Source organism: Cebidichthys violaceus, unplaced genomic scaffold (genome assembly GCF_023349555.1).
Source record: "Cebidichthys violaceus isolate CVI_PGR_0920_01 unplaced genomic scaffold, fCebVio1.0.p SCAF_7, whole genome shotgun sequence".
NCBI lineage: Eukaryota > Metazoa > Chordata > Actinopteri > Perciformes > Stichaeidae > Cebidichthys > Cebidichthys violaceus.
Window position 1 is genome coordinate 5,846,424 of NW_027176927.1, and position 140,082 is coordinate 5,986,505.

Sequence of the window (140,082 nt, forward strand, 5' to 3'; positions counted from 1 at the left end):
CCTGGTTTCATGCAGGAAATATAAAGACAAAAGAAGGTTTGTGGTTGTAGCACTACAGAGGAGAGGCCAGGGTAAAGATGTGATTGAGGATGGGGACATGGTGGAGGGGAGAAAATTTGTATTTTGGTTTTTGAAAACAACCGAACTATGGACAAGGCTGAAAGAAAATAAGAAGATTTGAAGATTAAATCCATTAGGAGCTAGTAATGCAATCTAAAGGATACCAGTAGTTGGAAAAAAACACAACAATGAACAAGAATACATGTTTTTTGAGGTGGAGGGGAATAGGAGAAGAAGCATCGTCTTAAAAGTTCCCAGTTTGTTATTTGAAAGCAGAATAATGGAAAGTGGGGATTTTGTGAAGAAGAAACTGTGGATCATGTTTTATTCTTCTTTCAGAAGTACGATTCAGCAAGAGACGTTTTGAAAAATGTAATAAGAGAGATTGGAGAGGAAAATATCAGTATTGTACTAAAGAAAGGTTTTATTGACAAATGGTGGAAAGTTCTTTAGAGTATTTAGGGTCAACAAGACTAATGGAGAGAATTTAAGATTTGTCTTTCTTTCATTCGTTTTCTTTAGTTTGGTTCATTATTTTCTTTTCTTTGTTTTGTTGTCGGAGTAGAGCGAGTAAGTCCTGAGTCACACTCCAGATCAGAGGGTGGCGGTAATGCACCCGGAAGCTGTTGACCAACCGCCAAAAGCAAAAGAAGAATAAGAAGGAGGAGAAAAGTATTGACTTAATTTCCCATAAAGCAGTTCGAAGGTTGCTACGTATATATTCTGCGTCAAACAGTTTAACCGTACGCCACAGTCAGACGAGGAAAACATCGTTAAACAAAGTCGTTTTTACCTTAAAACCGAACAAGAACGTGGAGCCCTCATAGGGCATTTTAAGTTTAGGGTCTTTGGGCAACCCGAGTTTGAAGGCTAAAGGTAAGTTTGTGTTTCTTATAAAGCGTTTAGTAACATGACCGACTTGGCGTCTAGCCAACGTTAGCTAACGTTAGCTAGAACATCCCCCAGTCACACGTTTTGCTCACTAAAAATCTCATTTGAATATTTTCGAATAGGTTATAACTACGATTAGTCACATTATTGATTCGTATTTGCCTGTTAATTCAGTCACCAACGTGGTGTAAAATGGCGAACCTGCCAAACGCAAATGACAAGAGTACAACGCGTTGTCTTGAATTGCTTGTATTGTTTTGTGAAGGCCCAAATTATAATTAAATCAAGTAAGGAGGAACTAGCACTTCTGTGCAGTTATGATGCAACTCCCAGTCAAACGGCGATTTCCCATATTTTTTGCTTGTTAACACTTAAAATTTAGCAATGTGTAGCTTAGTTGTGAGGGTATGGCCTTAGTAGTTAGCAGTACTTAACTTTGAAAATGATTTCACGAATAAACGTTATAAAAGGTCAGGAACAAAAAAAGAATGTGTCACAAATGTTATTTTATGTTGCTTTTATGAAATGTGTAATTTAAGTTATCTTATAACTGATCAGTGCTGTGAATAACTTAATTTTCCTCAGCTATAACAATATTACTTAAAATCAGAACAGAAAGAGCATTTGGATTTAATCACTTTGCTTTTTATTTTATTTTTATTTCAAATGCCATACAGTCTTGTTGTAAATGTTATATTAGAAAGATTACAACTGTGATACAACCAGTAACATTCAACACTCTGTCGATCGGATTCATTTTGGAAATTGATCTTGGCAGATGCATCTTATCCAGCCAGTTACCCTAAATGTCCTCACTCTCTGCTGCTGATTGCAGATGTCTCTGGCGGATGAGCTCCTGGCAGATTTGGAGGAGGCTGCAGATGAGGGGGATGATGGATTGTATCTGGAGGAGGAGGACGAGGGGGAAAGTGATGGCGAAGTAACACAGGGGAGGACAGATGGAGGACTGGAAGACATCCCAGAAGAGATGGAGGTGGACTATAGCAAAGCTGAGAGTGTTGCGTCCATCGCTAAGCTCCGCAATAGCAAACAGGTGAGTTGTATCATATGATATTCAAGCAGATCTTGGTAGAAATGCTTCCGTTTTGGTCTTTCCCACATAATCCTAATTTTTGTCTACAGTTTTCAGAGATTATGGACAAAATTTCAATGTATAGTGGAAAACAGCGCAAGCCCTCAGAGGGTGAGTATAACCTATTTACATGGTCTTTGTATAAGAAGCTCCTCACAGCATTTAATCACATTTGAATATAAACCAAGAGTCTGAATAAAGTTAAAATTATTTTTTGTTGTGTTTTTTGTCTTCTTTTAGACTCGGGTCCATTCGAGTCTGACCCAGAATACAGACTGATTGTCGCAGCCAATAACCTCACAGTGGAGATCGACAACGAGCTCAGTGAGTTGGGCGTTCTAGTTTGGTTGAATAAAATATAAAGGGTATAATGTTGTTCTGCTCCATATAACAACTTTTTCAAAAAAAAAAATATTTTTTTTTCTCTATCTGGTTTTTAGGTATCATTCACAAGTTTACTCGGGACAAGTACTCCAAGAGGTTCCCGGAGCTCGAGTCTCTGGTCCCGGATTCTCTAGATTACAGCCGCACAGTCAAAGTGAGATTAGTTGAAATGTTTATTATGCTTTTATACCAAATGTCTCTTTTCTAAATGAAAGTACGATGCCCAGAGTTGCTTTTGCTGCACTTTAGATTATTTGTATATTTTTATTGGACGGAGGACACTTTTTAGTTATAAATGAATGTATGGTTGCACATCTGCAGCAGGCCAATAATGAATTCTAAAAGGGTAATAAGTCTGTGACTTGAAAATATTGGTCACCTATGTCATGAGAAAGAAGTATAATTTTATCACAAGTGTGTAGTGTTGAAGAAATTACACTGATGACCTAATGGGTTAATACTATAATTAGTAGTCATGTTAAAATTTGAACCCACACAATTGCTACACTCTTGGATGTTATCATAATCACTTATACTTAGGAACATGTATATAATAACTAAAAAGGCAGACCTGTTCTATTATCTCAAATGTGGTTTTTGCGTCATATATATATATATATATATATATATATATTTATTTATTTATTTATTTATTCATTCATTCATTCATTCATTCATTCATTCATTCATTCATTCATTCATTCATTCATTTTCTCTCCATTTGTACTTCCTGCTCAGGAGCTGGGAAACAATCTGGAGAAATGCAAGACCAATGAAACTCTGCAGCAAATCCTCACCAATGCCACTATTATGGTCGTCAGTGTCACAGCCTCGACCACACAGGGGTGAGTCCACAGACATCTGGTGTAAAATCGGGTTCATCGCTCCCATCCACGAGGTGCCTGAGCATGATCGTCACCGTTTTGTTGACTTTGTGTGTTTTCATGGTTTTAGGACACTGCTGAGTGAGGATGAACTGAAGCAACTGGAGGAGGCATGTGACATGGCTCTGGAGCTGAACCAGTCCAAACACAGGATATATGAATATGTAGAGTCCAAGATGTCATTCATTGCCCCAAATCTGTCCATCATTGTTGGAGCGTCAACAGCTGCCAAGATCATGGGTGAGAGATGGAAAAAGATCAGTTTTAGATTGAAATGATTTAGATTGTCGCCGTTATCTTGTCTCGAATAAAATATTTATTTGTTATCGCGCTCACTCTCTGGTTTCCCCTCCGCTGCAGGTATCGCTGGCGGCCTCACTAACCTCTCCAAGATGCCCGCCTGTAACCTGATGCTGCTGGGAGCTCAGAGGAGAACCCTGTCTGGCTTCAGCAGCACCTCCCTGCTGCCCCACACCGGCTACATCTACCACTGTGATGTTGTGCAGTCACTACCACCCGTCAGTAACTATATCAACATAAACTTATTGCAGTGTTCTCTTTTTGTGTACATTTGAATCAGAACGGGGACTTTGTAGCTAATGCTCGTCTTCCATTTTGTGTCTTCAGGACCTCAGGAGGAAGGCAGCTCGTCTGGTGTCTGCAAAATGCACTCTGGCTGCCCGAGTGGACAGTTTCCATGAGTGTGCAGTTGGCAAGGTGACTGTGACATACACATTATTGCTAAATTTAAAATAAACCTTGTACAAACGGGCTAAATTCGCTAATATTTTCGTGCCCTCTTTTACATACAGTGCATCCGGAAAGTATTCACAGCGCTTCACTTTTTCTACATTTTGTTTTGTTACATTCTTATTCCAAAATGGATTAAATAATTTTTTTCCTCAAAATTCTACACACAATACCCCATAATGATAACTTGAAAAAAGTTTGTTTGAAATTTTTGCTAATCTATTAAAAATAAAAAATGAAGAAAATCACATGTACATAAGTATTTACAGCCTTTGCTCAATACTTTGTTGAAGCACCTCTGGCAGCAATTACAGCCTTTTTGAGTGATGCTACAAGCTTGGCACACCTATTTTTGGGCAGTTTCTCCCATTCTTCTTTGCAGGACCTCTCAAGCTCCATCAGGTTGGATGGGGAGTGTCGGTGCACAGCCATTTTCAGATCTCTCCAGAGATGTTCAATCGGGTTCAAGTCTGGGCTCTGGCTGGGCCACTCAAGGACATTCACAGAGTTGTCCCGAAGCCACTCCTTTGTTATCTTGACTGTGTGCTTCGGGTCGTTGTCCTGTTGGAAGATGAACCTTCGTCCCAGTCTGAGGTCCAGAACGCTCTGGAGCAGGTTTTCATCAAAGATGTCTCTGTACATTGCTGCATTCATCTTTCCCTCGATCCTGACTAGTCTCCCAGTTCCTGCTGCTGAAAAACATCCCCACAGCATGATGCTGCCACCACCATGCTTCACTGTAGGGATGGTATTGGCCAGGTGATGAGCGGTGCCTGGTTTCCTCCAGACATGACGCTTGGCATTCAGGCCAAAGAGTATTGTGTGTAGAATTTTGAGGAAAAAAATTTATTTAATCTATTTTGGAATAAGGCTGTAACAAAACAAAATGTGTAAAAAGTGAAGCGCTGTGAATACTTTCCGGATGCACTGTATAACTGCTCAACCATTGCTACATAGTTGTGATTACGCCTCTCTGACACTGTCAAGAAATTAACACAGTTTTTTTTTTTTAACGTTTAGCTGTTGGATGACGTTACATTAAAGACAAAAATAATTCATTTTTACTCCTCTGGTGTTAACCCTTTTTTTTTTTTTTTGTGTGTAGGTTGGCTACGATCTAAAAGAAGAAATCGAGAGGAAGTTTGATAAATGGCAGGAGCCTCCGCCAGTGAAGCAGGTCAAGCCGCTGCCAGCCCCTCTGGATGGACAGAGGAAGAAGAGAGGAGGAAGGAGGTACACATCCTGTCAGCTGCTCAGGCCACCGATTTAGAGAAAAGTGTTGTGCAATGCTTGAAGTATAAATGAATTGATTAATGCAGCCTTTTATTTCAAGTCAAACATTCTGCAACATCAGAACACTGAGAAACAGGAGTAACCTTACACAACTTGCAAAGTTAAGAATATCACATCAACTAAAAATGTTTATATAGCATAACCAGCTCCACTGCTCTTATCCCTTCTCCTGAAGGTATCGAAAGATGAAGGAGCGCCTCGGACTGACTGAGATCAGGAAACATGCCAACAGAATGACATTTGCAGAGGTCAGCACTAATTTCCATTTTATATCGCTCAACTCTTATGATCCATATTAATTATTTGGCTATCAAATCTAATACTCACGGAATGTTTTACTTATATGCTATACAATTAATTATTTATGATGTACTATGACTTTAAGGACTTTTTTTCCACATTATTCTACAACATTTTTAGGACCTAATATACAGCTTAATTTGTGTTGTGGTTTTTCAGATTGAAGACGATGCGTATCAGGAGGACCTGGGCTTCAGTCTGGGTCAGCTGGGAAAGAGCGGGAGCGGACGTGTCAGGCAGGCTCAAGTCAATGAGGCCACCAAAGCCAGAATCTCCAAATCCCTACAGGTAAACATTCATCTTCACTATTAATTAATATTGATATATATATATATTTTTTTTTTTCTACCCGTCTCTTAAATCCTTGTACTTTTATGTTGCTCACAACAGAGGACCTTGCAGAAGCAGAGCATGACGTACGGAGGAAAGTCCACAGTCAGAGACCGCTCCTCAGGAATCAGCTCCAGTGTGGCATTCACTCCTCTTCAGGTAAAAAGAGTTAAACATTCCTTTCACACTGTGCAGGTTTATATTAGTGAACTAACCAACATGCTCTTGTGTGCAGGGCTTGGAGATAGTGAACCCACAGGCTGCAGAGAAGAAGGTGGCTGAAGCCAACCAGAAGTACTTCTCTAACATGGCGGAGTTCCTCAAAGTCAAGAAAGAAGCTAAGATGTGAACACCGACACACATCATCACCCCGCACATGGACAGTTGCACTCAACACTGTAAAGTGATATATTTTCAGTCTCGGTCAACATTGTGCTTTGTCCTGTATTTTGTTTTTACTCTTCTTTTTTTTCTTTTTTTTTTTTCCATTTTAATAAAACGTGAAGCTTTCACGAAGCGTCCTGTCTTCCTTAGAGAAGGAAAAAAATGCTTTACTGTACAAGTAAATGCAAACATCAAATCTCAGTCCATTAGCTGGAAGATGATACTTGGCCACCGAGTCCACTCTAAACCAACAGTTTATCAGAACAAATTAAAGCCAAGCTCATCTATATTAGTGGGAAATAAGTGAATCCATATTCTGTTTAGGAATGACAGGACTTTACACCACACACTGACTTGTAATTTCTTAAAAGTATTTATTGAAATTGTACAATCCTCTTTATACCCCCGTTTTATGACATCTTCCATGCAGAACTGTGATGAGAAAAAAATTGTAAATACGTCTTGAAATTCACATTTTAGCAATCTCTTAACTGACCATCCCTTTCTGAAAACCTTAAAAGCCCCAAAAATAGAATCTATAAAAGGCAAATCTCTCATGACTTTGCTGTATTTTCCTTTTTTTTCACATCCTCAATCCAACCCCTCTCCCCTCCCCCACCCCCCTCCCCAAAAAGCCTGAAAACGAGCACACATGAAATCTTTAAATGCAGAACAGACCATAACTTTTCATGGTTGCTTAAATGGAAAAATCTGATTCAGTTTAACACTCTCCCCATTCAAACAGCCAAGAAAAGGTGTGATCTGTCCCACACTAGATTAAATCGTATTGTTCAGTGTAGCACATGAACAACCACGGCAAAGTAGACATTTCTTACGTGACCCACAAATCTACCAGCAGACTTTTAGGATTTGTGTTTTCACTCTACATGTAAACAGTTTCAGTGCACATTCACTGTATAGGGGTTCACTTAAAATATCAGGTGGTAAATTAAACAGTGGATTTTTAGGATGAAGTAACAGAACAGAATAAAATCTTAAAGTGGGAAGTTGACTCGAACCAATCTCAGATTTATTATCTAATGCTATCGGTGTATTTTGAGTAATTAAAGGTGATTTGGGTACAGGTACATTCACTACTGTTATCGTGGCATTTTGCATTGAAGATGATGAGAATTGTTCGATGGTGTACAAATCAAACATCACATAGATAAAAATGTCTCAAACCCTATTTTTAAGATTTATTTTACAAGTTTATTAATTTGTCACAAACATGAATGCGCCATAATAATGCATTTTTTTTTTTTTTTTTGACAGGTTAACTTAAAAACATTTTATTTGTAAAGAGAGGGAGTCGGAGACCAGTTCAATTGCATAGCAATTTAATCCATGTCCAATAAGGACTCTTTCCCTGTCACAGGGAGAGGCCCTGTGGTCACTCTCAATAAGCGTTTTAATCGACCAAGACAATATCAATAAAAACTATTGATAACCGCTCACTATCTCTAATAGTGACCATATTCAACAGGCATCGTAGGGTCTTAAAAGAAGCCAGTCCTACACACCATGACTAAATGTCCACTGTACCTCCCCATTCTACTCGACCAAATTACAGGAAATACAAGATGGCCAGTTTACTTAATCAAATCCAAGGTTTGTTTTGTGTCAAGTCAAAGGCTTCCAGGCTCATGTTGGGTAGGTGGTATAGAGAATCTTGTTGAAACGGAAAAGAAAAGAAAACATGAGAAACATGCATGGGGTAGGCTTTCCTAATGCCACATACTGAGTGTGCACACAGACAGGCACAAACGCAGACCTCTAGTGAGAACCCTACCAACTCGAGCAGCGTGATGCGTTTGATCAGGCCCACAGGGCATTTTCGTCAAAAGCAAAGCGCTACAGGAGGAGCGAGGACTTCACGTTGAGATGCAGCCTATACAGACACCAGTCTCCATTTTAGGAGAGGGTTTCTACTACACATCACAATCTCTATCCACAGTTTGAAGTTCAGTCTCGGAATGTCAACAGCAGCACGTTTTGTCTCTCTCTGTCCTTTTGTGTCACTCCGTCCGTCACTGCAGGTCTCGGTCCTCGAGGTACCTGTACTCAAAGGTGAACCCCTCCTTCTTCCTCTGGCCCCATTTCTCATAGTCAAAGTAAATGTAAGTGCCCTGGAGAATCAGCAGAGCGGAAAGAAGAATCATTAAAAACCTGAAACAACAAACCCTATACTTATTTCAAACTTTAAGAGAAAAATGTGTGCTGTGGTGAGTCTGCACCTGTTCAAATTCATCAGTTATAGTCTTTGGCTCCTCGTGCCTCTGGAACCACATCATGTACTTGGTGTGAAACCTCCATGACTGTTTTTTCAGAGCCTTGGCAGACAAATACTGAGCCTTGGTGCCCTGAGATAGAGGAATGTCAAATACACCATCAAGCTTATATCTTTGAGAAACAAGCAGAAAGGTTGTCTGGGAAAAATATTGAGGGGGTGGGTGGATTGTTTTACCTCCAGGTAGTAGAAGATGAAAAAGAGTGTTTCTGTGGACAGCCTCTGGTAGAACTCTATAGAGTCAGAGTGGTGCGGTGGTATCTGATGGTGGAAGGGCAAGGTGGGACACGGATTCCTCATCAGGTATTGCCTTTAGGACAGAAGCACAGACAGTTCTAAATCCATAGGGTACAACAGCACCATTAAACAAACCAAATCCAAAGTCATAATATAGTGCGTGGAAAAGTCCTTAAAAAAAAAGTAATCATATAGCATGTCGAAAAAAAGTCATAGTGTAGTACAAGGTTCACTAATAGGTCGACCGCCGTTCGGGTCCAGACGCTGTCGTCAAACATATCACGTGATGCTACTCAGCCAATCAAATATGTGTATTAATTATCGCCCTGTGAGTGAGTGAGATAAACGTGAGTCAGAGAAGTTATTTCACATGGCGTTCTCCAAGAAGAGAAAAGTGGACAACGAGACCAGAGCCTTTAACTAAGAATGGACTGACTCTTAAATGTTAATTCTTCCCACAGGCAGTTCAAAACCAGCATGTCCAGAGACTAACGATTATGTGAAGCGCCACTATGACAAAAAGCACAAATCTTTTGAGCAAACGTACCCACTCACATCCGACATGAAGGCACAGAAATTAAACCCAAGAGCTCAATATGATCACAATCCTAACACAAAATGTTTAACTGTCCAACAACGATGTTAACAGAGAGGAATAGAACTGAAACAAGTGGTTCAATAACCACAGATAAAGTCCCTGCGCACAAATTTCTTATTAGAAGATGAGAAGAATATAATATCGTGGCTTTTTTGGGTGAGGTCACTTCACACCTGAATTTAAAGCTGCAGGACTATTCATTTTTCTAAAATTAAGTACTTAGAAAAATGTCCTGAATATCACTAGACTCATTCTTCAAACAGGTTATTACAGATGTGCACATGTAATAGAGAGGAACCATGATGATGTACAGTAAAAAGGATATTTAAACTGGGATAAAAAAAAAAAACAATATTGTAAATCATTAACAAATTATCAAAGCAAGTTTGTGAAATTACAGATTTAAAGCCCAGCTCTTAGTTTATGCATCTCTCAAGTCGTGCCAAGTATGAAAGACGCATCATCACTGGTAAATGAAATATGTCGTCACCTGATCCTCTCAGAGTCAGAGGGGTGTGGCATGTGTGTCCATGCGGACTCCTGCATGGCCTGCTGGTAGAGCTGGTCTTTGGGGAGGGGGGTGGGGCCAAGTGGACAGACCCCGAGCGAGGGGGGGATGCTGACTTCCGACACGGACGGCTGAGGGGCGGCAGGTGTGCCGGGCGCTGCAGATGAACCAGAGAAGATATCTGCAGATGAAAAGAAAAAGTGAACGATTGAGTTGATGACACAAATACTGTACAGACTCCTCTGTACTCGTTCAGACTGCTTTTTGTCTTGCTAAAGGAAAAATATTTAATAAACTTCTTTCTGGAGCACTTCTATTTATGCGTTGTACAGCTGCAACTAACCATTTTCATTATAGACTACACTGGTTACATTTTGTTCAATGTCTAAAATACACTTTGTCAGTGTAGCTAACAAAAAGAATACTATTGATATGAAATTGAGAGAAGCAGCAACTGTATTTTTGAGGTTGTAACCAGTTGATATTTATGTGTTTACTTAATACCTGACAAACCATTGATAATTGGAAACTTAAAATCAATTTTCTGTCAGTTGGCAAATAGATTAATAGTTGTAATACTTTATGGTCATTTTAACATCTACTATTGCAGCTGTTACAATGTGCTATGGAGTAAAAACATCCCCTATTAATCCCTAAGTCATCTCCATTTCAGTAATCAGTCAGTATACAAATGACAGAAGGTTTCCAGTGTAAAAAGAGTCTGACCGTTCCGACCTCTGTCTGTTAGGTGCAGGTTGGGAATCTCTCCATCCAGGCCTGATCCCAGCGCTGCTCTCTCTGCCATCGCCTTCAGAGAACTGAGAGGTTCAGGGGCCTGAGGTGGGAACGAGATAACACATGAACTGGGGGGTTCATTGAGGAAAACCTACAGTTGTGGGCATTTGAGAACAGAAGGACAATGTATGGGAGCATTAGAGATGATATACCAGAGCAAAAAAATAAATAAAACCACTATTACAGCTGCTACATTGACCTACAACAGTCAGAGATGATGAAAAGAGAAATGATGCAACAATGACGTGTATCAGATAACGTATACTAGGCAATCATTTTATTATACATTCTGTACTGATACAGTGTACAACACTGTCTGCTTCGTGGTGTCTAAATATATCTTGACATGATTTCTATCTATCTAAGTGTACCACCGGGTAGATGTGGGCTTCTGTGTTCGGTATAAATGTGGCTCAGAACAGAGGTTCGTGGGCAGTCAGGGAGAGTTTAATGATGCTATTTACAATTTACAGCTGAGCTCATCAGCGTTCTCTAGTAATTTATCAAACAAAAGTACCCAGAAAACTACAAATACCAGCAAAGTAATTTGGTAATATGAAAAATAACTTTATCTCTGTATAATTTAGTTATTGTTTTACAAACTGTTAACAACTCTGTGCATATATGTATTACTTCTCATTATGCATATATTAGATCTCTTTTCAGTCAGTTTGCCCATTTGAAACACTGTGATTTTCTTTATATTTTTTATTTTAGCTGTCTAATTTAACTAACTATGCTATGCCTTTGACTGGAGCCTGAGATCTTAGATTTTCATTGACAACAACGGCTTCTCTGTTACTGTTGTGCATATAATAACTGAATCATTATTAGGTCTTAAGCATCCATTTGAATTACACAAAGAGACACTGGATGTGTTAATATTGACTCTTCAAGCACTGATGAGGAAACAGTGGAGAAGCACCCTTTTTTACAATGTGAGGGCAGATATACTGATTAGTGGAAAAAGCTTTTTCTCCCACAATCTGACATGCCAACCCATGCCACATCGCTATGGCCCCTCACCTTGAGAGCCTCAGAGGCCTGTGTGTAGGAGTGGGGCCCGTTGAGGAGACTCCCTCCTCCGGGTGTGCTGTCTGAGAACGAGGGGGACGGAGAGCTGGGAGGCAGGGTGATGGAGCTGATTAAACTGGGGCCATTGTCCATCCTGCAGCAAGTAGAGTGGGAACAACAAAGAGACAAGTTAACAACTATCACATAAAAAAAGAAGAAGAAGTGATCAAGTGAGCAACAATTAACTCACGGCTGACTGGTTGAAGAACTGAGAGATGAGGGTTGGCTGCTTTGTGACTGGCTCGGTGTGCTTAGAGCTGATTCTGTGGAGTTCTCTGCCACTACAGCACTGTAACCTGCAGGCAGGTGAGGAAACAAATTAGAGAAAATCTTTTATAAAGAAAGTTGACTTAAACAGATAAGTAAAGAGTCACACAAGGCCAAGCGCAACAAAAGAACGTACTTGTGCTTCCGTTTTGCTTCAGTCCACTGGGTGGTCTAGCAGGAGCAGCATTCAATCCTACTCCTCCCACCACGCTGACATTCCCCCCATTGCCTCCCATCATGCCAAGTACTCCGGGGGTCGTGCTGACAGAACTTGGGGGCAACTGAGAGGCACCTGGGTCTACATTTTGCCCAGGAACCAGTCCCAGAATACTCGCACTCAAAGAGCCGTGGGCCGGGCTGGAACCTAGCAAACCGAGCCCTACCACCGCCCCGTTGGTGGTGACTCCACTGGAGCCAGAGGTGGGTATGGAAGTGCTGCTCTCTACTGAAATGCTGGACTGGGTGATGCTGCTCAAACCTAAGCCTCCCGATGCTGCTGCCTGAGCGTAAGGGGCCGGTGTGGAGCCTGAAATGAGTCCTGCCATTGTGTTTAAAGGAGACGAGTGGACACTCAGGCCCAAACCAGACATTTGGTTGGCACTGCTGGTCCCCATCAGGCCAATTTTGCTCAATCCCAGCCCCAGCCCGAGTCCCAAACTGGATGTAGGGGTGGGCACAGATGTGAGCTGAGACTGAGAGTTGGTAGCTGATGAACTGGGTGTGCTGGGTGTGGGGAGAGAAGGTGCAGTTGAGACTGGGAGAAGAGGGTTGCTGGGCGGGCTGGGGGTGTTGTTTGAGGGGGCAGAGGGTTTTGTCTGAGGTGACTGTTGTTGCTGCTGCTGCTGCTGCTGTGGTTGGTTGGTTGGCTGAGGTTGCTGCTGCTGTTGTGCAGGTTGATGCTGATGTTGCTGCACCGCGCTGCTGAAGCTCCCTATGAGACTGCTGCTTGGGGGAACAACGGGAATGCCTCCGACAACACTTGCCATGGACACAAGGGAGGAAGATGAGGAGGATCCAGAGGTGGTGGAGGAGGAGGAGAAGGACGATAGCAAGGATGGGGTTCCGTTCTTCACAGGTGACTGAAAATGAAAAAGCATCAGAAAAAGAAATTTCAGACAAAATTGACAGCTGTACAAAGTGTGTGAGGAATAAAATGAGTGTACTGTGAACTAGAGACAGAAGTCTCCAACAATGGTTCCACAGAGAAAAAACTTCAGCCTTTGTGCCTCTGCAGGACCACGGGTGAAGAGCGCTGCACTAAACTGTTTATCTACCGGCATGGTACAGATGAGAGCCTCTCACCTGACCAACTTCACTGTCTGTCGATCGTCCTCTTTTCTTATCGTCCTCCGAGTTCTCCTATAGGAGGAGATACTTTGATATGACAATCCACTTTCGAAATGTTGATTCAGCAAAACGTGAGAGAGATTTGTGCAAAATTGTGTCAGAATGTACTTTTTCTACCCATCATCCCTTAAACACATTGCCCCCAGTTGTAATAATACAAACACAAGAACGTACAGCAGTGCAAGTGGCCGGGGATGGAGGAATAGGCGACGAGGAGGTTGTGGAAGTGGGAGTGCTGCTGGAGTGGAGAAACATCTCATCCTCGAGATTGCCCTGACCCGATGGAGAAGTCGCAACTAAGGCTGCAGCTACCAGAAAAACAGGGGACAGAGAAATGTGCAAGATGCTGTCATGATAATCCACCTGATGTCTGAACAAAAGCAGCATCGTAACACTCCACAGTGCTCTACTCACGGATGTCTTCCAAGTCTAAGTCGTCGTATATGAACTCGTTTTCTTCAAAGTCCGGGTCTTGGGAGGAATCAATGTAGTATTCAACATCATCCTTGATCTTCTGGATTGCGTCCACCGGTACCGAGTCATTATCCAGCATTCGTAAAATGGTCTCCAACATGAGAATGTGGAATCGATGCCTCTCAATCAACCGCTTCAGCTCCTCGATACGATCTTGCTTCTTTATGAAAGACAGAATACAAGCATGAGGTCTATGAAAAACATATTCACAGGAATTGCACAAGTGTGCAGAAAAAAAAAGACTATCCTTGAAAATAATAATGGTCGACTTACATCTTTATCGCCCTTCTTCTTTTTCGTCTGAACCGAAAGCGATTCAACCTCACTTTCAAACTGATCCACCTGCATATTTAGAGTGTCTATTGTATTCTATGGGTGAGGAAGAAGTCGGAAAAAAGAGCATTAATGGATTCAATCAAAAGTTCCTCCTGAAACACATTTTTTTTTTATCAAACTGCCTTATTTAATAAACCCTAAGTTATAAGTTATTCTTAGTCTATGACCCAAATGTTCACAACATTATCTAAAAAAATGCAGGCAAACCATAAGTACAACAGGTATAGATTATAATGGATGTATTACTGTTAGCCACTGTCCCGTTTCCTCTTTTTCCCTCTGAGCTGGATCCACTTTCTGAGCGAGCCCTAAGCCTTCTTTAGAGTAGGCTTTTGTTTTTGTTTCCCGTTCCACCACCTTGAACCGCTCCATTTGCTAAGGAAAGAAAAATCACACAAGCCTTGTTGAGTTAACAGTTTTGATGAGCTGATCTCCAAATGCTTTACTTTTTTAGAAACAAAAATAGACCTAAAACAAGAAATGATGGAGAAGCATACCGTCTCTATAAGTTTGCGGTTCTCGACTAGCTGCCTTTTGTCTTTGATCTCGTTCGAGGCCACCCATGTTTTTATCTGATCTCTCAATCGCTGGTAATAGGACAGAGAGAAAAATATAAGCACTTTCAAAAACACACATTGTTGTTGAAGAGCACACACATCAAAGGGATAAGAAAGATGTGCTTGGTAACTTGAATTACCTGTAGTTTTTTAATCTCTTTCTTGAGGTCAGCCTCATATTTTTCCTTCTGGTTTGCATTGGCTGCATTGTGAAGCTAAAACGTAAACAAATACATTTTTTAGGTCATGCCGCATAATTTTTTTTAATAGAGTAAAGCAGGATGCGAAGATCTTATACCTTTTGCCAGATGTCTTCAAACTGTTCTACACCTTCAGCTACTTTTTTCAAACATCTATCGATCTCACCTGTGGAGATAAAAGATGTGGTGCAAAATTATTACATAAAAATCTGTGCAACACCAAAAACTTTGCTAGATGAAGTCAGTCTGAGTCTCTCTGCAAGATGCCAGGCTGGACAGTGTGATGGATCCTGTGCAACATTACTGATGAATTACACCAACAGTCTTACCTTGTAGTTTTCTCTTGTCAGCCATGGCTCTGACTACGACTATGTCCACATTCCGTCTGTCACAAAGTTAACTATGTAAAGAAAACCAAACGTGCATTCAAACATAACACAAATCCCTTCAACAGAGCATCAGTACATCGGTTTCCAGAGTGGAACTGACGTTACCTGCAGCTAGCTGGCCAGTTAACGTTAGCTGCACAAATAACGTTATATATTCATGATTTAAGGCCACTTTAATCCAGAACTTTTGTATGGTGGTTTGTCTATCGTTATATGTACGTGGACAAAACTGATCTTGCCGTTACCAAAATGACTGACATGGTTATCTGCTAAAATTAGCATCCTAGCCAGCTAACGCTATTAGCCAGTATCTTAGCACGTCCACCTCGCTCGGCTACCAACTGGCCCCTTTCAAAACAAATAGCGTCAAGTATATTGATGGATGGGCGTTATATTCATTCATCATTATTTTGTGGCGCAGACAATCTTTTATATGGTGGTTTTGCATGGTGAAAGGCACAATATAACAGAACCCGTTCTAATCGTTAACCTGCTAGCTAATATGGCTACCTGTCTGACTAGCTAATGCATAAAATGCTAGCTAGCAGCTTAGCTAGCCAGCTAGCCAAATTGAGGTAAAAGGGAAACTGGGTCAACCCGAGCATCTAGATTTATCGTTGTTTACGACATTTACCTAGGTTATGGGCTTTCGTTTGTCTTTTTCAAATACAGCCAAAACTAATTCCAGAAAGTCTTCTTTACTTCCAAATTGTGTTTTCTTTTCGACAAGCTCGCTCACTGTAATGTAGCTGAAGATGGACGGTAGCTAAAATCCCACCTCCGCGTTTAGGCCCCGCCCTAAATTTAATCTACAAGATTTAATTGGTCAGAGCTCACGCCTGTCAATAACAGACATCCGCTGGTATGGGGTTCGGCCATTGGCTCGGCCTTCTGATGAAGTATGATGGACACACAACAAAAGCTGCATCTAAAAGAAGACATTCACAATATTCATTTTCGGAAACATTTCTGTATAGTTTATCTTTATTAACCCCTGACTTCGTAGTATGGATATTTATACTACAATATTATAGATTTTTATTTAGGATAGATATTGAATTCCTCGTTATTTCATAGTGACAAGAAATTTATAGAAATTGATCTCCATAACAAAGAAAAAACTAGCAAATAGACCTACAGTTGAGATTTTTAATTCATATTATTTATTTTTTCCTGCCTGAAACTGATTTTTTGGGGGTTTATTTTTAGAAACATAATGAATACACAGTTTAAATTGTTAATGCAGATGTGAACATTAATAAAGGTAGTTGTCAGCAAACGTAAAACAAACAAAACAATAATTTAAAAACATTTCATAATAAAGTCTGTCAAATTGCAGTATATTTCAGCATTTACTGAAATAAAATTGTGAATCCAGGAATGTGTTGGGAAAGCCAAAAATAACACAAGTTTGCAACCCAACAATCATTTTATTTAGGTTGCCAGATATTTACCAAACAAAGCTATCCCTGACAGTGTGCATGGTTTGCCACTGGTCATAATTACGTTTTATCATCATCAGTACAAAAAGCAACAGAAAATAATATATACAAAACAAGTGAATAACATCTAATTTTACCTTACATTAATTAATATATTCACAATGTTCAAGTAAAACTACAAACAGTGCAACACCTGGTTGAACAGAGGCAAAGTATCTACTGAACAGTTAAAGAAACTAGGTTGTCCTTCATCATCATCATCTCCAGGGCTGCAATGCAAGTTTAGATTAGTGAGACAGAGAAGTTGGGCTGGGCATTTCTCCAAACTGTGTCTCTGCCAACACTGACATGTCTGGTTCAGTCTGGTAAAAAAAACAAAAAAAACAGAAAATCAATTATCCTTAAATCGTTCGCTCGCATGCACGCACTAATACACTTGAATAGACAACAGCAGTCCTTCCCCTACCTGTTGGTCTTTGTCCTTTTCTTGCCGTGGAATTCGATGCCTCCTCCTCTTCGGTCCGGCAGCATGAGGCATTGCTGCAGCCAAAGTGGAACCAGACACACCGTTGAGCCGTTCATCCTCCACTCCAGACGCAGGATCTAAATGGGCTTCGGGCTCATCCTTAAAAAAAAGAAACATATGCTCAATTTATATAATGCCTTTACATTTTTAATTTTTCACCTGTTATTATTATTGGTACATCAAACAAATCAGCAGACCTGCTGGGTAACTGCCCATGTATACTTAGAGGACCCAAAGCCCCAAATTAGCTGTGTGTTTGGTCATCTGAACTCAAATATTAACTAAAGCGATTCCTGCATGATTTCCTGATTTTGTTTCCCTGTCTTGTACAAGAGTTCTGTGTCAAAATCCAGATTAAGAGCTTAAGTTTACATTGTCCTTGCATGCCTACATTTCCACCCATGATCAACCGCTGTAGTAAAACAAATTAATACAATCTTATCAGGCCTGAATTTAGAGACTATGCAAAATTTGAAATTTTAATTTTTTTTTTCTTGAACTGGGGTGATAAGTGCATTCTTTTTTTCCTTTAAATGTCTCACATATGGCCGCCCTCTCTGTCTAATTCTCACCTCTAGAAGTATAGTGAGCTGGGCGTTTCTGTAGTCATCCCCATGAGCATCTAAAGTCTTCATGAGAAACCTGCAAGATTAACATAATAGTCAGTTGGGCCATCAAGTGGGAAATACCAAAAATGCAGCTACTGTTATGAGGTTTAGTACCGTCTTTCCTTCTTCATGCGGCGTGTAATTCTTTGTACTTGATGAAGACGACCTAGAATCTTCTGATTCACCTGAAAAAAGACACAAACGGAAGTGAGAGAAATTAGGAACTAACTGACAATAAACCCAAACATAACCCATATGCCAAGCCTGACACACGTATATGCATGCATATGCAAGCTTGCACACACCTGTTCAATATCTTTACATCTCCTGTTCAGAGCCAGACATTTTCTCTTATCCAGAGCTCTTCTCTCTTCATCCTCCTGTGCTGTACTCTCCAGCAGCTCATTGCTTCCAGGGCCCAGCTCCACCTGGAGAGACAAAAAACAACAACAACCTAGTTTCCATTTTGTGTTTGACCGTCTGCGTCAGTGTTCTCAGTGTGTTTCAACAGTTGAAAAATGACCTTTAACCCCAGCAGATCCTTGCTCCATCCACTAAGCTACATATAAATGACCACAGAAGTAATATTTTGAAAAAATGGTGCCACTTGTAGATCACATCCATGGCATATGTAAATAGATAATGAGTGTGACTGCAGCTTCTTTCTTTAAAAGACAATGCTCATGACTTAGGTGGTGTTAAATCTGGTAATAATATTTGGCACAATTAGCACCAACATAGCTATGCACAATGTTTCACGTGACTTGGACACACTGGGAGCACTGGCTACTGCCTGTTCCCACTTCCTCTCATCCACATAACCATTACCATGATCATGATCATTAACATTACCTCCCCTGGTCCCAGCTCCACACCACCAGGCTCGAGCTCTGCCTCCAGGATGTGTCCTCCAAATAGAGGAGGCAGAGCCAAACCAGAGAAATCCTCCATCATCTGGAAAGACAGAAGATTCTTATGAAAAAAAACTTTTTAATAATATTATTTATGCACATGTGGTATATGTAAGTACAATCTCACTATACCTGCAATGGCAATTTTGATGATAATGGAAATTTATAGTGTTAGAGTAATATTGCAGTGTAAAAAAAATACCCCTGCATTCAAACTCTTCCTTAAGTAAAAGTATTGAAGTAGTGAGTACCAAAAGTAAAAGTACTCATTATGCAGAATGTCACATTTCAGAATCACATCTTTATATTATTGGATTCGAATTAGTGATGCATTAATGGCTATGCACCACTAATGATGCAGCTGGTAAAGGTGCAGATTTATGTTTTGTATTAATAATCTTAATCTTTAAAGTACCTAGTAAAGCTATCAAAGAAATCTAGTGAAGTAAACAGTACACTGTTTGCCAAACGTAGTAGTGTAAAAGTATAAATTCGCATAAATTGGATACACTCAAGTAGAGTAACATTACAAGTACCTAACTGACAATCATTCTAGGTCTCAGTATATACAGTACTTACATTTCTTAATGTCCAAACACAACCGTGTCCTGCGTGTTTAAAACTCCACAAACGGTTTCTAACGGTCAGTCTACTCTACAGACTGTATTAGTCTAGAGTTCACACACACAGCTAGCTTAGAGCATTTACTAACATTACATTTTGAGAGAGAAAAGCAAATGCAGCTTCTCTGCCAGTCTCGTCGACTACCTAATGTTTTTTTTGCGACGGGCGCAACAATTATACGTCACATAGTAGTTACTACATTATACGTCACATAGTAGTTACTACATTTCCCATGAACACCCGCGGGATTGAAACTACATAAGACAACATGGCGGGTATGTTTTTATATATTCATCTTTTGGACAAACATCCGGTGAAATTAGCTGTATTACGACCTCCAGATAGCATAAATAAATACTTAAACATTTGAAACTACGCTATTTAGATCTCAGAGTTACTTTAACACATTGATATCCACTCGAAATTAAAAGAAAAACGTGACCTTGAATTAGTTGCTAACCGTGGCTAACGTTAGCTAACCGTGTGTTCAACGGTCAGCTGTGGAGGATTTTAACCTGTCCTGTTTGTGTTTCTGCAGGAATAGCAGCGTTCCTGAAGAATGCATGGAATAAGGAGCCTGTTATCCTGACAGCCTGTGCTATCGGACTGCTAGGTCAGTAATCAACCTCCTACACTTAGCACAGAAATGTGTGCGATAGAATGAGAGCACAACATTGTGCTTAATAATGGCCTTGATACTAAAGCAACATTTGATATGGAAGGGAATTATAAGTATTCCAGTGGCATGTATTTACTGTAACTCAGTTCAGCGCCATTCAGTTTATTATGTAACATATGTGCGTTACAGTAAAAGAGTAAAACAACTAGCCGTCCTTTTAAAAACACTATTTTTTGTTTATCCATTTGTCAAAATTCTTATTTTAAGATGATTTGGTGATCAGATCTAATCTCGAAATTGAGCCAAAATTTCAGCATGAGATCATATCTACATGTAATATATTACTGCTATGCTACTAAAAGAGTACATGAGACTGAAATGATAAGATTAGAAAAAAAAGAAAGCCAAAAGCACCTCAGAAGATAATGTCCTGATATGTCTTTACATAGTTATGCAATTGTATAAGACCCAGTGATTGATTCTAAATTTCTCTCTCTTTCATGTAGACATAAAGTGTAATTAATATATTGAATGTAAAGTTAATACAACTATGTATGTCCTCAGGTGTTGCTCTTCCATTAATCAGCCCCATCACAAAATATACAGGAATGATCAATTCGTCTGTACCATACAACTACCCAGGTAAACACTGTCACTGATCATTTTACAGCAGGTTCGTGTTTGAGTGTCACTGAAATTTGCTACACAATGCTGATGCCTGTGACACAGCTCTGGGTATTTCAACCACTTACTTCTATACCTGTCTCATCAATTATTAAAGCTCCTCCTCCTTTCTTTCTTAATGCAGTCCCTGTGCGAGATGATGGAAACATGCCTGATGTCCCTGCTCATCCGGGTGAACCAAAAGGAAAAAACTTGGATTGGCTTAAAAACTTTTAACTTCATATTTGCATGATCAACACATGTGCTGTTCCTTTTGTTCCTGTTGTTCATGTGGGTCTGCAAAGCTGCTCCACCTACCAATGTCTCACAATAAAGATTTATTTACGTCTACGTTTGTTCCACACTTTTTGGTTTGCTACATGTTGCATGTTTTGGTACATCACATGAACATTTCAGGAAAAAAAGTCTATTTACCTGAGAACAAGGCTTTAGTCTTTTTGATTTAGCTCTTTACTATAACCAAAATCTCTTAACACCAACAAATGTCAAAAGAATACATTTTTTTTATCACAAAACATGACCCGGCGTTGAGATTTCAGTTTTATTTTCTAGAGCAGATCATGAGAGTTTTGAAACTAAGCTTCAACACAGCCCTGATCCTTTTAAAATAGGCTTAAATTGACGAAGCTGAAATCAGATTAACACTGTTTGAATATGAACTCCTTGTTTCATACCAGCATTATTCTACTTGCATGAGTAAGAAAGGAAGTGGGACAATATGTGGAGCTGTGCTGCATAAAGCCTTTAAAAATCCAGACCCAGCTGCTACAGTTAAAATACGAGACTGTATTACTCAGTAAGATGTAATGCATTTTAACACCTGTTTGTCTCAGTTTGTGCATGTTCTGAGTACTCCACCCCCATAGACAGACTCAAAAATATACATGCAGAGCAAAAACGATTTCCTTCATAGAACTTTTATTTCACAAAACTTCAATATTCAGTGTTTCGGATAAAGAATGTCTTCCTCAGCAGTATTCATCATCATAATATCTTCTGCAGTCACCAGGATTTGATGTTGATGCAATTCAGAGAACAGACTGACAGGTCTGTCTATGTTGCTTCATATTTTTCACAGAACCTAGGAACTGTGTAAAATGGGTGTGCAATATTAAAACAATATTTCACTTTGGAAGAAGAGTTTTGGACTTTGCATAAGTTCCTGTTGCATAAGGTTCCTCCATCTGCAGTTGACAATGCACAGATTCCAGGTTTCCTTTAGACATCTACACACATCATTTCAGTATACATTTCCTGTTGTTACATATTCATTATATTTTTTAATAAACTAATGTATTTCTTACAACATATTACATACTTCAGATATATTGATATGTTGTACATACACTACATTTCTCTGTGTGAATTTCTAAACAATTTTTCATTTTCTAACGGCAGAATTGCATGTTTTATAATAAATGCCACTGTATCACTTGCCCCAAACTCCGCTCATGTTTCATTCTATTTTATGACTCACGGATACACTACAACCAGTCACTGTGACTAAAACATGTAAGTCTATTCTAATCAGTATTCTGAGTTTAAAACGCATTCAGACCAATATAGGTGAATAATATCTTATTCTATATTATCATTGTGTCATTTCCTGTTCAGAGTCGGAGAAAAAAGGTTGATTGCTAAAACTGACATGCACAGGCAGGTTTACTGCACATGCAGCTTTTACAAAGTCAAAATGTTCTACCAAAGTAAAATATTGTATAAAGAAGTCAAATAAAAGTCATACAATCACACACGTTTTAAGCCCTATTTACAAGCATGAAAAAGCATTAGCTCTATCATTCTGCGGTCACCTTTATTAATGATGCCGTACTTCTTAGAGTAATATATTTGCTGTTAGAGAGTAATTACTTCAAATGTTGTTGGCGTTATCTTGACTATTCAAGGAGCTAAAAGATCACAGAAACTCAAGGTAGTGACAACAGGAACGTTAAGCATTTCAGTTTGTACAAATACAAAGTTTTCATCTTAAAACCACAGTATTCTAGAGTGCGACTACAGAGCTACAGAATATTACTTTGGATATCTCTAGTTTACCATAAACACTTGCTCAGGACGTTGGTCAACTTCCCATATACTTTCTTCATCACTTTCATAGATACATTTCCCCTTTGAAACTTAATCCTATCGTCTGTCTCGGCTTTCAGATCTCTCTTGAAGATTCTGCTCAGTCTGATTGGTAAACGTACAACTATAATGAACTAGCCTGGATGTTGTCTAGCTTTAGATTTAGGACTGAATAGGAATCAAGAAGACATCAAATCCAAAGACTAAGCACCCAAATCTCTCATTCTTAACACTTTTAACCCTCCACAACATGCTACTTTCTAAAAAAAAACCACTTTCTGTAATAACACTGTCCAAACGTTCAACTATTAACTCTCACAGTTTGTGTCTGTGAAGCTCATAAGCTTTTCTGTTTCTGTGTTTTGTAGGACTCTCCCTGTATTAAATAAGTATTCCACTCGAAAGCCAACACTTCTCATTGAATAATCAAATTTAAGGTAGAGTTTGTTTTCACAACGATTTTGAGTCCAGGTAAAGAATTAAGCTGATCCAAAAATCTACCTCAACCAAACAAATATGGAAATTTACAGCAGCAAAATGTATAATGTTAACTAGTATAAACATAAGATCTAACAGACGCTAACATTGCTTTGCCCATGTTCAGTAATTTAAGGTTAAAATTAAACAAAAATAACTCACTGTGCCAATTTCATTAAATTATGCCAAGTCTCTCTCAACCAAACAACCACGTTTTAAAATATAAAAGACACTCTGAATAACTTTAAAAGTTCACCTTCACTGAAACTAAGAAACAATCTGGCATCTTTTCTAAAAAATATAATATTGTAATAGCACTTTTAGAGTAGGAGCCTGTCCTCTTTCCATAACACTTCATTACAGTGAAAGTAAAAGTTCACAACCTGCTATTAGGAGCCAGTCCCTAGATCAGCCCAACAAAGAAAACTTTTTTGAAAATGGCACAAGAAATAACTACAGCAAGGTTATGTTGAGAAAAAAAATCACTGTAAAAGCGGCATCTTTCATTGGCTGGGAAAAACCTAAAAATGTTAGTTATTCTGAACAATACAGTGTGTCGATCTCAATCACTAAACTAAGTACAGTTAAACACCTTACTTCTGTTTCATTAAAACTAACCAATGTCAGTGTTTTACTCACACAGAATTTTAGACATTAAAGTAGTCTTGTTTCTAGTTTTTTCCTATAGACTACCTTAAAATTGAATGGATTGTAATCATATTTATAACAGGTCAGCCTTTACACATGATATATTTTCATACATTTATACTTTGATTTAAAGATGTTCTAGTCCTGCACAAAAAACATAATCTGAATCTAATTAATTTGCGAAAAAGAACATCCAAAGTAAAGAATCAACATCAACCAATGAGCTGTTTCCAGGATTCAACCTGAGGTTTGATGGACTGACAAACCACAGAGAACAAGGTTGCTGCTGTGGGAATAAATCTCTTACTCAATGATGGGAGCTGAGCGATCGTTGGTGACAGTTCTTCTGAGTCGGACGTGGGCAAATGGATTGGCCCTGAAAGGAGGAAAGAAGAAAAATTAAAGGTATGACAGGTACACATTATATAAACTGGTGATTAAAGGGGAGATTTTGCAAATAAGTATTGTACATGCAACAGTAGGAAATGCAAGAAACAACTAAAAAGAAACAGGAGTAGAAGATGTTTAGCAGGTATAATGTTAAGCATGTTCACCATCTTAGTTTAGGGAGTTCACATGTTAATATTTTCTATTGAACTATTATTTATTGCAATTCATCTTATGGGGAACTTGAATACTTGTATAAAATTTCCTTAATAACCGAAAAAGGCGACCTCATGGTAGCGCTAGATGAAAAGTCAAGTGATCACCAAAGTCATTAGGATTCATCCTCTCGGCACCATGAATGTCTATACAACATCACATGGCAACTCATCCAAGAGTTGTTAAGATATTTCATTTTCCACCAAAGCAACAGACCGACATTGTCATGCCCAGAGCCATGCCGTTAGCTTAGCTAAAAAACTAAATTGAGTGCCAAAAGCACTGGATTCTACTCGTCCCATGAAGTATTCAAGCCCATAGCTTCTTATGTTAGACCCTCCTTGCCTGGTAGACGCCCTCGTCTTTCAAACTTCAAGCTCCTAGTTTGTAACCCTACCTTCAGTTTGATATTGGCAATCCCCAGACGTGACTAGTAAATTGATTGTGACATATAAAGTTGGTGGAAGGTGCTAAAAGTTACCTGGTTGGAGAGGGTGGTGGAGAGACCAATTCTGCGGTGATCTGAAATGTGAAGAAGAGATAATATTAAAAGAATGTTTTGACTAAATCTCCATTATTATGAAGCATCTATATCTCCTCCATTAACAGTGAGGCTCAGTTTGGAGAAGACATTGACCTTTGACCTCCCCCCAAAGGTTTCATGTTTCTGACCTTGTTGCTGTCGGCCATGCTGTACGGGCGCGGGCGGAAAGTGCTGACCCTCTGGGGAGGAAGAGAGTGCTCCTCCTCTGATTCGGGGGTGAGGGCTGGGAGACCTGCAGACACCAGCTTGTCGAGTTGGCCCGTACTGGTGCTGTTAGCCTTAGACAAGAAGAGAGAGCTAAAGGGAAGGAAGAGGAAAGATTATACAAGGAAAAAGACAAAAGGAAACATGAGTTGAGAGATGTTGGTTTTGTATTAATTCATCAACAAAGCTGTTGGCGTTGGAAGTGACTGTATGAGGGAAAGGGCGGTGGAAAGACTGAGAGGGCAAACAGTAAGTGTCATTTTCCAGTTTTATGAGCTCCTCTGCACTTTCTGGGTCCGGCTGACGATGTTTGGATTTATTGAAAATACAGATGGAATTGGTAAGGGTGTCTTATTCTTTTCCACATGAAAATGACCCCATTAAGTTTTCTGTGAATAAAGCAATGGTATAATTTCCTACTTTTTGCTGATTGCTGATATAATGTGTAAAACAACTGAAGGGAAGAGAAGGAAGAAGTTCTGTCACTAACAGTGTCAAAGTTCATCAACAATCTCTAAACCCCCAGATTTGAGTATTTGTTCTTTGACTTACCTCTCGAGGTGATCCATCTTACTGTGCTGTGACTGAGTGTAGGAGAAAGGGAACCAGCCTTTCCTGTGAGGGAAAATTTTACTCCACTGATGAATAATATAACAAGAGTATAAAGCAGCAGGTCAGGGGTGTGTGTGATGAAGAAAACTCTCCATTGTCCTATATGAATATATTTGTTAACCTGGTGACAGAGAGACGCTTGCACACAACATGCAATGTGAGAAGTTGTCTGAATTAAGAAAGAAAAAGTAGTTCTACTCAAACTTGAAAGAAACACAATGTTAAGGGGAAGTGGTGTCCTTGATTTATTTCGGCTATGGTGACCCCTGAACACACAGCCTTGTCTTACGCCATGAGACATTTCAGAGTCTTCTAATTTTATGCATCACACCAGTGCAAAACATTACAAAGCCCTCTCAAGTTATACAGCCGATCATTCTGTGGTTTTCTACATCAATGTGAGATTTGTAAAACATACCGTCCAGTTCGTTCATTTTGACCGTAGTGCCACCCGTCTCTGGGCTCAGAGATAAGCAGGGTGATGTTGTCACCAGGCAGGAAGTGCAGTAAGCAAGCCCCGCCCCCTAAGCCGGCACCCTCCGATGCTCCGGGAGTGTGAGCGAACATGGCTTCCACACGGGAAGGTCCAGATAAAGGCAGCATCCTGGGGAGACTGGAGCCTAGGGAGAGAAGAAAAAGGAATACAAGTTATAATACTTAAGACAAATTGTCAGCCAATATGGCTGACAGTCTCTTTATCTCACTGATATCAGCTTGACTGTTTAGTTTTCACTTTCCTACAGCTGTGTCAGAAGTGTATTAAGTTACTGCTTATGAAAACACAACATTGACTTATGCTGTGACTCATCACATCTTACCCTGAAAGCCGCCCAGCCTCATTTCACTGACAGGTCTCTTCGGCAGTGGAAGTGTAGCTGTTGCACACATGTCAGCGGTCTTCAGCAGCCAGGGATTATGTGACGGTGATGAAGTATTGCTTCCCCCTGGTCCCACCTGTTGGTGCAGTAGCTGCACAGGAGTCATGGCCCTGGAGAGAGGAGCACTGTGGGGCAGTGGCGGACTGTGAGGAGCGCTGTGGGTGATGGGGAGGGTCATGCCGTGCAGAGAGATCCCGGCCGAGGAGATCTGGCTGAGCGACATCACCGTGGAGGGGATGAGGCTCGGGGAGAGGTTAGATGTGTTGGTGGCCAGGAGGAGAGAGCTTTGCTGGGCCGAGCCGCCGGACGTGGTGGGGGTGGACGCAGCCGGGCTGACGCTGCCACTGGCACTGCTGTCGGGGAGGGGGCTGGCTGATGCACTGAGGGGTGTGCTGGTGTGCTGAGGAGACGCTCCTCGTGATGAACCTCCAGCAGCTCCTCCAGTGGAGAGAGAGCAGAAAGTCTGGGGGGAGCCCTGAGGAGGACAGGCTTCACTCTGAGAGGAGGAGGGGAGTGAGCGCTGCTGGGAGCGACTGGAATCTCCATTCAACATTGGAGGGACTTCTTGAACAGAGAGCCTCTGAAAAATTAAGGACAGATACGGTTAACTATCAGAAATTAGAAGCCACTGTTAAAAATCTAATATTGTGAATGTCTTATTAAAGTTTTCAGTGTTAAGTTTCCAGGTACCAAAAGTGTGGACTCGAGTCACCGGACTTAGATTTGAGTCAGACTTACAAATCTCGTGACTTTAGACTTGTCTGGGCAAAATCAAAAAGGACTTTGTCACTTCCAGTTTGACTTCTATTGGACTTACAGACTATGCATCCAAGATTTTAGAAGCCTAAATGTTTTCTTTTTGAATCAATTAAGAATCAGCAATATCTTAGCTACGTATCTGTCATTGATGGGTTACTGTTCTTAATTCTATAATGACTAATGTAGGAATTAAATTGTGACTCGACTCAGAACTTCCTAGCAAAGCTTGAGAGTTACGTGTAACTTGTAAAACAATGAGTTTGTCCCAACTCTCTAGATGGTTTTGTGGGTTTCAAGCCATCAACCCACCATGTAATCCTTCTATGGAAACCACACACGATGCTGAGATTAATATTAAGTCCAAAGAACACATCAGACATCTGACACGGTATAAATAAAAATGATCTGACCTGTTCTGGCAGAGCAGAGCCGATCTTTGTGTGGCGGAGAACCTCGGCTATCCCAGCAGCCCCTGAGCCTTGAGGCGCAGTGTGGCGTAGCAGATTCAGAGCGCGCTCTGGGAGTTTTGTGGGCTGAGAACATGACTGCTGCCAACAAGAGAGTTTCTGAGACAGAAGCTCTCTCACCTGGAGAATATTCAGAAGGATAAGAATGTTAAAGGAGAAAACTTTGTCTTATTGTAAACAGAAGAGGAGACCATAAAAACAAACAATGTGTTAGTTTGTCCTTCAGTATTTTCCAACTTCCCTGCCCTGTCTGAGACACTCAGCCCGTAGCTGATTGAATCCTACTGAAGATGTGACGCTTCAGAATCAGGTTACAAATATTTAAAAAGTTCTACATATATTCCTACAAAACATCCAGTAATTCCCTAAAACACCTGTTTTTCGCAAACATTGCTCAAACAGGAGTAAATAGTGCATTAGTTGGGGACTATTTTCAGCTCTGGATTAATACATCTAGATTTCAGAACGTTACCTGATGAATAAATAACAAATGTGAACAGATCACCTTGGAGTGATAGTTGATGAGCAGTTTGGTGACACAACACTGTCTGTCCACCAGGAAGCAATATCGTCTCCTTTCCTCTGTGAGCGCAGACTTGTAACCCGAGGCCACCAGTGCGTCCAGCTCGCCTTGGCGACGACTCATCAACTCCACAAACTGAAGGAAACGCCAGAGAGATTTAACTGCAAACCTGAACAGCCTTAAACATGCACGTACAGTCCTGCATTCACAATTACATGCATACATGTAGCACTCAGAGACGGAGTGACCTTTAATGCACATTGTACGGAGAGAGGAATATGTGAGGTCATATCCTGCCTGTTGCACAATGATAACCAAATCCAAATCATAAATCTCTATACTTTTGCCCTGGTGACCTTTTTGATCTGACATAACCCTCCAAGTGGCTAAACCCTTTCACCCTGTTATATCATTCATATTCCTCCAGTAAAGGCTTGTGCACTAAGTTGCTCTGAGGAATCAGCTGAGGCAGATTGTTCTTTAATCTTATTCACACTGGCCTATTTCTTACACAAATGCTCATACACATTTTTTTAATCTGCTGTTATGCTGAGTGTTTCTAAGTTGTGCATTTTACCTAATTATCTGTGTTTTAAATATGTATTTCTTTCCACCACCCCATGTGGAGCTCGGTGCTTCACTTACCTGCATCTCTCTGTCTCCATATTTGTTCGGGTGGCGACTGCCCTGGCTCTTCCTGCGGAGTTTCTTCAGCTGAGATTGGCAGCGCTCGATAGACTCAGATTTAGACCTCCGCTCACTCTGATACTTCTTTAGAGTGGCCTGAGAGGGAGATTTATTCAATAAGTGTTGAATGAAAGCAGGCTTGACAAAGCGAATATTTGAGATTTATGTGTGGTGGAGTCCACTATTATTTATTAAGGTGAACTTTCTTTTTTTTTAACCATTAATCAGCTACATTTAACACAATTATCCTTGTGTATTTTCACATGATTTATTCAATAATTTCCATTATGAATTCAATATTAGCTACACATATAAACTTGCCTCCCACTGCCTTTGCCTTTCAGCCAAATAAATTAAACTAAACATTTCATATATCAAAAGTGAATGGATGTTTTAACTTACTGTGAGGTATTTAATATCCAGTTCCAGCTTCTGCTCCAACTGGGCGAGCAGCTCAGAGTGAAACAGCTTTAACTGTTGATGAAGGATCCATATGCAGAGTTTTAGAGGATACTGACACTGTGACGTCCACTAAAACACCTTTGCAAAATTCATCCAAAAAAAATGTACTCCTTCTGGTCACTATATATTTCAAAATGTTTGCTAAAATAATAATTTGCCGATAACATGAAATTATTTGTGCACACAGTCTTACCACGTCTTCCAGCTGCACCTGAATCTGTCTGTGGACCTCGGCCATCTGAAACAGTGTGTCTCCTGTGAGCAGCAGTAAAACACAGGACAGTGAAGGTAATCAGTATTATATGATTTAGATCAGCTGCGTTTATTAGCTACAGTGCATCATTAACCCGTGCAGAAAACTTTAAATCTGTGCTCTAATAATGGCTGTTCACAACAGTGTCAACATCTACAGAGATGCAGGACAACGCATCAGTAAAAATGTCATAAAACTTGCTGTTTTAACACAGTTTCTCATTTACAAAGTGGCGGTCAGCTGTGTCCCTCCCTCGGTCACACAGCTCTGTAGTATGTGGTGGCTGGCATCTCGCCCTCCGACTCTCCTGCCTGCCTCCCCCGCTGTTTTCAGCATTACAATGAGATCATGTGGTGTTGTTAATCTCCCAACAATGACCCTACTCTCTCCCTTTCCCTCTGTTCTCTCCCTCTCTCTCTACATTTCCTCACTCCCTCTTGTCTTCATCTCCTCCCTCACCAACACAGACTATTTTCAACTTCTCTCCAGCTGTCACATCAACTCTCTTAACTTTATTAGGTCCATCACAATCTTATTTTTATTTGCTCTTCAACCCGGTGCTTCTCTACCAGCCGCCCACTCACCCAGCTCTTTGGAGCCTTGGCTGTCGCTCGCCAGCTCTCCAAGTTTCACCAGAGCATCAAAGTATCCTTTTGCAGCTACAGTTACTCCTGAAGAAGAGAGTACATATTAGGGAAAACTGAAAGACATACTGTTCAGTGATTCAGACAATTCAGTGTTTGACTAACCTGTCAGGGCTTTCTCATAGTGTTTGCCCATGGTCACAAAGTTCTTCAGACTGGGGTTGAACTGGTCCAGAATCCCCTGTTGACAATGATACACACAAATAGCAAGGATAGTCAAATTATGACAAGCAAATCAGATTTCAAATCAATTCTCTACACTTCATTAGGTTCAATGTTGGTGCAGACAACAAATAGAAATAGACAGAGGAGACATACCTTATAGACGTTTTCTGTCATCTTGTTGACCTCTTCTGTTCGAGACATGTTTCTTGTCTCAGTTATATGCTGCCACAATGTAATTTTGTATAGTTTAGTTATGTTGTTCAGGGCCTTAAGCTTTACAGAAGACAGCTACCCCCTAAAAGAGGAAACACAAAGAAAAGATACAGTGAGTGATGATCTCTAACAATGACCCATACAATTTACCCAAAAACGTGATGAGTATATCCAAATTCAGGTGTTTTTATCTTCATGTCAATAGAGGAAAGAGGCTATCAATGCACTCATTTGTGTTATTTTATATTTCACAGCAAGTGTCAATTTTTGTTATTGTGCCACGTGTAAAGAGGACCTCCTGAAACAACCGCATAATAAAATCATTGGGAGGTTTCAAGTAGAAGAACTGTCTGGAAGTTTCTCTTTGCTCTTAAGAAGAAACTAAAAAAATCTTAAGGCCATCGAACCATCACAATAAGGGAAGAGGATGTCAGACCGTCTTGTGTTTTGTCTGAGGTCAGCAGTGTTATTTTCACATGGATCTCCTCTGTGTCTCAGCTGCCAGTTTCTACATTATCGCTTCGCAACATTACGGCAACCTAAATATTTCTCCAAGATTTGTGTGCCAGACGAGTTATACCATTTCAGATAAGAACAATGAGCTCCTCCAGTCCGAGTCACAGGTGTCAGAGCACTGAATAAACACGCGACAACAATGTTTCCTCGGCCGAGAGGACGATCAAGGGGGGACCGCTGCGGGGTCGAAGGATTGCAAGTCTGGATTTTATGGCAAAAATGCTCATTCGGTTTTCCCTGTGCAGTCCTCCTTTGTTATCACAGCGAGATTACAGAGAAAATGTTGACCCAGATCAACTAATGGTATATGACACAAAGAAAACATTTCCAGTCTCTTGCTCATTAAGGCCACCCTGGTGTATTCTGTAATATGTCAGAGGAGCTGTATTAGCTAAGACAGAAAAGTGGGAGCTTTGTCCAAACTTTGCCTGTTTTGTTTAGTTTGAAAGACTTTAAAGCATTGCACATCAATTAAAATGATTAAATAAAATACTGAAGATAAATACAATGTGTGTGTGTGTATATATTGTATCTTAACGTGGTTTAATTCTAAGACAAGTGTTGCTTGTTTCAGGATGCAACAGGAACAGTCTGCAGGTGGTTGGGAAACCGATACAGAAGATGCATTCATGCGGTTTGGCCTCTTTAAATTTCTTCAAATGGTTTGGAAGCAAACATTGCATTTAAAAACCATTAATTAACCATTAATCTCACGTGAGTCTACAACAAAAGAATAATGATCTCCAACCATTTTGATAATTGATTACTTGTTTGAGTCACTTTTCAAGAAAACATTTCCCTAAAAAAACTTTGTTGTGAGGATTCAGGATTTCTCTGTATTACATGATGGTCAACTGAACATCTTTGGGTTTTAGAACAATGCTCAGAAAAAAACAATTGATTGTAGAGCAAATTAAGGTGACTTTCTTTCTATTTTTTGACATTGCTGAACCAAAAAGAAAATTGTATTTAAATTATTTATGCAATAATTAAAAGTAACCGTGCATTTTGGTGGTTTTGAATGTATCTTGTCTTGTTTCTTGGTTAAATGATGCCAGATATTCATGCATCTACTTCCTGCCTTTCTCTAGAGAATTAATGGTGCAACATTGCAGCTCAAACAGTACACCATCACTAAGTGAGCCTATTCTTCTGCACCATCTCATCTTATTTCAACAAGTACATCAAAGACTTTGGAAATACTGAGGCCAATGCAATATAATCCACCAAAAAGCACAAGTACAACATGCTAAACCTGCGTGCCTGTGCATATGAACATAAATAAATAAGTTGGGTAATTACACAGTGGACGTTTTTCCTGAGTATTTACTTAACGCTTTTTCCGGAGCACCCTGTCATTTGTTCACACGGTGCAGCGCATTAACAGCTACCTGTTGATCTGTCAGCTCCACTTCCATTTGTAAAACAGTAACACATAATTCAGCTACTTTGAAATTTTTTTTGTTACATACCTTTTCTGATCTCATTGTGGGAAACGATAAATGCTTCCTGCGCGTCTTTGAGAGCTAAATGAACAGTACAACACCCCCTCTTTTCTTCCCATTAGGCTACTTTCCCTCTCGGTTAGTTAGTGGGGGGTTGTTTCATCCAGCAGAGCACTAAATCTCCCCTCCACCCCTTTTTCACATGGCCCTCTCTCTCCTTTTCCTCCTCTCTCTGCCGCTCTACTCTCAGGAATCGGGGTCAGATATTTGGTGCCGTTCAGTACCTCTCCTCATTACTGAGCCGATTACAAACATGCCTCCACGCCCGCACAAACCGGCCAGAAAAAATCCACCGACAAAACCCCCCGCCCAGTACAACCAGCTCCCTACGGTTGGAAACCACAGTCAGCTTCCCATTCTGTGTCTCCCTCTCTCTCTCTCTGTCACTCGGGCAGAATAACAATGAGCCAACGGGACCTCGTCTGAATAGGAGCAGGAGAATAATGACTTGAACTTTTTAAGCCAAAGACAGAGCAGCACATGCAGGCCTATCGCTGGCCTACATACACCCGGACCTTCACATATTCCTGCTCCCCATTCTCAAAGGGGGGACACAAGTAGGAGGAGGAGGAGGAGGAGGAGGAGGAAGAGGCCCTGCGTGGCCCTTCATTTACTGCAATAAAATGCTGAGAGGATTAAAGGCTAATGTATAAATGAAGGTGCTGGAGAGGTTAGAACGGGGGAAAAGTCTCAAAAAGTTTAGGGTTAATGGAAAGTAATGATGATTTACCTGAGTACTGTAATAAAGCACATTTTTTAGGTACTTATACTTCACTTGAGTACTTTAATTTTTCTATACTTTTTACTTCTACTCCACTACATTTCAGAGGCAAATATTATACTTTTCACTCCACTACATTTATTTGACAGCTTTAGTTACTTTGCAGATTAATACAATAAATAAATATTCTCATAAACGATGATATACTATTATAGTTTAAGGGTTAGGGTTTCGGGTTAAGGGTTAGTATATAAAGTAATTAAAATTAGTGCCACCTTTACCAACTGCAACACTAAAGTGATGCACACATTAATACCAAAATAATTTAAATCCAGTAATATAATATATATTATTCTGAAATGGGCCATTGTGCACAGTGAACCCTTTTACTTTTGGTACTTACCAGTTTGATACTACTAATACTTTTGTACTTTTACTTAAATTAGATTTAGAATTTCAATTTACTACAGAGTATTTGTACAATGCACTATTACTATTACTTTTTCTTCAGCAAAAGATCTGAACATTTCCTCCACCTTGCTTGTAGATGATAGTTTTTCACCCAGTGTTGGAAAGTATATTTACTCAAGTATTCAACTTTACAGCTGTAACCCTGAGCTACTGAGGTCACTCTCACAGGCTGGAAATGCTAAACCTTTTTATTTATTTATTATTTTGTTGGTCTTAAAGTAGTCTAATTTAATCACACTGAGTCAAAACCACCGGAATCAGTTTACAATATAAGCACCATGTGTTTAATTTCAGAATTGAAATCCCCTCCAAAAAGCTAAACCCCACTAGTTTACTGAATTGATATACAGTAGGGGGTTGTGACATCAGTGTTCTCAATAGTAGGCCTGTACTTGTATTTTATGCTACTTTGTACTTTTACTCAACTATATTTCCGATTGAATATTGTACTTCATTGCACTATATTTATTTGACAGTTGCAGATTGATAAAGTTATGATATAAAATATGACAAATGGTTATCCAGTAAATTCAATTACCCAACAGTATATAGAATACATGTACTATAACTGTCAGATAATTATAGTGGATGAAAGTATTTCCATCTAAAATGTGGTGGATTGGTCTCAAATACAGTGTCGGTGCTTTACAACTGCACATTATGTGCATATGTACATAGAGCCCATAAAGCTAGAGTGGTGGACATCACTTGTAGTACATTTAGGTGTCTGACTGAAGCTGTCTTTTGTTGCAGTTGCAGATTTTCCCCAGGTGGTGGCGATAGTGTGACATAATTTCCTGCAGCGCCTCCCCTGCATTAGACCAACAGCTACAGTGGTGCAACACGTGAAGACTGTAGACATTAAATCTGTATCTTTAAGACCAAAACAGGCAGGTAGAAACAAAAATACACCTTTATAAACACATGTAATTCATAATGTTGAAACCAATAATGAAACATTCAGCACAGCTACCATGTAAATATGTTTTACTCAGGTGTTACTTTACAGTCTTCACTGTCCAAACCTCACATCAGCACTGCAGCTCAGTGTCTCTCCACACAACCTGCACTAACATAGTATTTTGTATGAATGGACACAACCAGATCGAATCAAACCTACATCAAAAAAACAGATCAAAGTGTCTTTACTCAGTAGCAGGGCGTCCAGGACCTTCTGTCAATTCAAAAGACGAGAACTCATCTCTTTGCTTCATCAGAGTAGCCTCCAGTCTGCCAGCCACAGCAGATGATCTTTTGGGTTCTGGGTCACCTCGGTGTTCAGATGAACACATTGGAGTGTCTGTAGTCTGCTGTCCTTGGACCTGAGCCGTAAAGCTGTTTGTGTCGGCTTGCTTCCTCTCTGGGCCTAATTCACACGTGATAAGGAGATTGACAGACAGGAGAACCCAACTCACACTGACTTATTAAACAATACAGATGACTCATACACACCTCTCACATCTATCTATGTCCAAAGAGACAAAGACAGGTGTCAAAGTATCACCACACATAGAAATAAAGCTCTCTGAGAGGTCAAAACCAGTCCAAAACATACCTGAAAAAATATGTCAGTTCTAAAAGTACAACTAATTTGCAAAACTCACTCTCTTCCGGGCACCGATGAGGGAAATCCATGTAAAAGTCATGATCCCATAGCAGACCACCTCAAGGTGTCACTCAGAGAGAACCAGGACATTCTGTTGTAACATTTCAAAATGAAAGCCCTTCAAAATCTCATTCACGAGCCAACATCAAATCACATTCATGAGACATTTGTCTAATTTCAGATTTGATTTTAGAGGAAACCTAAATAACAAATGAGAAGATGTAGGTAAAGGTGAGATAAATAAGGATTTAAACAGTTTTAGATAACTGAGATGGTACGATACTTTGTACGCTGAGTACTGAATGCGCAATAGTAAATAGTACTGTTGTGACAGTATTATCTGAATATTATCTTATTTATCTGGCATATTAAATCTAAATATATAAATGACGTATCTCTTTTATTTGTGTTCACATCATTGATCTGATGAGATGTGATACGACTATAACATATAGACAGTCCAAACTAACACAAAATACATCAACAGTTAAAACAAGACATGTTTTATGCTCATTGAATTTTCACATTGATACAAAATATGACATTATAATAATAGTTTTATATTATGAATACAACAAATAACATAAATATCAAATATATGTTTGCAGGGTAAAATTAGTAAAAGTAATACTAGTTTTTCACAACATTTACGTCATGTTCAGACATTTCTGAGAAACTTAACTTTGGTAATTAAGATGTAATTACACATAAAGACACAGTCACAGAGCCAGGGCACCAATTTAGACTCTTCACCTCTTTCCCTCCTTTTAATCCTTGATACTAAACACGTGCCACACGCACTGAAAGGACGTCTCTTGTAGGCTGTTCAAGTGCACTTTTGTCGATCTGCTCTGATCAGCAAAAAGTCAACTAGCAGCAGTCTGACAAAACAATCTTAACTTAAGGTCTACCTTCTAAAAAAGACTACCAACAATTTTGAGATAATGAAGAATAAAACAAAGTGACTATCTTTCAAAAGTGACCATGCCTTGAATTGTGCCACCAATTACTTTTGCAATTATTCAGGTTCTTTTATTAACAAGGTTTTAATACCCAGAGGCCCGATGTATGCCATTGTGTCTCAGACCTGTTGTCTGTCCTGTGATCAACATGCTGGCTCCATTAGTTGGTGTTGTGTGATTTTCTTTGACCTTAAATCAGCCATCTGCTGTCCTGCCTCTGCCTCTCTGGCTGTCAGTCAGACTGGAAGAGACGAGTAATTAATCAGGTCAATTACTCCCGTGCTGAGATCTAGGTGAGCTGTGTGACGTCTCGCTGGAGGAGCTGAGCCAATGATTGTGTTAGAGAGGATAATTGTACATCAGAGGTCAAATAAAAATACAAAAAGTGTTCATGTAGGTTGTCAGAGAAGGATAATATACAACCAATATAAACACATTTCCAGGATAAATAAATATAATAAATGAAGACGATGGAGCAGCGAGTAGGATGTCAAAGAGGCAAAAGAGTCTGGAAGGAAAAGAGGAGGGATCTTCCAAGTGAAACACAACAAAGCTGAAGTAGGGGAGGAGAGGAGGAGGATAGAAAAGAGAGGTAGAGACAACGAAGGAGGGATAAAAAGAGTTGAGCTCTTCTCTGGAGTAAATCTCTCTCAATCTGATCAGTGTGTGAGGTGGACTAACTCACTACAGTGGACAAAGACTCACAGGGACTCACAGGTAAGGACGCTTTCACAGTGCTGATTTAACTGAAACAGTGTGTTAATCTTGTCTTATATTAGTTCAAGTATTTCAACGAGGTGTAACAGAGGACAGTTAAGAGTCGTAGTGTTTACCTTTTATCATTTAGAAGCAAAGAAACATAAACCGTTTTTCAGTAAGAAATATGAACATGTTGTAATTAGTCAATCATTAACATATGACATGAAACAACTTAGATTAGGAAGAAAGAAACATGAGTTTGGGGATTGTTGATGTCAGTTACTAAAAGCAACTGCGACTAAATGTAACTGAAGTTATCTCAATACAGTTGAGACATCTCCAATGATGTGGCTGTCCGTCACATTTACATTTAACAAAACACCTTCCTAAAAGAAATGGGTCACAGAGCGATGGATCCTTTCATGGTAATGAATTTATCTCTATTCAGCACTGATGGAAAATCAAGGTAAATTTATATATTTTCAATTTTCTACAAAATAGGATTCTTTTAGTTTTCAAGGAAGATTAAGTGTAACTCTTCCATTTACCCTTCAGTTAACTTGTTTCAAATTACTTAAACACATTTTGTTTAATGGATGTTGAAGAGATCGGCTGCAGAGTTTGTTAGATTCCAACTAAGGGGCGATAAAAATCTATTATAAAATACACATTTTCACTCACTGTCTTAATACCGTTTGTGTAGCAGCATGACAATGAACTAGAACGAAGGTGGAAGAGACAACAGTTTCACTCTGTTTCATAAATGCAATATAATAAGAAAAACCTCTGATGCCCATATACTGTATATCCTATAATGGACGACGTGACAATGTATGTTAATTAAGATACAAATTATTTACAGCTTTTTTCATAATTAATGCTTCATTGTGCCTTATCTTTAATGTTGGGTTATATTGTACATGCTCCAACTATATTGATTCATTATTCAATATTTAATAGAACATACAAAATTAAATATAATGTAGCAGTGATGAGGAGATGCTCTATATGGACAGTAAACTTCCAAATCTGTTGTTTTGGCATCTCACAGATTTAAGTAAAAACACAAGAAAGACTATTAAGTGGATGAAGCTCCAGCAATGAGACTTTAACTGGATGTGATTTACTCTGAGGAAGGCTTTTCCTAAACTTAAAAAAAGTGTCTCAACAAATCTTGGGAGAACCACTCACCAGAGAAAATGATGTTGACATTGATCTTGTAATGCACTGGGATGTTTATAGTTTTAACACCATCCAGTCTCTGTCTAGAAATAATCAGTTTGTTTACAATTAGAGAGTTCTTTATTTTGTTTGTCAGAGTCAATTGTTTTTTTTGATCACAGGTCTAACTGATGTTGTCAGTTTTTAATTTGGGACTAATCGCACAACTTAAATATCCACCTTGACCATATGGTGCAGGGATGTTGCACGAGCCCACTGCTCACCATGGATTACCCCCTACAGAAGCACGAGAGCCCACTTATCTCTGGTTAAGGTAGCCAACAACTGTGTGCAATTAGGTTAATTGGGTGACTTGTGGTAATAAACTCAGGGCTAAACTGTGGTGATTGGTTGTGACACGGTTTTGTACCTCGACCATCTGTCTCTCCTGTAAGCCCCGTTAATCACAACAGGGACTGCAGAGACAGAATATATTTAAGTTCAAAGGCTGTTTTCTTTATTATAATGATAAGTAGATAATAACAAAGATGATTCTCAAGTAATCAAAACAAGGAATTATTTCTAAATTAATTCTGAGGCTCAATATCAATTTTTTTAAATCGGCTTTTGTTATATTCAGGCAGAAATGATCATTGTCATACAACAGACTATGTTTGTAGGTATTTTTCCACTCTGTTTCATTATTTATAAAGTACAGTGAATCATGTATGAACTATCAACACACACACACACACACACACACACACACACACACACACACACACACACACACACACACACACAAACACACATTGTGGAGACTGGTCACTGTGAGCAACAGGTGGTCAGTGAGGTTTAGCTGCCACATCACGTGTGTGCCATTTCAAAATGTCGACCCTGTATAATGAAGGACATGTTACGGTGTTCAGAGGGGTCAGTCAGGCTTAATGATACAGACATAGGGAATATAATGTGTAATGTTTAGGGATCATTATGGGATCTAGATTTTAAACAATGTACTGCTTTTAATCCTATCCTCCAAGTACAAGACTTAAATAACCACCAAATTAAATTTGTGAACCTATATCATGAAACAAAAGATTGAATAGGTCTCTGCGGCCTTCCTTTTGGGCTTTAAGGAAGTCAAAACCATCAAAGTATGTTCACACTAAAGGTACCGACAAAAGTCTCGTGACATTGTCTGGTCCAGTCAGGATGTCACACTTGTGATTTGGACTAATCCTTGTCTGAACAGCCTCTGGTAGTTTGGGCACATGCCCGTGTCATGTAAGGTTAATGGTCAGACAGACTGCAGCTAACTGGTGCCAGAGACGTCCCACTGAGGTGTTCATCCACCATCACTTCCTGCTGAGAACAGAAGACTGTTCATATGCGCCAGCCTGGTCTAAAAGTGTCTCTTTTTTGTTTGAGGAAATTGACTAACTAGAACAGCACAAATAAACAAACGACACGTCTGTTAACTTGTAAATACAAATACAGGACTCTGGGACAAAAATATCAGATAAATGAAAATGTAATGCAAACCAAAACAACATCAGCATTATAATTGGAAATAAAGCTGAATAAGCAGATCCCTGACCCAATAAAAGTCTTGATGAACGCTGCCTTTTAGTACACATGATTGTGCTATTGTATCCCTTCAATTTGTTGATGCTACTAGAAAACCATAATCTAAAATCTGACGTTTTGTTTTACAGGTTTATTCCATTCTTCGGTGACGGTGGGAGGGAGGAAGCATCCAAAATAAAAATAATTATAACGTGTGACAAAGAAGATAAAAGACAAAACTGTGATTTCTAATTGTTATGCGTGGATACTCTGTCGATGGAGATCATGCTCCCTAATGTCTCCTCTTCGACATCAAAGAAGTCAACACAACCTTTTCTTTAATTGGCATCACACATTTTGAAGTGAAGCCAAGCTCCTTAGACTTACCGGCTGAACTGTGGATGGAGAATATGAGGAACTCTCCGTCTCTACACATGTTCCTTGTTCCCATTGGGATTTCTTTACTTTCACTTCTCCTTTGTCCTTCAACTGCCAGCGCAGGGTCTGACTATGACTATGGAGCCCACCCACGCTTTGTTTGCACCCCTATTCCCGTGGACGCGGACCCTGCCTGCTTCCCTACAGGGGGTCCAGGTGTAGGGGCAGCAGGGCCCGGTGGACCAGGCCATCAAAGTGCACCTCCTGCTGGCTGGTGGGGGGCGAGCGAGGAGGCCAAAGCCACCATCCTCCACCTCAGGGAGAGCAATGTCCAGCAGAAGGAGACCATCCTGGATCAGAGAGAGACCATTAGAGAGCTGACGGCCAAGCTCATCCTGTGCGAGGGCCTTGGACGAGGCGTGACGCCTCACGACGAGTTCCACGGCACAGGCTCACACTCCCAGCAGGCGGGGGTGGCCGGCCATCACACGTACACTGACAACGGGCACTATGGCAACCAGCAGGGTCACCATGGAAACCTCATACCAGACTCACCGCACTACATCTCTATGGGGGGGCAAAGAACCGATGGGGGCCACGGCATCAACCACCAGGGGAAGGATAAACATGTGACACCGGGGGACATCACATCATCACCAGAGCAGACGGAGAGGATGCTGCAGGCGCTGAAGGAGAGGCTGGACAATCTGCAGGTGAGCAACAATGGGGGGGAAACTTTTTCAACTTAGTGCTGGCAAAATAAACTAAATGAAGAAAGCAAAGGTATGGGGTTAAAAGAAAATATAATACAGTTGATAAATAGGAAAGAGGAAGTAGAGGGAGGCTTGTGATGTGCAGCGTGCCCTTATGTGTCTTTTCATTGTTTGGACACATTAATGCTGTCGTCACCAGATTGCTGAATAATCAAGTCCCAAAGTAGTATGCCCACTAAGTACTTTAAAAAAAAGGAACAATGAATTACTTAATTGCATAAAGCCACTCACCACATTGGCAAGAGAGTCACTCTGATGTCCCTCAGTGGGCCCCTCAGAGCGGCAACAGGCTCAGAGGTGGACGTCACTGATGTAAGATACTCTTGCTTAATTCACCTAAGCATTGGATTGACTGGGGACATTTCATTTCAGGTGGTCCTGTTTTTCCTTTAGTTACTCACTGTTTTTACTCTCTTGATACATCTATTTGTTCCTTTTCTGCTCGCTCTTCTCCCTGAATCGTGATCACTGACTGATGTCAGGAGCTGTTGAGTGTGTAGAGGAGATGGGGGGTGGCAGCACGAGTCTAACATCCGCAGCAATTATTGTAATCTCCCTTGACAGACTGGTAATCAGGGCATGCACAGCGACAAAGCCTGGATTACCTGAGAGGAAGAGAAGCAGAAGTAGATACAGGAAGACACAATTAATATCTGACTGTTGCTTTTGACATTGAAAGGTGAATAAGGAATGTAAAGAAACAGAAGTGAGAGACACACAAGTGTTCTCTTAGACTTGCAAGTGACAGACTATGACACATGATTCCTTGAGGTCAGTTTGTGTCTATGTCAAAGCACCACTGATGCATTTGTCTTCACTGTTGTAAATAGGAAGCACAGGGTAGGAAATACTCATTGTTACCAATGCTTCACCTATGTGTTCTTCACCTTCCTCAGCAGAAGAGGAACACATCCATCACCTACTCTAGCTCTCTGAAGGAGCTGCTTCAGAGGAAGATCAGCGCTCTGGAGCAGCAGCTGCACCGTCGCACCTCCTCCCTCAGCGGCTCGGACCACCACGAAGAAGACAGCAGCCACAGAGACGACGGAGACCATCATGATGACGATCACCACGATGACGGACACCACGATGACGGACACCACGACGACGATCACCACGATGACGGACACCCAAATGACCACAAGGACGACCACAACGATGAAGATCACAGTGACAACAGGAACCGTACTGACCATCACGATGACAGCCACAGTGATGACCATCGTGATGCAGACACGGACCACGATGTCGGCCACCACGATGATGGCCACCATGATGATGAACACCCCAGCAATGAAGCAGATCACAGTTACCTTTCACACACAGGGTACAGAGAACCAGGGCCGCGGACTGGTTTCCACTCAAATAAACTGGAAGCGATGCTCAACCAGCTGCACCTCACAGGTACACAACCAGGGTGGTAACTTTTTAACATGCAGTCACTCCTAACAGATGAGATTGTTTTGTCATGGTATGATGTTATTTCTTTTCAAAAACAGGACCCGGCAGGACACATTTTAAGAGTCCAGATGCCTTCCAGATCAGCTTCCCCATGAGAACCAACTACATGTACGGGCGGGTGAAGAGGACGCTGATGCAAGAGATCTTTGCTCTGACTTTGTGTCTTTGGATCAAGGCGGGCGTGGGGCCCGGCCTGGGGACGCCCTTCTCTTACTCGGCACCCGGACAGGCCAATGAACTGGTGCTCATCGAGTGGGGGAACAACCCCATGGAACTGCTGATCGATGACAAGGTGAGGGAGGATATATAGAAACATTGCAGCACCCAATAACTGTCACACATATAATCCTGAACATTTAATGTTATAGGAAATTCCTTTAAAATGACACACATATCTTAAAAGACTTACCTGCTGTCTAAACAGCTTCACACCATCTTAAGTGTGGCATCTTAAGTGTGGTTGTGATAAAAAAAATGTTTTCTTTCTTCTGGACTTGTATTACCCCAGGATGTATTTATATCATTGTCTCACCATCCCCAGGCTGTGACGCTCCCTCTGTCCCTTGGGGATGGAAAGTGGCACCACGTGTGTGTGACTTGGTCAACACGGGATGGACAGTGGGAGGCCTACCAAGACGGAGTGCAGAGGGGGTCCGGGATAAATCTGTCCCCCTGGCACCCTATCAAACCTGGAGGGGTCTTCATCCTGGGACAGGAACAGGTAAAGACAAAGACATGTATTCTCTGTAGATGCACATTGCAGGAAGGGAGCCATTGAATGCAGAAAAATTGTGTATTTGCTAAATATTAAATAAATACCCAACATAGAACTCTGAGCTTGAAACATTTACAGTTTTGGTTCTTTATGATATGAAGTGCCTGTATTTGTGCACAAATTGAACATGTTAAATTCTTGTTTTGGAAAGCAATGATTACTGCTAATGGCGAATGCTCTCTTTTTCCCCTTTAGGACATTCTGGGAGGCCGTTTTGATGCCACTCAGTCATTTGTGGGTGAGATGTCGGACGTGCACATGTGGTCACATGTCCTCACTGCCAGTGACGTCTACAGCCTGGCCTCCTGCGGCAGCCACCTCAGAGGAGACATCATTGCTTGGTCCGAGTCAGAGGTGGAGCTTTTTGGAGGCGTCGCCAAATACCCATTTGACCCCTGTCACTAAAAGCCCATAACATGAGAACATTTATCATAGATCAAAATGTGTGAGAAAAAAACAAAAGTCCCTTTTGGCTTTCAGGTATTTTTTAGGATGATCACTCAGCGGCACCAACTCAATGCCTTCCTTTAAACTTAAGAGACTTTTTTCTTTAAAAAGAAAAATAACAATAAGTCTTATCTGCGTTTACAGAGACTTTGCAGGGACTTAGTGGACTTTGGCCTCAGGTTTTGGGCTCTACTGTAATCATGAGCTAGAGTTTCATTTTAAACAGACAAGTGCTGTATGTGACATATTGTCATATTGTTAATAATTACTACTGTGGGGTTTGTGATGAAATTAGCAGACCTTACATGTGTTCTGTTGTGGTGACAAACTGATAGTTTGGATGATAGTTATAGAAATGTGTTGAGAAATCAATGCTTAATCTGGATGCTCCTTTTTAAAAAAAAAAGGTGTGCCAGAAGATACAGCTAATTTACCAAAGAAAATGTAGAATTGATTTGTGTTACACAATGTTAAATATTTGTATGTGTCATAGATAGTTTTATTTTGGGAGAAATATTGCAAAGCTTGTCAGACTGAACTAAGAGTTTCACAGCCTTGTTTTGTAAACAAAACACTTCCCTATACTCTACAACGCATCTGCTTGTTCACTTAACACATCTCTGACATTTATCCCTTATTTTCTCCCAATATTTTTGATTTATCCATTTGAAATTGTGTATTTTGTGTGATCAGGTCATTGCACTGTGGCTTCTTAATTTCTTACATGATCTGGCCTTGACTGTATATTTGTTAATGTACTGTATATAAAACACTGAATTTAGGCCAGGTTATATTTTTGACTTTACAAATTGTGTGTGTGTGAGTGATTTTTTTTTTATGTTATGAAAATATAAATAAAAAGTTATAAAAACAATTGTTTGTCATCACTTGAGGAAGTCGATCCCAAACCTGACCCAGGTCAACTGGCAAAATGACAACATATTACAATATTATTTTAACTCCAAGCTAAAATGTTCTAACAAGCTCACATTGATAATGCTTACATGCTGATGTTTGGCAGGTATAACATGTATTTCTATGTTCACCATCTTGGTTTGTTAAGAGTGCTAGAATGTCACCAAAGTTAAAACACATACAGCAATCCATCATCATCTGTTTACCATTTATTGTTACACAGTAGTTTACTGGCACCAATGTATCGTTTTCAGTTTGCTACATTTACAGATGATCTATCCATCTTCACCTCACAGTAAATAAAAATAAATAAATACAAAATTAACACTTTCTGAAAAGGGTGGAATCAGAAAAAGAGGTCCAGTTTCAATCTGATCATTTCAGTGTTCAATATTTAGTTTCAATGGAAATATTTGTTGTCCCATCAGTTTTTTTTGGCAACTTTGCACTTCAAGAATACCCAGAAGGTGAAGGCCTACTGACAGTCCATGCTTTGTGTGGATGCACTCACATGGAGGTTTAAAGTTAGGCCTTCTGTCAGTTTGATGAAGTAGGAAAGTAAAAAGCAATCCTTGATCTGTATTTTAAAGACTAATCACTTGCTGTGTCTTTAAAACAAGCTCTACATGTTCTGATCAGAGAGAAAAGACCTCATTCCACTTCAAACAACATGATCTTTATCAGGTGAACAAATACGGTACATGTTGTTAAAAAAAGAAACTGCTGAAGCTGGCCCTGACCAGGTGGTGGCGTTATACAGTATTTCTACACAGTTCATGGTTCATCCTTCATCATATTGCAGTGTGTGGGGTCGCCAGTAGAGGGTGATACGGAGTATTGTCAGTCAAAGTAACAGCATTTTCTCCAAAATGCTAAAAATTGATAAAGTGCAGTAGACAAGTATTTTCACTACTATTTAAAATGCCAATTCAACAAACTACTAGTAATAAGTTTATGAACTGGATGTCAAGCAAAGCTATCACTGGACACAAATCTAGACTTGTTACTGATTCATTACATCTGGAAATTGTACTATTATATAATGAATCAAAGCTTTGTTAGTGTTCCTTGTTTTTCTTGTCTCTTCATTTCTAGCACTGTGGTATGATGGAACATTTGTGAACAGCTTCATCACACTTCAAGAGGACACTGAGCAGCCAATGAAAGTAAAACTGGATGATAGTTTAACAGAGTGTGAGACTCATTACTGCTTGTGCTTAACAGAGTCCAGTTTACTCCAAAAACCCACAGGTGGTCCAGAGATAAAACAGACTACTAAACATCTCCTAAATATCTTCTTATTTTCCTATAAACTAATATTCTAAACAATTTACTCTACGTATAAATCAACCTCCATATCAAATGCAATTCTTCCGTGTCAACAGGGAACACTAACACTTTTCAAATCAGTGCACTAGCATGATCAGCGACGCATCAGTACCTACGACCGACACATCAATTTATCAGCATGCAGTCCTACAGTAGCTCGTACAAAAGTCAGATTTTAACAAAAGATAAAGAATAAATTAAATCATTTCTATGTGTATCGTAAAGAAATATGCTAACATCTATTTACAAAAAGTATACATCGTAATGAGCTGCCTTTGTGATTTCTTTAAAACTCACTCTAGTGGACAGACCGGGCTCTAACAGTTGAACGTCTGACAGAGTTATTACTTTTGAGAAAGATGTCAATGTTCGTCGGCGAGGAGGAAATGATTGGTGGTGTGCGAGAACATTACATACGAGAGGATCGTTGCTCAGTAGAGTGTTGTGAAGGATTTGTAAACAAGCCTACGGACTGGATCTACAGTTTACTCTGCTATTGCTCAAACATGTAAAAAAAAACATGCTGAAGAACACATAATATATATTGTCTCAGTAAAATGAAACAAGCAGCTGTCTGGAAGTTGAGGAGCAGCTGTCTCCGTTAACTCTGCAGGTGAAGCAACCTTTCTGCCTCGAGAAACGACCATATTTGAAGATCGACAGTAACGTGGCGAACAGTAATGAACAGTGACATTTTCCTCACATAATGGTTTCAGTATCTAAGTGTAGACAGTAGCAAATTGTGTCAAAGCCAGTAGGAGTACTATAGGAAGCAATGGACTCGTCTCTAATCTGTAATCATTAGTTGCTTTGACGGATTCCTCTCTGACCAACATTGACTAAAATTAAATCTTGTTAGTGTTTGAATAGTGCGTTCACATTTTTTTCTGGGGTAAGCACCATCAAAGAAAGGCAATTTCTCATTCAGGCAGCGTCAATACGTGTGAAAGACGACTTCACAGGAACTGAAGCTGCTTGCTCCCCTTAATAAGACCATATTCACACTAATGCAGATAGATGTCAAAAAGATACATCATTTCCAGATAGTCTAAAAGTCTGTCGTGCATAACAAGTAGTATTAAATTAATAAGCATGCACAACCTGCTTCAGCCAGCAGCATCACATATTTCTGCTGTTCTTAAAGTTTTGTTTGTGGTTTACGGAGAAACTGTGAATGAGGAAGTAGGAAGGAAAAAGTAAGATTCTCACAATTAAATTCAGAGACCTAAAATCATGAATCCTTCATTTCCTCAGCGTTTGCTTATTTGTCCACGTTGGGTAAGCAGGGCTGAGAATGCTCTTTTGAAATCACACACACACACTAGTGTGGATATGGTCGAAGACACATTTTACAGTTTACTTAAATGCTGAACAAGAGAGGAATGTGGTGAGAAGACGGGACAGACGGCGCTCTGGCTGTGTAGAACAGCAGTAGTGTAAGAAACAAGATCACAAGAGGCAGCCACAGTGGGCCAACGCTTCACTCTGGGTGTGGCTTTCAAGAGTCTAGTCGAGAGGAGAGCAAGGAGTCCTCCTATCAGGGAAAGGATGCATTCTTGGGACGGGGGAAAGAAGGGTAAGTAAAACGGGTAGTGAGGAGCAGGGATGAAAACCTGTGTCCAGGGTTGGAAGGAGGGATGAGAAGGACAAAGGAAGACAGTGAGAGGATGAAGGGAATACTCTAGGGTTGTTCCTCCTTCTTCTTCAGAGATATACGTTTCTTCCTGGCAGCGAGCATTTCATAGAAGGGATCAACACTGACAGCAGATCTGTATAAGTGACAAAGAAACACTATTGAATTGTGTGGATCATGAACATACACAGTTAAAAAGACCAGACAGCATTTAGGATGTTTAAATTAGGACCTTAAACAAGAGGGGACCTCTTCTTTGGCTAAAATGTCGTACTGCTCTACCACTACCCCCATTTTTCTTGTGACATTATCCTTCATTTGTATTTCCGTACTTGATGCTGTGGATCCATTCATCCTTCTCCTCGGGTGTCGGGGCGGAGATACGATACACATTGTGGTTTCCTTCCACTACTCTCCCATCGGCCTCCGTCTTACACGCCTTAATCAGCTGACCACGGTTGTTGGGGATGTACAGCTCAAAACAGTTCTGTTGGGAGAAATAAAAGGGAAATTTGATTAACAATCACATACACTAAATTTGTAAAAAAGTACATTTATGATAATTACATATGGCGGTAAAAAGAAAACTTACAGGTTTTCTTGGGTCTTCTACCTCCCGGATGCTGAGGTTTTCCAAGGGAATGATACCTCGCGGCTCCTTATCCTGTTAGTGAAACACAATCACAGCAGATTAGAGCCGCAATAGTTATTGCAACATTCAAGTGCCTTCGTTTAAAGAAAAAGATAATCCTCTATTAGTCAGACAGCGGGAACATTTGCAGAATTACAATAAATAAGTACTCAAACAGTTAAGATATAATAAATAAGTAAACAGAAAAAGTTAAATAAGATATCCTCCTGGAATATGAGTTTGTTACAACATTGTTATGGTAGTATGTTTGTGATATGTTGTCTCTTGTGACCAGTCTGACTTGCGTCTCTTTTGTTACTTTTGTGTTTGGGCTACCAAACCAGCTTGCCCTCTAGGGAATAACACAGTTATGCATCTAACCCTGGAGTTCAGTAACCAGACTTCCTTACAGATACAGTATAGTATTCACCCGTAGGCCTCAAATAAGCTTTAACAGACAATCACAATTTTCCAGCGGCCTTGCAATCCTAAACATCAGCACATTTTATTGCAAGATAACAGAACAATGGCACTAATTATTTAGCTTTTCTTGCTATAATTAGAAAAGCCAATGCCCATACAGCAGTAACATCCTGTTAGGACAGTTTAATTCACCAGAAAGAGTGGCAATTAACTGAAATGTTGCATGTGCACACAAAGACTTACTGTGGTGTATTCAAAGTAATAAAGGCAGTTGTCTGTGAGAATGAACCATCGTCGTTTCCAGGTTTTCACTCGTCCCCCTGAAACACAAGAACACAGTCATGTCGAGGAGTGAGAGGATGGAAAAAAACATTTCCTTTGGTGGTCAAAGTTGAAAAGATACTATTCTACAATTTCTACATTCTTACAGCTAACTACGTGGCTATTTATTAAAACTACAACAACTGTAAGTACATACCTCCTGAGAAAACAAGCAGCGGCAGTAGAGGGTGGAAGCAGAGACAAAGGGGACCAGAGTATTTAGAGGAAGACAGAGGACAAACAGAGAAAGAGAGACGGACGGGGAGGAGGAAGAGAAAGAGATTAATTAGTGACACAGAGATCACAGGTCCCGCCATGCAAAAGAAAATCAGATTTTGCCATGACGGAAGAAAGCGAGTCTCTTGTTCACCATCATGCCACAGCACTGTGAGCTGTTAATACAAGTGGAGGCAAAGAGCCAGCAAACCTCAGACAACGGGGCTGGTTTCATCATAGCACAAAGCCTGAAGACAGGACTAGCATACAGAACATATCACTGTCTTTTCTCTGTGGAAGTTTACATTCCTGACATCTGGAACATTTACACACTTGATTTGTTAAATTGTAAGATCAGTGTCCAACTCAACATGAAGGGTAGAAGTACTCTCACTGGCATCATCTCACCAAGTTTCAGAAGCCAGCCCTCTCTGTCCGGATTGAAGAAGGTGTGCGTCAGGTCGTTGCCGTCGTCTTCTGGGATCTTGAAGGGCTCATTTTTTATGCTTTCGTAGAGATTCTGTAATAACACATAAGATGGTAAAATATCTTCACTGGCTACATTTTAATTGTCACTTATCCATCTCCAAAGAGAAAAATAACGTAGAGCTCATCGTACTCTGAGCAGGTCCTCGGGCAGGTCTCCTCCCTCGTTGATGCCTCGGTTCATCGAGATGAAACGGTCCACTCCGGGTTTGTCCCTCACGTTTGGGTTATGGAGGCTTGTATTCAGCATAATGATGGCAAACGACAGCACATAACACGTGTCTGCGAACAGGAGAGACATGCACGGCGTTGAATTTTTGTTCTGCACAAAAACTAAAAGTATATAGCTGAACCTCATCTCAAACAATTTAAGGACATGATTAATGAAAACCACAAACACAACTGATAATGGTACAACTGAGAAGCCATGTTTACAAATTGCCAGACTCTGCATGCTTTCATATCTGGTCATTTCTGGTAAGTTGTTGTTTGTGTGAGTGCACGCCTTATGAGAAGTGCCCCTTCCTGCAATACATAACAGGAAAATAAAGCTGGATTCAAGGAGACAGCTGCCAGCCACACACAGAAGTCGTCCCACATTAGGTTGGTAACAGACTAGACCACATGAAATGCATTGTAACGGGTTTGTGTTTACCGGTGCTCTGGAAGACACCGGGGTTGCAGTGGCAGTATCTCTGAGCGAAGGCCTCCATCATTCTGTCGATCTTCTGCGCTTCACCAGGCAAACGGAAACTCCACAGGAATTGTCTGCAGAGAACAGGTCGGGGTTTAGGTCAAGTCAGAGAGAACAAATTTGGCAATCAACACAAAGTTAGACAGTCACTTCAGCTATCTGGTAAAATTTTCCCCCCTGACCTGACTGAGGGACAATGAGAGTGGAACTTTCCATCACAGAGAAGGTTTGTTTATCAGTCAATGCCAGGACACTAATCAAGAGATTCCATACACACAAAACATAGTTTACCTGAGGGCCTGGACGAGGTTGAGATCAGTAAACTCATGGAGGTCAACGAAAGCCTGAAGAACTTTGATGTTGAAGTCGTCCCTGCAGAACAGAAACAGAGATCACAGTTAAAAATGGCTGATACAAAAAAGAGAAAAAGGACAGGTGATATCGACCAATCACCTTTCTCCGAGGTAATCTCCTATAGCGGTCTTATTGAGGCCTTCTCCTTTGTAGAGAAACTGGGCAATGTCCTCTGAAGTATGTCTGAGCAGCTCATTCTCCACTAGAAACACAATGCCCTGTAGAGAGGGGAAAGAGTCCGTCACTACACAGCCGAGACAGAGTGAAGGCGGAGGAGACATGTACAAGTATCCAAGAGTTTTACCTTTTTGGGGTCCATATTGAATTTCTTCCTTCCCATTGCCACATGCCTACTTTTCTGAAGAGTTTTACTGCAGAGAGCGAAACAAGTGAAATATAAGAAAGACTGGCCCTCATAGCATTCATGTTACATCTTCTTAACAATAGTTCTAACTGCTCGGAATAACAAATCATTGAAGATCACAAGAAAATGAAACACCGACGTGGGCGCTGGGCTTTGTTGGCTTGATAATATCCACAACAGTGAGAGAAACTTTCAAGTCACATTGGGAGGATGACAAGTTCTAAATCAAAATAAATGTGACCAATCCCAGTAGACAAAGTGATAAAGTTGACCAACTGCCAGTGATAATGAATTTGGGAATGGGAAATAAAAACCTATGCACACTGTGTTGATCAAGTAAGACAACTCTTGTCATTTTGGCCAAATCCGATATTGCTTAGAGTAGCAATGTTACTGTGAGCATTTTTGTCTTACCTGCCCTCTGTGCTGGTCTCCAGCCCCTCCACCTCCAAAATCGCCTCTCTTAATTCCTCTCTGAGCCTCTGGATCTCCTGCAGCAGGACGCCCTTCCTCCTGCGGATGTCCTCCAGCTCAGAGCGCTCCTCTGGGCTCAGGTCTACGGGGACTGGAAGGGAAGAGAAGAATGACTCCATTACTGCTGCTGCTGCTGCATAACACATGGTGACTGTGCCCTAACAACATAACAAGGCAGACTGTGTCTTTATTGGTAACATAAAAAAAACCCATCAAGTACAACTATTTTGAGAACTGCATTGTTACTCTGTCTATCAATATAGAGGAGTGGAAGAAGTGGGTAGAAGCAGTAGTAACTTAGCAGAGGTGAATACAAAACATACAGTGGAAAGGAACTGGGCGAGGACACTTTTGTGAGGATAAAATTGCCCCTTAAATTTGTAATCAGTCACATTACTACTTCACCACACTTCCAAACATTTTGCCTTCATCTGTCCCTTTCTTGTCATTCCTACTCTTTCCCTTTCATATTCCCTTATCTCCCTATTGCACCCATTTTTGCAATCTGTGAAAAGAATACTGAAAATCTGCAGTCTCCTGTTCTGTCATTTCAATAAAATGTATGAGAGCATTAACACCGTCTACTGTCTGAGCTGTGATACACTCCACTCATAGAGCATACAGACACTTCATGGACTCAACAGACACACAGTCAGTGGCATGAGGCTCCTTTAAAACTCAAAGTCAGAATTTAAAAAAAACTTCTCCCACAAATACACTTGAATGAGAAACATCTATGTTTTGGTTCCAATAGCCAATATCAGCTCATCAAATAAAAAATATTGCTCATCACTATCGGTATCAAGGCGGGCAATTAGTTTAAGTTGTATTTACTGAGTGATGAGACATCCTCTCGGAGATTTCAGACACCACCCAATTAATAATTATAATTAAGGTGTATATTAAATAATTTGTATTTGTTCTGCTCACTGTGAACTGTTTTTAAAGCAACTACTTCCTACTGGAGAAGGAGTCCCTTTTAAAAAAATGTTCAAAGTGTGGTACTGTAATCTATGTAGACTGAATGCTGCTCCATCATTCACATGATCACATTTTAGATGTGGGCAGTATCAGAGGTCTCCAAACAGGCTAGTGCAACACAGTGCCACACCGGTAAAACAGCAGTTTATTTAGATGATGTCGACTGAAGGATTTTTATGGCATTAAAACCTTGACACAATCAATTCTATCAAACCAGTTATGAGGGATGTAGCTAAAGATAACATTAGGCTAAGTGATACATCGACATCATAATAATCAGACATCTTCTCAGGAATTTCACCAACTGTAAAATCATATTTATTTTTCATCGTTTCGAAGGCTGTTGTACCCAAACCATGACTGCTTGTTTGGTCAACGTATCAATTTATATTTCTCAAAAATTGCTGGCAACTCAAATAAACTGGGATGGCCTTGTAAAACCAGTTGCCAGTTTACACCTAGATCAAATGTAGGCAGTCTAAAAGGTCAGTGCTGCACTAAATTCCAGTTTTTCCATAATAAATATTGCAATATTCCAGGCCCTGTTAGAGAGATGCTGATTAATCTGTACTGTCACTTTGCAGACTGTAGTTTGAGGATGTGTGGTATATTGTGTAATGTTGTAGAGTTTTTACTATTGTGTCAATTATTGTCAGTGATGGTGGACAAAATATTAGAAACACATCAAAGCATAAAGCAATACAAATTAATACAGACTGTAGTCTCCGAACCATTAATCCGTGACTATCAATTTGAATCAACAACTCGAGTTTCAGTTGAACAAAACGCAACTTTCATATTGCTTAGTTGGTGTAATAGACTTTAGCTAGTGTAACATATAAACTAGCAACTGTGTGTAGTGTCTGAAAGCTCTATTATAAAGTTATAATTTTGCACAAAACATTGTGATGATTTATTTTAAACCAAACCACCCAGATCAAGAGCTCAAAGTTGCACCCAAAGCCTCCCAGACCAGTGTGTTTACTCTGCTAAACAAACAGCTGCTCTAAAACAAAACCAACCACGCCCACAGTCTGGATCAACAGGACGGTCTGATTCATACTACAGTCAGGGTAATGATAGGAGGAGGATGACGGTTTCATTAGTAAAAAAAAGGCCGAATTTAACATGCTCTTGTGCAACCTGAAGGCTGGTCAGGGTGTTAGCACGTATGCCCACCGACGTTAGCTAAAACGTTAGCCCCGAGCACAGTGAAACAATCAATATTTAGTTGGCGTCAGGCTAAGCTAATGCATCTGTGTGAGTTATTTTAACCAAGTGTGTTTTGCGTGTACAACCATACTTCTCGGAAAAGATTTCAAAGGTAGATTGTTCATCATGTAACGTTAGATGTTAGGCGGAATGATCTCCGTTTCACACCTGAGCAAATAAACTGAGCCTTGCTACAACTAGCCACAGTTAGCTAGAGGTAGCCTATGCAAATACAGCTATTTAGTAACGTTCAGCCCACTTACTGTAGTCCAGGTCATCCATTTTTGGCGCTTTACTTTTAGGCATCAATATTTCAGAGTCGACTGTCATTCAATATCAGAAAACTAGGGATATATGTATAAATATATCCTAAAAACTAAAGGGAAAAAATAGACAACCCCCGGTGTCGAAATGTTGGGCCGGAGACAAAGAAGGTGGCGACACCGGAAGCGCTGTCTGACTGTCGAGGAGGGTTCTTCCGGTCAGTTGCTTTTCAAAATAAAACGCTTGAAGTTGGACATACAATATAATATAAATACATTAAGTAAACTTTTACATTTTGTAAAAAAAACACTCTGAAGTGTCTGAGTGTTTCCAGCTAGCTGCACACAATGGGCACTAAGAAGATATTTTAATAATGATATAGTTAGATTTCATAGTTTTGGTATAAAAAATTATAATTTAAGAATGAGGTCATTCATTGTAAAGAAATACAAAGTTCCAATCACAATGCCCACTCAGTAGCGGTTCTGGTGCTTTTAAATATACCAGATTGTCCTCTTGATTTCCTCTGGGGCCATGGGACCTAACATGTATTTACTCAGGAGACTTTAATGACAGGCCTTTTCCAAATGCCACTCAAGTATTACAAAAATAATCCCCACAAGTCACAGGAATAGTAAAACTGTACTCATATTCATCGCCATTGTTTTTAAGTGTACTGTGATTAAGAAGAGTGGAGACAAACTATGTCTACTTGATCAATGGCCATTAGATATATGTGGCTGATAAAAGCAACCTCCACCTCTTTATATCACATGACCACTTCTCACTGTATTCAGAATTAAAATGTCAAATGAATGTGACAAAAGTACAATAGATCTGCTCCAGAAGAAGTTACATTTATTCAAAACCATATAACTATTAACTGTACATTGTGTATTTAAATATTTCATATATTCATAGGATTTTAGTAATAATTACAATTTCATTACAGGCAGCCCACTACAGACAACTTAATGGCATGATCAATTGAGGGGCTAAACCCCAACATTGTGATATCAAATTGGTCTATAACACCATAGTCCACGCTATCGCCATCAATGACAAAATGTTTAGGAAGGTAAACTAGTCAATATTGCGAGTAAACATTTTGGCAAAACAACTCCATTCAAAGTGTATATAGATCCTGCTATTTGGAACTGTTACAAGCCTAGACTCAAAATGTTGCATTCACATTCTGTAGCTGTGTAAGCACAGTGTAGTTGTGGTAGACTAGCTGCATTGTGTGCTCGATGGGAAAAAAAATTAAAGAAGCAAAATAAAGGTCTGGTGAGCAAAAAGTTTTACTCCATTTTCTGCAGCCAGGTGTTTAACAGTTCATTATCAGCAGCCAGAATTTACAGGCTTATTATACAAAGGCATTGATTTGTCCAGGCATGACCAAGACATACAGTATGTGGATGGCGACCCAAGCAGTCGGCACAAAACTTTACTGAATGTTACACTGTACATGCTAATGATTTATCCTTTGTCCAGACCAAATATATCATCAGGTTTTATTATAACGTTTCCACAATTCCACAAAAACTCCTAGTGCGGGCTCCAAGATCTGCTGTTTGATTTTAATAAGGAGCACATCAACAATCGGAAAAAAACATTAAGATATTTTCAATTTAAAACCCAATTTATCACTTAATTTAAGAGATCAGTTCTGCTGCTGGATAATGTCTCAAAGTGAAAGTTATTTTACCTCCAATTGATTAATATGATTGATCAAAAGTCTGATGACAGCACAGAGCTGCTGGATTTAGTAATGTGCCCTTGTTTGTATCTACGGCAGGATTTTAAAGTTTAAAAAAATGTTATATGAGTGTTCAGATTGAGGCATTTAATTAATTTAAGGCGAGGAATGTAATATGATCCATTTATTATAGTATCTGGACTAAGCTATAAATACTAGTGCATCCATTTCTAGAACAAACATTGCATCAGATTCTTCGTTACTCTGTGGATGTAAAAGTTACAAAGCCTTCTAGTGTTGTGATTTTCTGTGCTGCCTCAACTCCAGATACTGTGCAACATAAATGCACTACTTACTACTTAACAGAGGCATGTGAAGTGCGCTACGCTTCCATAGTTGGTTACTCAGAGATAGTGATATTTTCTAGACATCTAAGTGATCTGAAACATTTCTTAAACCACTGACCAAAGAAGCTCGCTTTGTTCAGATTATTTTATGTTCAATATGTTGCAAAGTTTAAAGTCATCGTCGTGCGGCTTTGAAAAACAGGCAGATTATGTAAAAATGTCAGTAATGGTCACCGTTCAACGGTTCCAATGCTCCTACTGATGTCATGACCCTGAAAAGCTTGATCTAGCTGTTCTACATTGAGTCCCTTCCATGAAGAAAATGGTCATTGAAGCCACTGATGCTTAAAACAGTGGAAAATAGTGTGCTCAAAGAAAACAGTAAGTAGGCGGGTCTACCAGTTGTCTAAGTATATAAGTGTAGCTTTGCTTTGATGTAGTGGACGGACACTATGACAGGTGGACAGCAACTCATGTTCAGTTCACACCCCGAGCGACACAGGAACAATCTCCATTTTCATTGGAGGCCGGTGACGCCAGACACGTCGGACGTGCAACTAAAAAGTTGAGCTGGTTTCTACTTTTTTTCAGCGCCCTAATAACACAACAAAGGGTCAACCAATTAACTGCATCAACAAGTGCTTGAGCAACACTTCAATGCCGACTCAGCGATAACGCAGCTGCTCACGTTTGGCTGTTTTGTTGATTCTGCCGCTCGTAGTGTGAACCCAGCACAGGAATATTTGGGTTTCTTATACATGTAGCAGGGCAAAGGTACAACTGTGTCAGATAAGGCATTCCTTTCATGGACGGAAGTTTTTATGCTCAAACATTTAGACATTGGGGGGGGGTTGAAGATAAAAGGTTGGGGCCAATCTTAATGGGGTTTTGGTCCGAGTGAATCTCAATGTATTTTTATAGCATTTCAGGTTTACACACATTTCTCTGAATTTAATCTGATTTCCTTCCATCTTATTAAAAGGCAAAAATTCAGGTAGTGCTTCTCTGCATGCATACTGCTATGTATACATCCAACACATGCACTATCTGCACAAAAAAAAATTCCATAAACATTCGATTGTTCTTCCCTCTAACTATCCTGGGCTGTGCAGTTTTCATGCTTCTCAGGGTACGCTTTGCGTAATCCAACAGCTGTGCAATGAGGCGCATTTTTCATCCATTTTCAAATTCGCTATTAATCCCTGCAGTCACGCTCCAATGATGCGTGGCTTGGTGGGTTATCCCTTTCATTAAACCCCAGAAAAGCAGTTTCTGCATTCCCGGCTATTTTCAGTCTCTCAGATGCCCCGCCCTCTTTTTCAGAAGGAGAGATGACGACAGAGATTACATAATTTAGTAGAGTGCTGTATCTGTCAATCAGCTCAACCAATCCCTGATTAGAATCTGGTAATCTTCACTCCGGAGTCACCAACGATGAGACGAGCCAAGGAAGGATGAACCTGTGAAATATGGAGAGATCAGAAAATAAAATGATTACCAATGATAAGTCTCACATCCACTTATTAACATAACTCCACAGCATTAAAACGTAGCACAAAATAGATACAAAAGTAGATGTACCTGTGCTTGAAGAGGTCCATAGGGCACCAGTTCTCCATCCACAGTGAGAGTCCCCCGTGTAGACAGAGGCTGCAGCCTGAAGGCCTTGCAGGTAATATGGCTCACATACGGCGAGCTAACAGAGTGGTGGTTTCCTCTTTCCATGGCAAAGAACAGTCTCAGCAGAGTGGCTCTGGAGATCCCCGCCCGCACAAAGGTCAGGTGGATCAGCCCATCATCGAACCTGGCCTGGGGTGCAGCATGAAGATCAGCCCCAAGGTGGGTCTGATAGAGGGCCAGCACCAGGACAAAGTCCCCTTCAATGGTGATCCAATCTCTGGTGGGAATCGGTTGGTCGAGGGGGGGTAACAAGTCATCCCGAGGGTTATTCAAAAGTGAGATAAAAGGACGGTTCTTCAGCGGTCCTGCTGGCTCAGTAATGTCAAAGTTAAAAGATGAGGACGGTGTGCGTAGAGATGGCGAGGGCGACGTGGAATTTGGGGTATTGGGACGGGGGACGAGGTAGGATGAAGAGTGTGGGGAGGCACATGAAGGGGAGGATGGGGGTGTGGGAGAAAGAGACAGGGAGAGGGATGGGAGTTTAGGGGGTAGGGAGTTTGAGTGGGAGTGCTGGAGGAGAGAGAGGGGCCTCGGACGAGAAGCATTCTGGTTTTGGTCCAGGGTCTTGGGCTTGTAGGAGAAGGGAGTGTGACGAAAGGGAGAGGAGATGGTGAGAGATCGCTCACGAGCAACATCCAGTTGGTAGGGTTCCTTCTGGTAGTAGGTCCCATTCAGATCTATGTCCTCCACCCCGTAGGAAGGGCCCAAATCTGTGTCAGCCTCCTGACTGAGAGGCTGGTTGAAGAGAGTGTTGGCTATCTGGCTTGAAGGTGCTGAATTCTTTCTCAGTGCCTGTCTGGCCCCCTGAAGGCTTTCTTCGCAAGTGAGACAATCCTCTTGCTCTTCGTCTGCCGCTCGTGCCACGTCGACCCCACAGCTCTCTTCCAATACTCTCTCCCCCTCTGCAGAACCACCGCTGCCTCCCCCATCCTTCCCCCTATCCTCCTCCTCCGTCTCACTGGAGTCTTGCTCTACTCTTCCCTCATCTTCCCTTTCATCCTTGATCCTGGCCAACCTTTCTACCCTTCCCATATTGCAGTCTTCCCTTTCAATTGATTCTGAACTTTCCGAACATGTCCCCGACCTCTCCTCTTCTGCGTCCATCTCCACCTCCCCCTCCCTCTCTCGGTCCTCTGCCAGGCTGCTTGCCCTCACTACACCACTTCCTCCTCCCCTAGCCCTCTGCCTTCTTCTCTCCCTTTCTCTCTGCCTCTCCTCTTTTTCCCTCTCTCCCTCACCCTTACGCAGGCTCCTCTGTTCACTGATGCCCATGTCAGAGCAGGTGCGATGGATGGGCGTTCGACAGAAGCCCTCCAGGCCTTCTGTGATGCTGCGGGAGAGGGGTCTCCTCGGCAGAGGAGGTGTGTCATCTGGTGATGTGGCGCTAATAGACGGAGGCAGGTAGGACAGACGACCCTTGTAGGATCGAAGAGAAGCTATGCGCACCAGGGTGCCCAGGGTGAAGCGAGCAGAGCCCAGGCCACGGTACCTGGAGAAATAGAGTAACGTTTAGGTGAACCAAGCCAATGGTGGATGTTCGTACAGTCTAAGCAACTACACACCCACCTCTCACTCTCAATGTCCACATCGGACACAAAACCCCAGGCAACAGAGAGGAAAGAAAACAGTCTCCTGGGTGATGCGGGACGGCTGTTGATGGCGGGAGGAGGGCTAGTTGTCACAGAAACCACGTCCATGGGTCGGACACCGCCTCGGCAGAGCAAAAAGCAGCAGTTCAAAAGGAGGGGCTCCCGAAGGCACATGTCATACCTGAGGGAGATACAAATAACAGCACATCCTGTGAGGAAAGATAAGGTGAGAACTGGGCAAAACAGCAGGTCAATACAGAGTCCTTCCACTATTTAGAGATATCTATGTCAAGATAACAAGTTCAGGACGAAAACATCAAGGAAGAGCTGTCTGTATGTATGAAGGTATGTCCTCCGGGTATGTTGACAAGCGTTCATCCTATCTACTTCACACTTGGCAAGTGTGTTGCTGTGTATACAGTGTCAAGGTTTGTGGTATTGGACAAACAATATGAATAAACTGATTCTCGCCTTTATAGATATGAATGAGACATGCTTACCCTGCATGGTGGTTGATGGAGCCAGCCAGTGCATTCCCAGAGCCACAAGGAAGAATACCGACGGGCGTTTTTATTGCTTGTTCCCAGTCGGGACGCTCCATCAGCCCATTAATTACCTGTAGGAACACAACACAGACATTTTTGAAAATCATAACATATGTGGTACTAAAAACAGACAATAAATATCTTCACTGTCAAACCATAACCACTAAATTCTACCATGCTTAGCCCAACAAAAACATGACTCACCTCGTGCAGCAGGCCGTCTCCAGAGACAATGATGATGCCATCCCACTCTGGGAGCGATATCTCTCTGATGAGCTCTCTGGCATGGTTCTGACGCTCTGAGACAGATTCATTAAGTTAACACCAGTTATGTATGTATGTTATACGTGAATATAGTATCTGACATGTTACCTGTCTGTATAAGGTTGTAGCTGATGTTAGCCTCTCTGATCATTGGCAGGATGTGGGTCTGACACCACTGCATTGCCTGGCCCCTCCCACTGAAGGGATTGACCAGTAACATTAGTCGCCTGGGACGAGGTAGCAGACTTCTTGAAAATTCTGTTTGAAAAAGAAAGGGGGAGGAGCATAAATAAGTAAAAACTCACACAGTTCTTGTCCAGAACAAAGAAAGGAACTAGAGGTTCACTACAAAGCAAGCCTACAGGGAGCTGTCAGTACAGTGTTGCCCTAACCTGAAGTTTGAGAGCATTCGACCATTTGGGCCTCTGTTATTTCACCTCACAGGATCTACTTAACACGGCATAATACTACCACCCGACAGCGCGTCTGTCAATCATTTAAATTCAGATACATGGGAAAGGACACAAGTACCATTCAGAATATAGGAATGAAATAAAACAAGGTGGTGAAATAATAATAAATCATTCATTATCTGTCCAACTGGACTGCAGAGGCAACATTCCGCTGCTCTACTCTTTCATCAGCCCAGGTATGATGCTTAGAATAAATAAAAAAGCTCTGAAAATCTATCTAAGAATTAGAATGGTACAGATGAGTGCCAGCGGTGCAGGGAAGGAGATGCACTCACTGATAATCCTAGATTATTAAACAAAACAATACTAAAGAAAATCAACAGAAGACCCAGCTAACCACAGCTATGTTGTTCGTAAGCATAAAAACTCACAGACTCAAGACAGCAAGTGATTCAGAAATGGACTGATTGGATAAGAGAAATATAACGGAGAGATGAGAAAGAATGAAGGCTATGTGAGCAAAGTGGAGCAGACACTAGGGGTGAAACAAAAGGCTGGCAACACTGAGGACTGTAACAGAGTATGAATGAAACAGGAGCAGACAAGGGGCAAACAGAGGCTTTGGGTAAGAAATACAAAATGATTGACAGTTTTACCTCTGTTGGGGGAAGGAGACAGTGATGTGAGAGGTAAAGACTGAGGAAGACAAATTATGGAAAGTATTAAGAGTATTATATGTTAAAGATTAAGTCTAAAGGAAAGGAAAGAGACAGGAAGAGATAAGAGATTCCAGCTAAGTGCAGGACGCATACAGTAAGTTATGGTGAGAAAAAGATAAATAGACACAGAGAACGTAAACACTGTGCAGGGCCTTACTATCTGTTTGATTATTGAGGAAGGGGTGGCAAAGCTGCCCCACCCTCTTTGTCTCTAAATTTGACACTGAATGATACGGACCGTGTGTGCAAGCCAGATAAGGAAAACAAACAAAGAAGTATGAGTTAAAAGTGAGATGAAGTTGGGTGAAACAAACATTGAAATCCAAACTAAATATTCTGAATAATAAATCTCACATCCTCTTAGGGTGTATTAGTGTTAATCCCCCCATTGTTTTGTTCTACATAACCCCAATAAGTACTCTTGGTTAAATGTGTGTTCTCTGTGATAAAATATGAATGCTGTACATACAGAAAGGTCTTGGGTCACTGTGATATTAAGCTATACTTAGCAAGCATTTACAAAGGAGGCATAAATCAAGGCGGCATGAGGCAGCATTGTGTGGTTTCAAGTAGTAAACAGGAATTCAAGACTTATTCATAGACACAAACAATGAGGTAAGCCAAAGTAAATCACACATCTACGGCAAAACTAACAATGTTTACCTTTTGATAAAGCCTTTCACTGTAACTCCACTAAAAATCAAAGGCCAGGATTATTAATAACTAGCGGTTGTGTGGCTCCGCCAACCAGTCAAGCTGCAATTTACATCCATGTCTGTCCAAAATGTCATCACTTCTTCTTTTATCTTATTAAGACATTTGTGTGAAATTGTCATAATAAGAATATCAATTCTTGAGTAATAGATGTGTTTTGTGATGTCACAGTGACCCTGACCAATTTCTAATCAGCTCATCATTTAGCCCAAGTGCCAAATTTGAAGAAATTCCCTCCAGGTGTTCCTGAGATATTACGTTCACGAGAATGGACCGGACGGACGTACAAACATACAGATGGACAAACCAAAAACATAAAGCCTCCAGTGCAGAGGCATTAAAAGTAAATACTTGGGGTTTTAGGGTCTAGGAAACTTTGACTAAAAAAAAAAAATATATGAGTGGCAAAGGCCAAATGGTGTTCACATTCATGAATTGCCAATTAAAATGTAGGCAAATTGAGGTTAATGGGATACAACAAGCACAAGTATGGGCCTGTAACACCATTTGACAGCCCTCACACAGCCTGAACAAATAACACACTCACCTGTGTCAGCAGTGACGGTCACACCTCTCAGTAGACACTGCACAGCAGCCGACCACCTCTCAGCTTCACACCTGCTTTCTGCCAGGTAGGCCCTCACTTGCCTGCGCCGAGACACACCTTTCCGTCGTTTGCCTGGCGGGTACCAGTACAGCACCAGTAGAGGGGGCGCCGGGGCACGAGGGCAGCTGCACCCCACCAGCTCCAATAAAGGCAGCAGGAGACGGGCTTCCTTCCCCGGCCTCGGTGACAGCCGCTGGATATGTATGTGGGTGTGAGTCAGGGTCAAGGCATAGTTGGAGGCCGGAGTAGGGGAGGCAGCAAGGGGGAGTCCCCCCGGACCACCAGGGCTGTTGGGGCAGCTGTTATTGTTGCCGTTGCTGCCTGAACCCCAGCTGGCAAATTGGCCATGAAGGAGGGCTTCTGCCGTGGAAGGTGAAGACGGTTCTGGAGATCGCATCCTCGCTGCTGAAGCGGACCAGGCTGATCAGAACAAAGTTGGTTTACCGAGTTCGAGGGCCGTATTTTCTCCAGTTAAGAAGCTTGAATCGAGGAATCGGGCAGCTCTTAAAGATTTGAAGTGATAATCAAAATGTATCTGAATGTCAGTCAGAGCTTTACCCCGGAAATCTCCTCAAAATCATTCTCAAAAAACAAAAAAACACTGGTCCGAGTTTCTGTTTCCGTCTGTCCATTTAAGAAATATGTGTTCATTTGAAAAGAAATGAAACACTTCTTCCAGTTTAAAGGTTCCTCTGGGAGAGTATTTATCCAGTGACGATAGGAACTGCTAAAGATCTGTCTTTGTGTCACAGTTAGAAAGCTCCCATCAAAGTTTGATCTGAAGAGTCGTCAGCTTCTACATTTTACTGTCAGTGGAAAAATGAGTGAGTAATACTTTAACATATTCAAAAACAACAGAACGAGATCAGTCATTTAAACAAATGTGTTCTTCATAAGATTGCATCAGTAAAAAAAATTGTTTAGATTACATCCCAAATCCTCCTATTGCAATAACAATATAAGGCAGCAGAGCAGCTCCTCGAAAATTAACAATAAATCTTTAAATAATTACACAAATGGACAAATAATTAAACTGATCTATCAAGTATGAATAAGACAAACAAACACACCTTGTTTAAACAAGGAGGCTGCAACAATTAAATAAAATGAATGCAAAAGTAATGAATATTGCGGAGTATGTTGCATGGTAGGCTGGCCCAAATGTAATTAATGCCACAAAGATACGATAAGTGCAGGCTTTCTCAAGACCTTTGATACCTGTATTGCTATCATAAAATCTCAGTGATATAGAAGGCAGACAAGAGGAGTGACTATACCAGTCCTCTAGACAGTAGTGTCATACATTAATGTTTCAGCCAAACAAATACTCCTGCATACTACTTCATTATCTGTTCTCCACAAGAAGAGGGTGAACACTATAGGTAAGACAGGTGGAGACTAGACAACAAAAAAATACAAAACAGAAACAAAACAAAAGACAAACAAGGAGACAGTTCCAGGTCGCTCCTTAGTTTATGTCATGGTAGTGTCCTTGAGTCAAGCCTCACGTTCCCTCCCTAAGATCTTTGTTCCTGTACCAACACAGAAGAGGAGTGGAGGACAGAAGTCAATTGTAGAAGTGTAGAAAACAGAACTTTAGTGTGTGGGCGATCCACCCAAGCGTATTTTTGGAGCAGATAGGTAATACATCAACATTAAAGGAAACTAAATAAATTGAATAAATAATTGTAATTAACTGTAATTCACCTGGGATTTCACTGTGCAAAGGCAACTATTTCTCTACCATATTTTGACAATTGCAGTAGAGAAAGTACAGAGAAGTGTCTCGATAAGAGGAAGAGATTACGGTTACAGGGTGAAGCAATACAAGGCCTACCGTGCCCCTTGACCCCAAGTGCGTCTTTGTACATAATGACTAACAGTCACACATCCTCAACCGCCTTGCTGAGACGCCACATTATTTTGCATTTAAGGTTGAATGTGGATAACCACATCTGGTTGGTGTTCTTTTTTATTATTAAAAGAGCTTTTGTGTGATGGGATTTGGGGAAACAGTGTCTCTTTCACAATTCAAATCTAGGATTGAGATTTTTCAAATTGCTGACCTAAATGGTGCTGAATTTTAGAGGTTTTGCAATACGCATTAGCATGCAACAATCTTACTCAGCAATCTTAAGTTGTTCCCTATAAAGAGGTAGCTTCATAATGAGCCTGTTAAAAATGTAATGACCATTAGAAATTCATGTGAGATTAGGATGCATACACTACATAAAAATAGTAACAAGTACAAATGTAGTAACAAAGTGTAATTTACTATAATTTAATTTATTTATGCAACAGATGACAGGTTGAAGAAGTGTTAAAGCTCCAAGAAAGCAGGATCCAGTTAATTCGACTTTAGTGCGTCAAAGTGCAACTACTGGACTATAAATTACTAAACTTGTCACATCTTTTCTTTCAAGTTTCATAACACACATTATGCAAGCTGTGGTGCAGACAAAATCAATAATTGGCTGATGTCCTGTTTAGATTTTTTTTTTTAAACACAAAACGGAGCTCACTGGTGTCCATTGTTGTACCTTCACGTCCTTGAGGTGCAGGGCGGGGACACCCAGAAATAATATCAGCAGGCTAATTGTGTCCCCCACACAATGAGCCTGTTGTTGAGAGACGTCGGGGTACTTTGGGCAAGTTTCGGTTATCTTATAAGACTTCAGGAGCATTCCCATACCAGGGCCATGTATACACTTAGCAGCGTTGATAGCTTGGCTTATAACCCTGATGATATAACTAAAGTGAAGTTAAAAGCTTCAAACTTTAATACCAATGACATCCACCGAGGGTTAGCTAGCAGAACGACAGGCTGTTAGCCGGCTGAACAACTCAACTCTTGTTGTAGTTTAACAGTCATCTTTACGGTAAATCTACGCTTTAGAGATACTTCCACGAATGTTGTGCAGCCTTTGACATATATATCAAACAAAATGCGTTTGAAGTTACGTTGGTTTAACGTAAATATTCGTAATAACAAACGCTAGCTAATGTTGTGTATACAGTAGCTAACGTAAACTGCTGCCTGACAGCGTTGTCAGTTACAACGCCATTTAGCACATACCATATAACCCAAGTTTAACCTAACTTACAGCACTGTTAAAACTGTATCCTCTTGAAAATGACTAGACACCACCACGGGTGTGTTGAAAATTCCCCATTTGACAGGTTACGTTTTATTTATGGGTAGGTTTAAGGAGGTTAGTTAGCGCAGATAGCGGTGGACGACAACGTTAAGCTAACAGTTTGGATTTTTTCAAGCAGGAGTAACACGAGCAACTGCTAACTTTTAAAGTTATAGCTTTGACCAGCACCGGCTTTGAAGGAGCCAAGTTAAATGTTATAAATAAAAGCAAAATTACCTCATCTTGTCTCCCCCACCCCTCACAGGTAGTCGCTTGCTCTGGAAACTGTGGCTCGCTGCAGGAAGTGTGTGGAGACGAAGCAGCAGCAGCTTTGAGCGGCGGACAGGAAGTCCAATGGCGATAAAGGAAAACATTGCGACACCCACCGACATTCTCCAATCATTCACAGACCACTTCCTGGGTAAGCAAGTTTTCCCCCCTGGCCAAGTCCTTATCAATACTGATCATACTATTAGTGACGTCAGATATACCTTAAAATGGGTTGTTGTAAATAAGAGATGTTTTAACTTGATCTTCGTCTTCTCCGGTGACCAGCACGACATCTTCTGCTTAAAATCAGTGACAGATATATTTTCAAGGGCATGCAAGCTTTCCATTTAAAAAACACAAATGACAACTCATGTTGTACAGTCGCTTTTTTATTTCTATCAGATTGCATGGAAAACCAAGACACAGACTAGTTCTTGTAGCCACGGCTGGCTCTGCGACCACGAGCTCTCTCGAACTTCCTGCCCTTGGAGCGGATGTAGGGCCTGAAAAACAGGAGGAATAGTTTAGTATGAAGTTCACATAATACAGTTATGCATATAATGCATGCTTTAATATTTTTGGCTCCATCAATGCTGCCTTACAAATGGCCACAAATCTGAATCTAGCACACTATTTACAATCACTAAAATGGTCCAAGAGTCATCATTAAACACAATGTTCCCCTTACTTTGGTGCCAACTACTCAGTGAGTTCAGACAAATCATTGATAGCAACTCAGATATACAATGTAGCTCAGTGGCATTGGGTTTCTCTTCAGATATGATAAGAGGTGTGGCTGTTGAGTTGTTTTTTTATATACAGTCAGCCAGACAGTATTGACCTTTTACACAATATGTCACAAAAGGAAAAGCACAAATGTAAATTGTAAAATGAATGACAAATCTATAACAGACACTGATATTAATGCTATAGTGACAACTGTGCTTTTCCTACAAGTCAAAATGTCTGCTTTGAAAACACCTGTTATCTCTAAACCTAATAAATCTACCTTCCTCCAACTACGTAACTATGTATAACAGCACTCAGATTAAGTGCAAAATACTTTTAACCTACATTGTGTTATCTTGGTGAACTCCCAGAATTCAACTGAACAGCCTCATAGGCCGATTTGATTATAATTTTCAACTGATTATACACCAAAGAAAACATACGCGTATTCCATTTCTACCAATTTAATTCAACTCACTGTTGCTTTAAGTAACAAAGGGAAGATTCATGTTATTAGTTAAACCTGTGCTTTCCTCTCTATGAAAGCTTGATTACTTGCTTCTTCAGAAAATAACGGTAGCCTGGTAGATTGATCAATATACTGCTACAATAAAATAATTTTCTGGGAGAGCTTAATGCAAACATGTTGCTTTGTGTTTGACAACAGAACCAACACATCAACTATACACATACTTGGTGTGGCTGTGGGGAGTTCCAGGGGCTTTTCCAAAGTGCCTGTACACCTCTCTGCCTTTACGGGGTCCTGAAAAACAAACATGTTATGATAAAAAAAACATACAAATGGTATACAGCATCTAAAAAAATCCATTACATGAGAAGTATTTGCAATTCATAACTTTAATGCTTACATGCCACATTTTGCACATTTGTATCCACTTGTGGCAAAGATTGAATTAAGCACACAATCCTCAAATTACAGGTGTGACAGAATTTAAGAGTGACTGATTACAGTTCAGATCACTAGATTTTAAAAATCTGAAGTAATGTTAAAAATGAAAAGTTATAAATGTGAGTTTCCAATTTAGTGGTTAATTTTGATGTCATGTTTTGACAGTTTCTAAAACCACACTTAATGATTATTTCCACTAAACTCACACTAATATTTATGACTTTAAAGGAGAAGCCCGTCATATAGAACATAACATTGAGACATTAGGGTCTCTTAAGTCTGACAAATTCAAAAGAACAGTGCTCAACAATTAAAACACAGAGCGTAAATTGTGTTTATCTGGTAATCAATTGTCAAAAATCTGTTCAGAATACAGATAAATCCTGCTTTCATATAAAATCGGGTAGACGAACACATTCTGGACAGCTTGGGAAAAAACAAAAAAAACCCTGATTTGCCATCATCTGCCTGACTTCATGTGAATGCAGCGCTCTACCGTATCATGACATCACAACAGACTAAGTTCCCTTATAAGTGCCTCCTTAAATAAACATATGTGGACTAAAAGGGCAATCCTCAAAATACACGTTGCCTCTCATCCTTGCACACACTTGTCCTAAGTGCCTAGAAGTACCACCAGTACAAGTTACCATGAGTCGCCTTATTGGCAATCTTAACCGCTATTCTCAACTGACTATGCTACAGAACTAAATGTGTAATGATTTGTAAACCACCTTGGTGGACAAAGTTCCCCCAGCACCAATGGGACAGCGAGGGCTTACTTTATCTTGGTATATTAATATCAATAGAACCAATGTTTAGTTACCTGACAGCAGCACTGTGCCTTGTCCTTTGGGAGAGGCCAAAGCCAGCTGGTCAAAGGTCATCACCTCACCGCCTGACTTTAGGATTCTGCGACGGGCACCATCAGTTACCCTCAGAGCGCAGATCTGTGGGAGAACAAACTGGATGTGAGGACCATCTCGAGACAACACAGGTTGAGGACTGATCCTCAGTTGACTGAATGGTATCTTTAAGGGGAAAAACAACATAATAGGTTAAGTCTGCCGGTCAAAAAAGAAAGCGGGGTTACCTTGAGCTTGGGGATATCCTGGATCCTGACATCATCAGTGACTGATCCCACAACAACAGCGATTCTGTTCTCACGGCCAGGCATCCTCATCTTACGGATCTGGATGCAATGGAAGCAAAGTCAGACACACATGATCACAATTCTGAACAACTGACACCGAGCTGAGACACCTTCAACATTAGGACTTCTAATCCGGGCAATAGCATGCAATCAGTTATTTTAATATTTGTATTTTACAACCAGTTTAACTTTCCTATTTCATACATTTCCATTGTTATTGTTAAGGGGTAATGCAACTTTAGAGTTAAATTAACACTGACTAACTTCTATCCAAATTTAACCCAATCCGAACTACATCATGAAAGTCAGACCCTTAACTCAGGTTATCTACTGCTGCTGCGCTCATTCACTCCAATATACATTTTTGTGTACCTCAATACACAAAATTCATTGGCACATTTTGAAGTTCACATGAGGCCAGGGATGCTGTGGCCCTAACATCTAAGTTATCAGAACACTTTGACAGAATTGAACCGATGGTAGAAACAATTCCATACACTGACAAAGAAACTGTATTTGATGTGGATCGGTCATATCTGCATCAATAAAAACCGGCAAACCAAACGTTCTTTGTCAAAAATTAATTTCAGTTTTAATATTTTAGCTTACATATCTAATAAGAGCAAACAAAAGGACTTATAAGTGGTGGGCAGGATGAGAGACAATTGAGAACTGACCAGGCGGGAGATGGAGATGGGCGGCCTGTTGGTCCGGCTCATGAAGAGCCTCCTCAGGATCACCTTGTTGAAGGGAGCATTTGAGCGACGGGCCAGGAACCGGTACAACTGTAAGAACCCAACAGGACAGTTAGGAACATCATACAAGATAGGAACTCAGAAGTTTCTGTGCTAAGATGACAAAATAAAAAGTACTTCTAGTGTGAAGCATGTGTAAATCTAAGTTACCTTGACCAGGAGCCTCAGGTAGATATCCTGGCTCTTTGGCTCTTTCCTGTGCACCTTACGGTCCTTGTTGTGTCTGATGTCGACTCCCTTGAAAAGTAAACAAACACATGAATACAACAAATAGTAGCTATAATAGATTAACAAACAGCTCCTATTAGTATAATCTTAAACGTTACACTGGGACTAAGGGCACCCAGGAGGCTCCATAGTTACTCTTACATTGAAACGTTACTTTCAGTTCTACCACAACAACACAACGTTGAACTACGAGCATAATATCCATAATAATAAAAACGATAAGGTCTAGTTTGAGTAAAAATAACACGCAGCTCAACATGTAACGTTAGCACAGGCCAGTTCACACGTTGACTGTCCACAGCTAACTGCTAGCATGAGCGGCACAGTCAACGAGCGTACACTTTATAGTGTCTGAATTTAACATTTGGGAACTTAAGTTAATTTGGGGGCAAATTAGAAACCATGAACATAATATTCCGCTTCCTGAAGCGCGTTTATTGCTCGTTTCTGGTCCACTTTGAGGCGTGAAGCGGCTGCCTGGACAACACTACATAGGCATCGACCAGGGTAACGTTAAGCTAGTATCGTTTAAATGGTCTAATCACAGGAAATCATGCCAGGACTGTACCACTAATTATGTTTAAAACACGTATACAATGCCACTATGAACACGAGATGTTTTAATTCAGAGGATGACCGTGGATAGTTATGCTATTGTATTGAACATTTTCTACTTGCAGTACCTACCATCTTGGGCTCAGAGCGAAAAGGGAAAAGGAAGAGCTGAGGTCTCGCGATAAACACTGCGCTGAAATCTCGGGTCTCTGATTGGTTACAGAGGAGGCGCTTTCTGCAGGACAGCACCCCCAGTGATTGAGAGAAAAAGTGTATTACTCATTTGACTTATTTTATGAAAACAAGCACATGTTATAAATGTAATAATTATGCGTACTGAATTTCCTATAAATAAATTATATTCCTTATTCCCTATTAAAACCTATTTCTCTCTGTTGTATGAGCAGTAATTACTAAGCCATTTGTGATCACCAACATTTTGATTAGTAATTGTAATTTAATAATTTGTTTTAATTCTCACTAACTGTAATTGATTATACTGACATATAATTAGGCCTAATTATTTGGCTATTTTATTATTATTTTAATATTCTTACTATATGCTCTGTACTGTTCTGTTCCATCCTGCCAATCCATTTAAAATGCAAATCATCCAAATATCCTATTTGCAGGCAAGAAATATTGTCCGCTCTGTTAAACATCTTCTCCATCAACATGAGGTGCCAAAAAATATGAAGTTCTTTTTCAGGTTGTTTATGAGAGAAGGAGCTAATTATACACAAGTATACAATTAGCTTGTTAATAAAATGTTTCAAAAGAAAAGAAGAATCACATATGAAAAAAATGAAACAATAGCTTTTTATTTTGACTTTTATTGGTTAAAAATGTATGGCAACATCAACAAAGTTATTCATAGCACACGGAAAAAATGTAATGAGGAGTTGTTCTCTGTTTTCTCAGAGAAAAGGTTACTATAAAATGAGTACCAGCAGGCTTAAATCTGTTGGATCATTGTAATTCATATTTGGTTACAGTATTCTGTTAGGAGACATGGAAATAACAATAACCCATAACAATAACCCATGCAGGCTGATTCACAGAGATGTAACCTTTATCTTATTCCATTGTTTTCTCAGTTAATGGCTTTACAACTAAATTCTGCCTTGAAACCTTTTCTAATGTCACAGTCATTCAAGTTCTCTCCAGTTTATTCAGGTTTGTGGCCACTCTGCTGTCTGAGGTGACACAGGAAGATGGTGAAAGCCAGTGCGATGCCTCCCAGAAACACTGTCCGTGCCACAGGGGGGACCAGGGCAAAGTTCACTGCCTAAAATGGTGGAAGAGATGAAAAATCGTCATTCTACATCTGTATATGTACTGTGTGTGTGTGTACATCTCTGTGAATCTGTAGCCTGAAAGTGACCAATCAGGGGATGAATAAGAATATCTCACCTGCATTGTTGACCAAAACACCACTCCAGTCTAAAGAGAGGGGCAGAAGATGGATTTATAGATAAATAGATAGACAGACAGAGGGATGTTTTACATGGCATTAGGAATAAATATTAGTCAACTGTCAACGGTCAACTGCACCTTGTAGGATGTCCAGAATTTCTGTCTCCAGTCTTCTAGCGGGTCGTCTTTGTTTTCTAATAGACTTAAACCTAAAATGTAGAGGTGGCTGTTAAATATTTCACTGATTCCATTGATCCATCTCAGAAAGCATTCTTCAAATCTACTTTAAATAATATATATAAAATTCATAGTTTTTCTTTTTTAATATTGTCAGATGTGCTAGTAAAAAATGAAACACTTTATTTCCCATTATCATCATTTCGGAATAATTTCTATACAATTTCCTGGAAAAACTGAATACATAGACAACTGTGTTCACCTGGTAAACCAATGAATCAATTGCTTGTGTAACCTTAAGAGTGTTTTAGTCAGCAGGTCAGATGAGTTACGAACAAATCTGTGCTGTAGCTACAATTTAGGACACCATATCTTCAGAATAAGAGTTTAATGACACAAAGAGGACATTTTAAAATAACACATATTATAACAGCTGCATCTTTTAATGGTCATTCTGATTTTTTTGGTTTTAAAATAAATGTGATTAATCAAGTGAAAAGAATCACAACTTCCTCAATGCTATTTGCTTAACTAATTTATGAGTAATTTATGCATGGCTTAAATAAGCTTTGTAACACACTTACCAATATAAAAGGCACTGATAGTGAGAGGAGCTGCGATCAGCTGATCCACCACAACTTTCCCTGTCACTGCCTTGACTCCGCCTCCAGGCAGCATCCTCTCCAGCCCTCGGAGCCAGTGGTAGTTGAAGTTCGCATGGAAACAGAAGCCGACAGTTGCCACTCGAGCCGTCTGACCCCAGTTGATGCCAGCCGAATCCTCTGGTGCGGATCCTGCAGCATGTTTCCCACCCAGCACATGCTGTTGTATGAGGTCAGCAGAGGCAAACAGCGTTGTGTATCCCAGGACGTTACTGATGTACGGATGAGCCTTGAACACAGCCCAGGCCCGGTTCATGGTGCAAAATCTGATTAGAGACAATTCAATAAAAATGCAGTAAAGCCACTGGGTATGACTGATTTGCAATATGGTATTTTAAGTGAGGAATGCTTTAAAATACATGTTCAAATTAGGTAAATGTTGAGAGAAATGATCAATGATGGCCAAAATAACATGACACAATGTGTGCCACTCACTATTACTGATGTAAGTGACATATTTAAAATCATTCTAATTTACAGCTTTTACCCAAGAAGAAGTTAAACCTACCTTTCAGCAGCTCTTCTCAACCCCTCCTATTTCCAAAGCTCAAAGAAACACAAAGCTCTTTTCTGATTGGTTCTGTTGGACGAGGAGGAGGGGGAGCTGAGATGAAGGTCTTCTCACCAGGTCAAAGTTCTGCCAATGTTGTAGAGAACAAGCGATAAGACCTTTATCAGCCCACTGGAGAAGAATCTGAGAAAATAACACGTGAGAAACAGCAGCAGAAAGTAGGTCCTGTCAAGCTGTTTTACTGACATGTAGGCTGATATAATTGACTGAATCTCAAACAACATTGTCCATTACCTCATCATGAGACTAAAAGCCACTTAAGTCACGTCTGTGTAGAACAATTAATGCAACTCACCATTGATTTTTCTCACTTGGTGAAGTGCTAAAGTTGAGACCACAGCAGAAGGTTTACTGTGCAGCTCTCTGGTCAGAGGCACATGTGGTGTCACTATAAATAGATGCCACTCCTGCAGCAATGCTGCCATGCTTTGAGTAAAGCACCATAAGATGCACAAAATCTTAATTTTGTTAGAGTGAGGAAGGAAGACACGTTGCATTGTTTCATTAAAGAAAGGTGTTTAAGAGAAAGTGTCTTAGTAGTGGTTGAAAGCCCTGGAAAAAATTAAGATGAAGAATAGTACAAGATGTGTGTAACACAATATACTAGTACAACTAACTCTGGTAGAAGGATTTATCTCAATTCTTTTGGTGGCCTGGAGGCAAATTATGCTCATGTTTTCTGGAGATCCACTAAACTAAAACTATTCTGGGACAATGTAAAGGCAACTAAAGACATTATGTTATTACGACTAACTGTGCTGTGATGCATACTAAGAGAACATTGAGGAGGTTATTCAAAGAAGAGATGGATATACAGTACCTGACAAAAATGTTGCTTATAGCCACCAAAGAGATATAAGACATTAGAGTTGAGTTTAGCTTTTTTTCTGATGGTTGCACTGACAACAATGGACATTTCATTTCTCATTCCAAATGCAATGAACAGAGTTTTACAAAAAAAAATACAAATAAATACATTAGTGTAAAGCTGATCCTCCAGGAAAAGAAGGAAATGTGTTTGATGGAAAAGTTGATCCATTGTTTTAGAAGGTATCAACTAAAATTATTACAGCATAAAAAAATAGTGCAGTTAACCAGTAACAAAAAGCCATTTAAGAAGAATAATAGGACACATTTCTCAGTCGGATGTTGGAAAAAAACAAAACCACACTCAGGGTGAGGTCATTTTAAAAAGTGAAATGTGTAAGCAAAATTAAAAAAAAATAAATTAATAAAGTTTTATTATTATTCCTCTTTGTGAGAAGGTCAGGCTCTTTCTGCACCCACCTGCTGCCATAGATATGTACAATTCTGTATGTGGAAGGTTTGCCATTGAATTGGAAAGGTCAATTAAAGCCACTAGCAACCATCTTAGCTCTTCCCTCTGAGAATGTGATAATTAGGGCCAGAGTTTAAGCTGATCAATTAAGGGCTTGTTAACTGCCTCAACTGGTGCGTTTGTGTCTCCCAGTATTTAACAAGCTGCCTTTAGTGTGGCACACAATGGAGACGTGTGCCCACACCTCCACGAGCGGTTGACTTCTCAGATAATTGCCTCTTTCTTTTCAGAGCCTCACATCATGTCTCACTTCCTATACCGCAATCAATTTGCCAAGTGGGTTTCTATTCATGCTGCTGGAGAAAAAAAAGGTGAATTTGCATTGGGCGCTTGTGTCACTTGGACTTAATTTGCACACACAGACACACACAATACATGCAAAGACATACATCAGCAATTCAATTACCACTCCTCTCTCTCCCTCTGAGGCAGCCCGCCACCGTCAAGCTCAGTGCAGTTTGTAGGAAGATACGAAGACACACAGCCACAACCTGCCGAGGAATAAGGTAAACAGGATTTGATTTGATTTTTCTATTGAGCTTAACTGAATAGAACGAAGCAAAACACAACAAACAGCAGATACAGCATGTTTTTAATGTTTCAATCCTCTAGTGTTACAGTAATGATAGGCGGTGGGTGACAAGTATTCAGATCTTTTACTTAAGCAAAAGTAGCAATACCACAATGTAAAAATACTAAACAAGTACCAGTCCTGAATTCAAAATTTTAAGTAAAAGTACATTTAACTTTGAAGTAAAATGTATTTAAAGTCATATTTTTATGAAGAAAATGGCTCATATAGGTGTTATATTATTATTTATGTCAGATATTATTGGGTAAGTATTCTCATTAATGTGTCAGCAGCCTGTTATTTTCCAGCTGGTTGAGGTGAATCAGTTTTTAACTCATATACTGTACTTTTGAGTAGATTAATATAGCAATGCATTGTATTTTATAAACGTATGTTTTGTGTTAATCTGCAGAGTAACTAACAGCTGTGAAACAAACTGTAATAGAGTAAAAGGTTTCACTCTGAAATGTGTTGTTTAAGGTATAAAGTAGCCAAAAATGGAAATACACAAGTACAAATGTATAACATTTGTAAATAAGATGACTATAAACTCATAACATGTTGAAACTAGTTTATTTCCAAGAGAGCTATGTGCTGTTTTGTTGCTTTAGACTTCTAATATTTGATAAATGCATAATTAATGTGAGATGTTAATGCCATTTTTCTCTTGTTAAATCACTCAAAGTGTAATTCACTTGATCTGATAATCACAGTATTGTCTTTTCTCACCTTTTATTTTCATCCTTTCATGCCTTAATCCTTTTATGTCTCATTCTCTTTAAACGTGTCTCTTGACTCCCTTTCTCTCTCTTTCAGCCATGCGACCATCGATCTCTGTGACTCTTGAGCCCGGGTTGGAGAGAGGAGTCCCGTGGGGTCGGGACCTCTACACCTTTGTAACTTCAGCAGCGGGTCACATGATGAGGACCCTTCAGAAACCCCGGAAGAACCGACCATCCAAACGACAGGTCAACCACCGTCGCTTCCTGCACAACATGATCCAGAGGTGTGTGGAAGCATCAGACAAGCACTGAAATCAACTTAGAGTAAAATGTAAAACAGAAAAAACTCAACATTATGTTTAACAGTATTTGTGCTAAGCTAACCTGCTAACAGACATGAGAGTGGTATCGATCTTTTCATTTAAATCTCGGCAAGAAAGCCAATAAGCTTTTTTCCCAAAATGTAAATTAATTTTTTTGACGTTATATAGAAACTAGACAACTGTTGTTCAATATTTCCGTGTCTCCTCGTCTGTTTCTCAACAGAAAGTTTGCAGACATTGAGGCAGCAAACCATCGGCTGGCATCTGCTCTTTATTTCAAGGATGAGGAAAAAAATGTCTCCTCCTCGACATCACAGCAGCCAGAGACACTTGACCAGTCCGGTAGCCCTCAAAGTGGTTATCTACAAGACCCAGATGAATGCAGTGCTCACACAGATGTAGATGGCATCTCTATGACCAGGAGTGACGTCTCTGTTGCCTCACATGAAACTGACCTCAGTGAAAAGAAGCAGCCAGACTCAGGACATCTTTGGAAACGACACCCCAAATCACAGCGCACCACTTGCACTGCTAGAAAGAACAACCAAAGCAAAGAGAGACAGAAAAAAGAGAATAGAAATCAACTATCATCATCATTGTCATCTATGAGCTCCCAAAAAAGTATAGACTATCACCACAGGGCAGAGCTCCTTCATACTGAGTGTCGCGACGATGAAAGTCATCTGAAGTCAACCAACAACCTCTCAGAAGACTCTCAAACAACTCAGCAGGACTCAGGTTTTATCCAGTTCAACCAAACTGTGGACACCGCTCCTTCCTTCTCTCCAGAGCTCTCTCCGTTGTCTCTTGACTTGTGCGACTTCTCGATCCAGATGTTCACAGACATCTCAACCTGCATGCAGGCCCAGAAGAGCATCGCTGGCATTTCAGAGAATCAGTGGACAGATATCATGGATCTTTTTAGAGTTGGCAGTAAGGATTTAGGAGGCTGCACGGATGTAGAGGCCTATTTTGAAAGTATCTGTGCATGCCAAGGTGATGCTGGGCAGGAAGTCGGTGCTGATGATGTGGGATTTGCAGCTCAGTCAGAAAGTTTCAGCAACAGATCTGAGCTGGAGGAACTACACTGTGAGACAGGTGAGTACAGATATCAATACATTTGTCATGGAGATCAGGGATTGTCCACAAACCACTTCAAGAGTGATCAGAGGAGCTCGCAGGCACCGAAACCAAATGAAGACGCTGCAGAGACACAGTTTAACCATTTCAAGCCAAACCAAGAGACAGACATCCTACAAAACGAGTTCCCCAAATTGCTCAGCAATCACTACGCCTCGGAGCTGCAGGCATACCAGCATCCTCAGGTGGAGAGTCCCTGTATGCTGGTAAATTGTGATAATAACCAAAACTTTACACCATTTGAGGGCGTAGCTCAATCATTCTCTGTACCACTTCATAATCCTGAGCACCGTCCCATACCAACACCGCCCAATGAGGATGAGTGGCTGTTCACTGATATCTTAAAGGACAGGAAGTCACTCGACTACTCGGAAAACATGTTGTTTTAGTGAGAGGTTTGTTACTTAAATGTTGAGGATGAGGGGGCAGTGAAAAGTGTACACACCATCTCTTCCTCATTTTAAAGGAAAAACAATCCAGCATTTTTTTATTCAAAGCATTACATGGGATGCTTAGTCATTTATACTTTTTGCAGCATAATTTATCCAGAGGTGTTGTTTGCATGTTGCCCTTAATTTGAATGCCTGAATGGCTCAATAAGAGCTTTTCAGGATGTGCACTGCCTGTTAAAACATTCTGGTTAAATCTCAAAAAAAATGTTGTTGTTGTAAATACTGTGAAATAAAAATAAAAAAAAACTTTAGCCTTTACTTAATAAAGGACGGTATACTTTTGTTCTTATATTATACAAAAAAAACATCTAGCTCCAGCTGCAACGTGATTAAAAAGTATGTCTGTACCAAATCCAGTAAAATGACAATTACATATATTCTATTCACTAATATATTTTTTAGTTCTATATTTAAAGACCATTTTATTCAGTATTGCATGCATGGTAGCAGCACTTTTAAATGTATTCAATTGTCTTATTGTGTTTCTATTGTTTTAAGCTACCTTGCTGCAAAAAGATCAGAAAAGATGGTATTTAAAATCAATTAAATTTACTTTGCGTGAGATTTAACCTCAAATTCAGCACATTCACAAATGTCTTTTTTTTCTTTAGTTCAAACAATTGACTGGCAGTAAAATGATAATATATTTACTCAAATACAGTACATCAAACACCTTTTTATTTGCTCCTTTTTGCACCAAACCTTTTATGTGAATATGTGAAAGCTTTCAACTGTTACTTGAGCTGTGTCTCAATGTGTGTATTGATTACAGTGGTATTATTAAGTGTTAAATGTTAATGTTTAAAATCGTGACAAATATTCAGAATGTCAGTTGTGAAAGATAAATGATGTTATAACACTAATAAACTCCTCTTTTCTTGTGTGTTTGTGTAGAATGTAGAAGTAATGGAGGAAGTATTCAAATCCTTTACAGAGGAAGTACTGCAATATAAACATATTCAATTACAAGTAATAGTCCAGCATTGAAAATGTCATACAAGTACATATGTATTATTGGCAAATGAAAAATCAAGTAGAACTACTTATAGTGCAGAATAAAATGGCCTTCACGAGTGTTATACCATAACAGTCATACTGCAGAATATTAATGGACTATTATTAATGTTGCATTACTGTGTAAATATTATATTTACAGTTGTAGTTGGTTGAGGTGGAGGTATTTTAAACTACTTTTTATACTGTTTTGTAGTTTAATCTACAAAAATACCTATCTTATAAACTGATGATGTAAAATTTGAGAATGTAGTGCAATGCAAAGTACAATATTTCCCTGTGAAATGTGTAAAGTAGCATGAAATGCAAAGTGAAAGTTCCTCCAGTTTGCACTGAAGTACAGTACTTGAGTAAATGTGCTCAGCTTTTCCCCCCAAAGAAACACACAGAAACACAAAAGATCAAAACCAACGACATATATTAAAGTTAACCCCAGTCAGATGTTTTATAATTACAGCATCATTAACAAAAAGAGGCTAAAACAATGAACAACATTTTTTTCCAAAATGTTTCAAGTTCCACAGTAGCCATAAAGAAACAAAACGTGAAAAATAACACCTTAGAGAAGCACCTGCCTCATCTCTTGCTACAGGCGAACAGAAGCAATCTTGTTCTAGCAGTTCAATCCTCGTGTCTTCAGATTTTGGTCAAGGCGTGAACAAAGTCGCCACGTTTAGATGTTGATACGACATTCTGAGAATACGACATTTAACAGTTCTGAGTGACGGATCGTGTCGCGATGACACGTGATGTCAGCTCATTTGGCTTAAATGCTTAATGTCGGCCTCTTTGAGATAAATTACAACCTGACAGACAATGTCCGGCTCTTTTCGATCTCCAGTGGTAATGTGTAAAGTGCAGCGTTTACACAATATCTAAAAATAATAATGAAACACAGCTTCAAACTAAATCAATTGCATATTGCTAAAATAAAAGAATTGTACATACAGAAAAATATAAAACCCTTTAATAGAGCATTAAATATATGTCGTCAGTAGTCAAAGTCTTTCTTGATCTTTCTTCACCCATCACTAACCGTGATTCACAGTAAACCTGGCATGGCAAAAACAAAGCTCAACATGTATAATGATACGGGGACCTGAGCACTGTACACGCTTACGGTTCTCGTTTTGCAGATGTTAGATTTGCATTGTTTTTTAATTAAAATACACACCTGTTCAATTTAAACAGAAGGAAGGGGAGGCAGCAGTGACGACAACCCTGATTGCCGAAAATAACTGGTTCTGTGCGTAATCAACCACAATCAAAGGTAAACACCAACAGGATCATTAATCCTTTGCCATCTAGTATATAATATATATAACCAGAATACAAAGAAGACATTCAGAGCAAAATTTGTGATTTATCTTTATCTTCCTTTAGTTCCAATTGAAAGTTAAAGCTTCAGTGACATTCTTTATAGTTTAAAGAGATAGTTCTAAATTTTGGAAATAAGCTTATTTCCTTTTTGAGAAGAGAAGATCAAAATTATCCTCACGTCTGTAAATATGAAGCTATACAGCTAGAAGACCTTTAGCTTAGCATGGCACAAAGACTGGAAATAGGTGTAAACAGCTAGCCGGGCTCTGCCTGAAGCCAACTAAACACAACTACCAACATCTCTAAAGCTCATGAGTTGACACATTTTATCTTGCTTGTTTTATCTGTAGAAAAAGTAAAATCTAAAAGTGGTAAGCTGTGTTATACGGGCGGTTATATGCCAGACTATCTCTTAGCCTGGTGTAGTGACTTCCTGGAGTCTCTGCTTACTGTGTCTTTAAAAATGAAACTTCTATGTTTTTGAACATATAAGCTTTAATTAGTGAGCTTTAGAGATGCTAGAAGGTGGATTTTGTTTCCAGTCTTTATGCTAAGCTAAGCTAACCAACTGCTAACTGTAGCTTCATATTTAACTTACAAACAAGAAAGCGGATAAGCACATCCCCCAAAATGTTTCACTACTTCTTTAAAACATTGCTATTAGAGTCTAGTTATCACATCTATTTCCTGGACAGCCTTAACGATATGACAGGCAAACAGGTGCTTATGAAGGTGCTCATGGTCATGAACAAAATATTTAAAAAAGACTGTTAAACAATAAATAAAACATGCTGTTGTATCAACAAAAGAAAAACACATTTTAAACCAGGTTTCACAAAAACATTGTCTATTTGACAGCAAGGTGTTTGGTTGACACCACACACAAACGTCAGTTTGAGTTGATAGCTTGGGTAAAAAAAAAAAAAAAAAAATCTGCTTTTTGTTCTACTTGCCATTCGCTTTGTAAAAATTCATTCCTCAGTGCCTCCATTGTAATTTTTAATCTAATACTACTAGTATCTGAGAAATGCTTTGAGTCTCTTGCTCAGTTATTCTACACAGGAAGTGTCAGCAGAGACAGAGTTTATTCTACTGAGAAAAAGTAGAAAACCTCACCATCCTCTACTCCTGTCTTCTATTCTACAGCTACTCTACGTTTACTAACTTATTTAAGTCCCTTTTTCTCATCCACACGCCCACCATTTGGTTAAACACAAAAGTTTTGTTTGATCAATAATTTACACAGATAATCAGTAAAAATCAAAATTACAATGTACAAGATGCTTGTCTAAAACAAAACAAATCAATTGTCGCAATTTATTCTGCTTTGGATAAAAAGATCAATTAATAAAGTTCTCCAGGTTGTTTTTTCTAGTTATGTTGCTGTGGTAGACAATATTTTTCTACACCAGCAACAAACCAGTAAAACCAGTTATCCACCAGAAAGACCTTCCATGCAAATTCACCTCTGAGACCCGATGCTGCAACACTGACCAGTTCAGGCCGACATCAGCACCAGCAGGGACAGAAAAGATCAGACTAACAGACGCACAGAAAGTAACCAGCGATCAATCACTATCAATATAAATTATACAAATTCAAATTTCTGAAGCAATATGTTAAGACTTTAGTTAAAGAAACTATCTAATACTATCTATCGCTTTGTCTAACAACATACTGTTTTTCTAATCTACAGAAAAATTATTTTTTTAATTCAAAACAGCTTTACTGCATGTACGCTGCTTTTTATGGTCAAATGTTTGTCTCTCCACAATTCTGTCAAATTATATGAAAATTAGATAATATATTATGGAAGTTAGTGTAATGTTTCCCAGTTTCTGATCAAACATTTACAATAAAAAGTTGAATTAAATATTGGTTACTAATTGCCATTTCTCTTTTGCTAATTCAACCAAATTTCCGCCAGTGTTTTTTTACCTTTCTGTTTGCCAGATTACTCAAAGTCTCTCTCATTTAATGTTTTTTTAAAACTGACTTATGAAAATGTGAGAAATCACATTCCATGTATGTATTTGACGTACCTTGTTGACTGCTTTATGTAACAGATTGTCTCAACACCTCTCAGAAATATTTATTTTCACTCTCCAGCAGCCCTTTATGAATGATATATATACAGCAGTAAAGCTGTAATATATCTATATCTATATATATATATATATATATCTCTATATATATATATATATATATATATATATATATAGATATCTATCTATCTATCTATCTATCTATCTATATATATATATAGATATATATATAGATATATAGATATATATCTATATATAGATATATATATAGATATATAGATATATATCTATATATATAGATAGATATCTATATATATATATATATCTATATATATAGATATCTATATATATAGATATATCTATATAGATATATATCTATATATAGATATATATCTATATATTCTCATCAAAGGGGTAAACATGGCTTAGCTTTAGCTTTTAAATACTTCCTAATGTAAAATATGTGACCACTGTAATGTTTTCTGCCCTCTAATTACTGTACAGCATCATGAAATTAGTTGATAATAATTCACTTTCCCCTCAGATCTCTGGGAAATGTAGTTTAGTTTATCAGAAATACACTGCAGAGATGTATTGTAGAAATTTCCAGTCTTTGTAATGTCATTTTTTATGTCACAGTTAGTTACAAAATAAAAATTAATTCCAGTTGCCTCTTTGTAAAATCCAATTTTTACACTTTTTCTGTTTTTCAGCGAGGTTGTTTTACAGTTATAGCGCCGGATGTATTCATCTTAAATTTACTTTTATGAACTACAGTGTTGTTATGTGCTGTGTGCATGTTACGCCTTCACCCCTGAGTAGTTGAGGCTGTGAGAGGCTGATGTCTGTCTGTGTGTGTGTGTGCATTATGTTTGTAACTGAGTCTATGTGTGCGTCACTCTGTGTTGTTGACGCTGTAGGGCGGCGGAGGGTCCAGGCTGTGTTCAGAGGAGGGAGTCGGGGTTCCTGGGGGTCCAGAGGAAGGGGTCGGCGAGGCAGGGGGCTCCTCCGAGTCTGAGTTCTCCAACGAGAGGTCGTCGACCAGCGCTCTGCGTCCACGCAACGCCAGAGGCAGCGGAGCACGCCTGGACAAGAAGAGAGACGGAGTTAAAGTTTGTCCTGCGGAGGAACCAGCTGAGTGCGTTTCTCTGAAAAACTAACGTATTGGTCCAAATATCTACAAGAGTCCACACACACCTGATTTTGGAAAATTACCTTTGGAAGATACAAAGCACCGAAGACTTTTTTAAGCTACTCCTGTTTGTCCCTGAGATCCTTTACGTCTAAGGGGAAAGTCCTCATGCATGAAGTCTTTTCTCTTGAGAAAGCGAAATATGAAATCCTTCCATTAAAGCAGAATGTAAATTCAACATGTGTGCAGCTCATCTATCAGGCACATACTTGCACACGGTAAAAATGATTTTCTCTGGCTGTTATCCGGTCTGCTTCAGGAGTTGGGAGCTGTTTTGACTTTACTTTCTATTAACTATTTTCAGGGGACATCAGAAACACCTGTAGGTTAAACTGGGCTGCCTTAACACTTTTAGGGCTGACTAACTACAGTATATAAGAGAGAAATATATTACGATAGAATATTGTCTTGTATTGAGCCCAATACATTAGATCTGCCATTTACTACACAGTAAATTATATCAATTATATCCCCTATTGATTCTTTTTCTCAATTAATTGACAAATTGCTAATGTCTAAAAAGTGAAATAAAATAGTTAATTGCTGATAACAAGTTCAAAGTGATGTTTCCAGATGGCTTGTTTTGTCTGACCAAAAGATTCTCAATTCACAAACAGATAAAACAAAGAACGCAGAAAATGTTAACATTTGAAAAGCTAGAAACGAATAATGTTTGCGTGACAAATTATTTAAATGGTTAATCAATTACTAATTGATGGTTGTCGATCCAAATCAATTAAACAACTGATTGTTCAAGTGCTATTAGTTCTTAAGCGACCAGCAGAATAACAGTGGAATAATACAGAATGAAATGCTCAAAAAAAGTAAACAATAAAAAACACATGCACATTTACTGCATGTGTTTTTTATTGAAAGGGTGGAGGCATTAAGCCTCCACCCTTCCACACACACACACACATACACAAATGATAAAAATATGACACACACATTGACCTACTGATCTGCCTTCCATTCAGGGATGCTGAGTGTTGGAGTGACGGACACAGATGGACAGTTTGTCAGTGTTAGATGGACACAAACAGATGCAACGAAAGAGCACAACAAAACAAAACATATTGAGTTAATGGAGGGGTTAAAAACAAACAAAACAACAATAAATAATAATTCAAACAGAACACACACACACACACGCACACACACACACACACACACACACACACACACACACACACATACGCACACTTACCTGAGCTGGCTGCGGAGAGTGGCGATCTCTCGTGCCATGATCTGACTGCTGTCGGTGAGCTCCTCCATCTCTCTCTGCAGCTTCCTCTTCTGAGCATTGGAGCGAGAGTTGTCCTCCTCCACCTCCTCTAGCTGCCGCTTCAGCTGCTTCAGGCGGACCATGGATTTATCCAGCTAGGAGAAGGGAGGGGGAGGAAGAGGCAAGATGGTTGGGGAAGAGGAGGAAAAGGACGGAGCACATTGCAGAGGTCAGGGTGAGACACGAGATCGGAAGAAAGAAGGGGAACAAGAAGAGAAGGGGACAGATATATAAAAAGAGAGATTAGTCTGGGAACAGGAGGACTGATAGGGATCAGGAGTCAGATTAAACCTGGCAGATTATCACCGATGATGTTTTGGTAGGGCAGTGTGTGTCTCTACTGTGGCTGATGGATTTATTCTTCGGAGTGGAATACGCTCTAGCTTCCCAATGAACACACAGATGCCAGGGTGGGATTAGGATTAGGTTGGACTGAGCCGGATAAATCACTCATTTTGGGATGATTTTTCAACACTCTCTTTGTGCCCTGGGTCACAATTAGAGCAGCGTTCCTAGCTGACCTGAACCCCATTAGATTCATATATAATGGTGCGTCTCTGTCTATATCCTCTTGTGGATAATGTTAATTTTCTTACCTGTTCTCTGTACTGATCTGCGTGTCTTCTCTCGTCTTCTGCCTGCATCATCACCTCCTTCAGTTTCTTCTCTGTCTTCCGCACCAGTTTGTTGGCAATGGCTCGTTCCCTGAGAGATGGAAATGTTCATTTTAAGATACCTGTTGCACCAAGCAATTCAAGACATCTATAACACATTACCATCTAATTGTGTTTTAGAAAGTTTAATAAACTAAAACTCAATTGCATATTTACCGTTTGAAATATTAAAACCATTGTACATGTTGCATGCCGCCATGATTCTACAGTAGCCCAGAAGGGACAAACCAAACACTGGCTCTATACAGAGCAATTCATGTTTTTGTTTCGGCCACTGTAGTTCTTCTACACGCCTGGCATAGTTGGTTGCAATCTGCGACCTCACTGTTAGATGCCACCAAATCCAACACAACGTACCTTTAAAAGTAGCACATTTAATTTAAAGTGTTTATTATAATATGACTTGTTTAAAATCATGTTCACGTTTTGTTGTGGGGCCAAAAAAAAAGCTGTATTAGTGGCTTTAATTCACTCTCCCCCATTATGTTACTTCAAGTTAAATAATTTATTTTGAAAATTAAGAAAGTAACATTTAATATAGAGTGAACTTTTATGTATAAAATGTGCATTGACCCTGGTGTATTATCCCTCATTGTTATTTTTCAATTTTTATTCTCTTTTCAAGTCTCTCCTAAAAAGAAAAGAAATATAAAGTTAAAAAGGGCCTATTTTTGAATGTAATTATCTGTTTCTCTTACTGTCTCTCCTGTTCCAGCTGCTCGTCCATCGAATCTATCTTGGCCTCCAGGGCCGCGACGCTGAGCTTGTGCTTGCCCCTCACTGCTCCCTCCATCTCCCCCAGTCGGCTCTTCAGTTCCTTGTTCTGTCTCTCCAAATGCTCCCGAGCCGCCTCTGCCTTTTGGGCCAAAGTCCTCTCTCCCTGCAGCTGCACGGTGAGAGTCTCCACCTGAAATGCAAACAGTGCAGCAATGAGGAAGCTTACACACATGCCATTTCATGAAGTGACATTGAGAGCAGTAGATCTGTGTGTGTGTGTGTGTGTGTGTGAAGGTAAATCTACAGTACCTGTAGAGCAGTCTTCCTTTGTCTTTCCGCAACCAGTTCAGAGTTACTCTGCTCCTCCTCCAGCTCCTCCTCCAGCTGACTGACTCGTGCGTCCAACCTCCTCTTTTCTTCAAACAGTACGTTCCTGGACAGACATTACATTTTTGTAAAACCAACAAAAGTCCATATACCAAGCAACAATAGTAAAGTAAAGTGGTACTAACTTTCCAGAGCTGCTGTTGACCATCTCATCGGCCACCTCGTCTCTCTCCTGCTGAGCCTGTCTCTTCTGCCTCTCTGACACAGCAAGCTCCTACACAGACAAATGAAGGCACACAGGGTTTTAAAGTCACTCAGAACACAAACATCATTCTAAAAGCATTATATCTTAATATTCCTGTTGGATTTCAGTTAAATATACGCACCTCAGTAAACTGCAGGACTTCCGCTTCCAGAGTTTGGATCTTCTTTTCGTTGTCTTTTGACTGTGAGATCACCTCATCCCGAGCCAACCTGCTTTCCTCTAGCTCGCGCAGAACTTCCTTCATTTGACCCTGTAACAAATAGACACTTTTTTAGAATGCATGCCATTGACAAGTACAGAAAATCAATGCTTGTGCGTATAAAAATGTCTTTACCTGCAGCCTGCGTAGCTGCTTCACAGCCTCTTCTTTTCCGCGGGTGGCTGTCTCCACCTGGGCCTCGGCCTCCTGCAGTTCAGATTCCAGCTGCTTCTTGGTAGACACAGCCTGAGACCGCTGACTCCTCTCCTCCTCCAGCTGGATCTCCAGCTCCTTCACCTGGCATTGGAAGGAGGATAAGAATACTTTGTGTGATTTGGAGAGAAGAACAGCAACAAACATTTTCTTCTCTCTCCCTCCTCTCTCTACCTGTTTGCTGAGCGCCCTCCTCTTCTCCTCTCCCTTCTCCTCGCTGGTGCTTATCTCCCTTTCAAATTGAGCCTTGAGCGCCTGCAGGGTGACCTCCAGCCTCAGCCTTGAGTTCTCCGCCTCCGTCAGCTCCTCCTCCAGCTCCTGCGTCTGAACCCGCAGGCTCTGGGCTTCTGTTTCTAAGCTCCTGCGGGTGCGTTCCAGCTCATGGACCTGATACAGGGGCAGATAATATGCGGTGACTCACTGAGGACTGAGACAGAGAAATGACGGAGTCCCAAGAGGAAGATTCTTACGCTCTTGCCGACGTCGTCCTGCTGGTTTACAAGCTGTTCCATTTCCAGACGGAGCTGCTTGTTGGCCCTCTCTAGCTCTTCCCTCTGATCCTGGGCTTCCTACACACACACACACACACACACACACACACACACACACACACACACACACACACATTAATCGCTGCAATCACAGATACACAATGAAAAATCGTTTACCGTCTGCTCTCAATTAGTTTACCTGCAGGGCTCGAGAAAGAGCCATATGTCTTGTCTCCTTCTCTCGGCTGTCTGCTTCTGCTCTGTCCTTTTCCTCTGCCAGCCGAGCGCTCACCGCCTTCTCCTCTGCCAGACACTGACGGGTTGACGGAGACAAAGTTAGAGGTCATGGGAAGGAAATATTTTTGCAGCCTGTGCATAGCGACAAACAGATGAGGCACTGACCTGGTCAAACTTCTTCTGCCTCTTCTCCAGGGCCGTGCAGTTCTGTCTCTCTCTCTGCAGGGCAAGTGTCATGTCCTCTATCTCTTCCCTCAGTCGTTCCCTCTGCCTCTCCACCCGATCCTTCTCCTCCTCCTTCTGACGCTCCCTCTGGACGGTGCTGTCAAGCTCTCTCTGGAGCTTCCTGCGTGTCTCCTCTCCGGCTTCCACCGCAGTGTTCACCTCCTCTGACTGCTTACGAAGCTCTGCCAGCTGAAGCAGAGAGGGGTTAATGATTCATGATAACCAAATAATCAGTTTTACATCTTTGGCTATTGTGAAGTATTAAGGGATGTGAGAAACACTTGAATATAAGAGAAAGTGGATGTTTTTATGTTTGCATCTACTGTTTTTGGGTAGCTTTGATGTTTTACTGCTGTGGACCATGGTCAGGAAAAAAAATTGATTGAATGACATCTATTTCAAAGAGATGAAGCAGTTCCAGATATAAACCAAGCCCGCGAGGGTCTTTTACCTGCTGGGTATGAGTCTGGATCTGCCGGGTCAACTCTTTTGCTCTCTCCTCCTCCTCCTCCAGTCTTTCCATTAGTCCGTTCTTCTCCTCCTCTAGTGCTCGCACCCTCGAGCCCAGAGCCATCTTTTGACGAGTTTCATCCTGCAGCAGTTCCTGAGTGAGAAGAAGCGACAAGAGTGTCAACCAAAGACCGGTGACAAGCTTGTGCATGTGCTTTTGAGAAGACGTTTCAAAAAGCTATTGCTACTCTCTCAAATGCTGAAAGTGGCTAAACGTCACACCTGCATCAACCCTGGTGTCTGTGTGTGTTTCACTTTGTTACCTTTGCATCGGACAGCTGGCCCTCCAGGCTGTTGACCTCTTTAGTGAGCCGAAGGGTTTTGGTGTCAGATGAGGACAAATTGCTGGAGATGGTCTCAATTTCACACTGAAAAAGCCACAGTTGGGATAAAGGTAAATTTACCAGAACAAAAACAAGAGCAGCTCTTCACTGCAGAACCATAGACTGATTTTGTCACATTCAAAACATACAAAAGAACACCTATTTGAACACACACAAATTTCACAACTAAACTATGAATTTAAGGTTTATTAATATCAGCGTGTATATATAAATGTCCACCTGTAGCTTGTGCACTCGCTCTTCCCTATCCTCCCGCTCTCTGTCAGCCTGAGCCAGTCGGGCGCTGTACTCCTGCAGCTGACTGTCGGCCCTCTTGCGGCCTCTCTCGCTCTCCGTGCGGCTTGCTTGGAGGCTCTTGAGCTCCGAGCTCAAATTCTGCCTCTCTTCCTCCAGCACTGTCTTGGCCTTCTCCAGGGACTGACGTGCCTGTAAGAGAACATGGACGACACCTGATGAGTGACATGTTTACACATGCATGTGTGTTTTGAACATGTGTGTGTGTACGGCGTTCCTCTTACCCTCTTGCTATTGTCCAGCTGTTCCTGGAGGCTGTCTATAGCAGCGCTGTGTTTGACTCTGAGTTCTGATAGCTGGGCCTCGTGGTGGCGAGTCTCGTCTTCAACACACCGCTGGAGATCATTTAACTCGGCTTCCCGACGAGACCTGCGTAGACGTAAGAGGAAAGAGGTATAATTCTTGCCCTTTTTATTATACTCTATTTTTCAGTCCTGTCCCGACAACAGAAACTGAACTATCAAAGCTTATATTTATGATAATTTATGTGCGTTTCCTTTACCTTAGCTCCTGCTGTGCAGCTGTGGTGTCCAGAGTGTCCTCCAGCTCAGTCCTCAGAGCCTCCAGCTCCTCCCCCAGGTCTCGCCTCTGTTTCTCCGCCCTTTCCCTCATCCCTCGTTCATTCTCCACTTCCTCCTTCAGCTCAGACACCTGTGACATGGCCTCCCTCAGCGCCCTCTGAGCTTCTGTGCGACGCGCTCCTTCTTCCTCCAACCTGACAGAAACAGCAAAAGACAAAAGGAGAATTAAGGGAAGGGTGTAGTGTGAAAGATCTTTGACGAGCCTTTATTTGTGTCACTGCGTCCATTATATGTCGTCCTGTGTCTCACCGGCCCTGCAGGGTGGTGATTTCCTTCTCCTTCTGAGCCAGACTGCCCCTCAGCTCGCCAGACAGCATGCCCAGGTCTGACAGCTGCTCCTGGGCCTCCACCGAGTCATTCTCCATCCTCCTTCTCCACTTCTCCTGCTCCAAGCGCCCCTGCTCCTCACGCTTTAGGCGCTCTGCACACAGTTGTGGAAGCAATGGATTATAGATTGCAGTATTTGAACAGTAAGAACATTGGAAAAAAAAAAAAAAAAAAAAAGTTGGATAACGAAGATACCATTCTCCAGTCGACTACTAATGAATTATGACTGGGTGCTAGAATGTAAGATTACTCTAACTTTGGCTAAAACGATGGTGATAATTATTTTAGTTTAATGTTCCCTGCATAGCATGCAGCAGGGAACAGTACACTTGTAGGTTGCCTGTGGAATGACATTAGGACAGTTACCCTCTAGGTCAGCGATGACAGCCTCCTGTTTGTTCTTGAGTTTGTTCAGACTTTTGGTTTTCTCCTCTTCCTCGGTGAGCTGATCTGTCACTTCGCTCAGACGCTCCTCCAGCTGTTTCTTCTCCTGCTCAGACATAAATATCAACACTGTATTGGATCATAGAACATGTAAAAATATGTATAATATACAATGACGCACAAAACAAACTCACACATGATACAAGATGAAAAAGTAATAATGTGATGCCCACCTTGCTGAGTCGGTCTCTCTGGTCCACTGCATTCAGCAAGTCGGTTTCCAGACTTTTCACTTTGGTCTCCAAGGTAACCTTTTCCAGCAGGAGGCGCTGTCGGCCACTTTCCTCCTCCTCTAACTGCTCCTCCAGGTCCTGACAAGGAGAGTATAACATTTAAGCAACAGGGAATGGAAAAAAGCCCCAAATTAACTTCAATATTCATGTAATGTTACAGATTTTCTTCTGTTTTTATGAACAAAGCCAATCTGGCAGAAAGATAAGATGAGTCAGTATTAGTTTAGATATTGGGGTTAACTTATTTCTTCTTGATCTCCTAACCTGAATATTCTGCTGCATTCTCTTCTTCTCATTGGTCAACTGCACGCCTCTCTCCTCCTCTTCCTCCAGTCGACTCTCCATCTCAGCCATTACCTCCTCCAGCTCCTGTTTCCGATTGGCCAACCTGGCCCTCATCTCCTCTGCCTCCGCAAACAGCTCCGCCTCCGCCTGCAGCTGGTCAGCCAGCACTGACTTCTCCTCTATCAGCTAGTAGGGCACAAAGAAAGGATGAGGAGTGGTGAGCGAGGAACTGATTCATAGCAGATGGATTTCAGTGGGGTGGACAGGCAGCAGAACAAGATGGAGGTTTGTTACCTGAGCGTGTTTCTTATCCAGCTCTGTGTAGTCCTGCTCCACTCGGGTGAGATTGTCCTTCGCCTTCTGGAGCTCGCTCTCCCTAACCTGGATCTCCTCGTCTTGGCGGGTCACTTGCAGCAGGGGTTTCACCTGGTTGGCACAGAATAAAGATCAGAGGTCAATGTGAGGGACGTCTCCATTCCTGCATCCCTTTTGATTATATTTCCTGTATCCGGCTTATTTTATTTTTCTTTACCTTATCAGGGCCCTAAAGTCATTGCATTGATTTGACAACATATAGTTTCAATTGCAAGGTTCTTATACCCACTACACACTTTGTTTGTGAGCTGGGATGTCAGATATTTTCCTTCCTGCACCAACTAGTAATTATATCTCTCTTTCTACATTTTTATTGTGCTACTACAGCACAACTTTTTAAACAATGCTAGTTTGATTTCCTAGTACAAAGAAACTAAATTTAAAAAAAGCTAAATAAACTGAACAGTTTCAGCTGTGTCAGAGATCACTTGCAGATGTGTTTATTGTATATTTTCTGTCTTTGTTGTAATATAGTTTTGCGCTCAGTACCTTGGTGAACAGCCGCCACCACTGCCAGTTCCTGAGTTTGAGGTAAGCAGCGCAGTTCCTCTGCATGACCCTGAGAGCGCTCAGCTGCTGCTGCTTCTTCAGGAAGGATCTGAGAAGTAAAAGAAATACCACAATAAATCAACAAAAACACATAGGTGAGTGCAGGTAATCTCTGAAATGATTCAAGGCAGAGCAATGACCTTTCAGAAACAGAAACTACAGAACTAAATAGATGTCAGGTATTAGCTCTTTACCTAAAACCAATGACAAGTTAAAACTCTGAGCGTTAAGTGAAATTTTTAAATAAGATCTGTAAGCATTTGACAGGGTCATTAATCAACATCAACAACTCAATGATTACTTTATTTTTTATTTACTGGTATCACAACATATTTTATTGTCAAGCAAAAAAGCAAATGTCAAAGAAGTTTTATAAGTCCAGGCCATTTAGGACACTTAGTTTTACTTTGCATTTTGATGTTTTAATGCATTATGTAAAGCACTCTGAATGGCCTTTGCGCATGACTTGTGCTATTAAACTTATCTTTAATTAGTTAGCCATTGTAAAAATAAAACTTTATTATTTATGTCTTTTACAGGCCAACTAGCTGTCATTGCTGTTGCTATTCCTGAGTCACTGATAGGGGCTGACAAAAGATTAAATATTAATGCTCCTTTAAGAGTGAAATACAAAACTGCGTCCTAAATAGCAGCAAGCGAGTGCTCCTTATAGAGAAAACCCATCAGTGTTAGATGTTTGTCTTCTCCTATCCTTTTAGTTTCAATTAGCATAAAGCGAACATTGACTGACTGATGACTCAAGTTAAATCAAGTCAATTAATGTGTAACAAACATTTAAACATTACCAACAGGAACAGTAATTCAGCATCTATCATACCTCTCTCTCTCTGCTCATGTTTTATCTTGGTAATGCTCTTACTTGCGAGCGAGATAGCCTCTGGAGGCGCTCTGGAAGCGTATGATGGTGTCGGTGATCTTTAGGTCTCTTTCTTCTTCCAGATGAGCCAGGACTCCAGCTCTGAAGAAGACTTTACTCTGACCCACCCTGAACAGGTTGAGATCCAGTTCCAAAGCTCTGATCTGAACGAGGAGACAGTGGTTGGAGATTTCCACCGTTTGAATCAGTATGTTGAATTATTTTAACGACTGAAAATTGTCTCACCATGAGTTCTGATGCCTGTTTGCCATCCATGAAGGTGCGAGGAATAGCATTCGGAGTCAGGATCTCGTATCTGGAGGACAAATCAGACCAAGAGACACAAGACTGAGCGTTTGTAAAAAGGATCATTAGCAGGAAGAAAGTGCTTGATGAAGCATTTAGTGTGTGTGTTGGTGTCTGTTGTTTAGTCTATTCCAAGTTACAAAAATACAATCAAACACACACCTCTGTCTGAACTCCTGGAATGGGATGCGGTTAGGGAAACCTTGTCTGCAGATACGGATCCCCTCCAGAACTCCATTACACCTCAGTTGATCCAAAACCAGAGTGGGAGACAGCTTACCGGACTGACGACATGTAGACAAGAGAAGGTAAAGAGTGAAAAGAATTGAAAGTTTCTCCAGCTTTCTTGCATGTTTTGATTTAAAACAGTGTCCACATGCCTATCCAGCCCCCCCACCCCGCCTTACCTTCTTCTCGTGGTTGGGGATGATGCAGCGCAGGAAGTTGGGGTTAGTGTTCCTCAGCGTGGCCATCAGCTTCGTGAGTGACTCCTTGTAAAGCTGACCAACGGTCCTGAACATTCCCTTCTTCGTCTTCAACCCTGCCGATCCGAACGTGACCGGCCCGCTGTTCTCTCCTGACGACACCTGGTCCAGACCCACAATCCTGTCCACTGGACCAAAACATGGAGCAGAGCCTCAGTTTCAGCAGCAATTATCAGTTTAGTGGAATGAAAAGAGTGTTTGCCAGATTTGGCATGATGATGTCTGTGCGAAGGCCACACTAATGCCATGGGCAGTATGATTTCACAACTGCCTACACATCTGCTATCAAGCTATCGACAGATGATATCAGATGGTAGACAATGGAGGAGTTCAGTAGAGATGCAATGACATGGTTTCAAAGCCAATACCAACAGAATATATTTGCCCATCCATATCGGCCAGTAAGACACACATACACAGTCTTAGTACAGTGCAGGTGCCTAACAAGTTGTCTAGCTTAACCTGTTTTTAAAGATTTAAAGTATTACAGTTTTAAACTTGTCACGACAGGCATGCCTGCAGGTTTGTACGTCTATCATTTAAAACAAAAGCAAGAGAAAGATAATATATTATGTTCCTGATTTGACATGTTCGTGATATATTTGCCAATTCCACAATCAGCCAAACATCTACAATAATAATACAGTTAGTCTAATATTGTGGTTGCTATTTGAATGTTAGTACTGAATGCCAACGTGTTGCATCTCCAGATCTCAGTCAGGATCACATTTCTGCTTGGCTGGTTTTCATGAAACCACTCCAGTGGCAGTTGGTTGTGGCAGTATTGTGCAACACAACTCTTATGTGATCCTGAATGTGTTTTTTTTGTGACTAATAATGAGCATGCTGCTACCTTGACACTTTCTACAAATTTCTACACAACCAAGGTGGACTATTTCTTTATAAATGGAAAAAGCTACATCACACAAGCACAGCACTGTCACTAAAAGCAAAAACTTGGTGAAAGAGAAAAGCGACTGAGCAAACAGCACAGTGACAATATGAGAATCAGACAACATGTAACTCATGACACTACAGCACAAATACAAACTAAAATATCACACTACATTCAAACAGCGGGCAGACATAATACAAAGGAGTAATGTAAGCAGAGGTGGGAGTGAGGAATGCGAGTGTGACACACAGAGGAGGAGAAAAACCTACTGTCGGAGCCATTAGCCTGTAGTGTGGCATACGAGTCAAAGAAGTACACACGAGGAAGAGTTTGAATATCTGATGCAGGAAGGAAGGCACATGGAGAAAGAAAAAAAGGGTAGGAAAGATGGAGCCCAAGCGAGCACCGAATTAGTGGAGAGGGAAGAAAAAAAGAACAGAAGGAAAAAAGACAAGAGCAAGAGGATAGTTGCATGATAAAGAAAGAGAGATAAATACAGTTAAATTAGTACATTATGAACCAGAAAGCTTTATTATTTATACTTGACAAGCTTGAAAAAAAAAAATACAGGGCATGAAAATATTCAGTCTTTCAGTTAAAAGTACAATTTGTTTTAATGCTGTACACGTATCAAGTATACACTTTAAAGGCTTACTGTACATGGTGTTGAAAGAACGTGATAGTAAATCAGTCTCACCCTCCTTCCAAAGCTCTGACACAAAATGATCAGACGACTGGTGGAGAAGAGACGCCACGTTGTCATTCAGAGGGTCCATGTTCTTCACTAACCAATCATGTGCCTTGTAGTCCACCTGAGATACATCACAGGGGACGATTTTAGTTGATGACTGTGAATGGGAAAGATGGCAGACACGGAAAGATGTTAAGAAATGGTGGGATACCTTGCCAGCATAGTGAATGATGGAGAAGTCAGCTTCCCCGCGTGGCTGCTTTGGTTTGAAGAATTTTGGATGGGTGCCTTGTTCAGCAGACACTTTCTCCACAAATGAGCGGTCTGTAGCCCGCGGGAACCAACACTCTTCGTCCAACAGGGCCAGAACACCAGGCGGGTGGGCCTAACAGAAACGATGAAAAACAACACCATTTGTTGTGAGTGAAATGTGATTCTATATAATTCAAGATGACAAGGAATCAAAGCAGAGTGTGTGCCTGCATGTTTTTGTTTTCTATTTATGTTCTTTTATTCATTTCTTCATCTGTGGGTGTGGTGAAGTGATTTGGACCACAGGTCCTGCAATCTGTACTTTATTCACCAACCAATGCACGCTATTTATATGTTACGTAAATATGGACTATCAGCATCTATCTCATTTAACAGGTAATAATGTGTGATCCTTTAACCAAACAACAGTTGTGTTTTTGTGAGTATTTACTGGTTTCTCAATGAGGTCAATGCAGGGCTGTAAGTCAAGGCCAAAGTCGATGAAGTTCCACTCGATGCCCTCCCGCTGGTACTCCTCCTGCTCCAAGATGAACATGGTGTGGTTGAAAAGCTGCTGCAGCTTTTCGTTTGTGTAGTTGATACACAGCTGCTCAAAGGAGTTCAGCTGCAGGGATTTGGGAAAGCAAACAAAGACTTAATAATTAGCGTGATTTAAACTATGGAACAACATGAACACACTTGTATGCCTGACATTTGTTAAGACATTTCACTGGTGACAACCCACGCCTGTAAATGCTTCCCAAACCTAATACTAACTCTAAGATGTCTTCAAAAAAGTAGAAATAAAAAAGGAAAATGATCAGGCACGCATGAAAAAATAAATAGCTCTCATCAATTCCACCATCATCCCTCATGTTAAAATTGTATAAATAACCTTCAAGCAAACACACCATCATTACATGAACAAACCTGGAAAATCTCAAATCCAGCGATATCGAGGATGCCAATGAAGGAGGCTCCCTGTCTCTGTCGGCGGTCCAGAGCTCTGTTGATCCTGTGGACCAGCCATCTGAACAGACGCTCATATGTGGCCTTAGCCAGGGCCTCCACAGCAAAGTCAGCCTAGAAGAAGAAGAATAAACAGTTTGATACACTCCACAGGGACAAATGTCCGCTTATCATGATGAGAACAAACATCTATGCACATTGATCCTACCTGTTCTTTCGTCTGGGCCTTCTGCACATACTCTCGACCCACTTTGATTCTAGGAGTGAGGATGGCCCGAGTGAACTCCAGCACATTGATGCCCAGCAGATGGCACAGCTTCTGAGCAGCTGTGTTATCAGGCATAGAGGCCTGGTCATGATTCTTCTCCTTCATGAAGGAAATGTTCCCCAACTGGAGCACAGAAGAGATCACCTTAAGCATGGCTGAGGAAGAGAAGAGACGGGGAGAGGGAAGGTGATTTATAGCAAAGATCAAATGACAGAAAGCAAAACTACTTTCTCTTTTCTCTTACAGAGCGACTCCTCCGGGGTGAAGCCCATTATAACCATGGAGTCCATGGTCTGGGTGAAGTTCTCTGAATCGCTCTGACCAGGAACAGGGATGGAGCCTCCGCTGAGAAAGCGGTACTCATCAGCAGTTCCTAAGAGCAGGTCCGCTGGGGAAGAGAATAAAAACAAAAAGGTGAAACAGAGCGATCAATTTAAATAGAAAAGACATTTTCACCAAAATAACATACAGTATGTTCTGTAGTATAGCAATATTTCATGATCACACTTCGACTGTTGTACTTTAGCTCACCTTTTGTCTCTTCTGAAGTTCCACACAGCAACTGGTAAAAAATGTGGAAGGTCCTCTCATCTTTGGCCTGACGGGTGGCCCGGGACTTTTCAAGGAGGTCTGGATTTATATGGTCATGGACAAATACACATATATACTATATGCGTGTAAACCTTTAAAAGATACAATTCATTTTGCACATTTCTTTAAATGAACACCCTAAAAGCGAGTACTCCATAAACCAGAGTTTCACAATAGAGTGAAACAATAAATGTACAAAGTCGCCAAACTTTGCTGTAAATGAAACAGCTTACTGAGAGAGCAAGTGTATTCATTTTTTCAAAAACATTGGAGTCTTGTCAAAGGATACAGGTCTCGATGTTGGCACCAACGATGTACCCCGCTACATCAAAATTAATGCGTATGAATTTACCCTAAAGAAGAAGAAAATGTGGTTTTATGTTTCAGTTGATTTCTATAAAAAATTATCAAACTGAGGATAGATTCAGAAGGTAATAAACATGATCTGTTTGTATAATGTATCTTGTCTGCTCTTACAAATCTAGAGGAATTGTCATTCTTGACAGTCTTTGCGTTGCCGAAGGCCTCCAGTATGGGGTTGGCCTGCAGGAGCTGTCTCTCCAGCTCGCCCTGAGACACACAGGAGACGTCAGATCAGATTAACAGCCTCAACATAAACACTTCCATAGGGCCTATCTGCTAAAATGCACCATCTAATTCTGCTCTCTTTGTAGTACCTACTGATAGGTTATGTAAAACAAAAAAAGTGTGACTCATCTTTGAAGAGCAGTGACACAAAATGGTGCATTTTAAGGCCCAAAATAGCATCAATAAACACGCACCATCCCCAGACCCCAAAACAAATGATTCTCAACCTCAACAAAAGTAATGAGCCCTCAATAGTTTGGCAATCAGTAATAAAGGCATCAATATGACAGCGTATTGCTGCTAAGCAAGGAAAAGAGAAAAAAAAGGATCAGTAGCATGTTATAACGCAGACGTTTCTTTGTTATAACATGATGTTTTTCACGTTATTACAATATAAACTTATCACATTACAACATGAAGCATTTCACGTTATAACAAGATCAGTAGTAGTACTTTATATGTTGACAGAAAACGTTCCTTGTTATAAAGTGGGAAATATCTTGTCACATTATAATGTTACTGATCTGTTTTTATTTTTTTCTTGCATACGCTAAGCAGCAATACACTGCTGTATCAATCTTGTTTTACATTTTATTAATTAAAATTTATTTCCTACATTATTAGAAGGCAATCTCTAGAAACTAACAAACAAGAGTCAGTTGAGAACCACTGTTGTAAAAAAACAACGGTAGAGGGAAGCTACAGATTTAAATGCTAACACCAGACTGCTAGCTGCAATGCATTACTGCAGCTGTCGCATTGCCAGTGCAGCTCCTGTTGATGCAGAATCAGCACAGCAGCAGTCAGTGTAGGGAGTTACTGCAGCTACAGGAGGTCGTTATACTGTAGGAACTGTACAAGAATGCCGACAAGCCACCCCAAAGGTAGATACACAGACACACATGGTCACACTACACATGTGAACAAAACCACATATTTAAATGTGCACACTTGTTCACTTGCTTCATACTCACCTAGATGGGGCAACACAGCTACACCCACTCCCACACTCATTCTACATACACACATACTGTACAGTTCATGAAATTAAAACCGCCTCTCCAGCAGAAATGCATGTAAAAACTTGTGGCGTTTACAAGTCACTGGGAAAGGGAAGCCAACCATCAGCACTGAGGAGAATAGAATAAAATGTGCCAAAACTAACACTTCGCACGAAATAAATGATTCTCGTTATGAAGCAAGAGAATCATTTCAGCTCTGGTAAATATTCAACATGGAAATTTTCCAATAAATATACCCCAAGTTGTCTTATATAATACTTTCATACTCACATATTGCATACTCTGACGAATTGGGGGGGGGCGAATGAAGTTTTAGGAGGGAGGAGAAAGGGTGGATATATGGATGGGATAAACAAACAAACAAAAAAAGACAAATAAGACAACAATAACAACAAATAAAGGACTACAAACAAGCAAACTCAAATATACTGTACAAAGCCTGACTGTTATGAGGAAGCACATCAGCCCTGATGTTAAAGTTTAAGGCTACTCTGTATCGTTCGAGGTCATTAAGCAGGAAATAGGAAGGGACAAAAGCACAGGACAGGACAACAGGACAGAGTTAACTCACCCTGTTCACCAAAGAACTGCCTCTTGTTAAGGACTTAGAGCCGTCCATCTTAGCATGCAGGAAAGAGAAAGAGGCAATGCAGAAAGAAGAGGAAGAGGGGATTCAATGTTAGATTCCTACAGCTTTACCCTACGTCATAGTTCTTTCTTTCTCCTTCACCACGTCTTCACCATCTTTCCTGTTATTCCTCACCCCTTCATTCTTCATATTCCTTCTTTTTTATGTTGTTTTTCCAGCTGCTCTATTTAATTTGTACCTCTGTGGTGTCTCTACTGTGACATACCTGTACAGCTTCCTTGTTCCTACCCAGAGTGCCACCCTTATGGGAGGAGGCAACATGAGCCAAATACTGGATGACTTTCTTCGTGTTCTCCGTTTTCCCAGCTCCAGACTCGCCTCTGGAACACACACACATAATAAATACCATTTTCTTTACAAAATGGTCCACCTTAAAACACACACCTCATACATACATACACATATATATACACATACACATATATATATATATATATATATATATATATATATATATATATATATATATATATATATATATATATATACATACACACATACATATATATACATACACACATACATATATATATATACATACACACATACATATATATATATACATACACACATACATATATATATATATATATATATATATATATATATATATATATATATATATATATACACACACATACATACACACACACACACACACACACACACACACACACACACACACACACACATATATATATATATGCATTTTAAAAAGAAAGAACACACAGGAACAAGGGCCAAATACTCATTCATTACACCAATAAATATAGAGCCCATGCAGTGCATTCAAAGCCACAGGTCTAAACAGAAAGCAGGTGGGGAGGATACAGGCTGTGTCAGATTTGTTGCTTTTGGAGAAGAGCGAAGGAGAATGGAGTAAAAATAGCAGCTGTAAGAGATGTAAAAGAAGCAGACGCCTCGTCCCAAATACACTGATTTAAGAAGAGCCTGAAGTGGGATCCTTGACAATGACAGGAAGAGTCTGACAGGAATACATGATGACAGGGAGACGGATGGCTGGCCCTCAGGCAGGCAGGTAGGCAGACAAACCATGGCTACAAACAGATGCATTCACATTACAGGCCTGACTTTTTGCTAAGATGTAATTTTTCTGGCCTGATTCTTTAAATCCATGTTTGACAGTGGCCCATAACGGACATCAGTTTGATATGTCCTGTATTTGGACATTTGCCTTAAAAAACAGATGTATTATTAGCTGCATAGAGACGAATGAGAGAAGCAGAGCAGTCAGCACAGTGCTCACCCTTTAATTTTGATTTCACATTTGAATAAAAACAATCTAATTTGATCCAGTTATATCTGCTTGAAATCTGAATATGTTGCAATTACATGCACATGTGCACAGCCATGCACACAAATGACAAATAGACACCAGACAGCAAACCAGACACGTAGACACAAACACTCCAACAGAGGCAGACATTAGCATTCACAGAGAGACACACTGGCGTCCTACAGTAGGCTACTCACGTGCAGAGGATTGCCTGGTCTTCTCTGTCTGTGAGAGAAAAACAATATGAAGACAAATGAGTGACAGGTAGATGAGACAAGTGTTAAACATGTGCTTTAATAAATTGCTGACAAGACAGCAAAGTCAACATCAAACGACTACAAGGATCCCAACTATTTGAAAGTCTACGCATGTCGGACATTTGATGCCTTGAAATAACACACAGGCTGCTAAACCACACGACACTGTGTTATTTAAGATTCCCACACATTCAGTGTAGAATTCGTACTGGTCTTACAGGTTCAGTCACTGTGGTAACACACCTACAACCTGCCCTGAGCGGGACGGGAGGTGGCAAGTACATAGACACAGACTCAGAGCCTCATCTGGCCTGTTTTACTATCTCAGGAGGACACCCCGAGGGAGAAACAGTCCTCAATCAGATCTTAACTGCTTTTAGATCTCTCATGAGCTCAACGTGAGAGGTAGGGCCTAAAAAACCGTGGTCGTGCATTGTCATAATATTTGCTCACTATCATCACCACAACAAATATGCTATACCAACGCATCTGTGGGAGTGCCACACCTAGAAATCTCTGTTGCAAGAAAATACCGTCTTGCCTATTTGTTTTCATTTTTAAAGGCTTTTGATAACAGCCACGAGTCAGGAATACGCCACACCTTCAAATAGCGCTCAAAGATCACAGACGGGATTCAGTCTCATGTTTCAGGCTGGTTGAGCTGATAGCAGATGTGTAGGTTAGCTATACTGTCAGAGTTAGTCAGGAGTCAGAGGCCACAGATAGTGTTGGGTACCTTGTAGCATGCTGCGATAGGCGGCCTCTGATATGGCGTAGATGTGGGGGGGCATCTCGTGGCGTTTCTTGCCTCGGTACATCTCCACGATGGCCTCTGTGTAGATGGGCAGGTTCTTGTAAGGGTTCACCACCACGCAGAACAGCCCTGAATACGTCTGGAAAAAAAACACAGAAGAGAGAGGTTTACATTGACCTAATCCTCACAGTGCAGTCCATGGAGCCTTTTATCAGTCCAGTCAGAATAAAACTACATCACTTTGCTCTAGGTCTGTTTGATAACCTACTGTTTTTAAGAGAACTCTCTCTCTCTGTCCACATGCTCAATCACTTGAGTTAAGTGGTTTGTGTTCGATTCAAGGAGACTGTCAATAACTGTGGGTGGCTTGACTTCTCCCGTTTGATAACTGCAGGAGTAGCATATTCTTATTAAACTACTGTTTCAGCAGAAAGTGCAGCAGTAAACCAAGCGTGAAGCGCTCAATGCAACTCTGCTTGGTTCAATATATTACGCAGGCAAGCACTATTGTTCCTCTGTACATTAATTAACAAATTGTGACACAGGAAAACCTTATCTGAACATTCAGGGAGTTTTAAATTAAACTGGTTTCAGTTTATCATCCATTTCCAGACTGCTGCTCCATACACATAACACCAATCACATCACAATGTAAATGGTCCGTATCCTCATTACACATTATCAAAATGCAAAAAACAGACTCTTGCATCCACATCCATAAATGTTCGGATTTTTGTAGGTTTATAAATGTCACTTTATTCAGAAATTAACATTTTGGCTCATGTAAATGCAACCAGTGATTGTATTTTCTACACAGCACTAGTCAGCACTGTTAGTCACATGTTAATATTCTCATGACGATACAGAAACCATAAATCTTATCATATTGTAACACGTCTCTAGAAGCTAATCCAACAACCTATCCCTGCTCCTCCCTTACTCTGTACTCCCAGCATGATCCTCCATCATTCATCCCATTAAAAGGCAGCTTAACTACATTTAATTGCCTATGTATTATTCTACTGTACTATGCTTCCTGGGTATGTCAATTATCATTGGCTTACATCACTATAACTTCCACTCCTATCTATACTCATATCTCTTCTTTGCGCTCTCCTCCCCCTTTTCTGCAGGAGAAACTGGAGATGCCTCCCACTGCCACCACACACACACACAACTTTGTAAACTGACTCCTCACCTCTCTCACATCCCATATTGGTTACACAGGAGATGCCAGAGGAGCCGACGCGTGCATGTAATGTACAACACAGACTGAATGTGCACAAAAACATGCATGTATGTGAACATGTGCTTTGGCATGAGAACCGTGTCCACAGGTTTCTTTATTAGTTATATGCTGTGAACGAGTTCTTCATCGTTTCGTCGACTCACATAGATCAAGCCAGAGTAGTATCTCTCTCTCAGGTTGTGCAGCACCGAGGCTTCATTGAGGCAGGTGAGGTCGGCCATGTCCTCCACTTTGCTGAAGCGCGGGGGGTTCATCCGCTGCACCTCCTCCCGGGACAGAGTCACCTTCCTCTGGCTGTCTGTCAGCTCGACCTCCACCTCATCACCGCGCTCCTCTCGAATACTGGCCGACTGGGGACGGAAGCAGAGAGAGAGTTAACGAAGGCAGTACGTTAGATGAAGGAAAGAAGTGTTTCTGTTCAATGTGAGATTCAAATTGCAGAGACTTTAAACGTGCTTTAGTGAACATAATGTCTGCATGTATCGCTGTCAAAGTGCCAATTTTACAATCAGGGGCCAAACAAGCAATGAATTTACGAAATATGCTGTCTGTAAATCAATTCCAGAGTAACCAATAAACAGTAATCAATCTTTTAAAGGGGGTATCGTGAAATTTTAGAATTCTTGCATCGACTCAGATCTTCTCAGACGTTTTAAATCTGGGATTTAGCATCTTCCTTTGATGCACCAACAAAAGTTTCGTCATTAATTAGATTAAAAATAAAACAGACCGAAATGTGAAGCTGTGCTTAAGTTACTAGTCTCCAAAGTTCAATCATTCTGCGCATAATATAATAAAAGCTAACAGCTACCTAAAAGGCAGAACATCTATTAAAAAACGTTATCTATCAATCAAAAATGAAATTCAATGTAGCCATACTGTTTACAAAAAACGACTTTAATTCTACAGTAACCCAGCTGGCCTACATATAAAATGAAGTTAACATAAATGTATTTGTGCAAATGTTTGACAGAATCTCTGCCAGAGAGCTTTGGAGTAAGAGCAGTCATTGTATCTGACAGCAGACAAGAATAGATGGCGACAGAAGAGAGCACCTCTCTTGTCCTGCTGTTGGTCTTGTGCTTGTTGGACAGGAAGTAGTAAACTCTTGATTTTGACCAGGTCACATGACTCTGATCTGCTTCACTTTATTCTCTCTACTTAACATGCACGACACACAAACTATGTGCTTGTTTGTGTTTGCGCGTGTGTGTGTGTGTGTGTGTGTGTGTGTGTGGGTGGGTGTATATTAGTCACAGATTGAACTACATGCTCAGAATATTAAAAGTGTGCGTGTCTCTCTCTCTGTGTGTTGTGTACTGTATGACTTTCTATATTCGGTATGTGTGTGTGTGCGCATTTGTCCTACAGTGCAATTCTCAGATCATGAGTGTGAAATGAAGTCAGTGTCGCTACAACGGCCTCTTAACATTAGGAGGCTGAAGGAGAGTATTGTTCTATTCATAGAGCTCACTGTGAAACCAGTGCAGAAGAGAGAGGGAGGTTCAGATAGGACATCAAATTCATATGTCACATCCTACAATATGCAACAATGAAAAACTCATAATGTGCATTACACAAGTACCAAGTAGAAGTGGAACAAGCGAATATTACGACCCGGGCCTTGTGCCAGTCATTAGGCCTAAATGTGTCAGAGAGCATCACAAGACATATTAAGGAATCTAAAGGACAAAGGAAAGCATGGAAAATAGGCTATTGTCATAGGAACAGAAACCTCGTAAAAAATGATAACACACACAGATACAAAATGCTCACACACCCTGTGCTGCTCTGCCTCACCTGTTTGACACACCTTCAATTGAAGGCATACACTTAGAGATAATTATCTACCAGAGGATTAACACTAAGATAGTGGGAAACGGGAAAACAAGTTGTAAAAATAAATTACATTTAGCCCTGAAATTCAACATTCATTTAGAGTTGAATCTATTTACATCCAATTTGATTTTAAATTTGATGTCCGTGCTTGTTGGAAACATTTCTCTCAGCACCCGCCTTACCTCAAAGCCATGCTTCTCTGACGGCACCCACACCAGCCTTTTAGCCGCCCAGTCGGCCTGGCTGGCGGCGGAGAACGTGGAGTTGGAGGTGGGGGACCCTGGCATTGCCCCAGACGACAGGAAGTGGGTGACATCGTTGACACCGCCCCCCGTTGGCTTGGACATAGCTTGTTATACTGGCACTAGAAAGAAGAGACGGGAGACCAAAAAAGAAACAATAAAAAGTTAGCCCGTGTCGAGAGATTTTTTTTTTGTCACACGACTACTGGCATAAAACTGGAGCACGGAAGATGAAGTGAAAGACCGTCAGACAGTGACACTGATGTGATTCTGTGTCAAGACACACACACACACACACACACACACACACACACACACACACACACACACTCCATGTGCACCCAAACATAAAGGAAGAGCAGTAGTCAGTAGTAGCACGCAAGTAGCATGCAGGCCATATCCAGCTCAGAGTGGGTCAGGAACGGCCTAAATGAAAGACAGCAAATCAAGGAGAAGAAGGGAGGAAGGAAGACGGGGAGATCGGTGGGTGGAGAGGTGGAGGGTGGAGGAAAAGCGAGATTCATCAATTGACTGAGTAAACTGACATGACAGTAAGGGGGGGGGGGGGGGGGGGGGGGGGGCAAGGAAGAGGAAAAAAGGGTGGAGGAGGTGGACTGAATCTATTGTTAACTGGATGAAAATGAAGCATGCTTCTACTGCAGGCCACTCAGTAGAGATAACACTCTAGTGAGAACCAGTGGACGCAGTGGATCCAGCATCCTGTGAAAGAGGAGGTGACAGTAGCTAGAAGTGGTTGCTACTCTGTCTGGAGGTTGCCTTTTGTGTTTTCAGAGTGACTGTAGCGCTACAGCAGGATGTTTATAGATTTGCTCTGACAACTAAGAAATTATGTTCTGCAGTGATTTGTTTTTTGTACTTTTGACTCTAAAACTTTCCTTTGAGGCTAGTAGGAGTAGCTTCTGACGGGCTAATTGCTGCTCCACCCAGGACGGCACATAATGACCATTTAATTGTAGTTGTCATCTATGCACAGTACAGACTTCATTAGCGATGGCTCAAGACATTCTATTATTTTTTTTTATGAACATAAATATCTTTGGGTTTTAAACTTGCAGTCATTTTAAGACATCGCCGTGGTCTCTTAGAACTTGTGTTGGGGATTTGTTGCTGACTTTCAAAACACCAAACAATGAATGAAGGAAATAATCAGTATGTGAATCTATAATCAAAATGTTATCAACTGTATGTTAGCATCAGGCTATTGCCATTCATGTAGAGTTGGGCGATCTGAAGGCAATCGAACAACACAATATGTTTGACCAAATACGTCAATATCAAAATTGCAACGATATTGTAGGGTTGACCACAGGTGCAACCTTTAAAACCAGGAAAAGACACGAAACAAACACATTTTACCATATTACAATATCCAAAATCAAATACACTATCTAGTCTCATATCATATATATTTCCCAGCCCAACATTAATGAAGCTAACAGTCTAATTAATGGACTCATTACATAGCAAGAAGACAGTTCTTACGGATAGGTTAATATAATCAATGGAATCTGATGACCTGAATTTCATGTGGCAACCAAAATAGACGCAAAAAAATTAACCCTTTAAGCCGTCCCACTGGAACTCTGTGACGCTTCCCGATTGTTGTTGGATGAGATAGCTGGTGAAGTGTTGGTATCAAAATAATGTGCAACAACAGTCATTACGGCGATCAAAATGAGGCTTTGTGGAGGAATGACTGGACAGAACGTCCTCTTCAGTATATTCAGGGGATGAGAACGTCAACTTTAAAGAGACAGGTAGGCTATTGTGCCATTCTGGTAAATACTAGGCGTCTCCATGCCTCTGCAGGTATGTCATCTGGCTTGATTCCTGCCGTGTGTCTCAGTGTCAGTTTTTTCCGCTCTGTCTGTTCATGACAGGGCCTGGTCCTCAGCCCTGCCCTAACCATACCTGTTACTCCAATAGGACTCTGGGTGTGGATACACGTTGACAAAAGAGTCGCCACCACCCAGCTACCAAGTATGGAAAATATGTGGTCCCTCAGTGGTATAAAACAGCTGTGCATCTGTTCTTAATGGCTGGCATTACTCTAGATCTGTTTTATTGTCAACAAATCCCTTGAAAAGACCAAAATCAACAATGTGGTAGTCCATCTTTCAATACTTTACGACTTCTCTACGTTTGTGGAACTGAATCCCACGCCCATTTTTTTCCTAAGACATTTAGAAACTGATTACAAATATGTGGTTTTGTGGCCTTTGATTTACTACAAAAGTAGTGCACCATGTTTTTCAGCAAATGTAACTAAAACAGGAGTAAATAATGCATTTGTTGGGGACTATTTTCAGCAAATTAATTTCATACTGCAGTGACTCTTTACCTCACAAGGACAAGATGTAAGGGTTTTGTGAATATTTTAGTTCTTGGTATTGAAGAAGCCCCTGATGTGTGTTATTAGACAATAGTTGAGATGTACTTACAAATGAAATAACTAAATGTCAGGCTTTGGCTACACAGGCAATACTTCTTCATCGTTATCATCATCATCATCACCACCAATTCATATTGGTATAAGTTATAATCAGCTATAACAGCAATCATAAAAGAAAACCTTGTATGCCAACACATAAGCTGCAGTGCAGGATGCTGCTGACTCCCATAGATAACATTAATTCCCTTAAAGCAAGTATTCTCTCACACACACACACACACACACACACACACACACACACACACACACACACACACACACACACACACACACACAGGTTGTCGCAGTACAGCCTGGACTGACCGGCAAACTCGTCCTGCAGCAGCTGGAGTTGCCAAAACCTGACTGCTCTCTACTCCATAGCAACAGTAAGCAACAGCCCATAGACAATACCTTAGGTCATTCAATGCGGGGGGGGGGGGGGGGTTCTTATAGGGTGTGTGTGTGTGTGGGTGATTAATGTGTGGGTGCCTGGGCGTGATTGTGCGTGTATTAAACGAGTGGAGGAGCAGGAGACGCCTTTTTTTTCCTTCAGCTTTGCATCGGTGATGATATTGTGTGATCGGCGAGCTATAGCCAACAGTGAGGAGAGGTGACATTATTAAAGCCACACTGGCTATGGTGATAAATACAGCGGCTGCAGGACAATACAGCTGCAGAGTGACCCCTATAAATTACAGGCGTTTCAGGGGATGAAGCTCCAACACAGAAACTGACGAAGGCAACCACACCTTGAACATAAGACGTGAACAATCACGAGCCTTTAATTGACTCTGTGAACCTCATACATGTGGGAGTCACATAACCAAGACATTTCCACTGAAGAAAAAAAAAAGGCTAAGTATGATTAATATATGACACAAAGATCACAGTAGGCCATTACCTATTAATTATATGGGTCCAAATCCCTTCTAACATGGCCATTAGACAGACACCGATTTCCTTGACTTCAGGTCTTCTCGATGTTAACATAAACATAATGATCAGACCGGTATGAAAGCCTCTAGTCCCACCAAACGTTTCATTTTTAGGCGTAACGTTAAAGCCACCGCATGTAGCTTGACCAACCTAGCGAGGCTAGCCAGCTCCACTGAAATATGACACGTTCAGGATATTACACTGACTATTTACGAGTTGGATTAGATTAAAAGGCAATTAAATGTCTCACCTTCAGGTTCCGCTCCGAGTCGTGGGTAAGGCTGCGGTGCTAGGAGAGCCGGGTTGAGGTTGTTTCGTGGGTATTTTCCTGCCTGATAGGTGTGTAGCCTACCGCATATGCGGCTTTTATCATTGCACCGCTCTCTCAGTGGAGCCGCACTCACACTTCTCGATGAGAATAAAACATAGAGCAGTGAGGGCAAAGCGACGGCTTCAGTTCAGGACACTACTTCCTGCTAGGGGACCAATCCAGTGCGAGGAAACGGTTTTTAGTCACGCCTTGAAGAGAAATATGTCCAATCAAAAACTACAATTGAGCAGTAGACCCGCCTCATGAATACGACGGGAACTTTCCGCCCCACAACTGGCATGACACGCGAGCGGCGACGAATAGTGTTAACGGTAGTGCAAGAATATCACCCATTAGCCAATGCTAACAGACAAGAGGCGGGGCTAAGTGTGACTGACGTGTTAAACAGCCAACCGGAGCGCTGCAGCAGGTGCCTGTGCGGCACTCTCGCGCTAGAGTAGGGAGATTTGCGCGCCCTTTGTTTACCACTCAGTGGAGGCGAGTGTCTGCAGACACAGATCTGGGATCGGATTTGTTAGAATCCCCAATCAAACACAACCGACGGTTTGCTTGGAGTGATCTGACTCCAGGCGCGTGATTCAGATCATACCACAAAATCCGAATGAACCCGAGTACCCGAGGTGCCAGGGTTCTGGTCTCTCGGTAAATATTTACACCAATATAAAATATCATGGAGTCAGAGCTTAATCTTTTGAAATGTATTGTATCAGCAATGATTCTAATGGTGTTGTTTTTGCACTTTTCGGGTAGTTTTCTTGGACTACACATATTTAAAATGACAATTTGACAAATAATGGCAGACTATTGGCCCATGTCATGTCACATAATATATAGATTATAAACATTAGTATACAGTCATCATTACTTTTTTGCACATGGTGGGGGTATATTCTTCTGATTTATCAACAGTTTTGCAGAAGCTTACAGGTCATTTTTACAACGCAAAATAAATCAAAACTTAAACTGTCAAAGTTGTACAATTCTGTCATAAATAGTTTTATTCACATCAGAGGTTTTTTTTAACATTCTTCCACTTGTTCCTGTAAAAAAATAGAAATTTAATTGGTTGGTTAAGGTTTAGGTTCAGGCGGTATTCTGTGACAGACAGGATCGTCAGTGTAATATATAGTTGTGGACATTACACAGAAAAAAGAAAGTTGACATTCCTTCTGTGACAAAACAAGACTTGGTCATTTGGTTTGTGTCTATACGCAGCCAGGAAATTGTAAGAGTGAGGATATTATAAATATAATCTGCACCCCCTTGTTCTTATACAACATTTTGTTGAAAAATAAATTAGAGGACATCAATGTAAATACAAAAAAGTTGATAAGTAAATTACACTTGCCACCTGGATGAGATTTTATAAATACTCAGTAGACGTGATCCGCGAGCTACACAGAGAATAAATAAAGAAGCAACCAATAACTGCAATTCAATCCCTGTGTTTTATTTGCTCTACAACACAGTTCAGTTTCATTTTGAAGTGCTCTGTGCCTGAGGCAGTTCTGAAATTACATTTCAGTGTAAGAGTGTTTATCTTTCTCTTTAGAAGTTTAGCATAGGAAAGGTAGTTACAGCTTTTACCTCCAGTTATATGTAGTATTACAGTGTACTATGTTTTTTTTACACTATGTATATTATAAATAATATGATTTAAAAAATGCGTGCACTGCGGGAAGTGAGTCCTAGACAACCAGTGAAATTATCAAATAGTCCATCTATCTATTTCTTTCTGGGGTTTTTAAAAAGCGCTAGTTGAGGTGATGGTGCAGTATGTTCAAGTTACAAGTGGAGGCAGGGTGAATGACATGGCACACCATGCAGCCTATAAATAGAACATGGAAGCCATAAAGGTGAAGTGTATGGGAGGACGCAAACATAAAACAGCATTAACACTAATTGTAACAGATAATATGTCAACAGTACCTCACCCCCCGAGCTTACTATAAAAAAATCTTTCAATAACTGAAGTGAAACACTGCAAATGATGCTTTAAAGTTAGCATGTGCTGATCCAGCAACACCACTGTGCTGTTGTAGAGCTTCATTAGTGATATTAGTCTCCATATAATACTTAAGTGCAAAGTACAAAGAACAAGTCCCCAGGATGTGCATTGGATAAGCTGATTATTGGGCAACACTTCACAATATCATGTTGCACCCCTGACACTCACATGTACCAATACCTTCTATAATCCAACACTTAAATACTCAGGTGGCATAATTGACCGGAAATCATTACAGGATCTAAAATAAACATTCCAAGTGCTTTGTATTATAACTACAAAGTGCAACTATTACAGTCTACAATATAATATGGATAAAAGCCTCTTTATGTTATCAGTGCATGTTCATATTGAGGCTACTCAGTTACTGAGCAGATTCACAGCATAGACATTTTTCTCCTAAGAACAACATCCTGCAAATGTTAAACCGATTGAAAAAAAAAAACTCTCTTGCATAAGTAGCATTATGCAAATACACACAATAAAATAGCTTTAAGCACATTTCAAATGTGAAATGAACTGCTGCAGATGAAGGGCCAGTTGCAAAATATCTGGTCTGTTATGAAGGCACCACTCAATACACTGTTCTTACAATTTGTGAGAGAAACCAACTATAACACATTAGAATTAGAGTAGGGTGTCACACGACTTTATGGGCACAAAAATACAGAATCATTTATATGACCGTGGTGTAGTTTCCAGTTCAATCCAGGTTCGTCTGTGCATATGTTAGACCGATGTTTTATTTCTCAGAGATGCAGACACGGCAAGCCATCATCACAACATCTCTTCCACTCAGTTCAGTTATGTTCAAGGGATGTTGGATGTTTTAGGCCTTCTGTGCATTAACAAAGTCACTGAGAGCAGCCCCTTAAACCTTGGATTCAGTCCGAACCATCTTCAAAGTGCCAAGACACTCAGAGGATTACAATGTCATAGCTCAGTCGTGAAGTACTACAATCCAAAAGCAACAGAGCAAAACAATACAGAGTGGTTGAAGTTAGCAACACTGGACATGAGAAGATACTGTAGATCATATAGTGCAAGAAAGAATGTATAGTAATTAGCTTATCTGGACACAGCTAACATCATCTGTCATTGTGTATCACTGCAGTAGTTTAGAAACACTACAATGCATCCTCTGCCCACATGACATTCAACTCAACATGTTAGATTAAATGAAGCAAATGTTACAATCAGTGAACAATGTTTCTTGAATGACACATAGAAAAAAAGCCCCCAAAAACAAACAACATACAATGAATAACATGGAAAAAAACCCTGCTCAAAATCGCTGCTAGTTTTCAGCAGTTTCTCCATGTTACTGTTGCTCTGCTTTGGCTCTACAAGTAGCCTAGCCTACTACTCAACTAAATTATCTACATGCCCCACCAAGCTCAGACTTTCACAAAATGTTCACTATCCATACTTACCATACGGAAATAAAACATTCACATTTTAAGTCAGCATCATAGTGGAATACATCCCTGAGTTGTACCTCAGAAGGTACACTACCCTGGCATCATACAGAAGCCACCTCAAATAGAGGTAAAAAGTGTCTGCTCATCAGTTACGTGTTAGAGCCACCATGGGGTGCTGTTGCATATTCTGCCAGTCAGGCATTAGAACCAGATGGGCTTGTTGTGGTAGTGATGGGCCAGAAGTGAGACTTAGCAGACGAGTTTTCAATGATCTTGAAAGATTGCCAGGACCAATCAGACAACATTAGCCAGTGGAGTAACCCTTCTCTACAAAAGACTGACCCAAAACCTACTGTCTCTCTATCTGTCTATTTCCTTTATATTTATCTCTGTAATCCTATCTGCATAGTAGGACTCATCTAAATCTTTTAAGCGTGTCTCGTGACTTGCTTCTATTCTGGACTTTCTTTTCTGTCCAATCACTGTAAACAATATTGCTTCCTGTCCTTTATACTGACTGGCCCTATCTACTTTTAATCCTGTCTCACTTGGTCTGCCCGTTCATACCTGACTATCCCTTTCTTTTTGCCTGTTCTTCCTCTAAACTGCTGGGTTAACTTCCTGTCTCTTTTAACTTTAGGCCTCCTATTCCACAGGTTCAGTTGTAGTGGAGATGTTCTGCAAGGGATTGCTTTCGGGTCATTGGGGAGGGACATTCAGGGTCTTGGCCAGGCTCATCATCAGGGGAGACAAGCTGCAGAGCGACTTCGTTCTCATAGCAGAAAGACGAGCGTGAGCTTTGAATGTATTTCTGCTCGGCCAGCTCTTTAGCACTGCATGAAGGTGTGTTTGGGATTTCATATGTCCGATGGAAGAACGAGTAGTCCACCTGGAAAAAGTGCAGAAGAATTTTACACACATTTTTATAAGATAAGAGCCTAGAGCCATGCTAGTGGCTCTGTGAGGCTGTATTTGGGTTTAGCTATGCTTTCAGCTAAATGCTAACATCAGCATGTAAACATGTTCGCAGTAACAATGCTAACATGCTGATCTTTAGCAGATTGTTGTTTACCATGTTCACTGTCTTACTGTAGCATGTTAGCATTCTTTTTTTCATTTGCTAATTAGCATCAAACAAAAAGTACAACTGAGGCTGATGGGGATGTCAGGTTTGCAGGTGTTTGGTCATAAACCAAAGTACTCAACATATTCCAATTTTGACCAGTTAATGGCGCTAGATGACAAGTCAGGGGATCACCAGAGTCATTGGGATACATCGTCTGGTGACCATGAATGTCTGTACATGTCTGTGCCAATCAAGCCATCTGATAGTTGAAATATTTCAATTTGGCCCAAAGTGGTAGTGGACCAACCGACTAACCGACCAACATTGCCATCCCTAGAGCCACACTGTACCATGGTTAAAAACACCCTCCAAACTACAGTGAAGTAATGGAAACCACTTCAGACACAGCATTAAGGGAAGGAAATGATCCATATTATTTCTGTACATATCTCCATCTTTCCTTTCTGACCTGGTAGCAGTCTTTCCTCTCAAAGAGCACTGGTTCGAATCTGTGTCCCCAGAGTATTTCAGAAGCCACATAGGAGCTACGGCACTGTGTGGTCATGGCTGTGGCCTCCACCATGCCCTCGAGTATGACCACCACCTCCAATTCAGAGTCATTCTCCAGGGATTTTCGGTCAATCTCAAAGAAGGGTGACTCGTCGTTGATCTCGTGGACAATTGTCACGGGCGATACCAAGAAGATGCGGTCAATGCCAGTGTCAAAACCCACGTTGATGTCCATATTGTCCAATGGGAGGAACTCTCCCTCTTCTGTCACCCTGGGCTAAAGTTGGCAATGGAAAGTAAAATAAAGTCACTATTTAATATATTAAACATTCCACATTAGATGTTGCAAAATTGATTTTCACATGAGGAATTATGTTAAAAGGAGACTAGCTAAAGGCTGGCAAAACATGATCAAGTAAAGTAAAATGCAAATGTGGCTATAAAATGCAACCCAATGGTATACAAAATAGGGCATTCATCGGTCATCTTTAATATTGTAAATGATGACACCATTTCCTAAGGTCATCTTCAGACATTCAATTTATCACGCTTTGTCAAAGCTTAGCATTTGGTTATTATATTCAGATGCATTTGACTATGAAAGTTTTTAGTCATAGTGCATAGGCTTATCACTCACCCAACCCTTACTATGGAACAATATCCAGTCCCAGCATTGAGAATTGCATTTCTTTGATCCTCGTAAACTTAATCCCATCTGCCCTGTCTGAACTTTGATATGGTCATGCAATTAAGGGAGATCATTGAGAACATTGCTGTAGCCCCATTGTTCCGAAGATTTTGACCCTTCAGACAACTAAGCGGACACATGTACCAACACACCCACGGCACTGTTGACAACAACACATTCACATAAATAGGAAACATGTTTAAAACCACCCAAACAAGGCCAGTCAGAAAGGTAAACATAAGCATACATACAGTACAATCACCTAACCCACATACAGCCCACATGAAGGAAAATGAGATGACGAAGGACAATGGCTCTCAGTTAAAGAATTGTGGGCAAGTTAATCCATGGTAAATCTTCCTAGCCCCTGAGGGAAAATAAAACAAGCTCTCATTAACTACGGCCCACAGAATACAGGCCAGATGGTCTCAGCACTCTCTTTCTCTCTACGGCAACCTTTTTTTCCTCTACTGCTAACACTCACAATAGCAACCTATTTTTTGATACAATCATTCTTTCTTTCGATCTCTTTGACCTTTTTCTCAAAAACAGAAACGTTTTTTTTCCATTTATCATTGCCAAACGTTCTGACCTCTTTTTTTTTTCATCATGGTCATTATCCATCTCCCCCACTTACCTTCAGTAGTTGTGCTCGAACATGTGCCTCTACCAGGTGGCTCTTGCGTAGGTTCCCGACCCTCCACATCATGCAGAGTTTCCCATCCCTCAGCGCCACCACAGCTGTGTTGGAGAACACCAGTGTCTCGTTGCGCTTCTTGGGCTTAGCAATCTTTGCCATTACTGCCCCAATGATGAAGGCGTCAATAATGCAGCCCACAATGCACTGCAAAACGACCGCCATCACCGCCAGGGGACATTCTTCGGTCACACTCCTGAAGCCATAACCGATGGATGTCTGAGTCTCCAAGGAGAATAAAAAGGCCGCCATGAAGCTGTTCACTTGCAGGAAGCACGGCTCCTCAACCACTGCCTCTCTATCAGACTCTCCTCCAGACCCAGCCTCTCCTGATCCCGGAGAGGAACCTGAGTTGGGGGTAAGCCGAATGGAGAGATCCCCATGCACAGAGGCAATCAGCCAGAAGGCAAATCCAAAAAGCAGCCAGGAGAGAAGGAAGGAGAGGGTGAAGATGACCAGCATCCAGCGCCAGCGTATATCCACACAGGTGGTGAAGAGGTCGCTAAGGTAGCGCTGGCCCCTCTCGCTCATGTTGACAAAGGTGACGTTGCAGCGTCCGTCCTTGCCAACAAAGCGTTGTCGGGGCCGGCGGCTTGAGCGCCTGGTGCGCCGGCGGTTGTTAGTGGAGGGGGAAGAGAGAGAATCCTGGTCTGAGGATGAACGGCCTTTTCCTCTTCCTCCTCCACTATTGCCTCTTCCACTCCTTAGCCCTGAGCACATTCCTCCTGCGTTCACCCCGCCTTCTCCTGCATCTCCCCCAACTCCAATGGCACTCTGCCTCCGTGCATTGTTGGTGTTGCTCTGGAGAGGTAGAGTTTTGCCGTTCAGGGCATGGGTAGGGGAGGCACTGGTTGGGGTCCCTGACCCTGTTGGACTCCCCCCTGCCCTAGCCGTATCTGCAGCACTCTGTGCCAGCCTCATGATCTCCTCCTCGTCTACTGGCCCATCCACCACAGCACTAAAGCGGCGTTTCACACGTGCCGCTCCCATCATGTACTATAATGTCACCTTTTGCTTACGGTACTCCGAATTCCTCAGTGTGCCTTGATTTTTTTGTTGATGTGGCAACCAAGCACCTTGACAGTTAACACGGGCAGTCGTTCAGTCCTTCTTAAAGAAGAGATAATTAAAAGTCCATCATGGCAAATGGTAACCAGAGGACAATTTCCTCCCAGACCGCTAATCAGTCACTTATTTTCCCCACTTTCAATGATGATTCCCAGTAGAGTCTATCTTTTCAGTGATAGATCCCTCAGCCAATAAAGTGGGCTTTCTTGAAGTAGGTCCACAGGGTGCATTCATTAACCAATGTTCTTAAGTCATACTCACTGAGGGAGTTCCCAAGGAGTCTGATTCTGTGACCCCCAGTTTGCAAGAATTATTTTGACAAGGAGTAGTAGGGCTGGATTGACCTCAACAGACAACACAAAAGCATGCAAGATTGGTTCTGTTTAGTTCAAAACAATCAAAGGGAAGCCTTGAGCATGGATCTATTGATAAAAGCTATAAACTGATAATGCAATGGAGAAGAAAGATGGAGACATGTCAAGGATATACAGCTCGTTACAGGGTACCTTCTATAATATTGTGACAAAATGCATCCAAGACAGACAAATGCTCCAAATTAACTTGGGGACAATATGATAATAACATTTCCAACATGCAGTCGAAAAAGAAAAAAAGAAACATGCCAATTCTTACGGTGAAAGTTCTCTCCAGTTTCACAACCCCTTGGCATAGGCATGAAGAAACAAAGAATACAGTACTTTCAGTACATCAAACGCCTACTGTCATCATTGTTCATAAATAATTCAGTGCCAATATTTCTTTAATAAAGCTTTGAATAAGTGTTAATATGCAGTTGTCACCTTTGCCCAACAAGAGGGTCCCAACTGAAAGAACGTTTTGTTTGCCATTTCCTGTTCGATCATGCCACTGCCTCAACAATTTGCCATTTCGTTTTTAAGGGTTGGCACATCTGTTTGATGGCCATTGTCAAATTTGTTGAAGACTTGTTTTAATAACTGAATAATATTGACCTGAACTACATGGCTGTTAGAAATCACCCGCAACAGTTCCTCAGACCAGACATACCTCATTACAGTTCAGCATTACGGCTGACAAATCACCTATGCCAAAAATAAGAAGGGAGGAAAAGGGAGGGAGGAAAATAAAAGACAGAGTTTATTTGATCTATCTCCAGCTATACTTGTGTTTTAGCTTTAAGTGGAAGATGCATATGGAAGAAAAAGGCAAGTACACAGGTCACCTGAGGAAGTTTTCTATATTTTTCTGGAGGTCCGTCTCCAAAGCAGATAGATCAGGTGTATGCCACAGAAGGAGAAGAGCTGAGAAGTGCTCAGAGCTAAAGTGGCTGAGAGTGTAACTTGGTTTGTGGATTGTAGTCTCTTACTCATCATCTCTGTTTGAATCAGATCACAAAAAGGCTACCTGAACATCAGAGAGAGTTTCCACAAACAAAATAGAAGATTACCCTATGCAGATGCAATGTGAAAACAACACGTGAGAATAACTTTAAAGTGCAACGTAAATACTATCCGAGAAAAGTGCAAATATATCTGGAATTGAAAAGGTATGTCTTTAGAGTTAGTATTTACCTTTCCCAACCATTTCCAGAGACCTCTACTGAATCCTGTCAAGTATACAGAGTATCCACATCCTCTTTGGAACAGTAGACAGAAAGAAACCCTCAACAGTTGCCCTGCACTGTGGTGAGTACAAAGAGAACTGAAGAAATAGACAAGAGCTACTGCTCTAACTGTACAAATATAGAAGAAGCCATTTCATTCAGCCACTAACAGCAGGGTAGGAAAACATCTACAACAAATGGAAATGGGGAAAGAGATCCCTCCTGAAGTGTGAAGTGACATAAGGGTTCATCTTCGCTTATGTGTTGACCTCTCTTTATGACACATGTTCAGTAAAAGCATTGAGCTTTTTTTTGTATTGTCTTTACAGAGATGTTGGTGGTCTGTGTTTGTATCCCTTTGGTTTAGGACCTTCTTGTTTAACACACTGCCAGTCTTGAAAAGGGAAGAAAAAAAGAGAATGACAATTAAAGGCAAGGTAGAAATTACAAAACTGTGCTGAAACAGATACTTAAGTAGTTATCTTCTTGTCTCAATAGAAATGATTCTAAAAAGCATTAAAAGCATGTATTCACATGTGTATCAATTCAAATCTTAAGTAAGCTGAATATGATCAAATTCTAAATGGATGATCAGAAACAATTTGAAGTGTACCTCTTAGGAGTCTTTCATGCAGTCCTTGAGTCGTTATTGGATTATTTCATCGGTCAAATATTGTGGAGTTATTCCTTCAGACAGCCTTAATTTGAAGAACCAAACTCTATCACAACACAGGGAAAAACGTCACCCAAATGTACCCCTGTGAAGAGAAAAAGAGAAAAATAATTAAGTAATTTTCCAGTAGTATCTTCCGAAAATCATTTGGGTACCTTTCCGACAAAAAACAGTGTCTGAATATGGACTGAACTGCAGGGCCCTCATTTTGGGTCAGGAAACCAAGTGGTACAGGGTGAGTAATCTTTTATAAATAAGCAATAGTGGATTTAAGCCAATAGACTGGAAGAATGGGAGGGGATTTTCTTGGGCAAAGGTTGAGACTGTGGCTCAGATAAAGGACTGACATAAACCGGGACTCTGGGTAGGTTCAGGGTGAAGAGGTAGTATGTCTTGCTGTGGAGATGGTGATATGCTTTGGATTACAGCTGCACCCGTGACTTTGGTAATCTCAACGATGGTTTTGCTAATCCTTTGAGGACTTACGTAAGAGCCACTATTGCCATAGAAGGTGGCAAGAATATCTATAAACACACACAACAAATGTAATGGCATTTACATGATTTCAGATAATATGGGAAAAAGTAGTATAAGTCACCGGATCTAATGACACCCTTCACAAATTATGCAGACAGAGTAAGTAAAAACTGATCAATACTTTGATTCATGCTCCTTGCTTTTGCTATACTTTACTAGAATGATATATATAACCACATGTTCCACTTGGATAAATAAGTAAATAAATAAATAAATAAATATGTAGAGCATTGTTTTGGCCAGAGTAACTAAAATACAGTCTGATGCATAGTTGTCCACTGATGTGGTGGACCATAATGCATATACAGTGTTATGACACTGCTGCATGAGAGCAGAAATGACTGATTTCATACATGAAATTCATCATGTATAACTCCTCAGATCCATCTATGCTATTCCTACTGTAGCCTCAGCAATGTGAAAATACCATAAAGGTGAAAAGAATGCAGGATTTATTGGGTTCAACTGAAATGCATCAATATGATAAATTAACTACTTAGGCTTGTAGTATGCTGTAAAATTGCTAAAAAAAAAAATATCACAATACCTTCATAGAAAACACAAATGTTGGAACAATATCATATGGTCTTTTACGGTTTTAATTTCCAAAAGACAGACATTTTCATGCTTGTGTTCCTCAATGTTCAGTTAATGAACAAATGTGTGATGACGCAGTCCTGACCTTGAGGCCTCTACTGTAGCTCCTGCCAACTCTACCAAATGGCCGCGCTCTCACGTCTGCTATCTCTAAGATTGTGTTAAAGTGTCGCCGGACAACCGACGACAGTAGCCAGAGGAGGCGACGAGGGAAGTGTGTGTTTTTTTGCGTGTCTATAGGCATTGTGAGGGTGCACTTGTCCTTGTGTTAGCAAACCTTATCGTAGTGAGGTGGCAAATGTCTCAAATAACTTCTCACAAGAGAACATGCAGGGGTGTCTGGGAAAACTATGCATGTGAAGTTGTTGCTTCAAACTGTCAAAGCAGCATCTGATCTGCAGTCCTGCCTTATGTGATAAAGGCTGAACATTTTTATATGTTATAATTATGATACATACTAATACACTCCACCTAGATTAGAAAGCAAACTACCTAGATTATAACCTAAAACCCTGTTTATGCAATATTAAAAAAAAATACAATGAATGCCCCAGGATTTTCTTTATAAATAAAACCAGATGCTTTTGAAAGTGACATAGCACACATTATTAAGTATAAACAACATGTATAGACAGTAAATAAAATACCTTTCAAGGTTGTTTCACACAGCTTGAAGAAAAAGGGCTAAGTTTCTCCTTCAAGTCTTTAAGATATGGGGGTGTTTTTATAACTATACCATTAGTTACTAATTACCACTAATGACAGTCTTTTTGGGGTCAACAAAGGGATTGGGGGATAGCTGGGGTTAACACTTCTATTAAATCTATTAAAAGCTACTCTGCACTCCTGTGTATTAAGTACCCCCAAAATGCCATAATCATTATTAACTAACTAATTTGGACTGTAGTATGTAATCTTCCAGCAGCAGATAATGGTTGCATAGCAAATGCAAATAAAACATTGACTGGACAGCATCCATTGGCAAAATGATAACAAGTCAATAAGTCAATTGTTAAAAACATAAAACAGCTAATGTGCTTTATCATCCAGGGTTTGTGAATTATTTTAAAATAGCCACTGATGTTTGAACAAAACTGACCACAAGCAGCTGTAGGGACTTCATACACAATGCTGTTGAAGCCAGTCTAATTGTTTTACAACTCTCACTGGTTGGAATTAACAGGGATCCAGAGTAGTACATTACCCCCCAAAAATGACAGCAAAACATCCACATTAATCTAATTCCACTACCAATCTTTTTCATTGTGGGTCTCCCACCATGTATTCTCTCTCTCTCTCTCTCTCTCTCTCCCCCCCCCCCCCCCTCTCTCTATACCACCTCCCCTGTCCTCTTTCTATCCAGATTATCCAACCATATTAAGGTGTTATGTGGCCAGATTAGATTTGGACAGAATATGATTGCAGTGTCATTGAAAAAGGAACTGAATAAGTTAAGTTCTTCCTTTTGTCATTCTCCTTACCAACCGTGTCACATGTCATCTGTCCTATTTCCTGTTCAATCGTTCCAAAAACAACAGTTTTAGTGAAACAATGTTTCCAAAATAATGTTGCTCTTTATGGCATATTTAATGCATACAGACTGGATGGTTTCATGATGGGGAGTTTAATCAACACTGTGGATGCAGTGTATCGTAAAAAAACCTCAATAATGACGCTCTGCAATGCAGTGCCACAATGTAAATGTGGAGACATCAATACTTGTCATTGATCAATGGGGGTTAGAAACCAGGGCACAGATTGGATCTCTCTTATCAGTGTCACATGGCTCTCTGTCTCAGGCCTATTCTCTACATCTCTTTCATTTCAGAATTTATCATTGTATAAAACTTTAACTTTTAATAACATCTAATGTGTACAAAGGGGCTACTTCAGCAGCTGTCACAGCTGTGCATAGCAAACAAATACGCTGCAGTGACCTTTTGCTGAAATCCTATCTGATCAATACTGTTCTAGTGAAGTGTTGATCTGGTGACATCATTCGTACGCTGCAGGAGCTGCACCACCAATTCACCAACCAGTAATGGATGTTATGTTATAACTGAACATGAGGTGACATTTTCACGATGGTGTCAATATTTGAAAAATATGCATGTTTGTATATTTTTTAAAATTTGAAGTTGATGAACCATTCATGTTTGCATGTTTTAGCTTGTTTGTTATGAACTGCATAGATTTTTAGACACTTGAAACATTTGACCACATTCCAGCCAGCCACTGGTTGCAGTTTGATGTAGTTTAGAATGGAAATACATTTAGAGACGCAACTTCTTTAAGATAAGTAATCAAATAAAAAAAATACATTTTTTGACTAAGTGTTTTAATCTTAATTATAATTACCACAAAAGTGTAGATGAATTGCAAATGTGTGTCAAGAAACAAAGACAATTATAGTTTTGAGCATGCAGTACAATCAGATTGTGTTTAATTGGTTAACCCAAACACTTACCCTGACCTAAACGTATCTCTAACCTGAACCCTAAAAACAAGTTTGAACCCTCAAACGGCCCTTTAAAGTTCAGTCCTAAAGTAAGGACTGGCCAGACTCAAATTAGTGCTCACAAAAATAGATGTACAAGTACACACATACACACACATCTGATAATAAGCACAAGTGCGGTGTCATCTTGGCACTGAGCCTTATTCCATCTAATTGAAACTTTTCCGCTGCCGGCCCTCCCTCAGCTGTGTGCAGTGATCGAGGTCATTGCGTGATGACGACTGAATGTTAATCTGGGGAGTTAAGATGGTGTGGTTTGGTTAAAACTCTGCATATCTCTTTTTCTAATTAAGAAAATACTCAGAACATTGAGAAGTATGCACTCAAGACTAATTAGATTATTTAAATTAGACCAAACGTCATTACTTTTTAAAGATTTCTGCTACTTCTTTAGAATTAATCCCATTCAGCTACACCATCTTCACTCAGTAAATGGGTGCACTGTCATGGTGGCTTCCTGCCTAATTATTATATAGAAACACCTTTTCACCTATTTTCCTATAGAAAGTCAGTTTCAATATAATGCATGATCACGTGTTAACATCACACTGATCTTGCATCAACAAATTTTAACTTTCTCAAAGGTACTATCTATTATTTAACTTCAATTGTTGTGCTAGATTGCATTACAATACGTTTCAGTTTTTCTAGTTATCCAGTGTTTCCTTTATGGAAAATAATCCCAAATTCATGGTGCCCCCTGCTACTACAAAGATCACTAGTCCCCAGAGATCTCCCCAAAATATTCTGCAAATGCATTTAACATCCTTTTAGAAGTGGAAAGATGGGGCTTGAGAGTATAGTTTGATGTTGTAGCACCATTGTGCCAGTCTTTAAGGGAAGCCTTGGCATTTCCACGTGTCATAATTTGTCATATTTGGAAAAAGGCCACATGCAGAAATCAGAGCAAATGTTGTGAGTAAAAGGACACAACCATGGTGCAGTCTATAACACAAGGACATATCATAAAATTCTGTTACATAGTTTATCTCACCTTTTTTGAAAATCTGAAATCCCAAAATGTCTTGACCGGAACCCCCCCCCCCCCCAACCCTTTCACTTCTCGAATAAAAAATTCAAGAGAGGGACCAACAGGAAAGGTCTACCAAAAATATGCATTTGAGTTGTATTATGGAAGGTGTAGGATCCAGGATTTTTGGAGCTTGACCCATAAAAGGGACTAAATGCAAGACATCTTGGCCTCTGTGTCATCTATTTTGGCCATGTTTTTTTATCCATCACTCTAATGTCCCCTAACTTTATGAAAGTGCAACACTAAATTGCTAGAGTACCCTGTAACACACCCTGTTATTTTGAATTATGGTTACCTCAAAACTATATCAACATTAATCAAGATAGCATGTTGGGTTTACTGAGGCTTGATTTATGATACAAATGAGGTCTTTCAAAAATGGAACCATGAGCACGTTTTAAAAGCTCAGAATCAGCCAGAGGAGAAACAGCTGTTATTTTATAATCCTGCACTTTTGTCCATCCTCTGTACTCATGCATGTGCCTCTCTGAAAATCCCTCAGCAATGTCTTGCCATCCAATTTAAACTCATGTAGGCCTACTACCTACAGCACATTCAAAAAACACAAAAAAACTGCAAAGGAGCATCCTTTTAAAATCACATTACATGCGTACATGTGTTTTTCTCTCATTATAAACCTTTTTCAAACTGTTTTCTATCAGTTCACACAACTCACAAAACCAAAAAAAGGATTAAAGTCTCAATCATCAGGGCAAATCAAGCTCTCATCTGCTCAGTACTCTCTCTGTCAGTGCTTCATTGTTCACTTTTCCCCAACAGTAAAATCCCCCTCACCCTCCAGTCCAACATAGAATAAATTAAGATCAAGTTCACTAGATTTGAATGCAATTCTTAAACTTTCCACCACGTTTGAGCATCCTTTTGGTTGAGGAGCATTAATCCTGTTTATGTAAAAAAACCTATTCTCAAGTCCCATTTGAGGTCCACACCCACTCTACAAAACTAAATTCATAAGTTACAGTCACGATTTCAACCGTTTCATAAATAGCATACCAAATGTTTCAAAATGGATCATCCCTGTCTAATGCTTTTCAGAATAAAATGAAGGCTAGAAGTTCATACTTTTTAAAATTCCACTTCACGTTTTCAGGTTGTTTACAGAAGACACAAAATGCTATCGATAAAAAAATTACAAAAATCATGTTGTAACCAAAAGCTGCTTTTACAACTTCTTGCACAGATAAATCAAGTCAGCACTTACCGGTCGTTGACATTTTCCCGTTAATTCAGCGCGAGGTGACGACGTCAGTTTACTTTCAGTCCCTTCTTTAACAGAGTTGCTGGTGGTCTATAAAAAAAAACACGGATTAGAAACCGTGCGCGAGCTGTCCCTTGCTATCGGTCCTGGCAACTGTCCGCGAGCCCTCAGGTGGTGGATGAGCGCCCACACGTTGCGACGCTATCTGTCCCCAATCAAAGGCACGCGCCTCTCTGGACTGCCAGAGTGACCTTGTGACAACATCCTGTGCGATTCATCAAGGTTAAATTACAGTTAAAATGTGTAATACACATGAATTATTTATCCCGGATTAGCCCACTGATTTGGTTTATTAAAACAATACTTTAATTTCCAGTAAAACTCACATACTGAACCAAACTTGTTAGACAGAATACGTAGTATTCTTTTAAACTTCAAAATTAAGCAATTATTTAATATCTCTAGTTTATTGTTGACTTTAGCATAAATGTCTTAGATTAATATAAAACATTTTTTATACCCCTTTATTAACCTGTTATCTGTGTTGTCTGTGCACTTTTACATGTCGTGTTACAGTTCTTATTGACTGAATTGTCATGTGAGATTACTGTAACATGATAAAAATCTTTTTAGATCTGACTGTTATAAAACTGCTACAATTAAAAATGTTTTCATTTGTATTGAGAAATACTAATGTTAATATTTTTATGAAGGTCTTTGTCAGAGAGAGACATTTTGACATTATTCAAGGTTTGATCAATAAATGCCAATAAAACTATATTTTAATTTTAATGTAAATTTAAAGGGCAGACAGACAGAAAGAAAAAGAAACAAAGAAAGTGGAGAAACAAAGTGTCCAGTACCCATGTAGCATGATTATCGAGTTCTGTGTGTGTGTGTTTGTGTTTGTGTGGGAGAGAGAGACAGAGCAACAATGTGTGTTTACTAATACTTAATCTGATTTAATCTCCGTCAAGGCGCCCAAGAAGTGACCTATGATGTCATGAGCTCTGTCATTCTATGAAAATAAAGATCAGATTGAAGACAAAAAAAAAGCGAGGTAATGCAGCAGCCACAACATTCCGATGCATCCAACAACATAAACATGTAAACATCCCTGTGCATTTACTGTATAAAAAGAACATATGTTCTCACCACAAATCAATGTAGTAGAGGATCTATATCTGCACCCTCTATTGTTTTTTAAATTGCATAAGTGTTTGTGTGAAAACACAAATTGTAATTGAACCAATGGAAAATTGATCGGGAAGAGAGAAAGTGATGTGGGGAGGCACAATGATGCCAGATATTTTTTAATGATCAGGCAGACGTGAGGTTTAGAAAGAACTATCAGAATGTTATTGATAAAGATTTCATTTGAAGAAGAGAACATATACTCAATCAATCACTCTATGGTCCCTTCTGTTTGATCTGATAAAATCAGACATGGGAAAAATTGTATCTGCAAATGCTTTCCTGGTTTGTTTTTATTTCATTATTTTATTTAAAGCATGGTTACTGGGGTTGCCCTAGTGGACTGGTGGTTTAAGCGCTGACCATGAACTGCAATTATCCTGCAAGAGACCTTTGTTGAATGTTCCTCTCCATCTTAAATTCAAATAAGATGTATTGGCATTAATTAAGTTACTTTGTTGCCAAAGTTTACATTATTATCGTCTGTCTGTATCTCTCTGCTCATTTTTGTGCTATAAATTCTGCAAAAAAAAAGGCATACAAATACATAAAAAATGTGGTAATCTGTTTGCTGTGACAGGATGTCCTTGTGTCATGTAAATAAAGTTTGACTTGATTTGATTGTGGTAAACCGTTGCAGCCAGCGCATCTTAAAATAAACAGTGAGAAATATGTTCATCTGGGGAAAAACTTGTCCTTTTTACTTGTTTGACTGGTAATGAAGCCTAAAACCACCAGCAGCGCTCATTTCTAAATGCTCAACAGTGAGCTGACATTTCCACTATTTAGCTGCAACCATAGGCTACTGTCACAGAGTGGGATTTACAATGAATCATTTGATGTTCAACAGTAATTGATATGATGTTAACTTGACTTTGTTGTTTATAGTTAAGAGGGAATATCTGAGTGAGGAGTGAGGGGGGGGGGGGGGGAGAGAGATCATCCGTAATTTGGACACATAAGAGCAAGCTTGTGTGTGTCGTCGCTGAAGCATTGCATATTAGTCCATTATTATTAATGGTGAGTATGTGGGGATGCAATACTGATCCTGAGCCACCAGTGGGCAGATAGAAACAATTTTTGGTATCCATCAGTGAGCCTGCATTTAAACATCCTCAGCTAAGGACTTGAAAGTTTTCATTCTAAACTGGTGATTAGCTCGTCAGATGTCAGGTTGACCAGGGGCTACACACCTGGTCTCTGATGGCCTAATTACAAGCCAGGATTTAAAATCAGCAGCTGTGCAGACACTATAAGAGCACGACTTCACACCTTCGGGTGTTTTACGATTTGAAAGATGCTAAACAGAGTTGACGAGAGAGAAATAAAATCTGCTTACACATTTGGTTTTATAGAAATGCCTTTAAAGTAAAAAGATATGTGTGAATTTGGAGTGTGCAACATGTTGAATTTAGTATTAATGATGTAATAGATGTAATTTGTCTATTTCATTACTTAGTTTTTACACCTATTCCTAATAAATCATGAGGGCATTACTAAACTATGCTGCTTGGAAAGCAAGAGTCCATTTCCCTGCTGGCTGCCATGATGACGCTCCATGTGTTGCCTGTGAAAGGCTGATCTGATTTTTGCAGACGGAGCAGCAAAGTCAGGCTCAGTATTTTGTAACAGGTTCCAGATTTTGTCATGGTCACACGAGGCCCAAATGTAATGCTCTGTGATTTTTAGGGGTAAGCGCATATTGGTTCAATTGGTTCAAAGTATGCCATCTGCAGACTTACTTCAGGGGCCAACGCAGAAAAAAATAGATGTCAAGCTCAAAGTGTACGCAGGTAAACAGACACACTCACGTGAAGAATACTGCTGAATCAGCTCAGCTAAGGGCCATTAGACCTAAATCAAGATCAGTTTTCATTATAGGGCCGCGTGTAACAATTACCTTTATTATCAATGAATCTACTGATTATTTCCTTGATTAATTATTTGATCTAAATGCCCATCACAAGTTCCCAGAGCCAACATAAATGTTGTGACTGGTCCCACCAGCAATCCAAAAATATTCAGTTTACCTTCATTTGAAATTATGAAACCAGAAAACATTTACATTTGAGGAGCTGAAAATGTATCAATGCTATTTTTGCTTTAACATTTAAGAAAAACTATGTATAGATTATCAAAATAGCACATCATTTTTCTGTCCATAAACTGTCAATCATTTCAGCTCTGCTATTTTCTACCATCTTAAAACACAACTTAGATTGTATTCAAAAGGCAGATGGAGACATGAAAATGTATGTTTAAATATACTTGTTTCAAGATAATGTAACATGAGGAATGACTTGAGGTAAATCTGGATGCACAACCACGCTAAATCTAAGGGTGTACTGACAAAGTACAGACTCTTGGCTTGGAGGGGGGGAAGGGATCAATAACTCATCACAAGTTGCGAATCAGCCTGGTCCAACAACCATTTGTCACAAACAAGAAAATGTCCGCCCATTTAATCAAGACAGCAATACTGAGGACGAAATGGGTAAGCTAATTAACGAAATGAATGAAGAAAGCAAGGACGGCCAGGAAAAGGTTAGAGAGCTGTTAATGTTTACGTGTCGGGGCGTTTGTCAAACTGCGACTACCCATTGATTGGACGTGCTACAGCCCCTTCATTTGGGTGGGCTGCATAAATAGATGAAGATATACAGAATAACAAAGACTGTTTTTTCAAGGGAGTGTGAGTGTGATCTCAAGCTCCATTATGTTTTTACATGCTCAACCTCTTGTGAACTCCCAGTAGCAACAAAGACACCTCAGGGACGCTTTGGCCTCATGACATCCTGAAACCTGAGGTGCAGAAACCCAGAATATAATATGTGACAGAAAACATTTGTATGTGACAAGCACACAATTAGTGTAATGAAATGTCAGTTAGGATAGACTCCAGTGTAATCCATTCACTGGCATGTTCTGTAACAGGTTTCCCTGTGATACTGCAGCTGCTGCTATGTATCAAGCTGAATCAATTCATTGATTTGCTGATTAACAAAAACAAAACAAAAATGGCAACAACTTCAAAAACGGATTATGTAATTTTCCAAGCTGAAATACTAAACATTCCCTCATTACAGTTTACCAAATACTTCCGTTATTTGTGTTCCCTCAAAGTAAACTGAATATTAGGAGGTTTTGGACCGTTGGTTGAACAAAAAAAGCAATTTAAAGACATCACCTTGGGTTTTAGCAAAATGTGAATGGACATGTTTTTCAATTTTCTTAAATTGAATAGACTAAATGATTAATAAATAAAATCAGAAGATTAATTGATGATTGAAATAACAGCTTAGGCCCCTGCAAATATTAATAATAGTTATTCCTGCATGACCAATACAGTATATGACTAGTCAGTCGTTATTTAGTCCAATTTAAAAAAGGACTCAACAGAAATATAAATATAAATAAATTGCACTGCACTTGAAGACAGACTATTTCCAGGAAATAATCATTTAACAACCTAAAAGGCAATAGAGTTTATCATGTTGGCAATTATGAAATGTACATAGTCGATCCCTTGTATACAGGTATAATCACCGACCCAGTCGTCATTTTAAAAGCTTCATTCATAATCAGCACAGGAAAGCAAATGAGTAATTTTTCTACACCATCATCTTCACATATATATTTGCATACTAAAGATGGATGCAGGATAATTAATAGGGGAAACACAGCGCTGCAGGTCAAAGCACTAGAACAAAGCCCATATCTCAGGTAAATGTAATTAGAAATTATATAAAGTGTCTGCACAGACTGAGATTGATGAGATTGACAAAGACAAATAAACAGCGCAGTACTCAGTCTCCTTCACCCCTCCTTCCTTTTTGTATGTTAAAGTTAAACAATATCTGTTTCCAAATGTCACACTTCATAATGTTTCTTGCTCAATTTTTCCACTTCTATGTAAATTTGAGACCCACTGCAACAGATAACGCTTCATTCAAACTTTTTTTTTGCCACCTTGGGACGGAGATATCTCCTCCATTTCAATCTAATAAGTTGTTATACCTGTCCGTGTCCTTGTATAAGGGAGCCTGGGCTTCTCATGCCTCCATGCCCCCCACCCCTTCTATTTTGGCATGCCTGTGCCAGGTATTTGTTCAAATTCCTCACACCCCGTGGGGATAGCTATGTCCCCCCCGTTCCACCCGTCCCTCTCTCATCTTTACAGCCTGTCTCTGTCTATCTTATGTACGCCAGCACATGTATGAAGCAGCCAACGTGGACTCCCCGCCACCAACATGAGGCATACAGCCTACACATTTTACTGGCTAGTCACAACTAAATCATTTCCAAGTTGTTCAGCCTCTTGAAGCTGGCAAACCACAGCTGTGGGTCCTCCAAGGGCCAGGCCAAAAACAACCCGGTGGATAACAGGCAACTGTGAGTTGCTTTTGATAACTGCTGAAAGACCTGTTTATTCTGTGGTGTTGTCAGGCCACTTATTAGATCTACCAGTTAAACTTTTCTCTGGCATGGAAAAATGTTGATACAGGCAAGTATACTGGATAATTAATTTCCTCTATAATTTAAACACCAAATCATTGTATAAATCCCGTGAGGGGGTTTGAGGCGCCTTGTGGTTGAACATGATGTGATGAGCTGATGTGGTATTGACATTGGGTCGGAGTTGAAGTGCATTAGTTATTACAATGCGTCATGAAATGACAGCAAATACCGATGATATGTTGGCTCAGTATACGTTTGTCTCTCTGCCCTTCCCACAGAGAGTCTAAACTCTGCAGAGTCAAATTCAATCAAACTGGAAGGTTTTATACTTACATTTTTCAGGTATCAAGCAGAAAATGAGATCTAATTGCAAACAGGGTCGTGCCAAAGTCAAGTTGACATGGCTTTTTATTGACCGTTTCTGTTAGGGGAGTAACTCCTTGACCTTTTGGTTGCAGGAGTGTTTTTTTTTAACCATTAATCCAATATATACTGTCCCTATAGCTTATTCTCTGTTTATTAAAGAAGTAGATTAAAGAAAAACATTTCAGAGTCCAAAAGGGAACCACAGATCACTTGCCATTCTTTTACTAACGGGACCATCATGGTCTTAACCTTTGTATCGCCTGTATTCACTATTATTATCAAAGGTCATGGTGATGTCATGGTCAATGCAGAGTTTTGTTTTTAGTGCCGTTGGCATCGTAACAACCTGGTATTCTTTATTGCTGAGAGACTAAAATACAGGTCAGTATTACGGGTAGGAATTAATCATTTAATTATGTATTTCATAGTTTATCTTCTTCACTGCATTCTTTAGTTTGATCAATTATGAAACAAAGTACATTAACAGCGCTATTACTGAATAAATCCAGGTTTTATGAATCCATCACAATAAATTGGTAGCTTTCAAAACCTGGCCATATCTGTGACTTATACAGCACCCAGTTATTTGCCAAAATATGGTGTTACGATACCATTTATGGTCAGATTCTTGACTTTCTTGGAAAGTAGCAGCAAGTTCAATGTGTGATTTATATTTGGGTCAAAGTTATTGAGACCATTAGAGACTCATCAAAGCGGGATCAAACTTACTGTAAATCCCCCCAGACGTAACTATAAAATATAAGAATTTAAAAACACACACCAATATTAGCTGTATTTAAAATTCTTATACTCAGCACAGTTGCGGGCTGAGCATTGTTCATGATTTAAAGTAACTGAAATGGGCTGACTGTAATTACCATGAAGTGAATGTTTTTTAATGTTTCTCTTCCTAGATTGTACATTATTTTCATGACAAGTTCAACCACAAACCCCATTCTATAAGGCCAAAGAGACTCTTTCTGATATTAATTGTTGGACAGTGAAATGTATGATTAGGAAGGAAATTGTAATATTTTCTGTTGCTGTTAGGTTTTACATGAATGATAGAGTGTGGGCTCCCAGGACCCCAGTTCAGGCCAACACATCTTCATATTAATATTCAGTAGCATGCAGGATAAGCCCCCTCACTCAGCATCCCATCCCACCCCCTTTTCTAGTCACACACACTCCTCTCCCGTTCACTCAGACACATCAAAGACTACAGCAGGACAGACAGCAGAGAAGTTTGGAGGCAGATTATCGCCACATATACTCCTCCAGGAGATATAATCCTAATCTTGTGTCTGAAGTATTCAGACGGATATTTTAAAATGGGAACAGAGTTTTTTCACCAAACTAATCCATGGAATATTATTTTTTCAGTGCTTGGGATTAAACTGTTTTAAGGTAGGCCTACATTTTAGAAACATAAATCTGCCGAATTATTTACTGATTCATAGCCTATTTACGATTAAATCTATAGAAATAATGTGTGGATTACTGGCCGAAAGGCCAACGGCACGTTTTTCTTTAGTGCTGATTTGGACCCAAACACAGCAACAGTACAGGATAAAAGCTTTTACTCAGGCGATTTTTCATCTAAGTAGGAAACCTGTTCTCTCAATATTTTAGGTAGTCTAAAATTGATGTTTTTCTTCTTTTTTCTTTACCGCTAACAGTGCGTCCTTGGCAATGTTATGTTGGATTTAGCCTGTTTATGGAATTATTTAGCGTTGGGGTTGTAGTAGGCCTCGTTTTACGGAGAAATTATTAAACTGAATTGCATAGACAGATTTGGATTCAACATATTAAATTCAATTTGGTGGAATTAGTCTAAAGGCCCCGTTATGAATAGGCTATGACACAGTTGTTATTTAAGGGAGCCTGTAAGGTATGGAGGCGTGCGGCACCGCGGGGGTTTGGCTGCCCCTCCACAGTTCAACAGTAGCTCTTAACCCCGGTGCAGCCAGCAGGGTCACCATGTGTCATACAGGCCGTTTCTGTCAGGCACCCCGCGTCTGCTTTGATGTCTCTGTAAATTATATTTCTTAGGAAAACCATCAGTCTTCAAAAGGAATTACGCTTGTCTCACGACTGACAAAATAATATCACAAAACATCGTAAAATATATTGCATTATCTTCTTCTGGGGCTGCAAACTCTCTAAAAGGTCAGCGTATCTATTTTAAAATACAAATATATAAAGTTAAACAGTCCAGTCCGCCCTATTGCACCACTGACCCGGCTTACGCACCGGTCCACTTCCAAACCACCAATGCGCAAAAACGCGCAACATGAACTCAGCAATCTCAACTATAACTTGACAATTTCCATTTGAACGAAAAAACAGATTCTCGCTTTCATGTTTCTTACACTTTGTTTGTCCCAATTAGATTAATTGTTGTCCAACTGCTGACCTTAAGAAGGAACAGGCTTTGGAGGTTTCTAGATTTACAGCCTTCAGTCGGAGCCCTCCTACTCTGAAAATCCAATTATTTTACTAAAACCATGCAGCCCTGCCTGGCTCCCAGTGAAAACAGTAAATGCTGTGCCAACCAGAGCAGGTTTCAGCTAAAACATAAAACATCCTGGTTTTGCTGACATTTTAATTTCTACTGCATGTTTATATGACTTTATTTTCTTTATCTGGTGTCATGATTCACATAAATCACTTTGCAGCACCCTCAGAGATCCAAATCAGTTTCAGCTTTGTTGTCCTTAACCCTTGAGTCAAACAAATAAGGGCCAAAGAAACCAGAGAATATGAAGAAAGTATTTATGAAAACTAATAAAATGTCTTTTTGTTCTCCTCTCCACCAGTTTCTTCATTTGACCCAACCCACCTCCCTCCTCTTCATCTTTTACTTTGCATCAACAGACCATTTGACATTTACTGGCTGCCATCTTTGTAACATTGGAATTGTTTTAGAATTTCCCATTATGGAGCTCTCAGGTTCTTTGCCTCCACCGTCCCCATACACCTTTTCTATTATTCCCAACTTCTCTGTGCCCTCCTCTTCTCCCTCCATCTCTCCATCCCCCAGCTTGGCTTCCACAGCTCTTTTCTGCTCCCTCCTCTCCCTCCTCTCCTTGCTAGGCATCACAGGAAACCTGTACACTATGGGCCTCCTTCTGAGGCGCAGGAGAAGTAGGAGAAGGCGTGGAGCAGGCCCAACCTGCTGCCTAATGAGAGTACCTGTACCATCCTGCCTCGCCAACTCCTCCTCCCCTTCCTCCTCCCCCATCTCCTCTTCCTCTCCCTCCTCCTCTCTTCACCTCCAGGTGCTCAGCCTTGCTTTTGCGGATCTACTCTACCTTTTCACCGCTCCCTTCATCGTGTACGACAGCCTGGCGTCCGGCTGGGCCTTTGGTGAGCCGGGCTGCCGTCTCCTCCTGAGCCTGGACCTCCTCACCATGCATGCCTCCATCTTCACTCTCACTGCCATGAGTCTGGACCGCTACCGGGCTGTGGCCCATCCCCTACACACCTCCTCCTCCAACTCCTCGGGCCTGCTGCGTGTAAGCCTGGCCTGGGGGCTGGCTGTGGCTCTTAGTCTGCCCATGATGATCACGCTGCACCTGGAGGATGGGGAGAACCAGGAGGGGCAGCTGTGTGTGCCTGCATGGGACGAGCAGAGCTCCAAGGCCTATCTAAGCGTGCTCTTCTGCACCAGCATTCTTGGTCCTGGGCTGGCCATTGGAGCACTTTATGCTACCCTAGGCCGGCTTTACTGGGTGTCTCAGACCAGGCCAGCCTGGGCCAGTGGGAGCAGCACTGCTTGTCCTCCTCGTGCCCCCAAGCCCAAAGTCCTGCTCCTCATCCTGGGTATTGTCCTGGCCTTCTGGGCCTGCTTCCTCCCTTTCTGGATCTGGCAGCTGCTACCTCTCTACCAGCCCGACATGCTGCGGACGGTACCAGTAGGGACACAGGTGACAGTGAATCGGATCCTAACAGGGTTGACGTATGGAAACTCTTGTGTGAATCCATTCTTCTACACACTATTGACTGGAAAACGAAGACGTAACCGGCAGACGCTGACATCAGCAAATCAGCTCTGTCGTAAGAGCAGTCCGCTGCAGTAGTGTATGTGTCTCCAACAGTATAGAGGCAATAATGTGAGTGTGCATGTGTGACAAGGTACTGAATATGGAAGCTTTATGAGTTCCATTATAGGCACCAAAGACCATTGATTTATCTTTAGCCTACAAACTAAGGAAATACTAAGCAATAATAGCACTTTGAATAAATAAATGCTTTGTGAAAAAAATTCCTGTTAGGAGACAATCAAAAAGACAATCTCAGTAAGATGCTTTATCTGAAAACCTTTTTCAAACTTCGCTGGTCATAACAAATATTGTGTCTTTAATTGCTGTAGTAACCAAGTTTACATATTGATTATTTGGTTTTAAATGTTTTAGTGAGATTATAATTGCGGCTATGGTAAAGTAATATAATGCCTACTACAGTAATTACTTGTGCAAAGTCATTTACACAAATCAACAGATTTAATAACGGAGAGGAATGGTTTATTAAGTCAACGGTAAACCTGAACTGTTGTGCATGCAAAAGCATTTCGAATAAAACCCTGACCCTCTGCTTGTTTTCAGAGAACTATCAAAGAAAATGTTTGTTTTTGAACAACTGGCTGTAACTGGTCAGAGCCTCTTTGGGACATTTTTCTAAGACATTGTTTGTTGACCTAATGATTTATGTTTGAGTGGGTCAACAGTCTTTTGTTTGCCTCCCCTGAACCCCGACATATCTAAAACAATATAATTTTTCATAATCATGACCTGCATGTTGGGTTTGAAAATGTACTTATTATTTTTGATTCATGCAATGCTTTGCATGGCCTCAACTTGTGTTGATTGTAACTGATGTTTATAATAATGCATAATATATAGCCTTAAATAAAGAGTATTCTTTCTGTAATTCAGTGTGTGATTGGATCTTTAAATGGGAGAAAAGAAGGAGAAAGTGACAACAACTTAATGTTTGGTGATCAACAATAAAAGAAGAAAAACCTGAGAAACAACAACTATGAAGTGCGGCAGAAGAAGGCTGAAAAGGAGATGTAAAAGGTGAGGTATGCTAAAACAAAAAAAAGAAAGAAAAACGCTTGTATTCATTCTTTTGTTTGTGTGTCTGTGTCAGCATGTCAGTGACTCTGTAAGGTCTTCCCCGTTCTTGTGTATACACTCGCTGGCTGGTGTTTCTGTGTCTCCCTGTAGCAACAGCCCGTCTCTGTCTGTCTGGCTCAAAGGCTGCACTGTGCTGTATCGCAAACCCTGCTGCTCTTTGACGCAGATGAGCAAATATTGTTGTTTGACAGAAAGGAGTAAGGATGGGGAGGGAATGGTGGGACAAAAGGGGGCGGGTGGTATCATAAGAGCAGACATGGTGTTCCTTGGGGGGTTCCTCGAGGTCTCGGGGTTTAAAATGCTGACCATGTGGCTGTAAGGTTCCTGGTTCAAGTCATCTCCCATCTCTCTCCATTTTTTTTTTCTTTAGTTCTTACTTGTTGGATCTATACTGCAAACTTCTAATTAAGATAAAAAAAAAATGTGTTAAAAACAGCAAAATGTTTAGAATAACTAGTAAACCTGCAGAAAGTTAGCCAAAATGAAGACACAAACCTCAAGATAAAATGTCAGGACAGACTTCAGTGTGTCATAAACTAATCAATCACATCTTGCAGAAATCCAAGTCGGATCAATAATGGCTCAGTGTAACTTACAGTAGATGTTATGGTTTGTAATTAAAATTAAATTCTGTTAACATAGGCTCACTTTCTAAAGCTTTTTAGCATATCTGCATCTGTGTTGATGGATGTCAACTTTTCCTTAAAAAGAGTATGCACCTCCTTATGAATACATAAACAAACCAATGAATAAACAAACCATAAAAAAGTATGTGAATCGGTCAAATTGTTCCATTTAACAAATTCTTGTTTAAGGTGAAGGTTGATTTTTTTTGGTGTGAATTTAAATTGTATTTATTTTAAAAACAGTACAACACCTGAGACAACAGTAAAAACAAATCAAATGTTGTAAGTCATTAGTATAAAAATTGCACAATGTATTCATACTCATGACAGCAAAAATGTCAGACTCTGAATAAATAACCCTTCAGAAGTAATTTTGAGACGGAACAGATAAAGAGGTGGCAGAGATCCGTTAACATTTTTTATTTCATTATTGGGTAATGGTGTTTTTCTTTGTCCACCCAAATCCCACAGAAGAACCATTAGGCTGTGGTTAACTGTGTTTTGACATGACATGCAATAACTTCTGTGAGTACCTAATCCCCAGGTAATGGATAATTTGAATGAGACCATATTAAATGTAATGTAAAATGAGACTTGAATTATATGAGTAGAGCTAACTTAAAGCGATGCTTTATTTATTTGCACATTAAGTGCACAGAAACAATAGCTGAGGAGAGGAAAACCTGAGAGCAGCAGGGGAAGCTGCATTGGTAAAACCAACAGGTTGAAGAGACACACACCTAAAGCATTTGTCAAGGCAGCTTGTGTGCTTCTCTGCACTGTGATGCCATTATTTCTGAAGCTGTAGAGCCCTTCTGTAGACTATGCCGACGACCATGTGTTTCCATTTACCTGTCCCAGCTACCTCTGAGCATAACGTTCCCACTGCAGTTATTATCCGGAGCCCTGTGCGGTCACACTACAGGGGGCCCTTCTGTTGTGAAGTTAATGCAATATCCATCCACCTCTCACAGACAACTGAGGCCCTCTCAGCACATTTGTCCATTTAAATGGAATTTCTTGCAGACAAAGAGCCAGCTCCGTATAAGTTTGAAATCTTGAGCCCTCATATGAGACTTGGTGATTTTTGGACCCCTGGGTCGTACCAAAATTACAGAAGATTGAGGGTGTAGCTTGTGTAAAGATGAAGCCTTTCCAAAAAAGACACTTAGCGATGGATATTAAAGCACAGAGAGCTTGTTGTTTAGTCTTCCAAGTCTGCATAGTGGACAGGTTTTGGGTGTCTGCGTATTCTAAAACTCAACATATCAGATGATTAAGTCCTCCCTCGGATCTGCGGGGATGACTGAGTGTTTGATAAACTTCAAATACGTGGTGTTTGGTCAACCCAACCAACTGGATGGAAAATATTGTCTCAGTTGGCAGGCTGGTCAATCTATAAACTGTGTGCCGTTTGTGTTGGTAGAGTTGCCAGCACCGACCGGCTCGCTCCAATCATAACTTTTGTCCTTCTGCGCAACAGACGTTTTTTTTATTTCGTCCTGAGATTGCAGGCAGTGTCCTCCACAGAGAAAACACAAGGACAAATGTTTTCTTTTGGGAGCGTCGCTCTGTTCTACCTGAAGATTTCATAAATCCAGCACATGTCCGTTTCCTGGAACCGCCAAGCATCTTTCCATCCCAGCACCCCTCGCCCCGCCTCTCAGCCTCTCCTCTTGACCAGTGTCTGAGGCTGCTGCAGGTGCCCCTCCCCTGGGCAGCCCGCTCAGGAAAGCACCCCGCTGTGTAGACGAGACGAGCCCGGCGCCCGGGCCAAATTCACGCTGTGAGGTGTATAAGAGGCTCTCATTCTCTCCAGACAAACACAAAAAAGATTCCCTTCGCACTCCTCCTCCGCCTGCCCTTCTCTAAAATTCAATCTTCCCATCTGTTTCCCTCTCTCAATCAATTTTTGTCCCCTCCACACTTTCTGCCGTGCCTCATTCCTCTGCACGGCCTCACTTTATGTGGCTTTAACGCCTATAAGTTTCATTACAAGTTTTTGCATTATGAATAACAAAATCTCTCAAGTGGTACTAAAGTGTCCCAGAACTAACTCCGTCAACTTACCAGACTTCCTACTTTCAACATCTGTAACATCAGCTTATATCAAACAAATTCAAGCTTTATGATACCTGCACATGTAGTCAACACAGTGTTAAAAAAAACACGTTTGTAATTGCTGGTTTGACAGCAAACACTGAAACCTAGGCGCTCACAGTGTTTCTTTGTTCAACCCATGGCAACCCCACCATGAGGCGCCCCTCTCCCAACCGCGTCCCCTGACTTCACACCTCTGTGTCAGCCGCCTGGATCAGGCGAGACCCAGGCTTGCGTGGCTTGAAGGCCGGAGGTTACATAAACCAACATACACATTACGGTTCGCACTAGGGCTCTTACTAGGAAAGACAGTAAATATGGCACGTCTGCGCCTCTCGCTCCTTCTCCCTGTGTTTCACCGCTTCTCTGTGCTCCTCCTCCTCGCTGCCAGTAAATAGTCGTCCCTGTCAACTCAGGCGTCAAAGCTCCCCTGACCTCTGACCTTCTGACACTTCACGCATGTGAACCCCATGGTTTGTTCATGCAGGACGGCCATGGCTGAGGAGGCACATTATGCATTTTACATGACACTGCTCAATATCAGAACAAAAGCCTGTGTAGAGTAAGAGAGAACGAGAGTCGATAGGCAGAAAATGTATCAGTTGGTATTCCCATTAGAAGTTTTTAAGCAAAAATACCAAACACTACCTAAATTCAGCTCTTCAAATGTGAAGATTTGCAGCTTTTTTGAGTCTTGTGTGATCAAAATTGCCATCATATTTCATCAAATTTCTGGGCTTTTGGTCAGACAAAGCAAGACAATTTTACATTAGGAAATGCTAACCTGTGTTTTCCCCTATCTTCTGACGTTTTAAATCAAGAACATAATCTCCAGATTAATCAATAATCTGAAAAAAACTGTTTATTGCCCTATTATGTATATGAATACTAATACACTAGTGTCATGACTTCCCAAAAGACTACCAGCTTGCTGTGCCAAATGTGCATTTCAAACAAAAGAATGTTTGCTATGAGCGATTTCATTCAGTAGTATTGAAGTAAAATATAAAAAGCAAGTTATGGCCGTATAACCTGGTATGTACAGCTGTAATATCAATACCACTTCCTTGTGTGAGAGAGAAGGTGGGAGCGTGAACAGTATGGTGTTTAGAAATAGAGCGCCACCTGCAGGTGAAATATAATAACTAAACTTCATATTTGAAACCATCCATCGTTACTCGCTGCTGTTCAGTAGATTCCAGTTCAGATATAGTTGACACCAGTTTGTTGCCACAATGCTCCGAACTAACAATAAATAATAAATGGATAATTTTTAAAAAGCAAACATTACTCAATCTGTTTTGCATGTGTTGGAATAGTGTGTTATGAAAATGCCATGTAACCAAAGACAGAAGGAGGACGGTACCCATTGAT

General features: G+C 40.5%; 13 protein-coding genes across 20 annotated transcripts in view; 4 read left to right on the forward strand and 9 right to left on the reverse strand.

Annotated features, from left to right (window-relative positions):
- Window positions 1-767: 767 nt before the first annotated feature.
- prpf31 (PRP31 pre-mRNA processing factor 31 homolog (yeast)) lies at window positions 768-6,497 on the forward strand. The gene is made up of 14 exons (XM_068735200.1): window positions 768-936; window positions 1,787-2,005; window positions 2,095-2,155; window positions 2,285-2,368; window positions 2,485-2,582; window positions 3,167-3,273; window positions 3,383-3,552; window positions 3,673-3,830; window positions 3,940-4,029; window positions 5,168-5,295; window positions 5,531-5,603; window positions 5,815-5,943; window positions 6,046-6,144; window positions 6,221-6,497. The coding sequence occupies exons 2-14, from the start codon at window positions 1,787-1,789 to the stop codon at window positions 6,332-6,334; spliced, it is 1,530 nt and encodes a 509-aa protein (XP_068591301.1). The 5' UTR covers window positions 768-936; the 3' UTR covers window positions 6,335-6,497.
- A 1,195-nt stretch (window positions 6,498-7,692) lies between these two features.
- On the reverse strand, window positions 7,693-16,197 carry cnot3a (CCR4-NOT transcription complex, subunit 3a). Of its 5 annotated transcripts, none has more exons than XM_068735196.1 (18): window positions 16,076-16,197; window positions 15,382-15,452; window positions 15,151-15,218; window positions 14,993-15,067; window positions 14,793-14,882; window positions 14,542-14,670; window positions 14,233-14,328; window positions 13,900-14,119; window positions 13,660-13,787; window positions 13,441-13,497; window positions 12,275-13,217; window positions 12,062-12,167; window positions 11,824-11,965; window positions 10,729-10,888; window positions 9,985-10,183; window positions 8,837-8,969; window positions 8,607-8,732; window positions 7,693-8,498 (listed from the first exon to the last, which is right to left on the reverse strand). In XM_068735196.1, exons 2-18 carry the CDS (start codon window positions 15,404-15,406, stop codon window positions 8,400-8,402), a joined length of 2,796 nt encoding a protein of 931 aa, XP_068591297.1. In that variant the 5' UTR covers window positions 15,407-15,452; window positions 16,076-16,197; the 3' UTR covers window positions 7,693-8,399. The 5 variants fall into 5 exon arrangements, with proteins under 5 accessions (XP_068591297.1, XP_068591300.1, XP_068591299.1 ...); XM_068735199.1 differs by having other exon boundaries at window positions 10,738-10,837; window positions 13,660-13,793; XM_068735198.1 differs by having other exon boundaries at window positions 10,729-10,837; window positions 13,660-13,793.
- A 322-nt stretch (window positions 16,198-16,519) lies between these two features.
- tfpt (TCF3 (E2A) fusion partner) lies at window positions 16,520-19,711 on the reverse strand. Its single transcript, XM_068735688.1, has 7 exons — window positions 19,508-19,711; window positions 18,870-18,971; window positions 18,323-18,445; window positions 18,132-18,202; window positions 17,982-18,051; window positions 17,350-17,508; window positions 16,520-17,245 (listed from the first exon to the last, which is right to left on the reverse strand). The coding sequence occupies exons 2-7, from the start codon at window positions 18,969-18,971 to the stop codon at window positions 17,171-17,173; spliced, it is 600 nt and encodes a 199-aa protein (XP_068591789.1). The 5' UTR covers window positions 19,508-19,711; the 3' UTR covers window positions 16,520-17,170.
- Window positions 19,712-19,762: 51 nt separating this feature from the next.
- ndufa3 (NADH:ubiquinone oxidoreductase subunit A3) lies at window positions 19,763-21,185 on the forward strand. Its single transcript, XM_068735550.1, has 4 exons — window positions 19,763-19,827; window positions 20,091-20,165; window positions 20,736-20,813; window positions 20,980-21,185. The coding sequence occupies exons 1-4, from the start codon at window positions 19,821-19,823 to the stop codon at window positions 21,069-21,071; spliced, it is 252 nt and encodes an 83-aa protein (XP_068591651.1). The 5' UTR covers window positions 19,763-19,820; the 3' UTR covers window positions 21,072-21,185.
- Window positions 21,186-21,751: 566 nt separating this feature from the next.
- Window positions 21,752-33,497, reverse strand: zgc:158689 (uncharacterized protein LOC791177 homolog). Its single transcript, XM_068735549.1, has 15 exons — window positions 33,068-33,497; window positions 31,020-31,161; window positions 30,807-30,882; window positions 30,642-30,728; window positions 29,998-30,059; window positions 29,745-29,816; window positions 29,301-29,438; window positions 28,638-28,790; window positions 28,076-28,252; window positions 26,847-27,486; window positions 26,447-26,648; window positions 25,969-26,031; window positions 25,341-25,509; window positions 25,150-25,190; window positions 21,752-24,441 (listed from the first exon to the last, which is right to left on the reverse strand). The coding sequence occupies exons 2-15, from the start codon at window positions 31,065-31,067 to the stop codon at window positions 24,369-24,371; spliced, it is 2,001 nt and encodes a 666-aa protein (XP_068591650.1). The 5' UTR covers window positions 31,068-31,161; window positions 33,068-33,497; the 3' UTR covers window positions 21,752-24,368.
- Window positions 33,498-40,690: 7,193 nt separating this feature from the next.
- Window positions 40,691-44,081, forward strand: si:dkey-283b15.2 (neuronal pentraxin-2). Its single transcript, XM_068735901.1, has 5 exons — window positions 40,691-41,380; window positions 42,340-42,844; window positions 42,940-43,193; window positions 43,443-43,622; window positions 43,872-44,081. The coding sequence occupies exons 1-5, from the start codon at window positions 40,691-40,693 to the stop codon at window positions 44,079-44,081; spliced, it is 1,839 nt and encodes a 612-aa protein (XP_068592002.1).
- Window positions 44,082-45,234: 1,153 nt separating this feature from the next.
- cyth2 (cytohesin 2) lies at window positions 45,235-54,567 on the reverse strand. Its single transcript, XM_068736297.1, has 12 exons — window positions 54,420-54,567; window positions 51,904-52,054; window positions 51,430-51,496; window positions 51,225-51,343; window positions 51,063-51,143; window positions 50,733-50,845; window positions 50,211-50,359; window positions 50,000-50,111; window positions 49,298-49,374; window positions 48,593-48,664; window positions 48,333-48,487; window positions 45,235-48,136 (listed from the first exon to the last, which is right to left on the reverse strand). Exons 1-12 carry the CDS (start codon window positions 54,484-54,486, stop codon window positions 48,049-48,051), a joined length of 1,251 nt encoding a protein of 416 aa, XP_068592398.1. The 5' UTR covers window positions 54,487-54,567; the 3' UTR covers window positions 45,235-48,048.
- A 689-nt stretch (window positions 54,568-55,256) lies between these two features.
- On the reverse strand, window positions 55,257-66,516 carry sphk2 (sphingosine kinase 2). The gene is made up of 8 exons (XM_068736296.1): window positions 66,372-66,516; window positions 62,938-64,529; window positions 60,653-60,802; window positions 60,485-60,579; window positions 60,236-60,351; window positions 59,713-59,916; window positions 58,048-59,635; window positions 55,257-57,926 (listed from the first exon to the last, which is right to left on the reverse strand). The coding sequence occupies exons 2-8, from the start codon at window positions 63,392-63,394 to the stop codon at window positions 57,864-57,866; spliced, it is 2,673 nt and encodes an 890-aa protein (XP_068592397.1). The 5' UTR covers window positions 63,395-64,529; window positions 66,372-66,516; the 3' UTR covers window positions 55,257-57,863.
- Window positions 66,517-66,775: 259 nt separating this feature from the next.
- On the reverse strand, window positions 66,776-70,933 carry rpl18 (ribosomal protein L18). The gene is made up of 7 exons (XM_068736094.1): window positions 70,867-70,933; window positions 70,102-70,188; window positions 69,874-69,981; window positions 69,137-69,235; window positions 68,870-68,993; window positions 67,827-67,896; window positions 66,776-66,907 (listed from the first exon to the last, which is right to left on the reverse strand). Exons 1-7 carry the CDS (start codon window positions 70,867-70,869, stop codon window positions 66,832-66,834), a joined length of 567 nt encoding a protein of 188 aa, XP_068592195.1. The 5' UTR covers window positions 70,870-70,933; the 3' UTR covers window positions 66,776-66,831.
- Window positions 70,934-71,690: 757 nt separating this feature from the next.
- On the reverse strand, window positions 71,691-73,245 carry si:ch211-120k19.1 (uncharacterized protein LOC563199 homolog). The gene is made up of 4 exons (XM_068736298.1): window positions 72,912-73,245; window positions 72,289-72,359; window positions 72,148-72,177; window positions 71,691-72,022 (listed from the first exon to the last, which is right to left on the reverse strand). The coding sequence occupies exons 1-4, from the start codon at window positions 73,243-73,245 to the stop codon at window positions 71,903-71,905; spliced, it is 555 nt and encodes a 184-aa protein (XP_068592399.1). The 3' UTR covers window positions 71,691-71,902.
- Window positions 73,246-82,894: 9,649 nt separating this feature from the next.
- myh14 (myosin, heavy chain 14, non-muscle) lies at window positions 82,895-109,241 on the reverse strand. Of its 2 annotated transcripts, XM_068736404.1 has the most exons (44): window positions 109,126-109,241; window positions 105,425-105,606; window positions 103,547-103,753; window positions 102,137-102,293; window positions 101,341-101,368; window positions 100,052-100,166; window positions 99,769-99,816; window positions 98,065-98,157; window positions 97,877-97,940; window positions 97,528-97,626; window positions 97,241-97,384; window positions 96,937-97,151; window positions 96,690-96,842; window positions 96,211-96,384; window positions 95,719-95,892; window positions 95,514-95,628; window positions 95,086-95,154; window positions 93,844-94,049; window positions 93,599-93,720; window positions 93,377-93,446; window positions 93,134-93,294; window positions 92,194-92,302; window positions 91,624-91,755; window positions 91,309-91,515; window positions 90,985-91,122; window positions 90,734-90,857; window positions 90,290-90,461; window positions 89,962-90,174; window positions 89,684-89,828; window positions 89,385-89,591; window positions 89,085-89,189; window positions 88,763-88,915; window positions 88,252-88,500; window positions 88,049-88,162; window positions 87,829-87,927; window positions 87,533-87,745; window positions 87,281-87,442; window positions 87,068-87,196; window positions 86,867-86,955; window positions 86,664-86,787; window positions 86,336-86,544; window positions 85,560-85,668; window positions 84,886-85,058; window positions 82,895-83,571 (listed from the first exon to the last, which is right to left on the reverse strand). In XM_068736404.1, the coding sequence occupies exons 2-44, from the start codon at window positions 105,587-105,589 to the stop codon at window positions 83,382-83,384; spliced, it is 6,144 nt and encodes a 2,047-aa protein (XP_068592505.1). In that variant the 5' UTR covers window positions 105,590-105,606; window positions 109,126-109,241; the 3' UTR covers window positions 82,895-83,381. The 2 variants fall into 2 exon arrangements, with proteins under 2 accessions (XP_068592505.1, XP_068592506.1); XM_068736405.1 differs by lacking the exon at window positions 95,086-95,154.
- A 1,394-nt stretch (window positions 109,242-110,635) lies between these two features.
- The window catches only part of kcnj14 (potassium inwardly rectifying channel subfamily J member 14), a 31,582-nt gene continuing 2,135 nt past the window's right edge, over window positions 110,636-140,082 (reverse strand). Inside the window, exons 1-6 of one of the 3 annotated variants that reach the window (XM_068735383.1) lie at window positions 124,827-124,955; window positions 118,860-119,004; window positions 117,866-118,640; window positions 115,537-117,725; window positions 114,171-114,488; window positions 110,636-113,524 (exon numbers count right to left, since the gene is read on the reverse strand). In XM_068735383.1, coding sequence (XP_068591484.1) covers window positions 113,294-113,524; window positions 114,171-114,488; window positions 115,537-116,589 — 1,602 coding nt within the window. In that variant the 5' untranslated portion in view covers window positions 116,590-117,725; window positions 117,866-118,640; window positions 118,860-119,004; window positions 124,827-124,955 and the 3' untranslated portion in view covers window positions 110,636-113,293. Of the gene's footprint in view, window positions 113,525-114,170; window positions 114,489-115,536; window positions 118,641-118,859; window positions 119,005-124,826; window positions 124,956-140,082 lie in introns of those variants that run through there. The other 2 variants (XM_068735382.1, XM_068735381.1) reach the window with 2 other exon arrangements.
- On the forward strand, window positions 132,070-135,773 carry uts2r3 (urotensin-2 receptor 3). Its single transcript, XM_068735760.1, has 2 exons — window positions 132,070-132,248; window positions 133,661-135,773. Exon 2 carries the CDS (start codon window positions 133,781-133,783, stop codon window positions 134,921-134,923), a length of 1,143 nt encoding a protein of 380 aa, XP_068591861.1. The 5' UTR covers window positions 132,070-132,248; window positions 133,661-133,780; the 3' UTR covers window positions 134,924-135,773.

Excerpts from the sequence above, each read along its gene's own strand:
- cnot3a (XM_068735195.1), bottom strand. The coding sequence starts at position 15,406 with ATGGCTGACAAGAGAAAACTACAAG. Across the intron at positions 14,120-14,232 it reads AGAAGAAGGGCGATAAAGAT|AAGCAAGATCGTATCGAGGA; the intron begins GTAAGTCGACCA and ends TCTTTCATAAAG. Across the intron at positions 13,218-13,440 it reads CAGACAGTGAAGTTGGTCAG|TCACCTGTGAAGAACGGAAC; the intron begins GTGAGAGGCTCT and ends TTTCATTTTCAG.
- prpf31 (XM_068735200.1), top strand. The coding sequence starts at position 1,787 with ATGTCTCTGGCGGATGAGCTCCTGGCAGATTTGGAGGAGGCTGCAGAT. Across the intron at positions 4,030-5,167 it reads ATGAGTGTGCAGTTGGCAAG|GTTGGCTACGATCTAAAAGA; the intron begins GTGACTGTGACA and ends TTTTGTGTGTAG. Across the intron at positions 6,145-6,220 it reads TGGCATTCACTCCTCTTCAG|GGCTTGGAGATAGTGAACCC; the intron begins GTAAAAAGAGTT and ends TCTTGTGTGCAG.
- sphk2 (XM_068736296.1), bottom strand. The coding sequence starts at position 63,394 with ATGCGATCTCCAGAACCGTCTTCACCTTCCACGGCAGAAGCCCTCCTT. Across the intron at positions 60,803-62,937 it reads GACCGTCACTGCTGACACAG|AATTTTCAAGAAGTCTGCTA; the intron begins GTGAGTGTGTTA and ends TTTTTCAAACAG. Across the intron at positions 60,352-60,484 it reads GAGACGGCCTGCTGCACGAG|GTAATTAATGGGCTGATGGA; the intron begins GTGAGTCATGTT and ends GTGTTCCTACAG.
- rpl18 (XM_068736094.1), bottom strand. Across the intron at positions 69,236-69,873 it reads CCATCTCCATCTCCCGCCTG|ATCCGTAAGATGAGGATGCC; the intron begins GTCAGTTCTCAA and ends CATTGCATCCAG. Across the intron at positions 66,908-67,826 it reads ACTCCCCACAGCCACACCAA|GCCCTACATCCGCTCCAAGG; the intron begins GTATGTGTATAG and ends CCTGTTTTTCAG.
- cyth2 (XM_068736297.1), bottom strand. The coding sequence starts at position 54,486 with ATGACAGTCGACTCTGAAATATTGATGCCTAAAAGTAAAGCGCCAAAA. Across the intron at positions 52,055-54,419 it reads AATGGATGACCTGGACTACA|TCCCCGTAGACCTGAGCCCA; the intron begins GTAAGTGGGCTG and ends CTTCCCTTCCAG. Across the intron at positions 48,488-48,592 it reads TAGAAGACCCAAGAAAACCT|AACTGTTTTGAGCTGTACAT; the intron begins GTAAGTTTTCTT and ends TTCTCCCAACAG.
- myh14 (XM_068736404.1), bottom strand. The coding sequence starts at position 105,589 with ATGTCCAAGCCAACGGGGGGCGGTGTCAACGATGTCACCCACTTCCTG. Across the intron at positions 97,385-97,527 it reads AACTTCAGAAGAGACAAAAG|CGGACCTGCTCTTAGGAACT; the intron begins GTGAGCTAAAGT and ends TCTCTTCCCCAG. Across the intron at positions 86,956-87,067 it reads AAGTCCTGCAGTTTACTGAG|GAGCTTGCTGTGTCAGAGAG; the intron begins GTGCGTATATTT and ends TTGTCTGTGTAG.
- tfpt (XM_068735688.1), bottom strand. The coding sequence starts at position 18,971 with ATGATGGAGGATTTCTCTGGTTTGGCTCTGCCTCCTCTATTTGGAGGA. Across the intron at positions 18,446-18,869 it reads TGGAGCTGGGACCAGGGGAG|GTGGAGCTGGGCCCTGGAAG; the intron begins GTAATGTTAATG and ends TTGTCTCTCCAG. Across the intron at positions 18,052-18,131 it reads CGCATGAAGAAGGAAAGACG|GTTTCTCATGAAGACTTTAG; the intron begins GTACTAAACCTC and ends TTAATCTTGCAG.
- si:dkey-283b15.2 (XM_068735901.1), top strand. The coding sequence starts at position 40,691 with ATGGAGAATATGAGGAACTCTCCGTCTCTACACATGTTCCTTGTTCCC. Across the intron at positions 42,845-42,939 it reads CAACCAGCTGCACCTCACAG|GACCCGGCAGGACACATTTT; the intron begins GTACACAACCAG and ends TTTCAAAAACAG. Across the intron at positions 43,194-43,442 it reads AACTGCTGATCGATGACAAG|GCTGTGACGCTCCCTCTGTC; the intron begins GTGAGGGAGGAT and ends CACCATCCCCAG.
- si:ch211-120k19.1 (XM_068736298.1), bottom strand. The coding sequence starts at position 73,245 with ATGAACCGGGCCTGGGCTGTGTTCAAGGCTCATCCGTACATCAGTAAC. Across the intron at positions 72,360-72,911 it reads TATCAGTGCCTTTTATATTG|GTTTAAGTCTATTAGAAAAC; the intron begins GTAAGTGTGTTA and ends TCTACATTTTAG. Across the intron at positions 72,178-72,288 it reads AATTCTGGACATCCTACAAG|ACTGGAGTGGTGTTTTGGTC; the intron begins GTGCAGTTGACC and ends CCCTCTCTTTAG.
- ndufa3 (XM_068735550.1), top strand. Across the intron at positions 20,166-20,735 it reads CTGTGCTATCGGACTGCTAG|GTGTTGCTCTTCCATTAATC; the intron begins GTCAGTAATCAA and ends GTATGTCCTCAG. Across the intron at positions 20,814-20,979 it reads TGTACCATACAACTACCCAG|TCCCTGTGCGAGATGATGGA; the intron begins GTAAACACTGTC and ends TTCTTAATGCAG.
- zgc:158689 (XM_068735549.1), bottom strand. The coding sequence starts at position 31,067 with ATGTCTCGAACAGAAGAGGTCAACAAGATGACAGAAAACGTCTATAAG. Across the intron at positions 28,791-29,300 it reads ATGGAGACAGAGAGATGCAG|TTTGTGGAGTTGATGAGTCG; the intron begins GTAAGTGAAGCA and ends CGTTTCCTTCAG. Across the intron at positions 26,032-26,446 it reads CAAAATGAACGAACTGGACG|GAAAGGCTGGTTCCCTTTCT; the intron begins GTATGTTTTACA and ends TTTCCCTCACAG.
- uts2r3 (XM_068735760.1), top strand. The coding sequence starts at position 133,781 with ATGGAGCTCTCAGGTTCTTTGCCTCCACCGTCCCCATACACCTTTTCT.